A 144,179-nucleotide genomic window follows, 5' to 3' on the forward strand; every position below is an offset into this window, starting at 1 on the left:
TCAGTGAGTCATTTCTGAGATCTACCATGAAGCAGAATTTTTATTCTATAGCCATCTGTCCTTCCTACCTTCTGGCCTGTGCAGCTCTTTGGCTTCCTGCAAGGTTCGGATGACCAGCTCCTTAGACAGAGAAATACATAATTTCTCAATGAATAAGCAGACCAGAACTAAGGAGCCATTCCACCCTTGAGCGCAATAAGCTGCATCAGCAGCAGGGAAACATGAGACTGGACATCCCTCCTAGGTGGCCTGAAGAACCTTCACCTTCCCAGGACCTTCAGGGAGCAATAAAATGAACCCCACTAGCTTAGACCCACCTCCCCATGCCAAGACCGACCCTTGCCAGTATAGACCCCCCGAGAATAAAGTCCCTGAGCAAGGTGTCTTCAATAGCATGGCATCTCAGGCTTTCTCACCCTCCTCTTTTACAACACAATCTCCTTCCTCCCTCCGGCTTTCTGTTTAAGCCTGCCTTGAACTGTGGCAAATGACGGAAGAAACGGCAGAGGATTAGGGCCCCCCAACACAAAGGGAGCCAATACAGGGCCAAGGAGCAGACAGGAATTTTCCCCAAAAGTATCATTACTCCTCCAGCCTTCCCAGACATCCAGAGGCTCAGCAGCCTCCACCTCCCAAGGCTACAGCCCAAGGAGCCAGTGGCTTTGTCCAGCTACTCTGTTGACTTGAGGGAAACAAGGAGGGTATTTTCTTTGCTTGCCCTTTAATTTAGTCAGCAAACATTCCCCACACAAAAAAAACTGGGCTGGGAAGAATTGATCTGTGCACCATCTTGCATTTGCCAAATGGATTAGCTCGTAATTGCTGGGTGTCTCAAATAAAAAAGGGCTCCTGATTCTTATGTATGGCAGGTTTTTATTTAATTTATTTATCATTATTATTTCCCTCCTCCTTTCTCACCCTTGACAAGACAAGACCCTGACCTGTTTTCTAAATCCTTTTTTGGGGGGAAAAAAGGGAGGGGAAGGGGATTCTTTCATTAGCAAAGCCTGTGAGCCTAAAAGTGACTTTAGAATGCAGGATATTAACCTTTATGGCTCCTAATGCCACATTACAACATCTAATCCTGCATTCCAGAGCAGGCTGAAAAATGAGGGAAGGATGAGCAGAAGAGAAAATATCGCTCTTTGTGCAAAATGTATTCATTTCAAAGGAAACAGAGGTCACTGCACAAGAGGTAAAGAGACAGAACAGAAAGGGAACAAAAACAGCTTTAGGTGGATTTTTCTGGGGATGTACAGAAATTTCCAAAGAGCAGAGGGCCTGGAGTGATTTATTGAAATGATAATTTCATCTTCTCTCCTTGGCTTTATACCACCCCCCATGCCCTCCCAAAAGTTATTTGCTCAGGACTGTTATCAATCATTTATCACCCAGATGGTGGGGTTAGGGCAATAACTGTCCCCACCACTGCCAGGAAGCACCTGGAAACACGGTGGACAGCAACATGTTTGTGAGGTGGGATGGGAAAGTCCCACCACACAGAGGGAGCAATGGAGCTTCACAATGGCTCTCAATGGCCCTTTCCTCTGGATGAAGTGTGAGGCGACCAAAGCTACTTCTCCCTGTGGGAACATAGAATCATTTTGGTTGGAAAAAACTCTCAAGATCATTGAGCCCAAATGCTAACCCAACACTGGCACTAACCCATGTCCCTGAGAACCTCATCTCCGTGTCTGTCCAACCCCTCCAGGGATGGTGACTCCAGCACTGCCCTGGGCAGCCTGTTCCAATGCCCCACAGCCCTTTGGGGAAGAAATTGTTCCCCAGATCCAACCTCAACCTCCCCTGGCGCAACTTGAGGCCGTTTCTTTGTGTCCCTGTCTCCCCTCAGCTCCTGTTCTCCAGCTGAACCCCCAGCTCCCTCAGCCGCTCCCATCACCCTTGTGCTCCAGCCCCTTCCCCAGCTCCGTTCCCTTCTCTCAACTTGCTCCAGCACCTCAAGGCCTTTCTTGGCGTGAGGGGCCCAAAACTGCACCCATAATCTCCTTGCTGAAATATTTCGTTCTTTGCATATTGTATGGATGTTAGAGTCTGGTTTCATGAGACCACACATGTGTGAGCCAGAATATCATCAGATGATATCAGCCTTACTTCAAGGTACTGCTGTGCGTGTACCCAACAAAGTGGGAAAAACAGGGATTTCAGCAGAAGGGGAAGAAACAGGCAACTCTGAGTAAACTATAAAACATCAACCACAAAAGGAGAAAAAAAAAAAAAAAGAAAGGAGGATCAGCATTTGAAAATACTTGTGTTTGAAAGTCAACATTGATAGCTGTGATCTGAAGAACATCTCAGGATTTTGGTGTGTACCAAAAAAAAACCTGAGCTTGAGTCAGTGATGCCTTCAGCGCAGTCGTTTCCAGTGGTGCAGAGTGGGCACTACAACACTGTCTGACGTTGGTTTTGTTGGTTCTATCTGTGCTCTCATCCAGCAGCAGTGACAAAGCAAGGAACAGTGCTAAAAATTTCTTAGGACCTAGACAGCTGTTGAGCCTCTGGGAGGTTTTACTCTGGAATATTCTTTTTCAGGAAAAAAGATGAAAATATCACATGGGAATAAATTGATTTTGATAATTTTTTTTTTTCCACAAAAAAAAAATAGTGCTTTAAGATGAAAATTTCCTTCTCTGACATGTACAGCGTGGAATGATTCATGTTATTTGAGCAATCTGGAGGAGAGAGGGTAAGGAAGGGGATTAGCTTCTTGGTAAAGTTTATGGTGTTTTTTAAATTACAGAATCCTCTTAAAAGCCAAAGTCAGATCCCACACATTTTGCATGCCTTCCAGTCTGCCTCTCTGCAGATGAATGCACTGATACATACCCATCCATAAACCCAGACATCTAACTGATAATTAGATTTTATTACTGCAGCCTCAAGAAAAGCTCCTTGCATCTTGCTTAGAGTCCCAACTCCCCATCAAGTCTGATGGCAAGTGAGAAAACAGAGGTCCTGGCTTGAGATCTGAGGATTGAGTGCAAACATATACTGAACAATCACCGTCAGCTCCTGTAAAATTACTCTTTGGTCACGTTCCTTGATCACATTCTTGCTTCCCTGTTCAGACATCCCACTTTCAAACCATTTTTCTCTTGGTTTATGTTCATGTGAATTAAACAAAATAAACCAAAGCAAATCAGCCCTGATCAGCTTTAGGTTTTCTTCCTTTTCTGCAAGACACACACCAGGGCTTTTCTTACAGCAGAGCCAAAACCAAAGGACAATTAGACTCCAGGTTCCCTTTTAAACTAAGTGTTCCCATCCAGGTCATGGGTTCTGCTCCAAACCAGACAGCAAATCCACCGAAGAGTAGGTGAAAGAGTTCAGCATTGTGGCACTAGGTTGCACAGATCCTTGCAAATCACCATCAAGCTACGGACTTCAGGGATGCTGACCTGATGAACTTCTGGTTCAGGATCTGAACATCTTACTTTTTCATCAAGATCTGCAGTTGTGGAAAGCGTGTTTGTTATTCATGAGGACAGATTATTTTTTTTTTTCCTGGATTCACAACAGTTAGCAAGGAGCAAAGAGGGCTGGAGAAGCTCATTGCCTTGCTAATGTGTGGTTTGCAACAGGAGCTGTGGAAAGGCTTCTTGAAGGAAAACCAAACTGGCTTCAGGAACGAGCCAAACCCAAGTGTTTGGGAGGGATCCGGGGGAGAGGTTGAAAAGTGGGGAGGGGAAGAGGTAAAGGAGAGTAATAAGAGCTGTGTGTGGTACTTCCACATAGAAAAAAAAAAAAAAAAAAGTCTTGAGGAACGGATTTGGGATTCCTCCCTTTGGAAACAGTTGAAAAAAAGTAGCAGAAGCCTGCATTTAACAAGAGGTTAGAAATGTTTAAAAAACAAAGAGGCTGTAAAAAAACAAAACCGCGTCCTTGAGGGTTTCTCTCCCATCAGCACTCCCATTCCAAGAGAGCACACTTGGTAAGGCTACGTGACCAATGAATGCATCCTGACCCCAAACGCACCACAAAAATAATAGATCTTATATTGTGCTTTCCTTTGGTAGATGTCAGAACACTTTATGGGAAAATTTTGTGTTTTCCACAGAAAAAATGTTTTCCAACAGGAACTGGACCCAAGGTGAGGGGGGGGAGGTAGAACAAAAAGAAGAAGAAAAAAAAAAAAGCTTTATAAATTTTCCATTTAAAAAATAAAATCTAGAGGGAAAAGCCATTTAGGAGGGGAAAAAAAATGTTTAAAACCAAAGGTTTCATTTCTGAGATGAAAACCAAAGCACGGGGAGGTTAAAGTGCCTTGTCCAGAAACTCACTCGGGACTTGCACCTAGATCTCCTAAGCCACAAGCCAGTCTGTCTTCATTTAAACTGTAATGTCAACAGAGCAATTTCAAGCAAACATCGAAAAAAGCGTGCAGTATTACTGGTAAAGTCGCTCGGCTATAAACCAGCCTCTTTAGAGATCTCTGTGCCCACACACGTACTATTCATCACTGGTGTATAATGGAAAAGCAAGGCAGGCTGGTCCCAGGGAGACTATTTACCCCTCTTATCCCCCCGTAATAACCAAACCCCTAAAAACACATACAGCATTCCTTGCACAATCTGCTCATCTGCTGTGTATAATATCACACGTACTACGCACATAAGGTCAAGCTGAACACGCATAAGCCATTCCCAAGGCTCTGAAATTCCTGCGTGCTCCATTCGGGTAACTTCTGTGAGTGAATTCCCCTGAACGACACTGAGTTTCAGCCTCTCCAAGACCTCAAGATTTTCTCCTAAGCAAACAGCATGTTAATCCTGCATGGAGTTTTTACAGAGCACACGGATCCTGTCACGTATGGAGACTCTCAAGATGTCATCTGCCACTTAAGAGGTACTAAGAGAGCCAAGAATAGCAGAAACCCAGAGCAGCACATACCCTTGGGTGCTCTACAGCTGCGCTTGAGTCTGGAAGACATGTAATTTTCACACCACTTCTCACCAACATGCATTCAGTCAACTCCATTTTCCCAGCTCCGTGGTCTAAACACACAGATCTCCAATTTTCACTTTGTCTTCTCATTCAAAAGAGTTGGCAGTGCCTGTAGGCAAAATGCTTTCAGTCCACTGCATTTCTGTGCTCCAATGTACACTGGCTTCTGGAGCTGGCTCCTCTACTTAATAACTATTTCACTAAGCAGGGAGTGGTGAAAACAAACAAACAAACCAACCAACCAACCTACCTGGATGGATTATTCAGCATTGGTTGATGGCTTTACTGAACGACATTTGGGAGCGAGGATGAAGTGGGATGCTGAGAACTGGAGATGAAAGAAACCATTGCACAGAGAAGCAGAAAATGTGTCACTCTACCTCCTTCTCACCTCTTCCTTTTGTAGGTAAAAATGTCTTTGCAACTTCTAGCCCTAGCCCTACCCATCTCTTCAAGCTAAATATACACACTCCTCTAGCTAATAGAGGTAAGACAGGCTCTACCAAAGAGGACATTCATATAATCAAAACAAAGGAGGAATTAATTAGTTGGGGCATAAATTTGTAAATTGGCTATTGTCAGTCATTAGTCACCATATGCAAAGTGACTAGTATGATGGGCTCTTCTCTCAGCTGGAACTAGTCACATACCATCAATACCTTCTCCATAAATGAAGTAAATCTGTTACAGATGAATTGAGAGATCTTCATGAAATTTACACCTAAAACCAGCATTAGGAGTAACCAGTCTAAACTGTCATCAAATTTGACAGCAGAAGATACAGAAAAACACCTTGTAAAGTGGATTTCTTTTCCTGACTTTATAAGAATTGGAACAGAAATGTCGGATTGGCAATACGACCTAGACACAAACCTAAGACTTGGTGTCCACAGGAGCACACTGTTGCATTGTGTTGAGGGTGTATTGTACAACCATACCACTGCTGTGTCATCTTGCTAGTAGGTGCAATGTCCAAGGCTTTCAAACCAAAATGGGCTTAGATATTTAGGCCTGAGGTTTTTTCTTGGGACCCAAGTGAGTTAGGTGCTGATCTCTCATGGAATGCTCTTTCTACACCTCTTGCGGACCTCTGGAAGCCCCAGTTTTCTGCTGCTGCTGTGGTCTCCAACTAGCTTGCATCCAAATCTACAGACAGTGCTGAAATACAGCCTGAGAACAAAAGGGTTAACATAATACCTAAGGCACGCTCTCAACATACAAAGAGATTAAAAGTTAGACTTCTGCGTGATTTACTGGCAGATGCAGTACTCAGAGAAATATCATCCTTTACTAGTCCCAATGGCCAATAACTCATATCATCTCAGGTTCAAGGATTTCGTAGACCAGATTCTTGGTGCATTTATCTGCTTTTTTAAAAGGATGGGCCTACCATAAGCCTTAAAACAAACTCTACATGAGGAAGAAACCTGTCAGCAACTGACAGCAAAGAGATAAACTTCAGATTAATCCCTGACAGTCACCACGTCTGTCAGAAATGCCTTCTCCAAACACCAGGTGAACAGGGTCAAGGGAATCTCTGTCTCCCATGGTAAACCTGGCTTACAACACAGGGGTCCATCTAAATCCAAATCCTCTGGCTAACAGCCCTTGTGAGGCATGACAGATGAAGGTCAAGCCCAAGGGCCCCTCTATCAAAGGAGGAACACGTTTTTGGTGCCACTCTGGCAGCCAAAATGTTCACTACTACTGGAGCCCTCTGTGCAGACACGGGACAGGAATCTGCTGGGGTTCTGTGGTCTCCTGCCTTTCTTCTCCCACTTTTGGAGTAGAAGAGCTGACTGAGAAGGACTGCACATCCAGCATTATGTCTATCTCAGAAAAGCACTCCACAAACGGGCTCTTGCTTGCCACCCTAAAGATGCCCACTGAAGTCACTGCAAGAGCATCTGTTGAGCCAATAGGCGTTGGGTCAAGATCTAAAACAAATGGACTTCACTCTTCAAGATCCTGTTTCTATCCATAGAGCACTGTGGCATGTGTCAGTTATCAATAAAATACATGGAGTAGGTGTGAAGAATAATGTCTCGTGAGATAAGGTCTCCATGGTTGGAATTAAAAATAAAAAATTGTACTAATTTAAATTAGGATCAGACTTGCCCAGAAAAATTAAAGAAACAACAAAATCAGTCTATCCACATATGTACTTCCCCCCTCCCCCTCAAAAAAAAAAAAAAAAAAATTAAAAAAAAAAGATAAAAAACCCCCAGTTTGGCTTGGACCGAACTGAGTTGAGCATGAAGACCAAAACCAGTCACTAATTAATGGTGTCTGGTTTTCTGGTATTTGTGCACCATAAAAATTAATAAGGGACTTCTCTGGGAAAATAAATGGTTAGCTGGAAAGCCAGTTTTGGCCTTTTTTTACTGTTAGTCATAGCTTCTCAGAGAGATTCCTTGAAACTTCAAGCTGGTTACTTCCCAGGAACTTTTAGTGATTTCCCAAAGCCAACATTTCAAGCGAGGAATTGATGCAGTCTCCCTGATATCAGCACACAGAGAGCGGGTGTAAAATTTAACTGTTCACGCTGATTCCCAGACTTAAAATTCTCAAGATACACATATGCAGGAAGAGCAAGGCCCAAAATTTTAAAATCTGCATGCATTTTTAGATGCATTTAGATATACAATTTCCTGCATACCAAGATTTAGGCACCAAAGCCTCCGTGCTTAACAGTGGTAATCACCTGTAGTGGTCATATGGAGGTCAGTAGGATTTTTATTTTTTACATAAGATGTTTCAAAATGAGGGAACATTTTGACTGAGCAGTGGAGCATGGTGCAGAGTCTTGCACCGACACTTAGTTCCAGCCAGGCTCCTCATATAATTCGGTCTGGCACAAAGATACAAGCGTAGTCCTTTAAACCACATAGTGCATGAGTATGGTGTTAAATGTTGTGCCTGAGCTGAAAATTTGTTTTCCAGTAAGTTTAGCTGGTGCAGAACCATGGAAGCGATAGAAGAAAGCTACTCAGCAAACAGCACATTCAGAGCACAAGCAAATTTTGCTTGGGCCTCACCAAAGCCTCAGATATCTGATATTACCCGTGTTCCTGGTGGAGTTCCCACACTCCTTATCAGCCTCTTGGTCTCCCAGGAGACAAATCCATTGCACCACCACCATCCCCACCCATGGAAGCAACGTACAGCAGCCTGGGTGGGCTGGCAGAGGGGAGAGCAGACACACCACTTTCTGCTGAGCAGACCTTGGTGTAGATCAACAGAGCTCAGTGGACATGGAGAAAATGAAGCCCAGAGCCCATTTTTAGGTCTTTATAAGAAAAAGCAGTTTTGACACCTCATCCTTGCATAGCAACTGGGAGCCTCAGGTTGAAGAACCCAAGTCGAATCTTCAGCTGAAGTAAATCAGGAAAGCTTTTGACACTGACAGAGCTCTCCTAATTTATATCAGCTGAGGATCTGGCCCTCCTCTTTGATTTTTACCATGGGGTTTTTTTTCCTCTTTGCAATTCTCCTGGAATCTGTGAGTCGAGCTTTTTCCCTTAATGAATCCACTTCTTGCAACAGCATAGCGCTGGAGAAGGGGTCCTGTTTGGGCATTTCTAGGCAGCAAGGTCTTCTTTGAGGCCTGTGGAGAACTGCAGGTGTTTGGCTTAGGATGAAAGGATGAACTAACAATTCTGGTTTATTCCTGACACTAGTCCTGATATTTTGTTGAAGTATTACAGTGATGTCAGAGCCAAACCTTAGGAAAAAAAATTATATATGTAGTACACAGGGTTGGGACTAGTGAATGGATTAAAAGAACATGATTATTTTGATTACCTTGATTTAGAGCACCAGCAGTGCTGAATTATGATCAGCCAAAGAAATATCATGGTGACAAAATTTACTTCTCTATACTCGGAAAAGCAGAAGAGGAGGAAGGCGGGGAGGAAAGAAAAATTACTCTGAATCAAAAGATGAAAACATACACCGGTTCAACATTTTCTTCTTGTGATGATTTTCTTTCTTAAGAAGGCAACCACAAAACACAGAGATGTTTAATCCATTAAAAGTGTAGTTTTCTGGACAGAATAATCTGAGTTTAGTCAACCCACCAGCCTGCTTCTCACTGGGTGGGCTCTGGCTGGGTAGGGGATAGGTTTTCACTTGATTCCCTCAGAACAGGTCAGTGCCACAGGCTTTATGGATGGTATCTAATAACCTTTGCTGGCAGACTGTCAACATGAGCGCTATGGGAAAATGGATTTTCAGAGAGTAGCACAGATTTGAATGTCATCTGGTACCACGGCGGCAAGGGGGAGGATGACTTTTGGTGAGAGCACGTACATTGCGGAAGAATGGAATTCTGGTTCTCTTTTGATGGTTTCCTTTGCCGGTCATTCAGCTCTTCGTGTTTTCCTCAAAGGTTGCAAAGGCAGAAAGATCCCCCACTTTTTTGCAATGCATGGGTGGATGGAGAGATGTACGGAAAGCCTGGCTTCAGCCAGAGCACTGTCAAGCATCTCTGGAGAAAAAGTGACTTCCCTTAAGTATTAGCACAGTCAAGGGCAGTGGATGGATGCAGATGTTTCCTGTCCCTTGCTTCTCTCCTCTGAAACAGGGAGGACGAGACCAGGATCATTAAATTATAGCATTTACATGCAAACACTGAGGGCCTGTTCGGAAGATAACTTGGGAAAGGCTTAACTGTTACGGCATGAGTACCATCAGACTGTCACCCTCCCTTCAGCAGCTGTCGTGTAGGGCTGCACCTCATCTTGGACATGGGAGGTCTAAATTCAAATTTCAATATATCCTTGGTCGCTCTTAAGTGTACCAGGTCTTTGGCTGTTCTGCCATAGACTTACACATCCCTGTTATTTTTCAACAAGGGCTCAGGGAGCTCAGTTTCGTCTTGATGTAAGAAAAATACGTGAAAGTTCACCAAAAAAAGTAGCACATCTATGGTACTTGAAAAAAAAAAAAAAATTTTTCTACTTATATTAATAGTATTTATAGTCACACTCTGGTTTCATTTGCACACAGGCTCACACAAACATGCAGGTCAGGTATTGATGGCACAGAGCTCGAAGAAAGGTTGCCTGTGGTTCAGCTCCTGCTGAGTTTTCTGTGCACTGAGCAGAGCTCAGTCCATATAGGTCACTTTACATCAGAAAGCTGAGCTACTGCCATATCACTGGCAAAACAAGACCACATCTTGCTGTGACAAAATGAAAAGGCTAAGTACCTTCTCTCTTAAACTTTTCTTTGCTTGCTTGTTTTAATGAAAAGAATGGGCTACAGAGTCACAGGAGAAAGACACATGGTTTCTTTTTAGTTTGTTCAGTTAAAGAAATGTCAGGACAAAGTCTTTACAAAAGCAAAAGAGTTCTTTACAAAAGTAAAAGAGGTTTTGCCCCTCTTTTTTCTGGCAAAACCTAGGAAATATACTTTCTATATCTCCAGTTAAAAATTCAGTTAAAGATGGTTTCCCTGTTAAAAATTATTTTGTTCTCATCAAAAAGATCGTTTGTACTTAAACAAACAGCAAAAGCAACCCTTATATCCAACAAGCCCTGCATACAGCAGATGGGTGAGGGACTGTGAGCCAATATAGAACTGCTACATCTATAGGTCCCAAGAGGTCTCAACACTGAATCCAGTCCTGACACCCCCACACCTTTGGAGGGAGCAGACACCCAGCAAAGCCCCTACACTGCTCCATCCCTCTCCAGCAAGGGTGATGTGTTACGAGGGAAAGCAGAAAGCATCAACTGACAGAGGCTGAGGACTGGGATTCCCTGGAAGGAAACTCAAGAAAAATCCCTTGCCTGAAGCTCACCCTGGTCCCAGGCATTTGGCTGTGGGTCCTTCCTCACCAAAATCATCCTAACCTTCTGCCCTGCATTTTTACCTGTCTTTGGGCATGGGAAGGACCAGGATCATCCCACCCTGGAATGAACACAGAAAACTAGCCAGTTCCTCCTGTTTTCAAGGGTCTGAGGTTCAACATTGTTACTCACCTTAGCTGCAATAATGCTCTGAATGAATGGACACCTTCCTGGATGTACTAAGCCATTACTGATGGGTAAAATACATACAGACAAATACCACCATGTACAAGTACAAAACTTGTGAGGTGGTCCCAAAACCACATCTGAACATAGGGCTTTTTGGAGATGGAACTTATCTTGTAATGTCCATTTGGTACTATGGCAAAGAGGTCTTCTTCACTAAGGATTTTGCCAGAAATGCTACATCTGCCCCAAAAGCCCCGTGTGTTACCCAGACACTAAACCACACACAAACTGAGCCCCAGGGGACATGGAGTTAACTGCTCATTTCCCAGAACCCTCAGGCAGTTTGTCACAGGCTAATAAAAAGAATAATGGATCATCGGGGAAAATCATAATTAGGCTTACAAAACATACTCTAGGCTTCTGGTTTTGTTTCGAATATCAGTCCCACCAAAGAAGGTGTATTTCATGTTTCTACGATTTCCTGAGTAAAATTGAGAGGAAATCGTAAAATGGAAAAAAACACCCACAAATGAAAAGTCCTTATCTTGACATGAAAATATTATTCAGAATCTCTGTGGATTGTTTTGCTAATTTCCAAAATGGATGATCAAATACTGAGTGATCCTTCTTTGACTGCCAATATTTTTAATAGGCATCTTAGTCAATGTTAGTACAGCTGTCCTTTCAAATCAACTCTTCTGATGACTCACACTTGGATTCAGAGATTTCCCGAGGTTTTATCTGCTCTCCTAATGCTCTTGGTGGACCCGTCCTTGAATCCCGTCACATGAGAGAGCAGGAGGTGCCTCCTCATCCAAAACACACAACCCACTGGGCAGTGAAAACGACACACACAATTAAAAGAGGCAGCAAAGGAAGGGAAAAAAAGAGGTGGGGTGGGGGGGGGAAAGGACCAGTAGGGTCATTTTATGCTCCAGCAGATCGGCATTTATATATAAAGCTCTTGGAACATCATAGTTCTACAGCCACCCTTCAGCCTTACTCATGGCGAGTTCACATCACCTGTTTCCCCTTTGAGTCGACATTTCCAAGGACTTTGGCTTCCTGACATGGAGTTGGAAAACTGAAAGGCAAAAAAGTCTTCACATTCTGAAGAAAACACGGCTCCTTGCAAAGCCCCAGGGAAATGTCAACAGCCAACGGAAACGAAGAGGAAGCCATGAGACACTATCCCTACTGTAGAAAACAACCGATGAATTAATACTCATTTGAGGAGTTTTATTTCTCCTTGATTAAACTTTTCCCACATCACTTTGACTGAAGATTGAAGGAGATTCAACAGTGCGGTTGTGGAGGGAAGAAAACATTCACCCCTAAAAGCTCATTCTTCAGATGGAAAAGTGCTTTGTGACCCAAAGTGTAACACAAGAAAGATTTTGTGTAGATAAACTGAAGTTTTGTTACTGCCCAGATTGCTCTTGGTCCTCCTGGGGGAAAAAAAAAAAAAAAAGAAATGGAGAATTCTCTGGGCTGAATACTTTAATTTTGAAGCCTCCAGTAGCTTGAAATATCTCCAAACCTATTAAATCCTGAAACCAAAATAAACATTTTGTCCTCCCTTCATGGAAGCATAAAGAATGTCTTAAGTCAACCCGTCCACTTGCCTGCCAATACCAAATTGCCCTCAAGAACATATTCTCCAGGGCTTTGTCAAATCAGCTGCAGCATTCCTCAAGCAACGGGGGGTTCTACCACGTTCCTGGAAAGTCTATTCCACAATCTGTTCCCGTATCCTCTTTAAAACCACCATAAAGCACCTATTACCTGCAAGCACCGTAGCTGGAGAGGAACTGAGTTTTCCATTCTGTGGTAAATCTCACGCTTTCAAACATCTTTCCAGTCTGAATCCAAAGGAAAACAAAATATTTCCAAAATTTCCAACTACACACAATTCTGAGAGAAAAGGACACTCACAGTTGATAGAAATATTTATGTCAATAAAGACAAATTTTTGGACTAAGTTTGACATTTATTGCTTCTATACAACCAGTATGCTACAGCACCTAAAAAAAAAATAGAAATAAAAACACATTATGAAACTGAAAACCCAACTTTATTTCTTTTTAATGAAAAAGTTCATCAAAATCAACATTTGCAAAACGTTTCACTCTTATCAAATTGGCTTTTTCCAACAGGAAAACATTCCTTCAGAAAATTTCCCACTGGCTCTCAGACAGGTCTTTGCAATATCAAGAGTGCTTTCTGTTTGTACTCTCCAAGAACTTAAACCACCCAACTATTCCTTTCCCAGAATATGCATTTCACAGAAAATTATTATAGTGCAATCGAAGAATTCCTTTTAAATTGAAATAATTTAAATATTTTAATTGGTGTATTCAGAAGCAGTTCAGCATCTAAGGCTAAATTCAAGCAGCCCTTAGGTAGAGCAAATTATTTTTATTTTCTCAGAATTTTAATCCTTGTACCCTTTGTTTTCTAACCATCTTTCTCCAGTTAAGAACATCAATGTTCCTTAAGTTAAGGGAAGGGTCAATACACAACTCGACCTGCTCCAGGGCTGAATTTAAGACTAGGCTTGATGTGAATTGTCAAATATTGGAGAGGGGCGTGGTGGGGTGGGGAAGGAATCTTTCCTATTCAGCATCGGCACAAGTGACATAAGGTCCTCGGTACCAACATGGGGCAGTGCAATCTTCCACTCGCTCCCATCTTAAAGGCTTATTGTATATCCTTCACCATCAAACCCCCCAAATATTGATTAATAATTGTTTGCAAGAGAAGCTGCTTGCACTGTCAGCCATTTAGTATTGATTAAGAAGCACTCTGCAAGGAAAGACTGGGTGGCTCCAGCTCCAGAAAGTGCCAACAAAAATAAAGCTGGTATTAGTGGTCCTCAGCGTCTTTGCTGGGGCTGAGAAAAAGGCAGTATTGTGGGCTTGGAAACGACTCACCAAGATGTCGATCCTTGCCAATTACCCAACATTAATAATAAGCATTAGATAAATAGGTGGGATAGTCACAAGGGAAACCAACAGAGGGAATTAAAAATGAGTAAAGGAAGAAGAAGGAGAGGGGAAAAAGAGAAGGCATTAGACTTTCCAGCATTCTGCAAGAACAAGGTTTTATCCTCAGTCGGGGGAAAAACAGATTTACTAAACAGGGTGACCTCACTTGTTTGCATAGCATTCAGTAACATGTATTTTATTGCCCATGCTACCTCCATGCTAGCTTGCAAAGCCTTTCCAGCAGCCCTGTGAAGGATGCCGAGCGTATGGAAAAGAAATAAACTGGCTAGAGGAAGGAATGGCATAGCTGGTTTAAAGAAAAAAATACAGCATAGAAACACACGGGTTGAGTGTAAATAAAACTGAGCGGGTGAACACCCTGAGAGAAAACGTTTCTCTGCTCCGCCCAGTGTCAGCTCAGCAGTGAGGGTCATTTGTACTGGTGATGGGGACGTGCAGATGGGAACAGCTCTGCTGTGAGGACAGGCTGATAGAGTTGAGGTTGTTCAGCCTGGAGAAGAGAAGGCTCCAGGGAGACCTTTTTGCGGCCTTTCTGTACTTAAAAGGGGCTGATAAGAAAGATGGGGACAGACTTTTTAGCAGTGCCTGTTGTGATAGGACAAGGGGTAACAGTTTTAAATGAAAGGAGGGGAGATTCAGGCTGGACATGAGGCAGAACTTTTGTACACCAAGGGTGGTAAAACACTGGTTGCCTGGAGAGGTGGTGGATGAACCATCCCTGGAGACATCCCAGGCCAGGCTGGACGGGGCTCTGAGCAACCTGAGCTGGTGCAGATGTCCCTGCTCATGGCAGGGGTGGCACTGGATGAGCTTTGAAGGTCCCTTCCAAACAAAACTATTCTATGACTCTATGATTCTCCTCCTTACAGTGCATGCACAATGGACTTGTTGGGCATTGGGAGATGAAGGAGATATGTTAACGGGAAGGAGTCTGGGACCAGGCTGCAGGTGAGAAGTTCCCACCCAGAGAGGATCCTCTGAGGGATCAACCTCTGTCTGCAGCATAACTTCTGCTCCAGGAGCAACCACACCAGGTCACTGCCAGAACTGGGTATGAGTGAAGGTGATCAGCCCTGCTTGATGTGTGAGCACCAAAAAATGGGATTCAGACCACTGCGCCACACTGAGACGTGAAGCAGAGCCTGTCTGCCAGCTCACCTGAAATATGCTGGTTATTTTTGGTGAAGGAAGTACCACCTTATATGCAATCACATGAAAGGGTCCTCCAAATGTGATTTAGTTGAAATCAAAGTTGAGCATTTTTATTACTGCAAAATTTGGACCCTTGTCCGTGACCAAAAGATATGACCATGATGTGTGAAAGAGGAAAGCTGGTGGCCTGCAACTGAGAGGCAAAGCCCAGGGAAGCCCCAACAGACATGTCCCAGAACCCAGCTCCACCTTAGAGGTCTCCTTTTCCATCTCTTCACACTAAGAACATCTGTGAGCTTGAAGGAAGCAAATGAGAGCCTGTGAACTGAGAACTAAGGTTCAACAGCACTAAAAAACATAACGAAAGGAAAGCAAATCCCGCTGGAATAAAAATAATTAAAAAAAAGAAATAGGGAGGGGAACTGTCTAGTATGAGGTGAAGTCGAGAGATCTCAGGGTCAGTCTAGTTTAAAAAAATAAAAACAAGCCATCAAATTACTTGTCTTATTCGATGTGTCAAGAACAGAGGCTCTGCCTGCTCCTGAAGCAAAGGTCACACAGGAACCAGCCCAGGCAAGAAATCACCTATGCTGTTATTTTATGTAACTATTATTTTGAGCCCAAAGTAAAAACAAGAGCAGCAGATGAGTAGCAGTTGAGCTGTTGGACCCTGTGTGCCAAACGACAGGGTGCGGTCTCCCCTGTCTGAGAACAGGGCACCAAATTATCCAGGCCCCATGCAGACCAGACCCATGCAACTGTCTGTGCATCACTTCTCCACCATGTGATGGAAACTCTACCAGGTGATGAACCTGCCACCGCTTTGCCCAGACAGGAATGGAGATTTGCCTGGGCAGAACATGGATAAGAGAGGGGCGGCTCTTTGAAAGATCTCCAATAACTGATCTTGCCTTGGCCACGCTTGCTCTATTTCCTGGTCCTGACCTTGTGTAAATGTATTTTCTGACCTTTGGTCTGTCCCGGGACCAGGCTTTTTCTTTGCCCTTCCCCTTTGTTATCTCCTTCCCTTATTTCCTGGTGTTTAACATGAGAGCCACCCTTCTGCCCTGAACTTCAGTTTGGTATCACCCTTGGTTTCTCCAGCTCCTGACCATGAATGGCCTTGATCACAGCACCACAATTCTGGCTCCAAATGGTAGTTGAGCCTGCTGAGCTGCTTGTCCCCTTTCATCCAATGAACCCCTAACAGTACGTATAAGCGATGGACCCATGCTTTGACCTACTGCAGGTGAGTCGGGTCCTTTCTGGGCCTACAAATAATCATGTCAGTGACTCTCATGGGATGAACCCTGTTCAGAGGCAGTAGACATTAGCACAGATAGAGCATCATGTTCACCTATTCGAATGGCTTTCACCTCACAGCTTGTTAAGTCTCATTAAGGTTCCTCAACACCAGCGTGAAAGTCACAAAGCAGCAGCTCATGAGGCCAACAGAGCATGGCCACATCTAATTTTATTCATGCAAATTGAGCCTGTTGTGCGACCATCAGACTGGACACTAGCACTGTGGAGGAGGTGGGGTTGGAAAGCAAAATATACAGCCTAGAGAAAGGCAAGGCAGGGTACTTTAAGTGGCTCCTATAAGCTGCTAAGTGGGAGAAGTTGTCTCAGTGTCTGCTGAGGTTAAGGGACTCTTATAGATGGGAGAAATGCATCAGCAGAGCATTTACATGCACTTGGGCTCAGGGCTGAAATAACAGAAGTGGTCAGCAGTGCTGCAGCCATCACTCGAGCAGCTACCAAGAGATGCGGGTAGGAGCTCCATGAGACCAGCTTGAGACCAGCCTGAGCCCAGCCTTGTTCCCAGCAAGCCTGGGTGGGCAGTCCCAAGCTGCAGGGTGACCGCAGGAAGGAGCAAGGTGCCAACCTAGCAGTCATGCATGAGATAAACAGGAACAACCACCTTGCGTTAACTGTTCCTGCCAGCCAACCAGCAGCCATGCCAAGGTCTAGTTGCAATGGCCAGATTTACATCTTATCAGGAGTTCGCTGTTTGTAAAGGAACCCACAACTGATTCCCCCTTCTTTGTAAGAAAGACATGAACTTCCTGGGCTGGGAGAGGGAGAAAAAAAAACCCAACCAACCAACAATTCCTCTTTTTGGTTAGCCACAGGGATTGTGCAATCATCCCAGGGTGTTCTCAGCTGTCCCGTTCCAAGGAGCTCTCTCCCAGCTCCACCTGGTGGCAAAAAGGACATTCAGGCCACCGCTGTGGGCATCGGACTGGGCTCCAAGGAGACAGAGATTCAGGTTCTACTGCTGCCATTTTGCATGAGTGTCCCCCGTTCTGCACGGCATTGGTTTGCCTCCTCTCATGAGGCCTTCACCGCACAGGTAAGTAAACCCAGTCTCCTGCGTGCTCGCATGAGGTGTGTGGTATGGTGAGGAAACCACAGCTGAGAAGACGACATTTAGCAAGAAAGCAATGGGAGTCTTGGGCTGGTAGCCAGGCGTAGCTAATGGATGTTTGCAGTATTTGCCTTGGGAGTCAAACACCCCTGACTGTCCAAGATCATGGGGGACCATCAAGGGTCTTCTCTGAGTATGGTTAGAGCAGCGATATCTTCTAGCTTGGCATTTAGGAGGTCCAAGGCTGAATTCAGTTGCCCAGACATAGGCATCTCATGTCCTTTTAGATGATCTGACGAGTCTCACCTGTTCTGCCTTAATTCTCGCATGGAGGAGCAAGAGTTGCATGGTTGCCTCATGCTGGTGAAGATACCTTCACTTCCATCAGTATATTTGAGATGACCATAATGATAAGGAGTTGTAAAAAGATAAGATATAAATATAGACATCCTCAGATAGCTCTATATCAGTCCAGGATCCTTCAAAACCTTGACCCTTTGACTGACTCAGATATCAAATCTTGATCAAGATAGCTCCAGGATTTGGTCCAAAATACTGTTCAAGCCAGGCCTTATCACAAATTTCTCCAGTTAGAACACGCAGAACAGCAATAGCAACATCATTTTCTGGGGCTTTTTTTGTTTGTTTTTGGTTTTGTTTGTTTGTTTTGGGGGGGGGGATCTACTTTACCTTCTGAAAGGAGGAAAGAAAAAGAGAACCAAAGAGAACCAAAAAAAGAGAAACAGAGAGAAAGAAGGAACCAATAATAAAGCAAGAAGAAAGCGGAGTATCCCAGTAGTTCCAGACCAAATGCAGAGCATCCCTCCCCTAAAAGTAGGAATTAGTTACAGCTCTTTTTTGAATGACAGAAATTTTATATTTTTAAACATTTAACAGAATAAACTGAGAAAACAGAGAGAAAAAGAGGATCATGAAAAAGTCTCATTTTTTTCCTAAATATTAAATATCTAATTTCTAAATACCAAACACTATCAAAAATCATCAAAAAATCATAAGCTGGCAAAAAGTCCTGGGTCTGGCTTATAGCTCCTTAAGATGCCAAGGACTCAAGCATGTAACACTTTGATGTCTAACATAAAGCTGATTACAAATACTGTTATTTATGTTTGAAAATACTATGAGGAAGGCTGTGTGTATCTGTTGGGGATCTTCCCCTAGCTTACCAGTGACAGCTCTGGCTTATACACGCCAGGAGCTGAGGTCAATGGTATGAGAAACATCAGGGTGTGAGAAGTGAAGTCTTTGTAGGAAGTTATAGGAGCTATACACAGCTAATGCCAGGTTCAGAAAAAGTGATAAAGATGTATAGAGACAATAGAACATATGGAAGCAGGGGGTGGAAAGGAGAGACAAAGAACCATAGAATCATTTTGATTGGAAGAGACCATCAAGTCCAACCATTAACCCACCCCTGGCACTAACCCGTTCCCTTCTCTCAACTCGCTCCAGCACCTCAAGGCCTTTCTTGGCATGAGGGGCCCAAAACTGACCCCAGGATTCGAGGTTTGGTCTCCCCAGTGCCCAGCACAGGGGACGGTCACTACCCTGGGCCTGCTGGTCATGTCAGTGCTGGTACAAACCAGGATTCTGGTGGCCTTTTTGGCCACCTGGGCACAACAGTCACTGTTGACCAACACCCCCAGGTCCTTTTCCGGCAGGCAGCTTTCCAGACACTCTTCCCGGAGCCTGTAGCATTGCAGTGCATTGTAATGCTGCCAATGCTTCCAAAAAGGCTGCATCCCACTGTAATCCCAGTCATTCCATAAACTGCCCGAGTATTTGTTAAGCTGAAACCCCATGGAGACCAGCAAAGCAGATGTCCCAATGTGACCTCCACCCATCAAGATCCACAGGACAGTTCGCTGGGGCTTGGTGTCCTCCACCTAGTCCAGCAGATCCCTTTGGGAAGGGAGAGGTTCCAATGGGAGCAGCAGCAAGGCATGGATATAACATGAAATCTGCATTGGGCTCCTTCCTGGGACAGAAGGCAGCATGAAGGGCATTTCCAACCCAAAAAAAGGAAGTATGGCAGCCATACTATCTCTTGTAACTCCAGAATTAAACAAGATGCTTGGAAATAACCAAGGTGAAGTCAGTAATTGCTCATTAAATCCAAAACATCTTTGGCAGTTGTCATAATAATTCCCATAAGCTCTAGTTGAACAACAGCTCAGGTGGGAGACAGGCTTGACAGAGAATTGGAGGGTTGGAATTTAGCAAAATGTTTGCATTTTGTTACCTACTCAGATTTTATGACTTTCACAAAAGCAGTATTTTTCTCCCTCAAAGTGACTAGGACTAACTGTATGTCACAGCATCTGTTTCCTTCTATTAGTGATTCCTAGCTCAAATGCATCAGACAGATACTCCTAAATAATGAACTGAGAGCCCTGTAAAAAGACAGAATGTTCCAAAATGCTTATTTGGGAAGAAAAGAACAGAGGAAAAAGAAAAAAAAAAAAAAAGGATTTTTTTTTTTTAAGCCAGTGAAATATCTGATTAAAAATAATTCATTCCTAAAATATGGAACATATCTTCAGTTCTATAACCCTTGAATACTTAAATTATAAGGCCTTCCACAGAGCTGTTTATTTGGCATTTTAAGTGAGTACAGCCTGGTAGAATGGGCTCTGGATTTCTGTCAGGATTCAACAATAAAGAATCCCAAAATAAAATTGAACTATGGATTTAAATGTAAACAACCTTCTCCTTCCGAGAGTGTTCCAGTACATCCCATGTGTCAAGTGATATCAAGTGGGTGAGATGTAAAACTGAGGGAGTGTGGGTGAGGTTGGCCTTGGGTTATTTTTGGCAAGAGGAGCCAAGAGATGCAATCAAGAGGCTTCACTATTATACTGATGATCTTCTCTGAGGATCCTCTTATCTGCAGATAACCACGGGGAAAATATTCCCATAAATACTTGCTTTCAGTGGAGAATTTTGGTTTCACCACAGTTTAAACATGCTGTGATTTCCATGGAAAATAGTGCTATTTTAATCAAATTTCATCCCTGCTATCCCTTCCTTTGTACTCTCGTGCACTGAAAATACTTTTCTTTTTGTTTTCCCCACACTAGCTTATGAGTTATTGCTCAAATGCCTCCTGCCCGAGCTCTGAGATGCAGAACAAGGTCCATGGCCAGTCCATCTCCAGGGGGGACATGCTGTGCATTGGAGGAGTCTGGTGTGACCAGAAGGCTAGTCTGTAGGGGAGAGTAGGAACAGAAGTAATCGAACTTTGACTTTTCATGACGCATCACAGCTACCTTTTCTAATTTAAAAAATTATCTTTTTTTCATTTTTCCAACAAAAACTTGCTTTTTGGACAGATGACAAAGAAACAAAACAAAATATTATCCGATCAGCTGTAGTCAATAGCACCAGTGGCCTGTTTATGTTGTTGAAACAACCTATTCCAGCTCATTTTCTGTCACCAAACCTTGCTGAATCTTCAGAAAAATGCACATTTCCCTTTTTCTCTCCACCTCTGTAGCTTCAAACCATGAGTGAAAGTGGAGACCTTCCCTCTGCCAGGTAACACAAAGCTTGCTTGGTGCCATCAGCTTCTCCCCAGCAAAGCCCTCACACTGTAGCTCACTCCACTGAAGGACTTTCAATTTACAATGCAATTTACTGCCACAATAAAACAATGCCTGACTTCCCTGCATGCAACCAACTGGATCTGCACAAACCAGAGAGTTTCCATCTTTCCTTTCATTTATCCAGTATTTACAATCATTTCCATTTCACTCAGAGGCACCACTAACTATCCTTGAGGGAATCAACATCGTGAGACAACCACTGGAGTTCATGGCATTGCTTGATTGAAGATTTTCCACCACCTCTAACGTGGCTACCCATGAAGGAAAAAGCAACTTAGAACAAGCATCTCCATGCCAAGCCCATCATATGTGCATTTACGTGCTGCACGCAGCCTCTGTTCACACTTTGCTGTGACCTGGAAATCAGGAAACAAACGATTTGACTGTCTGTAAAGGAATTTCTTTTGATAGTAGATGACTAATAACATTTCAATGCCACCACAGCTGTAGTAACTGAGATGAGCCAGCCCAGCAGGGAGAGGGAATCATGGAAGAGTCAACCAAGCATGGCTTGGGTAAGACCACAATCAGCCCAGGGTTTGAGATGCACTCCCCAGAGCATCCAAAAAAGCTAAGAATGGCTTCTCTGTGGTTTTTCCAAATGCCAGCTGGTAGAAGTAAGGTTTTGTCAACAAAGAACAAATTCAAAGTTGATATCCAATGCAATTCAGAAATAAAACTCAGTTATAAATATACCCCCTCCTCGCTGTGTCTTTGTACAGCCAGTACGTGCCTCTGAGCTGGGTACATGTCCCCGTCACCTGTCACAAGGAATGAGGAAAGGCTGACGGGCACAAGTGAGGTCATTCGCACCTGGGGAAGGGAAAACCTGTATTTTGTTGGGGTTTCCTTGCCTCAGGAGACAATAAACAGAAAAACAAGAGAGAGATTGGTCATGGAAAACACGATAGCAGACCAGCCTTGATGCTTGGGATAATTTACCAGCCTGTAAAATTAACCAGGACATCAAATCAGGTGAAGGCCACACACTAATGCCTCAAATGTCTTCTTTATGCTTTTTTTTTTTTTTGTAGTTATGTCCAATACTTTAATTTAAGTGCTATCTTGTTAGGAGCACCTAAGTCCATTTTTTTCATCTTTAATCATTACAAAAAGCAGTGAAATATCAGAAATGCCGAGTCCTCTGTCTTGTCTGAATCATTAAGCAGGGTTAGCTGGTAGAATTTCCCGGTAGATGTTGGGGGATTCCCTAGGGCCGGAGGTCCCTCCAGTTTACACCTCAGTGCCCAGCCACTTTTATTTTCTCTTTATTCCCTCAGCCCCCCTAGTAGGCTGCCCAGTTCTCCTGGAACATCACTCATACAGGATCCGGTCCTGTTTTAATAAACATAATCCCTTGACGGATTCTTCTGTGTGAGGGGGAGAAATGGGTGATAATTTATGGCGAGTGCCCTTGCAATTAGCGCCTTGGAAAATAACGCTGTCTGGGGAAGCCGAGAAGGCCATAAATGAAAGCATAGCCAGGACAGAAGTGTCATTCTGATATTAAGTCTAAATTCTTTTTAAAGCCAGTGGGAACTGGCAGAAGACAAGGACAGCATAGCCTGGAGATGTGGGGAATGCTCCAGGCTACCAGAGCTCTGAAACTCTTCCCCCTTTGTCTTATCTGATGCAATATCGAGCCCTTTAAGGCAGAAGCCATCGGCCAGAGTGGACTTAGCAAAGTGGAGGTACTATCAGAGACTTTATCAAAGGAGAGGTGGAGAACAGACTCAAACACAGGCTCTGCACCTGAATTCTAATATTTACAACTGGTATTTTAATATCAGTTATGTGGATGTGGGTCTTCACTCTCAGTAGAGTCTTTCTATCGACTCAGTTTTGTATCAGCCCTTGGGTTTAGTTCTTGCAGTGAATGCTGCCAGCAACTAAATTTATAGGATATGTGAATGTAAATATAGGAGTGCGAGCGCACATACATATAACCCAAGGCATGACCAGTCCATGGAAAAAGGAGTGTAGAAGAGAGACCACTTACCCGCTCTGTTATTCTCCAGGTGTGATTACCTCTCCATGAACTACAGATGGAGGTTGTACTACCCGAATTCCTTATATAGGTGCCTTGTTAAATAATTAAAGGAAGCTGTGGCTGTTCAGACCTTGGGCCTGTTGAAGAAGCAGCAGAAAGCTACGCAGGGCCTACAAGGAGCGATAAGCACACAAAGGGATCACCCCTGCTTTGATTGTCTTTTGGCATGAGGTCTTTTTCAAGGCCTGGCCGTGTCTTGTCCAAAAAGTGCTGAGTTTTGTGAGGTCTAGTTATAGTTACACTACAGAAATCGGTTCAGGAGCAGCTGTGATGGACTTGCTTCTTGCTTTGGTCCTGGTCAGCCAGGAACGCCAGCCTTCCCTGAGATGTGGTTTCCTCACCGGCAGAATGAGAGAACTGACCAATAAATATTAATACTCCAGGCTTAGTGTGTGAGGATTATTTGTAAAACACTTGAATTTCTGCACCTATTTTAGCAGATTTAAAGAGTGGCAAGAAACATTCCTGGGCATTGTAACTTGGTCTAATATATTCTTAAAATATTAGAAAATTGATGGCATGCTTTGGCTCAGGTAAAAGCACAGTCCCAAGCAATTCCTGGGCATGGTTCAAGAGTTAGCACGGGCCAAGGACCAGCAGACATCTTGCATAAAGCCACCTTGTTCTGGAAGGCGAGAGTATTTAACAGGTTGGATGTGGGCTATTTTATGCCAGGTGGCATCAGCACCAGAGCTATGTTTCATTAACTACTAGAGAGGTAGCCAGAAAGCCTAATCCACTCCCTATATTGACATTGTGACTCTTGGAAGTAGAAGCAGAAATGACCCAGGAGATGATGTGAAATGGCTCCTCGTCTTTTCCAAGCAACTGGCAGCATCTCCTCTTACTATCTCTGTATACTAGGTCCTGAGGGAAATGCTCCATTTTGCATTTGACAGCAGCTATACCCTTTATTAGCCTGGCTGAAGCCCACCAGCACTGTAGCCAACAGCATCCAAGGGAGCCATACCTTTAGCAACATCTCCAGCCAGCTTTGATTCCCACTGCAAGACTGGTAATTGGCAGAAGCGGAGGAGACAGCTTCTAATATAATCCTGGAGAGCCAGGCTTGAAGCAAATCCACAGGGAAACACGCGGCTCGTGCTGCTATCCCATCTGCTTCCCATTGCAGAAAGACAGGATGTGGACACTGAAGTGCAGCATGAGTTGTGTGTTTTTCCTGGCCACCGGTGGTACCTCCACATCTCAAATAGTGTTGAGGGCACTTACCGCTACCTGGTTCTAGGCCCAGCTCTCAAAATGACCAAGGCATTAGTTTAGGCAAGTCACGTCTCCTTTCTAGCCCTCTTTCATCTCTCTGCCTCTGTGTCTGTACTCCTATTTAGATTGAAAGAGAGTAGTCATTGCATCTGTCCATTAAATAACTCAGTTAGGACCTCTATAATGAAATGTTCAAAAGCATCTACACAGCTTGAGCTATGTTAATTATGATGACGAATCAATATCTGGGACCCAACTCTCTCGTCTCTTAGTGATAAATTTTATTTTTTCCAAGTAATAGATTTTTGTATTTCATGCCTATTTAAGAGGATGCTCTATATAAGATTTTTCCCCTCGTTATTTTTTCTCTTTCTCCTCATTCTGTTTTTTTGCTCACAAATGCACATGTTCTCCTACATTTGTCTGTGCTCAGTCATTAGTTTCCTGGCTGGATTACACACAGTTCCACACAAAACATATTCCTCAGATGAGAAGCTAAAAGCTTGTAAGTCCTTACTTCAGGCAAGTCCTTACTTTTTTCTAAGCTAAAGGCACCTCTATTGTTTATCCTTACTTTTTTCTAAGCTAAAGGCACCTCTATTGTTTATCGGATTTTACTCAGTTCTCACGCTCCCCAGCTGCTCAGCACATCCACAGATGCAGGTTGAAACCATCTTCTCGCAAAGACCCAGCAGGCGTCCTAAGGAAAGCAATGGGAGAGAAGGGAGAAGGAAGCATATTTTATTTTTCTGGAGGTGTAGTCTCTCATTTGATACTTTTTTTTTTTTTTTTAATCCCAAATTCTTACAATACGCATTCTAGCTTCACCCACTTCCTCTGCGGGAACAGCTGTCAAAACGCTGTTACATCCTCGGCTGCTGCGGCTTTACGACTCACATTAGCAGCTCTTTAAGGGTCTGGCGGAGGCTGGCTGTGAGGTTTCAAGCCTGTGATTTCTCATTACCCAACTGCCAGGAAGTGTAATGCAAGGTCAGTTGGGAGGCTGAAGAAGGCGGAGATGTATGCTGCAGAGTTCGATGGGAGGTAGACAGGAGATAGCTCCAGGGATCCCCATCTCCAGTTCCATCATCTCCCATCATCCATTCTTCTGGCTTGAAACTACCTGGGCCAGACATCAGCCAAAGTATCTGCCTGTTTCCTCACAGCTTGGTGCTGATATTTCTCACAGAAATATAGAATCATAGAATCATTTTGGTTGGGAAAGACCCTCAAGACCATCCAGTCCAACCGTCACCCCACCCCTGGCACTGCCCCATGTCCCTGAGAACCTCATCTCCGTGCCTGTTCAACCCCTCCAGGGATGGTGACTCCACCGCTGCCCTGGGCAGCCTGTTCCAATGCCCCACAGCCCTTTGGGGAAGAAATTGTTCCCCAGCTCCAACCTCAACCTCCCCTGGCACAACCTGAGGCCATTTCCTCTTGTCCTGTCACTTGTTCCTTGGGAGAAGAGACCAACACCTACCTTGCCATTGGAAGAAGAGACCAACACTCTCCTTGCTACTCCTTGATTTCAGGTAGTTGTTGAGAGCCATAACCTCCCCCCTAAGCCTCCTTTTCTCCAGACTAAACACACCCCGGTCCCTCAGCTGCTCCTCATAAGACTTGTCCTCATCAGAAGAACGGACACAGCAAAGCAAAACAAATGCAGGTGCATTGCTTGTGCAGGATTCTCAATGATTTAGGAAACCTTTCCTTGGGTAGATGCTGCAGATAAGAAGTTGTGAGAGGTGCAACAGTGATATACAACACCAACATCAGCATGATACTAGATAAAGGTAACATTTTCTCTCTTTGAGGAGGTACAGTGTTGATTCTGTATAAAGTACCGAAGAGCCATCTCTTAAGGGGTTGGTTAAAGGCCTGGACGTAATTGCTGCACCACAGTCAAAAATGAAGGTAAAATAAGTGCCAGAATTTTTCATGCACAGGAAGGAGATAATTGGATTACTCTGACTTTTTGAAGAACTTTGGAGACACAAGCCAGAATTTTCAAAGTCCCCCAGCACACCAACAAGAACCCAGTAGCCTTTGTTTAATAGTCTTACCTGGGATGTACAGAAGTCTATCACGGGCACACTGAAAAGACAGCTGGGGCTAAAGCTCTGTTTTTCCGTCACACGCCTGCCAAGCAACTTGGGTTGGCTGTTTGTTTGTTTGAATCATTTGGATGACACTTACCTGCCTTGACAGGGTGCCAAGCGGTTGAGGAGTACCGGGACACGCGTGTGAAAGCCACCTAAGTTAATAAAGAGCAGGAGGTCACCTCCTGCCAGCTGAACCACCGTTATTGATTACGTGCTTTTTCTTACCCCACCTCATGAAGATGCTTCGTGTTAACTTGACCATTGAGGGAGGTGACAAGGATGCCTGTGCCTGGTTGCCTGTCTCAACAGAGAGTAGCCCAGTAATCTAAACAGCCTCTTACTTAATAGTCCACCTCTTGCTATCTCAATAAGATCTTTTCTGCCACAAGTTTTGTCTACTCCAGGTCTACGTTTGAGGTTGGGTTGTTTCTTTGTTCTTTTAAACATCTGGAGTAGTTAGACCTCAGGCGGCTGCTGGTTGATTTCTAAGCTTTCTCCTCATCCACATGAAAAAGCAGCATCTGTGAACCATCCTACAGCTGTGGTCCAGAGAAGCAGCATCTCATTGCAGGCACCCACATATGGGGGCATCATGTGGTTTCTCAGAAGCTTCGAAACACAAATCACCCAAGTCATTAGTAGGTTGTAAGATGAACAGCAACAGGCTCTGGCTATTTAAAGCTCAGCTGAAATGATTTTTTGGTACTTTTTTTGGGCCACTGAGAAAAAAAAGACATTTGATCGAGTGAGACAACATGTAGCCTAGGATGACAATTTTTGTTGTCATTCAGCCAGACTAAATTTGGCCAAACTCTCCCTATTCTGAGCTTCAGCCAGTTACACAATCAGAGTATCTTTGCAATCACATCATGATATTCTGCAAAGGTATTATGACTTCTCCAGCAAATTAGGATGAATAATACGATCCCATGAAAAGCTGATGGAGTCAGTCAACCTCCTTACGCTTGTTTAACACTGTATTGCTCAAAACACCAGCACCGGGACTGGCCCAAACCAGAGCACTCTGTAACAGTCCTGAATCAGGTTGTACTTGTGAGCTGTTTCACTGGGGGAGTAGAAGATCTGGGAGGAAAGCAGGAACCTGGGGGCTTGGGCCTTTCTGTAGGCAGGTCACTCCATCCTCATGCAAAAAAAGGCATTTCTCCAGCTCATCCTAACACTACAAGGAGAACTACTATTTTTCACAAATAAACTTTTGACACTGAGGGTGGTGAGAGCCTGGCCCAGGTTGGCCAGAGAGGTGGTGGCTGAACCATCCCTGGAGACATCCCAGGCCAGGCTGGACGGGGCTCTGAGCAACCTGAGCTGGTGCAGATGTCCCTGCTCATGGCAGGGGGGGCACTGGGGGAGCTGTGAAGGTCCCTTCCAACCCAAATTATTCTGCAATTCTACATTTAAACTTCTGAGGCACTAAGTTGGCTGTGATCAGAGGGCCAGCTGAAGGATGTAAGACAGACACATCTCAAGAGTTCACTTGGCAAGGGTTAATTGTTGCCAAGGCTGGGCTTGTTAAGGAGATGTTGACACTGAGGGTCTCCACCGCCCCAGCTGTGACCTCAGTCTGGAAATACAGCATCCTACTGATTTAGGCAACACGCTTGCCACCCTCCCAGGTTTTATGGTCTTTCAAGGATTACATTAGCCACAGGGACAGGGTGGCTCCAGGACCAGAGGTCAGGATTAGTGCTGAGGGAGGCACAGAGGCTCCCACAACCACTGAACATAAACCTTTTTCAATAGATGCAAAGAAAGAGGAGCAGGCTTCAAGTATAATTTAAAATACATTTATTGTTTCATTTGTTCTGGCTTTTTTTTTTTGTTATACAAAGATGTTAAATAACTTAAATACATTCTCAACAGTCACTCAGAATCAGATTTATACCTACAAGCTGTACATATGAGGTAGAGAAAAATAACTTAGGCTCCCATAAGACATTAGAAAAAAAAAAAAAAGAAAAATACTAATCCTTCATGTTAGTATTCCCACCTCCCTTTAAAAGGAAATGCAATCCTAAGCATGCAAAACAAATCCTAGACTTTACGTTCAGGCCTCAAAGGGCATTTTTAGAGACTGGGATGGAACGAGGGAAAATTTCCTGTGCTAGTTTAGTGTTTGCTGTTTCAGGTGGCTCTGTGCCTGATGGGAGCTGGTAGGGTTATTCACACATACCTGGATTAGACCTGGATTAGACCTGAATTCATCCCCACCTCTATTAACCTGGGTGTCTATGTCTTTATCCTCTTCTATTTTCAACAGGGAGAAACTGGCACCTCCACATGGGCCAAAACACCTTCTAGAGGTGCCTACACTGATTGGAGACTGCAGATTTCTTATCTAAAAGGGAATGAATCCAGGTCCATTGCAAATGCCCCACTATGCCAAGTGCGTCAGCATCTCCCCCAACTTTCCTGAGCAACCTTGTGATGAAAGAGAGGACTGAGTGAAGTAGGAACCTCCTGTCCCTTTGGGTCACCTTGCCCACTGCTGCTGAGAAGGGTTTTGCCCATTTCTGAAAACAGTCAGCAACAAATAAGAAAAATGCATTATTCAGATGTGTCCCCTGACAACCTACTGAATTTTATATGTCTGAAATATTTATGGTCTTAACTTCTACCCTGCTCACTCCCTGACCTTGAAGAAGTGTAGTTATGGGAAGCCTACCATGATGCCAGAGCTAAACTGTGCTTGCAATATCCATTTGCTTTTTACTGCCCACTCACAAACACTAGAGAGATCCTTTTTTGTTTTGTTTGTTTGTTTGTTTTGTTCAGAAATATTTTTTTCCTGGAACATGTAAATAGCTTGGTCAAATACAACGTTCATCAGTGAAAAATAGACCTAAAAGCTACTTGATGGTAATATCCATGGCCCTAAGCTTGACCTAAGCAATCATCAGATTTCTACAGGCCTGACCTGTGCCATACTGAGCCTCCTTCAAGTTACACGAGCAGTAATAGTCAATAAAAGGTACTACTTCTCTTACAGGAAAACGCTGCTCTCCGAAAGTCATCACCTAGTTAGCGCCCTGAAAGCTGAAAGGCAGGACGAGCTGACCATGGAAGGCAGACTCGACACAACAGATGTGCAAGCAGAGCCCAATAAACCGGGAATGAAAAGCTTTGCTGCACCTGTTTTATCGAATACAGAACAGACCTAATTTTACTGCAACATCAACAGAGGAATTTTTCACAGGCACTATAATCCACCAGAAAATTAGCTCAAGCAGCATCTACTCCATGAAAGTACCCTTGAGAAATCTGTCCCTTCATCTGGGTTCTCATCCAACTCTACTACAGCCAAACCAGCTTAATGTATGTTGGCTAAAATAGGGCAGCTGAAAAATGATTAACAAAGAAATTCAAGACCTGGGCTGAAGGAAGGCAGATGTGTACGAGCTGGCTGACCGCAAAAAATACCCAAAAATTATTTCAAACCCAGCAATCCCAAAAGCTCTTTTGAAAACAGATGGTCCATAACTCATCTCCTGCTTCCAAAGGTGAACAAGAGGCTTCCTGAACCACAGCAGACCAAGTTCCCAACTCCACAGTTTTACACTGCCCCACTCGAATAGACAAAAGTTTCTTGTGTTAGATCAAGCCTGGAATTTGGTCCTCTTCATTAAACCTTCCCATGTAATCAAATTATTTTTTTCTCCCCAATAACCTTTTAGGAATTATTCTTCCCAGGCCAACTGAGATTAACAGCAAATATCTAGTTATCATAAATAGGTTTAGGATTTCCTGCATCCAGAGCCATCTCCAGACCAGGACGCCCAGCTGAAAAAGGGTTAGCCTCAAGTTTCAGGGTAGGTTTTTGTATTTTAATTACAAGCCACTCATTTTTCATAACTCATTTTTAGTATTAAAAAAAAAAAAGCCCCTTTGATTAAAGACTGCTTATTTCACCAACTTCAATCTTTTGAGAGCTGGAAGAGAATGAGAACGTAATGTTTAGGACTTGTTTTGCATGTCTCCACATCCGGCATATATGAGTCAGTCAGACAGAATAGAAGCTTGTTGAAAAACAGATGACGGGTGCAACAATTATTTGTGTGGGGTTTTATTTCTTTTAATAGAAAATTCTAATATAAAACAGCAAACATTTTCAGTTTGCCTTGTTTACAAAAATATTATATATATTTTTTATATTTCTGACATAACTAAATGCGCTATTCAATAAAAAATATTCTTCCATCAGCTAACTTCTCTTTTAAAAAAATTAATAAAAAAGTTATATAAATAATGGTTGCACCCCCCCACCCCAAAACTGATCTTGCAAGTTTTGCTGGATCAGCTTAGGAGAACCAATACTTTGACACTTTTGGGGGGACAGGGGGTGAAAGGGAATCAGAAACCAGATACCTCCCCCACACCCATCCACTCTTCTCCAGTTACATCTGCTGTAAAAACCTGTTTCTCTGGGGGTAAGAAAAAGGGGAAAAGTTGCTTTGCACTTTTTTTTTAATGAAATGACACTATGAAAGATTCAGGGACCCAAATCTACTCTTGTAGAAGTTCTACAAAAATTAGCAATTGCATTGAATTGCACTGGAAATCCAATGGTACGGCGGTAGAATCAGCCTCTCTGGAAAAATCCAATTTCATATAGCTGGAACAAAAAAAGCTCTTACAAGACACTACCCAATGTTTTATAAAGGACTCCGGGGCCTCTAATCTACAGTTTTCTTAACTCACGTATGGAGCAGCACAAGCAGAAGCTCCTGCTCCGCGGGTTAATTCAATTCCAACGCACATCTATCAACACCATAAAACCCAGGTCAAGATCTTGAGCAGGTTTTGAGAGGGTCTGACAACTTTTCTACCAGCTGCTCCTTGTTTCATCCTACTCAACCTCCACTGGATTTTTCTAAAATGAGGCTTTTCCCCCCATTCTTTCTTCAAAGATAAGGCAAACATCAGAAAACGATGGAACTAAACACCCCCCCCCCACCCAAAACACAAACAACGTGGTGGGAAGAAGAAGAAAAATAACCCACATATGTTTTACCACCCTAGGTCAAAAGGCCAAGAAGACAAGTTCTCCTGATTTCAGAGTGTTAGTATATTTTATACACTGCCTATACATTTTACACATGTGCCTCGCTACTATTTAGTTATTTATATTTTTTTTTTAACCACAGGAGAATAAACCTTGCTATTTACAATATATAACAGGCAAGTAATATATCCACATTAACATAAATACAATTTTTTTGTGTGTTTTTTTTCTTTTTTTTTTTAAATACTTACAGAAAGCATCCAGGCTTCAGTGCGTGAGTTACAATATACAGAAGAGCTCTTTCACTCAGTAGTTCATTCACTCTTTGCCGCTTTCTTCTAGTCAAGCTTTGACAAGTCTGCCTTATTGCCCACCCAAATCTCTCTCCACCCGGCTACCAAACACACCAAAGTACCCCATCCCATCCAACTCAGGCATTTTCTCCCCATTTTTGTATCGATGCCAACACTGCCCTCTCTTCTGCATCTAGGGACTCATTCTCCTCTCACACCAGTGCAATGTGGAGTTACTCCAGCGAGGTCAATGGAGACAGAGACACCAGTGAAAAGAAGGAAAATGAGGCCCATGGTTTAAATATAACAATAATAATAACAACAATAATTAATTATAGTAATAATGCACATAAATTGTGGCCCTTTCTTTAATTAAGAATTTTTTTTTTAAAGAACGGAGCCTGAAATAGTAATTCAGACCCAAAAATCCTCATGTTTTGAGCACGTTTGGATCCGGCCTTACTTTGGAGGGGAAGAGCTATTCTAACACACACACAAAAATGTAACAGTGAGTTTGCACATATGTGTGAGAGAGACAGAGGGAGAAAGAGAATTTAACATAATACCACATTGAAACCATAAGAAGGTCCTTCTGAAGGGCTTTACAATAAATAAATGTTCGTTTAATATTTATATATATATATATTTATGTGTCTGCGCGTGTGTATATATATATACACACACATGCACACACTGAATAATAGGTTTCTAGTCAGTTTATTTTTTAAACCATTAGATAAACTGCTTGCAGGTGACTTTCAGAGCGGTGCATCTCCCAGAAGCTGCGAGACCTTCCTGCGAACGTTCTGCGTTGAAAGCACCACCGCGTATTTGTCGTGGTGGCACAAACACCACGCGTGGGTTCCCCCTCCTCCAGCGCTACCCCGACCTCCAGAATTGTACAGCAAATAAGCAAACATTTAAAAAAAAAAAAAAAAAAAAAAAAAAGAGACAGTACGCTTCACTTTGCAGGACCATAGGGCTGTTAACAGTAAGATTCCGTACCCCCACCTCAAGATTTGATGCTGATGAGCCAAGCTGGACTGCAGGTATTTGTTACCAAGAAAAAAAAAATATCTTTTCTCCTCCCAGTAGATGCACATGAACATTTTAAATATTAGTGGCTACTATTTGTGGGGGGGAAATAAAGAAAGAAAAAAAAAAAAAAACAACACCACATTGAAAAATACTGGTCCATCTTGGAAAACTGCTCTCTTTTTGCTTGGCTAACATCTACAACTGCTTGAAAAACTCCAGGCAGCTTTCCTCTTCCGAGAACCAGATCAACGGCTTATGTAAAACTGGTGGAAATTGCTACTACTGGACAATCAAAAATTGCTATCAAAATTAAAACGAAATACCCTCCGCTCTCCAGTGTTTCCTTAGAAAGCTTTGTTGAAGCATTCGCTGGCTGCTTCCAATCCACTTTTAAATGACTGAAGGATATTGCTGCACCAAGTCCTGGATTGTAAGTGTCCTCTTCAAAGGAAAACAGAAATGCTGAAGGTTGTCATTGATTTCACAGCATCAGAGTGATCTACCACTGCAGTCAACTTCTGGCTTCTCTGGCCACTTGATAGTTTGTCTCTGCGTCAATTGGTTGTTCCGAATCCAATAGCTGGCTACTATTTAGCACTTGTATTTTAAAAATACAGTTCTCGATCTAGTGGTTAAAAAAAAAAAAAACAACAACAACAAAAAAACTTAAGGTCATAGGGTTTAAATACAGTTTGTGTCATGTACCACTGCCATGGTTTAGAGTAAATGGAATGATGACCTAGTAAAAGAAAAGTCAACTCCTCCAGACGTCTGATCCAGTCCGAGACGGCTGCTATACAATGCAAGACAGCACTGTGTTCCAAGATGCACTCAAATTTCTCTTGTCCTACCCAGAAACGCACGTCCAAATTCAGCTGGCATAAGACTAAAAAGTTCCAGTTCAGATTTCTGAAGCAGTTACCACAGGGTGAATTCGATCAACAAGAGGTGGGAAGAGGAGAAAAAAAATAAATCACGCAAAATAAAGCAAAAGTATCTAGTGGTTCTTTAAAAAAAAAATAAAATAAAAAAGACAGCAATAGTGCTAAAGAAACGGTATTTAAAGAAATTGTTTTTAAAAAAGAACGCATGATTGGACTGAAGGGGACACGCATATCTGGTTTTCTACTATCTTCCCAAACTCTTTCTTGGATATATTTATGTCTGCAACACGGTGGACCCAACATTTTTGGGGCTGTATTTGGTGATCAAAGCACGTGGATATGGAGCTGTTGTTAAAAGCTTAACCTCCCAGTGGGTCTCTTTGTCAGAGCCTTGTTTGCTCGATGTGCAGAAACTCCACGAGAGGAACCATCAGCGCTATTCCTGCTCACGCTACACACTTCTCTCCAGTTTTAGAAAGGGAAAAAATTCGATCGCTTCGCGTACCATCGCATTCAAAGCAGAAAGATCTTTCATTTGTGTCTGCTTAGTTCTCTAAGCAGTTGCGTAAGCTCCAGGAATACAGTATAGGTTATAAGAGAATATATTAGCCCAGGAGTTCATGGAGGATTGGTAAAACGATCAAGATGATCCAAGGATAAATGATCCATCAAACTGCGTAGACAACTAAGGTGAAGGTCAACTGGTGTCTAACCCCAGTGTGACAGGCACTTATTTCCACATGGTTGGACCTCATTAAAATTCAGTCTACAGGAAAACAAAACAAAAACAAAACAGCAACACAGCTGGGTCACCTGTACCCTACAAAGTGCTTATGTCTCAACATAGCTTTCAGATCCCAGAAGGTCAATCAAACCCTGTTTGTCTCCATATGTAGTTCTCATAGATCGCCATCGCCCGTCACCGAGGGTTGCCATCAAGCAGAAGACGCGTCAGTCTTTGCAGGTGTAAACCTCTTCTCTCTGGGTGCATTGCTTGCATTCCACATAGCAGCACCAACGGACCTGGCATTGGCACGGACGGGTGACCACCCGGCTCTGCGTATTGTGCCCTCGCCCGCAGCAGATGCTGTCGCAGTTCTTGTCTTTGTAACATTTCCTTCCCGAAGTCCCAGGCGAGTATCTACTCATCATACAGAAGCTTGGGGAATCGTCAATGTAGACAAGATCCGTAGTCCTTGGGATTTGATCACTGTGACCGGGGATGGACTTCTTGGGTGGGGAGATGTCTCCTTCCCCCGTGGCCTCGTTGGTAGTGCTGCCCACTTTGAGCGATGTCTCGTACTTCTGCTTCAGCTGCTTCCCTATTTCATGGAATGGAGAGAGCTGCCTCCAGCACGTTCGGACAGTGCAGGATCCAGATACACCGTGGCATTTACAGGTTGTCTCCACTCCAGCTTTGATGACCTGCAGACACACACGGCCCCAAGAGAAAATCAGTTATGGGAAAGAAAAGACGCAGAGAAAAATAAATAAAAAAATCTAAAAGACACTTCTGGAACACAAAGTTGATGACAATACACAAATCCACTGCTGGAAGAGGACAGAACATACGTACTACAGGAAATACTTGTTTTAGAAGCATCCCAGTTTCCAGGAATATGACATTTACCTGCCAGAATATTGCTTTATTGGGTAGTTAATGACACCAGTAAGAGGTATTATACAAAGGCTGTCCAGTGCTGCCTCTCTTCTATGTAGACAGAGGTCTGACGTTAGGCAACTAAGAGATTAATACATATTTAAACACGAACTTACCTATTTTAATAAGAATCAGGAGGTATAATAAAAGCGAAAATAGTTGGTTTAGTGGAGAGAAGAGGGAGAGCGCTGCTGTAACACAAACACACAGGCGGGGTGGCACATGCTCCAGAATATGAGCATGGACAGTAGGAGCCCTCTCCATACCACAGCACACTGATTACCACCTTAAACTCTCGCAGCTATCAAATAGCAGCAGAGGCTCAGTGGAAACACGGTTCAGCTGTGCTGTTCCCACCAGTAGTGGCTGAGGAAAAACCTTCATGTAGCTGAAATATATATAAAAGCTCTCAAGAATTACAGCCTGAACCTCCATCACCAAAACCAGCAGATCCAAAAACAGCGAGGTAGCTTCCACCTCTCCAACCTGTGTTCAGGATCCTATTCCAGAACATCGTAACATGTTCAAAAGATCTTGCCAATTTTTTTCTGCTAGCGATGAAGACAACTGCGTGTGCTTTTAAAAACAGAGAGACCAGGTGCTTGCTGGCCAAACACAAGTTTAACCAAGCACATTTTCATGCAGGGTCAAGCCCAAGGCTGCCTCAGTCTCCTCTGTCCCCTTCCTTTCTCTGAAAAATTAAGATATGAAGAAATGGAAAACAGACTCCTGTGTGAAGGTCTCAGCATTTCCAGGTGCTTTAATGCAGCCCCCAGGATTTACTCTGCCTGTGGCACCAGCTGTAAGCAGCTTGGAAGGCTGGCTTCTCATACAAAGGAAAAAAACCATGAAAACTGGGTTGATGTTGCAGTGAGAGAGTCCGTCCCAGGGGGTTCAGTCCTCAGCCCATCAAACAGTGACCTCTGGGGACTACGACAGGGCTGGTGGCTGCAGGGAGGACTAGGGGAGCAGTCTTCATCTTTCAACCAGAAAGAAGATGTAGGACAGTCGCTCTGCAGGAAGATAAGGGGACTTGAAATTTTAAGGTCTGGCTATGGGAACAGACCTCCTGAACTAAAGGCTGAACCATCCGCCCCATCACGAGCAAACAGGAGCTGATCCACGTCAGGATGAGGAACCTCAACCGCTGCCTTGATGCCTCAACAGCACCTCAGGGTGAGCCGGTCCTGAGATCTGACCAGGTAAAACAGTGAGAAAGGCCACAAGTGTTTACAAAGAGCCTGATCCAGGGGTGGAAAAGCCACTTCAATAAATGCTGTGTAGGGCTTCTGGTGAGAGGATAAAGGGAGAAGGCATCACACAGGGATTCAGGGGCTGCTACACCCAAATCTTGTCTATACAAGCCACCACCCTGGGAAGAACAGGCTGCAAGGTTCAAGTCTCAGGCTAGTATAACATCTATAATGTATTGGCAGAACCTTCTCTAAGGTGTTTTCAATTAGGATGGAAATGTGTATTTTATTCTCTCCGCTGCACAAAAAACCAAACCAAAACAAAAAAACCCCAAACATATTACAACCAAGGTCTTCAAACTCAAGGTGGAAAATAAAGGGAAGACATTTAACCTATTAGAAACTGAAGTGGATTATGTCCCCTCCACACCAGGAGCCTCTGGTTAAACTTTGTGTCTACTTATGCCTCTTGACTGCTATTATCAATGGCAAGTCCTGGTTTCAAATCCTTTCTTAATTTATTTTATTAGTCAAAGGATTGCAGGAGGTTTTGTAATGGGCAATTAGGCTCATCTCACAGATCCCTAAAGGAGGGAAATAACTTGTTCAATATATCAGGCAGTAAGACATTTAATTTATTGTAATATGTTTAATTTATTCCCAAAGCAAAAGAAAGTCAATCTCCATAGAGGAAAGTGTCCAGATCTTGCCTTCTCTTAGATAGATCTCTTCAGGCCACCACAAAGCATAAAAACATACGGAAGAGCAGAGCCAGTGCAACCACGGTGTTCACATATGAGATGGAGGAACTGAAAGAGAAGATTATTTTCAACAGAAAAAGCATCATGAGAAGGAGAAGCAGCATCAGAAAGGGAAGAGAAGAAAGCAAAGAAGCAATGAGAGACAAAGATGGTAACAGCCCCTCAGGTGCTGTAAAGGACCCCATGCATATAAACCCACTGATACTAAAAAAAAGGATCTCATGCTTTTAGAAGCAGACTGCAATAAAGATGCTTCATGGCACAAAAACATCCATCTCCTTATAAATGGCACCTGAATGTTCCTCTGCACCTTCTCCAGAGAGAGGTTTATGCTTCAGGCTCCTCCATGGGCAACGTGACAGCAGACACATTATTTGGACAGCCACAGGCAACCTGTGTTTTGTCCAGAGATTATAAACAGATATTTCTAGTTCTCTTTTCTGCACCCCCACATAAAAAAAAAGGCTACATTTTGACTTTAAATGGGTAAGGTAAACCATCCCTTAAAACAGCAAGTTAGAACTCTGTTTTATAGAGCTGCCTCCTGTCAAGGTACTACTGAAAGTGACTGTCCTTTGGGCACCTACGGTATCTGAAAATATTAAAAAAACAAAACAAAATTTCCTCCCTCTGCCCATTATGGCATCCGCCAACATTACGGCCTCATGACAGCAGAGGACTGGCTCCAGTCCATTTCCCGACCATCCAATTCTTAATTATTTGGCTGCATGAGTCCTGCTGAGCACCATGTGCAAATGTGCAATAGGTCATGGACTCAGAATTGGGGTCTGGCCCAATCCAGATATTACGGAGACATTTTTAGAAAGACACTCTGCATAATACTGCCTTCAGCAAAGCCTGGCCAATGGTCACACTTCATTCCTGCGACAGCCAAGACCTTTTCAAATGCAATCCAATAATACACGGTAGCACTGAAACGAGTGACGGGTTACACGGAGAGATGTGTTACTGCTTATAGTACTCAGCTGGGCCGGCTTGGGTAGGGACTGTCACGCTTTACATGCCAAAGTGTCTAGCCAACTCTGCGAGAAATCCCACAATGTTAGACAAGAGCGTACAGAACACATTTCAGCACCGAGAAAAAAAACAAAAAACAAAAAAATCCACACACCCTCACCCGTACTGTCCCTCACGTAAAGTCACATTTCACTGGCTGTTCAGAAGTGAGAGCCGAGCTGCTGTGAAACAAAGCTCCGAGACATGATTTCACGCCCAAACCCATCAGCAAACTGGGCAAAAAATTGCTGATATACTTTCAGAAGGGCTGTACACAGCAGTCATTCATCAATTCAGGGGTTTCTCAGTCCTTCCACCTCCCCCCAAAACCCATTCACATCTGCTCCACCTGGAAAAGGAGATGACCACCATTATACAGGAGATGGGAGAGTAAGAAACCAAGAGGAGTTGGCTCAGCCGTAGACAGGCTCCCATGCACAGGCTTCGCTGGATTTAGAATCATAGAAGTTTGGGTTGGAAGGGACCTTCAAAGCTCCCCCAGTGCCCCCCCTGCCATGAGCAGGGACATCTGCACCAGCTCAGGTTGCTCAGAGCCCCGTCCAGCCTGGCCTGGGATGTCTCCAGGGATGGTTCAGCCACCACCTCTCTGGCCAACCTGGGACAGGCTCTCACCACCCTCAGGGCCAACAATTTCTTCCTCATTTAGAGCTGGTTGAACAAGGTAGGTTGAACCTGGACACAGGGCTGTTTTCATCAGGAGCCACCTCTCCAGAGCTCAGTAGGACAGCTGACGTTGCAGGTGTGGTATATCCAAGGTATCCACATGAGTCTGGTAGATATAGCACAACGCGTGTTGGAAATCCAGACCCTGATGGATCCGCAGCTAGCAGATGGCAGCAGATCTCCAGTCAGGAACAGGCATGTAGGTTTAGGCACCTGAATCACACCATCCAGCCAGGGTTGACCTCACTGAGGCAGACATTTGAGTTTAAATGCTTACATTTGAGAAAAACCTCTAAACTCCCATCTGACTCGGTGGAGCCAGAGCAGGCTTCGGATCCTGCAGTGAAGCAGACACCTGCGCTTGCCGAGCAGCTCTCCAGGCTCCATCAACTGTGCTGACCACATCTCCATCCACTAACAGGGGCCTGGGGACCCAGCTCACATGGAGACGCCTCAGTTTAGATGTCTTGACTTGTGAGCAGAATCCCATCCTCTGGGCAGAATTCAGATTTCTAAATATCAGGATCTAGCATTATTTGAGGTACTGTAAAACATTGTGCATCATCGCCAGATGCCACTTCAGGAGCGTAAAAGTCTCTCAAAAGGTACTAATGTGTATATTTAGGTAGATTAATTATACTCTTGTTTTCTGTGCTTAAACAGTGGTGTACAAAGTGCCTAATGAATCCCAGTCTGTTTTTTTCCAACTCACTTCTAGCTCCTTGTTAAGCAGTGGCCAAGACAGTTTAGATGTCATGCACTGACAGACCAAAGCATAAAAGCTTTCCCTTGTCCTCATTCTCATGAATGCACCGATTCATTAAATCCAGCATATGGACTTTCATGTGGCCACTGTGCAAGTGTGGTGCAACCCAACCACCCCATAAACCTTCTCCTTGAAGGGTGAGGAAGGACTCAATGTTACGAAGCAGCTATAGCGAAAATTTTAGAAAAACTTTCTTCTCCAGCCAGCCTCCTCTGCTGCTGTCAGTCACAATGCAGCTACTCAAGACGATGGGTGATGGAGAACTGCTGCCTCTGGGCCCCTAACCACCCATGAGCCAAAAATGAACCTTGGCAAAGCCCTTCTGTTTCCCCATCTCGCCCCCCAGATTCCACAAAGACCTTCCTCCTGTTGTTGCAGGCTCCTGTCAGAGACACTTAAATCCAGCTCGTTCCTTTAGGAAGCAGAGTAAGACTTATCCAAGTCAGCAGGTTGCTTGGAGCAGTGTTGGACAAACCTTTCCTGGTTGGGCCCTGGGACAAATGGGCAAATGTCTAGATCATGCTTCCAAGCCTGGATGGGCTTCCAGGATATAACAACTTAGCTTTTATTCCCAAAAAATGTCTAGCGTACATGAGAGAGAATAAGGCTTTAACACAAGCTTATCATTTCAAGAGCCATAGGTAGCTCCTGTTTTATTTTCAAGGCACACTGCCTCCACCCTACGTGGACTTGAACCTCTCTTGAAGACACACAGCCTCACCACTTGTTTCATACTAATTTCATCTACACCATGGTAAGTCACCACACGCATGTTTCTGTCTTGTCACAGATGTGACGCAAAATGTATTAGCTTAAATCCAAAGCACAGAACATCTCACACTCCCCACGGGCCAAACACCACTGCTACCACAACAGGAGGGTTGTAGCAACTCAGGAGTAACAAGACAAGCGTGCATTTGAATCTTTATTGTCTTACATGCTGTAGAGAACATGTACCATGCAAGCTGAACAATCAGTGGATCAGGGATAACATCACACATTGAAATTTTGTCCTCCCACTCTCCTCTGAACAACCACCGGGTCTTGTAGTCTCACAAAGAGGAGAGCAGTTTGGGAGTAAAATAAAGCTCTCTGAGCAAATTAGTTCATTTGACTTCAGAACACAAACTCCCATTGATCTTGTCATGAGAATACCAAACACTCACAAAGGCACAATGACGAAAACAATTATGATAGAGCAAGACCGAACCGCCTTTATTGGTGCTTGCTGCTAAGAGGAAATTAGATAGCACTGCAGGACCGTCTGCCCAAGTGGCTTTACAAGAGCCATTGGGAAAAGGGATCACAGCAGAGCATTGCTATGCAACATGTAATCCTTCCTCACAACAATGGTTCTGCTGCGAAGCTCAGACTAAGTGCCCCCGTAATGATCAGTCTCAGACATGCTGCAACACACAATTTCTCAGTGTTTTAGCTGAAGCACTCAGGACAGATTCCCATTCATTCCCAGCTGGGTCACGGGGCTTTGGCAAGTGTGGGTTTGTTGTGTTTTTTTTTTCTTTTTTTTCTTTTTTTTCTTTATTTTTTCAGACAACTCTTGTCTGGGCAGCAGCAGTCCGAAGCGGGCGCATAGCCGTGGGAATTCCTTGGTTATAGCTTGGCTGTCGTCATGGCTGGTCTGCAGCTCCAAGGCTTCAAACCATTCGCTATGGTCTGGGGGAGAGGAGGGAGCAGATGAACCTCCTTAGAGTCAGCTCACCCAGGAAAAAAAAAGCCTGCCCTCATCTTGTCTTACTTCAGAAAAGGGCTTTGGGATGCTTCTTTACAAGTCAAACCTCTTTCGTCCTCTATATACGTAGCCTCCTTCAATTCAAATAGGTTTAGTTATCCGCTCAGCTCAAGTATTAACGTTTGCTTGGACAGCAGCCACGGTCCCCACTTCTTCACAGCGCCCAAATGACTAGAAGACCAGATTTGTCCCTTAACACTGGCCATCGCCATTAGTTGAATTATAGAAGTTTCATGGGTAGTTAAAAGTTTCTTTTTCCTTCCCTTCTTTTTTTCCTTCTATCTTGTTTAAAAAAAAAAAGCACCTTTCTTTTGAGATTATTTTCAAACTTTTTTAGGAGTTTTCCCTTTCTACTACCCTTCCTTCCTTAAAAATGTGAACACTCATATTTTAGTGAAATATGCATTACAATACAAACACTTAAACATAGAATAACATAGCCCTACTTTAAATTGAGAACTTTAAAAGTATTTTTCCCCCTACAGTATCGCTAGTGTGCTTCACATGCTAAGAAAGCTCCACATAAACAACTAACTGCAAACACTTGTGGGGCAGGGCAGGCAATTTTTTCCAGAGTATTGATTTCCAGGCCTTAGAAAGACTTTGGCTGAGCCAATCTCAGCCTAAAATGAGAGGAGGAAAAAAAAAAAAAAAAAAAAAAAATCAAGAGAATATGCTTACGCATTCCTACCTGTCATAACCTGGAATAATTAATACCAGCGGTGGCCCTGCAAACTGATCTGTACATACTAAGTCAAGAGCTAGCCTCAGAGAGGCTGCTACCCTGTTTCCCCAAAAACAAGACCTGCCCCGAAAATAAGCATTAGGATGACTTTTCAGGATTTTTGAGGATGCTCAAAACATAAGCCCTACTCCAAAAATAAGCCCTAATTACAGTTCATTATAAAAGTCAACTTAAATAGTGTCCAGGCAGCTATAAACTTAAAAAAAGTAAGCATCTTTTGGAGCAAAAATTAATATAAGACCCTGTCTTATTTTTGTGGAAACAGAGTATTTGCTAGGTTTGATTTGTACCGCAGCAAAAGTATGATGCCAGATTTCTCACTGCACACACACCCCCCTAAAGAAATCGCCTAAAGGGTGCATTATGTCTCCCTTTATTTCCGTCCCCCCCATGCATCGACTCCATCAGCAAGCTCATATGGATTTGTCTCATTAAAAAGAGCAATTATAATATTTTTTTGAGGGTGCAGAAAAACAGATTAGTATCTGGGCTTGCCTGTTTGACAAACTCGGGAGTCTGACGGGAATTATGTTTGCTGGTAGGAACCATATGAGGTGGGATGGGCAGCGCTTGTAAACACTGTGTCTGCAACAGGAGACCAGGGTGCAAACCTCTGCTCCACTACGCCTGTGTGTGACCTTTAGTAAGTCACTTAATCTTTCTGGGTCTCAATTTCCACCCCCCCCCAACCGGTAAAATGGAGATACAGAAATGAAGAGGGTGGTATGCCCTGATAACATGCTACGTGATAGCTCGTGAAGTTCCTCAGACAGATGATAGCTGGGCAAACATCTACCTGATATGGAGAGTCCGTCTCCAGCGCAGGAGGCACGCTCAGCCCTTGAGATAGATCCCTGCCAGCACCGCCTAAGGGGAAAAGCCATTCCTTGCATGGACTTCCAAAACAAGCAAGTCAACAGCAAGGAAACAAAAAATAAAAATAAAAATCCATGCACCTCCCACTGTCCTCGCCAGAGCATCCCACGTGGTTTCAGAGATGCAGGCATAATAGGGTCTGGACTTGAACCCTACAGCAACAAGGGTAACAAGGATCCTTCTGCACAGACTGAAACATATGGGTTGCCATCGTGTGAAAACAATTAAAGAAGCCTAATGAAAGGAACCAGTTTCAAAGGGGGATATTGCCAAAAGAGAGGTCTTTTGGAGGGGAGGAATTTTCTTGTTCTCCATTTCTGCAATCCCGTAGTTTTGCACTAAACACTTTTGGCTCTCAAAGGGACTGTGGTTATACCCCTGACTTCAGAGTCCTGAAGGCAAAGGCTCGCTTACATCTCTCCTTCTGGAAGGATAAAGGGAATGAGAACATGACAATTATTATTATTTTTTTTTATTTTCTCTTGGGTAACAGCAGCCCCCTTTAATAGCGCCCCTTAGATCTGTAAGACATGCTTGACCAGACATACCTCTGGAAGAGGTCAGCACTCCTGGGATTAAGAAACTTAGCAACGCTCCAGAGAGGGAGTTGGGAAGTCATGTTTAATGATACTTTGCTGAGAAACTGGGCAAATTTAATTAAAACATCACTTACTCAAGCCCAGTGGAACTAATTGAGTGCTCTAATATTCCGACTTTTCATTAATGGGTTACAAAAGAGGGCTGCACTTGTGTGTACAAGGAGGGGGGAAAGGGGAAAGGATATACAGAAGAGGAGAGCTTTAGCAAGGCTGCCTGTGCTTCATTTAATATAACCAAGAAACTTCATTGCTGGCAATGGAGCTTTAATACAGTTGACTTCTCCCACCACCACCACCCCCCGTCCCCTTGACACATAACACACAACTCCCCCCCAACACACACCCTCTCCACCCAAGACCCTTCTGAAAGAATAGCTGAATGAGCGACAGTAGATTTGCCAAAGGAAGGGAAATTGCTTTTTTAATAAGTGGTCTATTCAGAGCTCCTGCTATTCAATAAAGAGAAGGCTGGAGAAGTCCTGGTTTAATTACCTCATCCTCACGCTAGACAAGCTCACCCTTTCATTAACGATTGAGGTCATATCATATAACTTTGTGAGCCATCACAGGCACAACATGTTCAGTGGTTATTTCATTGGTGGCGGCAAAATTACAGTCGGCCCATCAAGGTTGTAAAAACCAAAAGTAAAAATAATAATTAAATAAGAATGTCTACCAAGAGACACTAAAACTAGGCGGGATACGATAATGTCACCCTTGCAGAAATGCACAGATTGTTTGCTAGTGTGACACCATGGAGAAACCGCTGTGTTGACCAGAAGGCTATAGGATTGGTTGCCAAATCAGTCAATTAAGCATAGGTCTTTTTTTGCTGGGTCTCAAGGGACTATTTATTAGTTTTGCCATGACTGGGAGTAATTAGATGGGAAGGATAATATGTTGTTAAGAATTAGCGAGAGACCACCGAGCTTGTGCTATATCTTTAATAGATATTCCTGCGCTCCCTCAGTGAACACACACGTGCACATCCATACATACTTTAAATACACGTGCACGCACCGCAGCAAGCTCCTGTAAACGAAACAAATTACTGCAAAAGTCTCCTTGTCCATTCCCAGGCCAGTCCAAAGCAGTCTGCAGTGCAAAGGTTTCGGTTCATGCATGTATGGCTTCACTAATAGACATAAAATCTGCGGTTTGGTTAGAGGAAAATCACAGCAGGTGCTGAGCAGGAATTCAGGAGAACTGGCTTCGGTCTCCTGTTTCAACACCAGCTTGCTGCATAACCTGGGGGAAGGCATTCAACTTGCTTCTCAGCTCCTGTTCAAAATCATAGAATCATCTTAGTTGGAAAAGACCCTCGAGATCACTCAGTCCGACCGTTAACCTAACACTGACCATAATCGTCTTTCTGAAACTCACAGGGACATTTAACACTTTAGAGGCTATAAGACCATGTTAATTGTATAACGAGGCCTCCAATTCAAAATTGTTCTGTTCCAAAATGGCACAAATCAAGGCTATCTGCCCTCCTCTATGTTGCCTTTGATTGACATCAAATACAAGTTATTGCCCAGGTAACCAAACTAGGTTAGTTCAAAGTGGTTTCAGACTGTCATAGCCCCTGGGTTAGCATCTCATGCTACTTAATGGTTGGAAAAATCTTTAACGCAGTAGTTAACGGGCAGCTTCTTTGGAGAAAAATGAGTAAACATGCTGAGTTTCATATTTAACCTATTGCCTTCTCAATGATTATTTCAGTAAATTCAGTGAGGGAACATAGTACTGCCTGCTGAGGAGCTCTCATCCTCCACCAACGCTGCACTGGCAGTGGGACCAGAAGGAAAAAAAAATCAGACTGAACCTGATATTAACCTGCACCCAAGTGTAAGCAATGTCAGAGACAATCCACCAACCACACCAAGAAGGCCAATGCTCAGGCTTCAAATTATTTTCAATATTTTGAAACCTTAAGTATTGTAAGTTTTGACCTTGCAATTAGAGCCAGCCTGGGTGCTCATCTCTGACGTGAACATCCTTGATCATCTTCTTACTGACACCACATTGTGCCAATGGTTTAGGTCCACACATCCTGCCTATATAGATATATATTCTCCTGACCTTGAACCATCATCCTCCTAAAAGTTTCCTTCTCAACATGTGGTTCATTTTGTCTCTGGCTTTACAGTGCTGTTGTGAATCTGGTGGGTTGCTTGGCTTGCCTTTCAACCAGAATAAGGTACAATTATTCTAGGAGCACAAACAGAGAAATCGCTTCAACCACTGCTGCAAATAGGCAAGGCAAGCTGTCAGACAGCAATACCAACTCGACAGACACGGCATGGGCGGACAAAAATAGGAACAGCGGATCACTGACCTGCAGCAAAGGTCTTTGACTTGGATTGCCATGAGGGCTCTCAGTGTCTGGACAACCGTCACAACTGTTACTCAGCTGTTTAGCTGCAGATATTACACTAGTGCTTAGAAACCACTGCCAATGACCAGAGTCTGACTGTGCCAAGTGGACACAGAGGATGCAAGAGAGTCCCCGACATCTCCCCTTCCCCTGGGAACTAACTCACAGTGGGATCAGGACAAGAAAGGGCCACCAGAAAGGGGAGATTCATTCCCTCCAGCTCATCCTTGGAGTTTGCTTAGCTCAAAGTCACAGACGGCGTAGACCAGAGATGACAAATAAGGACACCTAACCTAAATCCAAGACTGTGTCTCAGCCATGTGGGCATCCTGACTGTAGCTACTAGGGTGGAGAACACTGGGAATTAGGTCAGATCCCTTGGACAAGTTTTTTAGCCCCACCGCTGTTGGAAGAGAGGTATTCACAGAGTTACAAGAACATGTCAATGGCACCTGAAGACACAGTCTTATAGGTTTTGACGAGACTGTATTAAATGACTCTGGAAAGAGAGAAGAGCAGGGGCATCTCACAGCAATCTCCAGCGTGAAATCACAGCCTTCGAGAACCACCTTCTCCATTTTCAGTTCTATTTGCTATACAGCTAACCCCAAAGGCTTGGGACAGGCCCTGGGGAACAACCGACCACAAGGATTAAAGCAAATTTCATCACCCTGCAAAGCCTGTTTCACACGCCAAAGAGCTGCAACAGGAGTTCAGAGACACTGAGCCTTTTAATCCAGAGGCAGAAAAGCTGTCAGCCAAAGCCAGACACCAGCTAAATCCAGGATATTTCTAATCCTGATCTCAGCACTGTCTAGGAGCATCTGGTGGTGGAGAGAGGGGGAGACTTTTTGCTGGCCAGCACTCACTGGTGGCATTCTCCGATGCCCCAACTCTGTCACAAGGAATGACATTTTATGCATACGCACAGGAACAACTGAGCTGGGGTGGCGATTCCTAGAATGCACAACTGGCTGGGCTGCATTTGCCTGGGAAACTGGAGACCCAGGTCCCCCATCCCAGCCCCGACCCTCCATCCAATCACACGGACAATAACAAGGCTCGCAGACTATTTATAGCCTTACAGTATGTCTCCCTTCGAGGTTGGCGCAATGAAACCCTGATCCTGGGCACCTGTGCTGGCCAATCTGAGGGATTTTCATGTTCGAGCAACTCTAGGCTAGGTACGGCCAAGCAGATTACGGGAGAAGGTGGAAAGCACCACCGATTGCAGACACTTCGTCCTTTACATCAGCCCTGTGGGGAGGCCCCCAGGCTGGAGGGTAAAGCCTCGTGGGAGGAACATGGGGTAGAGCACAGAAAGCCTTCCAGCTGAGAGGATAAGGATGGGAAAAGCAAAAAATAAAATTAAACAAAAAAAAAAACAAACAAGGAGGGACTACACACCCAAGCACTGCCAGCTGCAAACCCAGCAGCTCTAGGCGGGGTGAACGGCTGCTATAAAGTATGGCTGAAGGAACTGCTAGGGCTGAGGTCAGTCGGAGAGGAATATCTCCACCCTGGTTCCCTGCCAGGTGTTTGACCAGCCAGTTTTAAAGAAACTGGGTTATGCAAATGCTAGACTGTCAGTGCTCCACTGAACTGCTGCAAGAAAAGCATCCCTTCAATCTGTGCTGTGGCAGCATAAACCCCTTCCTCCTTGTCCTACCTCAGGTAAGCCTGGAGCACCTGCCTTTCCACCCCTTTGCACTGTAAGGCCTGTTTCTCCCCGTAGAAAGCCGACAATCTTTCCCCCAGCTCATGTTCCCAAGGGAATGGCAGGAAGATGTGCCAGGGGAGGTTCAGGTTGGACATTACGAAAAGGTTCTTCACCCAGAGGGTGCTGGACACTGGAACAGGCTCCCCAGGGAGGTGTCACGGCCCCAACCTGACAATACTCAAGAACCATTTGGACAACGTCCTCAGACACACGGTGTGAATTTTGGGGTTGGCCTGTGCAGGGACAGGAGTTGAACTCGATGATCCTCGTGGGTCCTTTCCAACTCAGGATATTCTATGATTCTGTAACTCTTGAATCAGTGACAAAACCAGGGCATAGTCCTTTAACTGAAACTTCACCCCTCCAGCAGAACAATCGATCCATCACCTCCAACACTACCATGTCCACACCAAATGCAGCATCTTACTGCCCCTGCAAACACGTGAACTCCCACTCCGAGCAGTCTGCAACGCACCTTCATGCCCACGAGGTTGTTGTGGAAGTCCACCCTGGCTCGCAGGTCCTTGTTGGGCTTCCTCCCCAGGAACTCCTTGACGAACTTGTTGCTGTATTTCAGGTTATCGCCACAGCCGCCCCACTGCCAAGCCTCACGGTTCTCCAGGTCGGGGGCTTCATCGCAGGTGCAACGCTCCATCCGCCCCGCACTGCACGCCTTGGCCATGGCGTGGGTCAGCCCTGCAGAGGAGATGGCGTACAAGAAGGCTGTCTCCTTAAAACCTGCAAGAGAGAGGAGGAGATGGCGTTAATTGCAGCTGGAGTAAGGCTTACACAAAAGAGAAAGTGAGGGAATCAAGGCAAAATATAGTAAGAAGAATTTGAGGAATGTCCATGCATGCCAAGCTCTACACACATCACTGATCATAGAATCACAGGATGGTTGGGGTTGGAAGGGACCTCTGGAGATCACCCAGTCCAACCCACCTGCTAACGCAGGGTCACCAGAGCAGATCACACAGGATCGTGTCCAGGTGGGTTTGAATGTCTCCAGAGAAGGAGACTCCACAACCTCTCTGGGCAGCCTGGTCCAGGGCTCTGGCACCTCAAAGAATTTTCTCCTTATATTCAGACGGAACGTCCTATGTTTCAGTCTGCACCCATTGCCCCTCATTCCGTCAACAGGCACCACTGAACAGAGTCTGGTCCATCCTCTGGACACCCACCCTTGACATATTTATCAGCATAAGTAAGATCCCTCTCAGCTTCTCTTCTCCAGGCTGAACCGACCCAGCTCTCTCAGTCTTTCCTCATGGAAAGACTGGACTCTCCAGTAGTTCCTTGTCCTTCTTAAACTGTGGAGCCCAGAACCAGACACAGTACTCCAGATGATGGTGAAGAGGACACAGTGGAGAGCAAGGAATGAGAGATAGAAGCGGCACAAAACAGGATTCAAGAATGCAAAAGAAATCTGGCCAGCTGTGTGGCTGTCACTCTGCAGACAGTCTCTGCCTGAAAACAAAGAGGTGAGCAAGAGCTGGACAGGCCATGGAGATACCATCACCATGGTACCACAATACTGCTACCGAGGGGACACCAAACAGCAGGAACCCAGGACAAACTTCTAGTCTGATGGTTGGGGTAGAATCATGAAGGCCCCTTGTTCTTGTGTAGATGAGGTTCTCAGGGACATGGTTTAGTGCCACTGTTGTGTTAACAGTTGGACTTGAAGATCTTGAGGGTCTATTCCAACCCAAATGATTCTATGATTCTTCCCTATCCCTCCCCCAAAAAAATCCAATCCAGGAACATTTTAACAAAAGACACCTGAGAGCCGGGAAACACACAGTCATCAGCCTGTCACCCAAGACAGCACCTCACTCAAATGCCTCAAAAAGCAGTTTATATCTCAAACCTTTCATGCACAATCCTCCTTTTCTTAAAAAAAAAAAAAAAAAAGAAAAAACCAAACACCTCCATGCTCACCTGCAGGGATGCGACAGCATCCACACAGCCCAATAGGTAAACTGAGGCCCAGAGAGACCCATGATTTTGATCCAAATGATAAAAGTCAGAAATAAAAAGCAAACATGCCAGTATTTCTAACTCCTCATTCTCCTGCTATGGAAGCCGTAAACGACTGCATATTTGAGATGCAATTCCAGAACAGCTTTGGAATCAACTCAAGAAATCCCCCACTGAAAAATAACACAAGTGGATGGTGACAGTAGTGGATATATCTGTAAGCTCGTGTGTCAACCAAGGACATGCAGAGACACTGCCAGGTCATTTTTGGAACTGTTCCTTGGGAGGTTCATGGTAGTCCAAGCAAGCTCATGTGGTGCTGCCCTGGCCCATCCCTGGGGTCTGCCTTCCCAAACCACTCCCAGGTGCCCAACGCTGAACTTCAGCAGAACACAGATGAAAATTCAGTCCAGAAGACTGAAGTTTGGTTCTCCCAAAGGGGCTGACTGAAACCAAATCGTGGTAGGCATTGTCTGACCGTTCTGCGGCTTATCTGGAAAAGAAGAGCAGGAACCTTTTGTGCACTGGAAGGTTAACATTAAAAAAAAAACCAAACCAAAAAAAAAAAAAAACAAAAACAAACTAAAACCAAAAACAAAACTAAAAAACAACTACACACTTATTGTGGACACCATAAAGCCTTGAGAAACTAAATTTTTTGTGTTCATTTTATTTTTATTTATTTTTCTCCTCTTTGTTTTCTCCCTGAAATTAAACTATGTCCTCTGGCAACCCAGAAACACCACCAGCATTGAAAACTCTCTCACTGGGAGGGTGAGGGAATTCTTTACTTGATTCACACATCAAAAAGCTCATGGGGATGCAGACCATCCAGCTCCTCCAGGCAGAAAAATGCCTTCTAGCCTACAAAAGGTGAAAGCCGCTTAGTTCAGATTTTTCTAGGTTAGAGCCTAGACTGCCCACACACCTGTCACAGGGATGCCACTGCTAGAGAGATGCTCCTAAACCTCCATGCTCCTGAGTTGCAGAGTTGGTGTCTTGCCACTGCTACTACTTGTGCTATGAAATGGAGAGGTACCAGTGTGCTAACAGAAAGTCCTCGGTGGAACAGGGCATGAAAACTTTTCTCCAAAGAGTCTTGAGACATTGCAACTAGTAGCAAACGAACAGCTTGGATGGGGTCCAGTTTAGTAGATAGCTCGAGTTTATCTGCTCCGCTCTGGTGAGCCCCCCCTGCAGTGCTGGGCCAGCTCTGGGTCCTCAGCACAGGACACACATGGACCTGCTGGAGAGGGGCCAGAGGAGCCACAGAAATGACCCGAGGCTGGAACAGCTCTGCTGGGAGGACAGGCTGAGAGAGCTGGGGGGTTCAGCTGGAGAAGAGAAGCTCCAGGGAGACCTTATTGTGGCCTTTCTGTGCTTAAACGGGACTGATAAGAAGGATGGGGACAGACTTTTCAGCAGGGCCTGTTGTGATAGGACAAGGGGTGACGGGTTTAAACTAAAGGAGGGAGATTCAGGCTGGACATGAGGATGAAATTTTTACACTGAGGGTGGTGAGAGCCTGGCCCAGGTTGGCCAGAGAGGTGGTGGCTGAACCATCCCTGGAGACATCCCAGGCCAGGCTGGACGGGGCTCTGAGCAACCTGAGCTGGTGCAGAATCACAGAATCACAGAATCACAGAATGTTAGGGATTGGAAGGGACCTCAAAAGATCATCTAGTCCAATCCCCCTGCCAGGGCAGGAACCCCTAGGTGAGGTTACACAGGAAGGCGTCCAGGCGGGTTTTGAATGTCTCCAGAGAAGGAGAATCCACAACCCCCCTGGGCAGCCTGTTCCAGTGTTCTGTCACCCTCACTGAGAAGAAGTTTCTTCTCACATTTAAGTGGAACCTTTTGTGTTCCCGCTTGAACCCATTACCCCTTGTCTTACTGTTGGTTGTCACCGAGAAGAGCCTAGCTCCATCCTCGTGACACCCACCCTTTATATATTTATAAACATTAATGAGGTCACCCCTCAGTCTCCTCTTCTCCAAGCTAAAGAGACCCAGCTCCCTCAGCCTTTCCTCATAAGGGAGATGCTCCACTCCCTTAATCATCTTTGTGGCCCTGCGCTGGACTCTCTCCAGCAGTTCCCTGTCCTTCTTGAACTGAGGGGCCCAGAACTGGACACAATATTCCAGATGAGGTCTCACCAGGGCAGAGTAGAGGGGAAGGAGAACCTCTCTCGACCTACTAACCACCCCCCTTCTAATACACCCCAGGATGCCATTGGCCTTCTTGGCCACAAGGGCACAGTGCTGGCTCATGGTCATCCTGCTGTCCACCAGGACCCCCAGGTCCCTTTCCCCTACACTGCTCTCTAATAGGTCATTCCCCAACCTGTACTGGAACCTGGGGTTGTTCCTGCCCAGATGCAAGACTCTACATTTTCCCTTGTTATATTTCATTAAATTTTTCCCCGTCCAACTCTCCAGCCTGTCCAGATCTCGCTGGATGGCAGCACAGCCTTCTGGCGTGTCAGCCACTCCTCCCAGCTTGGTGTCATCAGCAAACTTGCTGATAGTACACTCAATTCCCTCATCCAAGTCATTGATGAATATATTGAACAGTATTGGTTCCAGAACTGACCCTTGAGGCACTCCACTAGATACAGGCCTCCAACCAGACTCCGCCCCATTGATCACAACTCTCTGGCTTCTCTCCTTCAGCCAGTTTGCAGTCCACCTCACTACCCGATGCAGTCCACCTCACTACCCGAGTCCACCTCACTACCCGAATGTCCCTCACTACCCAGATGTCCCTGCTCATGGCAGGGGGGGCACTGGGGGAGCTGGGAAGGTCCCTTCCAACCCAAATTATTTTATGATTCAACGACCTACAACCTACTTGAAGGCCTTCTGGTTTGAAGCACTGAATTCACAGCAGTTGTAAAATCCCAGCAGAAAGTCAGTACCGTGCAACAGCAATGCATACCAGGTTTGACAAGACTGGTTCAATTTGCCAGGTTCCCCCCTCCATCAATCTCCTCATCAGCTTTGACTCTACTCCTCCCATTCTCCATCACTGAAAGCCTCACAAATTCCCAGTGCCCATCAGCACGGGTATCATCTCGCCCACGAGCAGCTTCCAAGCAAGTTCATGTGACATTTGGCTCTGGCCAGATTTAAAGCCATCTCTGCCATGCACTATTTGATTGCACCAAGATATTTTGTAACAAGATAATGAGCTTTAAATCAATGCAGACATTCTAACCCCCAGTGCATCGACAGCCTGCCGTCCGCAGCTATCCAGTTTCAGCCATTTCCAAAATTGTTCACGAGTATCCAAAGAGGATAACAAGTCCCTTAAACAATCCTCCGTTATTTTAAGAAACAGGTTGCATCAGTCCAACTTGCAAACCAGCAGCCAGGCTGTTCTGGTGACCAAGTGTAAAAGTGGAGGGAGAAACTTTTCATAAGTGATATGTGGGGTTTTTTTTTCTCCTTTTCTTTTTTTTTTTTGCTCCTCCATAAAAAGCTGCAATAGTCCTGGAGGAAAGGAAGCAAGCCCACGCCGACATATGTGAATAGATGTGCCTTAGTGGGTGATACATGTGCCCCTTTGCCCTGGGGTACCACTTGCTGCAATGCTGAACCAGGAACCAGCAGCTCCCGTAGAGGAGGAGAAAGATTTACAGGGCAGGCATGCTATGCTGCAGGAACAACATCTGAAGGATTTACAGCATCGGCGGAGGGCAGAGATGTTGCAGGGGCATAAAACATGAGAGAATGAGACAGCAGGCAGAGCCTTGCAGCCCTCACAGCTACCATTTATTACAGGGGGTCCTGACAAGGGGTTGGGGGGTGGTTCTCAACGATGTTTTAAGTCAACTCAGCCTCAGGCTGCTTTGAAATACTCCTTGCCAAGGGCTGCCCAGGGGGACAAACATCTGAAGGAACAAGTTGTGGCCTCCAGGTGTCAGCATGAGAAAGTGCTTGGCCTTCCCAAGGCACCACTAATCCAGGGACTCCTCTGGCACGCAGGGATATTTTTAAATGTCTTGCAGCTCTGGCTGGACCTCTTGGGTTTCATAAGGACTTGCCTTGTTTCCACTGCAGTCAGTGACAGTGCATTAGTTAAGCCCCGGGGCTTCTGAATTACTCCTTCTCGCTAATTAGCGAGGAAAAGCGCTCTGCAAAGCTCTGCTCTTATCTTTGAGCATGTCGGAGCCTGGGTTTCCACATCCAGCTCCATTGCTGAGCGTGGGACTTTCTGGAAGTCACTAAAACACTTGAAACCCATGCAAGCTGTTTGTGAAATTGTCCTTCAGCATCATTAGCTTCAGTCCAGAAATAGGAACCCGGTTTTACTTGAAGAGTGCGGGAAATTGGACTACGTGAGGTCAGTTGCACAAAGGAGAGAGACAAAAATCCCACCTGCTCCTCCGGTACTCTCAGCTTCTAGTCATCTCCACCTGAGCTGCTGGAAAGGGGTGTGGGAATTACCCACCACTCACATCCAGGGACCTTTTCCCTGAGTAGAGCAGTAACAGGACACAAGCATTTGCAGGTTTTGCCCTGCACTACGACAGGACCCCCCATGCCCCTGCTACCAGGACAGCACTATGCATTTCGCCTTATTTCCCTTAACAAGGCATTTTCTCAATTTCTTTCCTGAAAGACTGGCATAATAAATAGGAATTTTTTTTTTTTTTTTTTTTTAAAAAGGGAGGGGGAACAACTTTAGAAACTTCAACAATTTCTCCTCCAGCGACAGCTCAACCTCCAGCAGAACAGAGGAGGAGCTGGAGCTACTGGTTGCAGACACACAGATGAACGTCTCCAGCTCCAAGGAGAGCAGCTGTGGCCAGCAGTGGGAAGCCGGCAGGGCTTGTTTCACTAGTAGAAGCACAAATTACTGCCACACAGCACATCCTTCGCCTGCTGTGCACTTCCACAGACGACCTGAGCCTGGCTTTGCCTTTATCTTCTACAACCTCTTTTTGGACCTCTGGGGAGGTGGCGACCCACTCCTGGCAAAGGTTGCACCAGGATGAGTGGTGACCCTTCCAGTACTCAAAAGGGGCTGATAAGAAAGATGGGGACAGACTTTTCAGCAGGGCCTGTTGCGATAGGACAAGGGGTGATGGTTTTAAACTAAAGGAGGGGAGATTCAGGCTGGACATGAGGAAGAAATTTTAGACACTGAGGGTGGTGAGAGCCTGGCCCAGGTCGCCCAGAGAGGTGGTGGCTGAACCATCCCTGGAGACATCCCAGGCCAGGCTGGACAGGGCTCTGAGCAACCTGAGCTGGTGCAGATGTCCCTGCTCATGGCAGGGGGGGCACTGGGGGAGCTGGGAAGGTCCCTTCCAACCCAAACTATTCTGTGATTCTATGACCAATCTGTAAAACGCCAGGAAAGCTGATGGGTGCAGGAGGTGCCATCACCCCCGACCGAGACCCCTATCCCGCTCACCTCTCTTTAGCAAACTGGCCCGGTAGCGACCCTCGAGGGTGCAGTTCCAGCGCTCAAAGCGAAACTGGTATTGGCACTCCAGTGCGCTCATGCTGATCGCCTCCATCAAGGTCTCGGCCACGCCAGGGTCCCGCCGGCACATCCTGCGCTGCTTCTTCTCCAGCTTCAGGCGGTCACAGACTTTGTAGTGGGCTTTGACGGCAGCTTCCTCCATTTCTGAGGTCAGAGGGAGGATGGTCAGGGGTTCGTTCCCCGTCAGCCTGTGGAGGAACAGAGAGGCATAGTGGTGAAGAGAGAGAAATAGAGCCCACGGTAGAAATGGGGGCCAAAGGACCTGTTGGAGAGGGTCTAGAGGAGGCCACAAAAATGATCAGAGGGATGGAACAGCTCTGCTGGGAGGACAGGCTGAGAGAGTTGGGGTGTTCAGCTGGAGGAGAGAAGCTCCGGGGAGACCTTATTGCACCTTTCTGTGCTTAAAAGAGGCCGATAAGCAAAATGGAGACGGACGTTTGAGCAGGGCTTGTTGTGATAGGACAAGGGGTGATGGTTTTAAACTAAAGGAGGGAGATTCAGGCTGGACATAAGGAAGAAATTTTAGACGCTGAGGGCGGTGAGAGCCTGGCCCAGGTTGCCCAGAGAGGTGGTGGCTGAACCATCCCTGGAGACATCCCAGGCCAGGCTGGACGGGGCTCTGAGCAACCTGAGCTGGTGCAGATGTCCCTGCTCATGGCTGGGGGGCACTGGATGAGCTTTGAAGGTCCCTTCCAACCCCAGCTGTTCTATGATCCTGTGGTGGGATTTGGCTTCCACCAGCTGAGCACCCACATGAACTTGCTGCTGCCTGGGCAAGGGGTGATTTTACAGCAAAGTTCTCTCTGCAGCGTGTGTGCAAGGTGGGAGCAAGAGGAAAAGGGTAAGCAGCAATATTTGGATTTATCTGTTCTACCAGCTCTTGCAGAGCTCGTCTGGCCATAAGATCTTGGCAATCTCCACCACAAGACTGCATTGAAAACTGAAATAGGGAAGAAATAATGGAAGGTATCTAACTGCATGAACCTGGGAAACTAGTAAAAAGAGCGGTGCAGTACCTCCACTCTGATATGCATTAAAAAAAAAAAAAATCAGCACATCAATCAGAACTGGCTTAGGAAGGGGGACAGAGTGATCCATCCCACCAGACCACAAAGAGACGCACTGAGAAAGCACATACAGACACTTTGCCCCCAGCAGAGGAGATCCTGACATAAAACCGGGCGAGCTGCAGCCCGAGGTTTGCAAGCAGGGTACGCTTTTACAGGCGATACTGCCAAACGCTTTTACAAGCCAAAACGAGCTCAAAACCTAAAAAACGACCCCAACATCGCATTGCCTTCTCCCCTCCCCTGCCTTCTCCGAGAGCGAGGCCCTTGACTCGTACAATGTGCAACAGAAGAAGCCAGCGTACTGTTCCCGGTGTCAAGTGACGAGCTGCTGGAAAAGGACCAGGCTGGCATCGGCCCCGGGGAGCAGAGAGGCTGGAGGAACATCTGCTGGGCTCAGGAGCGGGTTTGTGGGCCAAGCTGCCCGCACCCCGCTCTCCTGGCTCCATCCTGTTCCGGCCAGGTGCCAGTCCACGCAGTCAATGGGAATCACTATGTCAGGTTTCGAAGGACATGAAGACACATTTTCCCAGCCGAAAAAAGGAAGAATTGCTTAAAGCCAGAACTAAAAAAAAAAAAAAACATGCTGAAAGGTTGCAGTCCTGCACGGGCAAGCACAAGGATGGGTCACAGGATCAGACATCTCCATCGCTGCAGGACCACTGGGAGAAATGGGGCGGTGGGCACAGGAGAGGAGCCCTTTGCTGAACACAGATGGACCCTGGAAACCCTTTAAAATCCCACCTGTCCTACCGGAGCAGTGGTTTGTTAGTTTTATTTTAATGAGTATTTTTCCTCTAATCGGTGGGATGCATCGTGCCAGGAGCACAGTCCCACAGGGCAAGCAGCTAGGATGCCTCAGCTCTCAAACCTCCGTGCACGACGGGCACAAAATCCTGACCTGAGCCACAGCCAGCAACATCCCATACAGATCCAGTCATTACTGATGATTTAATAAGAGGAAAAAAAAAAAAAAGGCTGGGTTTAGGAGGATTTCTGGTTTTGTTTTTTGTTTGTTTCGGTTGGTTTTGGTTTTTTTGGTGTGCACATGTATGTGTTTGTTTGGGTTTGGTTTTGTTGTTACTCTTTCGTTTGTTTTGTTTATTTAGGGGAATAGAGGCTAGCAGGGAAATGTTCCCCTTCAGTTACCTTCAAAAGTATTAGGATTTCAAGAAAAAAAAAAAAAAAAAAAAACACTGCAATAGCAAAAGTGAAGTCAGAGTGATTTGCGGGAAACATGAAAAGCTAGTGTAACCAGTGTAAACTTCCAACAAAATTAGGGTTTTTTTTTTCCCCCTCAAATTCTGCTGCCCTCAAAGTGATAAAAAAAATCCAAAAGGACAAACAGCAAGCACCAACTATCAAACATTATTCCTTATGTTTTTGCTCTGTCTGGACTGGGACAGAGTGGGGACATCACCCAGCCCTGGTGTCCCATGAACTGAAGCTCCAAGTAGGCTCATTCGTAAGAAAGGCAGCTTGATCTGAGCTTCCCAGTAGTAAAGGAGGTCTCCAGGACATTCATTCCTGGCCTCCATCAATACTCCTGCTCTGAAGGTTCATTCCTGCAAACTTTCGCATTTGGCAAAGGAGAGCAAGGGAGGCATAAAAGCATTTTCTCCAGCTCCCCCTCCCCAGTTTACCTTTTCAACTGAGCAGGTACTGTTCAGCTAAATGTTCTGGAAAACATAAGCTCCAAGTATCATGTAGCAGATGGCTATCACAGGGAGAAGGGATGCAGGAATTAATTCTACAGTCAAGATTTCTGCAGAGCATTTGGTGATTTTAAGTATTTAAGCGAGTGGAGCATCTCCCGTGTGAGGAAAGGCTGAGGAGCTGGGGCTCTGGAGCTGGAGAAGAGGAGACTGAGGGGTGACTCATTCATGGGGATCAATATGGAAAGGGGGAGTGTCAGGAGGATGCAGCCAGGCTCTTCTGGGTGACAACCAGTGATAGGACAAGGGGCAGTGGGTGCAAACTGGAACACAGGAGGTTCCACTTAAATTTGAGAAGAAACTTCTTCCCGGTGAGGGTGCCAGAGCCTGGCCCAGGCTGCCCAGGGAGGTTGTGGAGTCTCCTTCTCTGCAGACATTCCAACCCGCCTGGACACCTTCCTGTGCAACCTCATCTGGGTGTTCCTGCTCCGGCGCGGGGGTTGCACTGGATGAGCTTTCAAGGTCCCTTCCAACCCCTGACATCCTGTGATTCTGTGATTTTGAGCCCCTTCACCACCTAACCGCTTAGGTGCCTGACTTCGAGATACATGCAATTGGGTTGTGCTATCAGCAGCTACACTTTGACACATCTCCAAAGTGGGTCCCAATAAAAGTCGCCTAAATATAAACAAAATAACGAGCTCGGGATGGGGAGAATGTAGAAAACAGGATTTGTGGCGAGCCCAATGCCAGAGGACAGCCCTTCAGCAGCCAACTTAGAACCCATAGAAACAATAGAAAAAAAAGCCAGAAACGTCCATTTTCAGTGTTCTGTGCAAAAGGCTTAGGTTGGAGTCCACCTGGGTCAGCATGCAGAACTTGACCCCTTCAAGAAAACCACCCCTTCCTGAGAAAACAACCCAAAGACAAGACACTAACACCATGTTCTTATAGGGAAGGCAGAAGAACACCTTTTTCCACCTCCTGTTTCGTGATCCAGCTCTGCCCTGTCCTCACACATTACGGAAAAGAGGAACTGAAAATCCAAACCGGTGAAAAACAAGCCCATCCATCACTGCCATTGCTTGGACTAATTTCACCGGTTTTCAAGCTGGTCTGAATCAGATCGAAGCAAGAGAATTAGGAAAGCATCTCCAGAACAAGACAAGGAGTAAATTTAGGGGGAAGGGGCTTTTTTTTTTTTTCCTAGCCAACAAGCGATGAAGTTCTTCCAGGTGAAGACCTCCATGTGTGAAAGCAGCACACATGCACGAACACACACAAGTTTTCCCTCCCCAGCGCTGGACGTGTGCCCAAATCAGCAGCGGGCGGACCGATGCAGCAGCCTTAGCTCTGCAGACATATTCCAGCAGCCCTGGGAAGAAGGGTGAGGTGGCACTTTTCAGAGCATGGCATCAATAATAAACAAGCACAGGGAGAGCCAGGGAGAGCGGGTGCCCCCACCTGAAATGCTGCCTCGGAGCTGCCGCTGCATGGAACCTTTATAATCCTATAAAGCCCTTTTATGCAACCTAGGCTGAGTGAGGTCCCGTAAGGCAACAGTGTCAGAGTCGGATGCTTTCTCAGCTCCTCACAAAGACCGAGCTGTTCCTTTCAAGGAAATTTTTTGGGATAGGGGAGAAGGGGAAAGTGTTTTATTTTATTTTATACACACCCAATCCTCAACTGTTACGATTGGCACTCTGTGCAATTGTATTATTTTCAATTGAGGGGGCTGAGCGTGAGATGAAGGTGTTTGTCCACCAAGAACCTGGAGAGAGACCAAACAGCGCGCACAACCCAGGAAGCTTTAATCTCTGGAAATTAACTCCGGCCTCTATGAGAGCAATATGAATCTACAAAGTCAAGAAACCATTTCTGCTTCAGAATTTGACCTAATCTTCTGTGCACCTTGCCTGACTTTTGCTCCGAGTGGCACACTTGCCCTGTCCAGACCTCAGGAAGGACTTGGTTGCTCAGTGCCATACCCACCTCCCTGAAAGGAACCTTTGCCACATCATTTGCACTGTTCTCCTTCCAATTCAGTGTCTATAGTTCAAAGCCAGGAAACCAGAAGGTTTATTATCACCAGCAAGACCTATACAGTTTGCACGTGCACTACTGGTGGCCCTCAGCTGCCTTGGTTGTGAACATCATGTCGAACATCTCTAATTTCTTTGCCATCCTGGAGTTCAGACTCCAATCACTGAGGCTTGGGAGAGATCCCAAACACAGCCCCTGCCACAGCCCAACTCACACCGACAGCTGTGCAGCCAAGTTTTATCTGTAGCACCAGGGAATGACTGCCCTTCCAGAGAAGCAATTCAAGACGGGTCTTGCTTTCAGCTCATCTCAGAAGTCAAGGGTTTTTATTGCCTCGTCAGCTCGCACTTCCATCAATGTCCCTGTATTTTCCCTTATTTAACTGGGGATTTTCCTGATGAGAATTTGAAGGAGATGAGATAGAAGTAAGGCGCCTGCATAGACCCGTGAGGGCACTCCTGTTTTTGACGTGCTCAAGAGTTTCCTTTGCAAGTGCCGCCAGAGACGCGAGCCAAGGTGAGCTGCTTTCCTGCAAGGAAACACCTCTGCTATACCCGCCTGGAATGACAGACCTGCTGAAATATTGCATTCCTATCCTGGCGCTTCCTTCAGCGCCAGGAGATTTATCTTTGGTACATCTGTACAAAGACCTAATTGATTCTAATTTCACTTTTTACATTAATGTCTTTCCCACAGTATTGCTACTCTTCCAATCCTTTTTCTTCGCTCTCCATTGCTTTTAATAATTAAAAAAAGTTTTTTGAAAAGTTGAGAACTTTCACACTAGCCTTCTTCACTGTAATATCTAAATTAATGATTCTACAAATCAAGGAGCCAGACTGAATTATGCTGGATACCAGGCTTATACTATTGTAGCTTGCATCCAACAACCTTCAACTGCTCTCTCTTCCCCCCACCATTACCTTCCCACACTGCAAAGAACCATCGTCCCTCCAACCCACAAAGCCTAAACGCTATTTGAATTACAGCAAGCCAAAAGTCCAAGAAAACGCTAAATTCCCTTGTGAGTGATGAAGACTTGATACCTGGAGCAAGAGTTGGCCATTGAAAAAATCAACTACCTCATTCTGCACTGTGTTGTTTGGTTGTTTTTTTTTTTTAAGCGTTCACAGGTACGAGTGCCACCATTGTGCTCACACTGTAACCCAGTGTCCTTGGGAGGAAACTATGTGAAGAGCACTCACCAACCTCATTTCTGCTCTTCCCAGAGCTGTCAGAAGCATTGGTAGACCCCCATATCATTCCAGATCAGAGAAGGCTTTCTCTTCTTTGCTACTAAATAATTAGATCTCTATTTTCTTTCTGCCCCTCAAAGTCAGAAATAAGTGGGTTTGCTCCAAGACACAATGCTCACCCTATTATTCAGGCATTAGTGTCTATTGTCATCTTGCTTAGACCACAAAATCCAATCCCACACATGCTAGTTTCAAAATTCACTACCATTTGCTGAGCTACAAAGCCAAAGGTTTCCTACTTTGGCTAATGTATACACATGCAAAAAAAAAAAAAATCCCATAGCCCCTTAAGTCCTCACCAAAAAAAATAACGTAAGGTATTCTCCAAAGCTCAGCAAGGATTTCTTGGCTTCCACAATATCCTGCTATCTCAGCACGTTAGGTCACTTCATGAAGATTGCTCTGTTAGAGTTGTTCACTTTCAGCTCAACCCTTCTCTGGCGTAATTTTTCCACCAAACTCCTCTGCCGTGGTCCTGTGACATTGTGAGGGTCTGAGAAGGTGACAGGAGGAAAAGTGTTTCTCCCAGCCCGAGAAAACATTGACCATCTAGGGCTTTACAGGACAGAGATGAACAGCCTACAGTTCACCCACAAATCCAAAACAACTAAAACTCCATCTATCTTGGTACTTTGCTCCCCTTGTCATCATTCACAGACCACTGCTAGATCTTTTCCTTCGAGATCCTTCCCAATCAACTCTCTGCTTTGTGCTCATCTTTTTGCTCTTCATGTCATTCTCCATAAGCAATGGAGTCTCGCTGTCAGAGACCATTAAAGCAAAAAAAAAAAACCACTCAAGTAACAAATACAGCTATCCTCATCACAATTATGTCCCAATTGCTACTTTGACCCTTACCTTCATCTCTAATAAGCATGGTACACCCACCCAGAGCTTTTCTTTAGGTGGCAACCCCTCAAATGTAGGCTTAATGATAGTCAATAGTTCTCAAATCTCAGCTGCAGCTTCTGATTGCAGAGAAATGAGTAACAGCCCCCACCATGGAGACCAGCACAACATTACACACTTCACCAACACATGGGAGGAGTAGCAGGGCCTTGCAACTCCACTGCGTGGAGGTGGAAAGCAGCCATACCCTACGCTCATGCTCCAGAGAGCATGCATTTCACAAGGGAAATGCCTTCAGGTCCTTGGATCTGCTTCTGAGTGGTGGGAATTAGGAGGATAGATAGGAGAAAAGCTAAAGTGTGTATTCCAACCCAATAGATGACACTTAACAGGGAAGCAGTCAGTCTCCATCAGATTCCTTATGAAGTATGCTCAAACTGATTTTTTTCTTCTCCTCTTTTTTTTTTAGGAGACAAATATGCAGATTTTTTTAGGTTTCAGTCATTCAAACTTGTCTTCAATCACTTCTCTGCCTGGATAGATCTACACAGTGGTTTCCTCCGAGCATCTTGGACAAGAGGATGGAGTGGACATGTAAGGATCCTGCTACACATGCCTGCCAGGCTCTTGGTTCCTACCAAGAGTCATTCCCAGCATCCAGCAAAAAAGAGAAATAACAGCTGCTTCTGGAAGGAAGAATTTGCTGGTGCAAATCCCCAGCTCTCCCCTTTCCAGCCCCACTTTCCTGAATGCTTCTAGCACTCACAGCAGCCAATCTGATCCTGAATCATTACGCTCTTTTCAGGTACAGAGATAATTTATTCCCCGAGTTTCCCACTTCAGCCTTAGCTGAAGTTCACACAGAAATCAGAGGACTTCTCCCGGGCTGCTGAACACAGCAATCCAAGAAAGTGGAATCTTCCCAGGCCAGCCGTCCTGCACTGAGAAGAGACCTGGACCCCAAACACCTTTACAAAAGAGTTGTCACACCAGTCCAGAAAGGATTTTTCTGTGAATGGGGCAAGACACAGATGGTTGCCTCCCAAATACAGCATGGTTACTGCATATAAATAAGCTTCCATGCAATTTCCTGCCAAAACATGCCCTCAACTTCTCCTGTACAAATTACCAAAAGTTTGGCACATAGTACATGAGGGCAAAATTTAGCAACTGAAGGAAAAATACTTCAGTGAATGAGCAAGGAATACGTGACTTGGTTCAGATGTGGAGGGCTGGAGATGTCCTCATCACGGTGCATTCCTGAGTAGGACCTATGGGACCAAGGTGCCATGAGGAACAGCTATTTTTGCACTGTGGCAATCGGAAGGACCACAAGCAAATACTTCAAGCTACTGCAGCATTTCCCACTCATACGAAGCAGAAGATCCGCACAGGTCGTGAATTACAGCTAATAGCGTTCCACTGAATTAAGGAATCATTGTCTTCCCTTCTGCCTCCCTTTCCCCAGTGAGGAGGGCATCAACAATCACAGGGAAACCCCACAGGAGAAGGAGGAATCAAACTCGGGTCTTTCAGCCCTTGGTGGCGTGCCTGAAGCACAAGACTGAACTCTCCTCCCTTCCTGCCCCCTCCTTACAACAAACCTTGTTCAGAAAGTTTCCAGTCCATAAAAAGCAAAAGACATTTTTATTTTAGGTAAATATCAGAGTTGCAGCATTAAGATTCACCAGCACGGAAACAATACCAAGGAAAGCGCAAATATCAATATTTGCAAGACTCCCTTTACAATTCCCGTGGCTTGCGCTGAACAGTTCCCAGCGCCAAACCACCTCTAGAAAAAACGCTGCGGGGTTTTTGAGGAGGGGGTGTTCAGTTTTTACAACTCGATTACTATCAGTTGCCCTTGGCTGGGACATCCCAAGTAGCTTGGCCCCAAGAGCTGCCAGCAACCTAATTCCACTGGAATAACCCATTTTGTCCGTAAGCGAGCAGAGGTGGACAAATGAGGCAGGGAGGGGGGAGAAGGAAGGGAAGGTTGTTTCCTCTCCCCCTTCATCCTCTCAAGAATGAAACAGCAATCAGCGAGATTTACGAAGGATTTTCAACCCAACTTAAAACTGGCCGGTGAACCGCGGTGCCAGTGGAATGCACGGGCCAGGCGGCAACAGGGGCTTTCGCTAACGATTTAATATGGAATTAGCTCTGCCCTTCACAGCCTGTGCCAGGAATTACCCCTCTGGCCTGGGCAGCTCCCGGACCCCCACCCCGCAACCCACCACTGCTCTTTATCCCAGCCACTGCTTATTTTTCTTTTTAATTTTAGTTTAACATTTCTTTTGGCATGAGTCCCACTAGACTGTAGGCAACAAGTAGCTGTGAGTTTTGGTGCAGGGAAGCGGTAAATGGGGAGCAAAGCGATAAAAGAAGATGAAGAAATAAGCTCGGAAAAAACACACACACACACACACAACAACGACTTGTTTTAACCCATTTAGCTCTCCATGGCGTGGAAGGAGGAAAAAGAGGTTTTCAGAATATTTTCCGTGATGAGTTGGAGAGATGTGCATATGCACACAACATCTATGCCCTATGGTAACACCTCCTTGCAGCAGGAAGATAAAGTTAACATAAGGTAGTGTTTTGGATTTTTTAATTATTGTGGGGTTTTTCATTTGTTAGGCATTTTTTGTGGGTTTTGGTGTGGTTTTTTTTGTTGTTTGGGATTTTTCGGGGGGCGGCGGGGGACGAGAGTTGTTTTCTCAGGTCCCTGCTGCAATAAAAACCAGCTCAGCTGCATCCCTGACACAGGGTTAGAGCAGTTTGTTTTAATCTAGAATCAGGCCTAAGAACTCTCCATAGCACAGAAAACAAGGGATATTTCTAGATCACATTTTCAGAAAATATACATAACCATCTCTCCCCCAACCTTGCCTTTGAATTGTTTCTGGTGGGGTTGAGGACCAGGAGAAGATCACAGATATAATGGAATACAACAGAATAATTTATATCAGATTTTAAAGAAAGCAGACCAAAGGAAACAGATCAGGTGCTCAATGGCATGATTTTCTTGCAACAAAAAGTTGAGCCATATGTGAACTCTTATATCAGCTCCTACCATAAAGCCCAAACTCCTAAGAGCCAGAGTGTCATCTCCACTATTAACCTGCAGCAATAGCTTTGGTTTTCTGTTCCAAGCAAAGGAAATCCAAGTTCTTGGTCTTTCTTGGTAGCTTCCCTTGTCTAGAGACAGTTGCGCATAACAAAGGACATTTAACCTTTGAAATTTAAACGAAGAGGATCCAAAACCCCATAGATCATAGAATTATTTTGGTTGGAAAAGACCTTTGAGATCATCGAGTCCAACTGTTACCCCACCCCTGGCCCTGCCCCATGTCCCTGAGAACCTCATCTCCATCTGTCCAACCCCTCCAGGGATGGTGACTCCAGCACTGCCCTGGGCAGCCTGTTCCAATGCCCCACAGCCCTTTGGGGAAGAAATTGTTCCTAATATCCAATCTAAACCTTCCCCAGCCCAACTTAAGGCCCTCTTCTCGTCCTATCACTTGTTACATGGGAGACCAACACCCTCCATGCTCCGAGCTCCTTTCAGGCAGGTCAGAGATCAGAAGGTCTCCCCTCAGCTCCTGTTCTCCAGCTGAACCCCCAGCTCCCTCAGCCGCTCCCATCACACTTGTGCTCCAGCCCCTTCCCCAGCTCCGTCCCCTTCTCTGATGTTTTCTTGTTGCGCTTTTTGTACCGAGGCTGCCTTATGCATATTCCCGCACATTTACAAAGGTGGCATCAGAAAGCATCATGCATGGGGTAAGGACAGTCCTTCTCAAGGGCAGCTCCTGTTCCCAAAACACCTCCCTTCTCTCCTTCTGGCTCTGTACAGCTCCAGCTGCTGACAAGAAGCCCAACCAAGTCCTGCAGCTCTGCCCAGGGTTGGGGGCTGCACAGGGACCACTTCGCTCAGGGCAATGCAGGGATCAGACCTGCTGACTCAGGCCACACACAGAATTAAAAAAAATAGTAATAAATACAAGACACTGAGAATGGAGCCTGTTTTCCAAATAGCACATCATTAAACTGCAAGGCTCATTGCCACCGGATGTTGTGAAGCCCAAAATTATGAAGATATTCCAAAAGGGATTAGACAGATTCAGGAAAGGGAGGTTCACCCAGGTGGGTGATGAAACATGAAGGCTTGAACACAACCTCTGGCTGAGGACATGCCAAGAGACACATCACTTGTCCCATTTCTCTTTGGCTTCCCCAGGTGTCCATGCCTGGTTGAAGAAACCTTTGGTTTGTCCCCATATGGCAGTTATGTTCTCAGCACCAAGACAGGTACCTGTAAGAGATGCACTGCAGAATCTTGCTTTGGCTGCAGCATTTATAGCATCCTTCCAGCACCTAAAGGGGACCTATGAGAAAGCTGGAGGGACTTTTTGCAAGGGCATGTAGTGATAGAACAAGGGGTAATGGCTTTAAACTGAAAGAGGAGAGATTTAAACTAGATACAAGGAAGAAATTCTTCCCCATGAGGGTGGTGAAGCACTGGAACAGGTTGCCCAGAGCAGCTGTGGATGCCCCATCCCTGGAAGTGTTCAAGGTCAGGCTGGTTGGGGCTTTGAGCAACCTGGTCTACTGGAAGGTGACCCTGCTCATGGCAGGGAGGTTAGAATGAGATGATCTTTAAAATGCCTTCTAAGTCAAACCATTCTATGATTCTATGATTTAACTCACACTCTCCAACCCTTTGGATGACAGCAAGAACTGACCCAGTGGTGACAAGCACACACCACACGCTAACACATTGCAAAAAGTTTCTTCCTCATAAAGAAAGAGGATGGTAAGATTCTGACCCAGGTTGGCCAGAGAGGTGGTGGATGAACCACCCCTGGAGACATCCCAGGCCAGGCTGGACAGGGCTCTGAGCAACCTGAGCTGGTGCAGATGTCCCTGCTCATGGCAGGGCTGGCACTGGATGAGCTTTGAAGGTCCCTTCCAACCCAAACTGCTCTATGAAAGCTTTGCAACACTGGGTTGATGGATTCATACAGCCAGCTCTTTCAGCAGAGACACTATTGCTGTCGTGCTCACCGTGGCCAACCCCACCTCCGCAGTCCCAGCAGCAACCCTGCCCCATTCCCAGCAATCCCACCACGTCCCCAGCAGCAACCCTGCCGCCCACGGCAGCCCTCAGCACGCCGGGACGTGGACGTGCCTCGCACGGCTCCAGCGACAGCACAGCCAGCCATGTGTCAGTGTCAGTCTCTCCCACCCGCTCCTGCCAGGGAACGCATCTGAGTTCATCATGAATCACCCATTTGTCTCACTAACACCTCGGCCAGCCCTTTTGTTAAGCCTTTATCTACCCAATTTAACAGCTCCGCAGCACGCATCACACAGCAGGACTTGGCCTCTTCTTTCCACCCCCGCCTCCCCATCCCGTCTGTCGGATAAATCGTCTGTCGCTCCCGAACACTGCCCGGTCTGTTCTCGGCAGATGCTGCAGTTATGGAGCTGCCCTTGCCCAGACCACAGAGATTGGCAGGCAGGGAAGAAAAACTCCTTGGAGCCAACGCAGCAGCTTCACCTCCAGGGCTGGAGATCTCCCTGTGCACACACACACTCAAGTAGCGCAGTAGCAAAGGGAAAATAAAGGTTATTCTTCAAACAATACAAATCTCAGAAGCTGGCGGGGAGGAGGGTTGGAATTGAACCTTTGAATGGAAAGAGCTCGCCAAGTTTATCGGGACAGAAAAATTGGAGAATGAACTTCCTCCTCCTTCCCCAGCCGTAGCTTTTACATTCAGGTCCCAGCTGGACACACAGACTGGCTCCCAGTCAACTTCTGGACAAATGACAGTTTCTAGAAACAGGCATGCAGATTCATGCAGAAGGGGGTTTAAACCTCCCCCTCCCCTCAAAACATTTTACCCAGCCCCTATTTTATATCGCACGGAGGTCAGCTCGTGGAGTATTTAGATGGTTGGGCGGTTTGACACATCATCTGATCTATTTTGGGAGCAGTTTACAGCTCTGCAATTCCTCCTCTGCACAACAGCGATAGCTTTTCCACTCTAATGTCATATTATCCTCATGGCAGGTTTAAAAACTAAACAGGTGAAAAAACAAACTTTCTGGGCACTGGAGAGAGCGGGATGCATGAGATGCAGATTATGTTGATGGGATTGTTCAAGTTTATCCTCATTCTGAGCCCCAACAGAATGAACTGTGAACGTAGAGGCTGGTTCCTTACAAAACTCAAGAGAAGGATACTCAAAGGCTCTTGCATAAAGGTCATCTCATGACAAAAGGCGTCTTATGAACATCTTTCTGAAGGAGCTTTGCAGTCCTGAGGTTTCACAAGCCTCAGATGAAACTTCAGCAGTCGGATCTTCAGCTAAGCAAGCTAACTCTGGCCAAGATTCCAAACTCATCAGATAAGGATAAACCACCAGTGCAGGAGACATTCTCACTGATGTATCCTAGAACAGGTTCCCATGAAGCCAACCAACATCACATCTTACTGTCTTCTGCTCCAAACGCAAGGGTTCTACATGGTCCTTCCCTCACTGCCATCTATTGAACAACATTACTCTTTTCCTTGATCTTCTCCAGCACCCCAAAACACCACTCCTCCACACCACAATTCGTCCCAGAAAGAAGATGGAAAAAATAAAAACTGTGAACATCTGCCATCGATCTTCCAACATCCATTCACCACCACCAAGAAAGACCTGGGTCCCACACCACCATAGTAATGGTGCAACCCTTCCTCAACAGATTGGATCCATGAACACTTCTGTGGAAGGGAAGCAGATGCTGTAACAGCATCTAATCACAAGTGATGAATACATGATATTGATGGCCAAGATGTCTTTAACAGGCTTGTGCTGCTGGCAGGACCCTCATCTTTTGAAGGTGACTGGACTACAGAATATCAGCAAGGACTTGAGCCAGACCTACCTTCGCCAACACTTCAGGTGAATACCCTCAGAATACTTGGTGACTTCAGCATATACATCTATGTATATGAAGAATCATATTAACCAAAATACTATAGCCCAGGAAGAGCCAAAGCTTTATTCTAATAGTGCTGCTGAACACATGGGACTGCATACCATCCATCTTCAAAGCAATGCATTTGTGCTCAGTAATTAAAAGAAAAACCCTTTGTGTGTTGCATTAAAAAGGCATTTGGGGCACACTCGACCAACCAGCATTAAGAAAAGCATTTCCTTCCTGTATTGATCATCCCTCCATCCAACTAAGTTGCATTAAAAAGGCAGGAGGGAGGACAACAAGCCAAGTGTTATACATCGCAAATTCTGATTAGATTATGAAACTTTAAGACGATCTTAACAAGTGGACAGTGTGCATTTTACATAATTAGCTTGTTACTTATAAATGCCTTCCATAGTGCCAATGGCAGATTTTCACCACCTAAAATAGCCTAAAGCTGTTGGATTCAAGAACTCCTGCCATCCCAATTTAGATCAACTCAAATACAGAAACCACGAGGTGGTTTCGTTACACCAAGATTAAGAATTGAATCGGCTCTTGTGTGCCTGGATGTTGGAAGGGGTAAAAGATTACAGAGGGCAAAGACATTATGTCACACTGCGCCTCGCCAGCCCAGTCTTCACCTAATGTGAAAGCTGTTCTTCATAGCATTTTGACAGATTTCAAGTTTCTTTTGGAAGGACATAGCCTCACTTTAAGACTGGACATAAAGATGTACCATTGTTGGATGCCACAGTTCTATTCATATTCATTTAGCAGAGAACTGTTCACCAGGTCCATGAGACACATGCTTCATGAAGCTGGGACTGTTTCACCTCAATTCCAAGAAGCAGCTCAGAGCAGGCTTCAAATTACAACCACTGCCTATAAAATATGACCTCAGAAGTAGCAAACCAGGAGAGGAAGCCATTTGATTTTCAGGTTTCTCATGCTTGAAAAGGAAATCCCAACAAATGCACAGCTACACAACATTATTCCCATGCCAGTCCCTACACTACTCTTTCCCAGTGCCTGCAGGCACCTAAAGGGAGAAACATTTTCAATTCTAAGTAAAAAGTGCAATAAAACATGCTAGAAAGCACCTTGAGGAAAAACTATCTCATGGTAAGAGTTTCTACCGGCCTAGAGTTATCCCAGCATGCAAACATCACCCAAGACACTGTCAACCAATCTGTGCAAGTTCTCATTTTTCTAAACCACCCACCAAGAACACCTGGCAAAACAAGCCGAGCAGAAGAACAGTCCTTCAGTCATTGGTTACCCAAATACACCACAGAGGTAAGCTATGAGGTCTGTAGATGAATACTACATGATGCCCCATCCTCACCTACTGAACAGCATTAAGAGATACACAAAAATGCCATGGTGTAACACTGTATATGCCATTTCAGTATGTCATATAATGGCCATTTCCGTATGTCACAGAATGGTCGTTTCCAAGGACTGAAGGGGAAGGTCATGGCCATGTATCTAATGCACCATCCAGCCCCAAAGAATGTGATGAAAGAGGAAAGTACTTACCATTTCACTTTGTCTTAATAGTTTTATTCCTTAGACTCCAGAAATGTCATTAGGTCCACTCTCTTCAACAAATCTACAGTGCAGGATTTGAATCTTTTCCTTTAGAAAGACTATCAAGTTACAGCTGAATGAACAGCATAAGGTTTCAGCTGACTGTGAGAAACTACAGCGAGGTCAGAAGCTCCAACTGAGAGATGTCCCATTAATCTACACATTTGGGAAAACCCAACACGGAAGAACAAAACCCAACCAGTGCACTTTCTACACTCAACCCTACAAAAATTACCCAGGTTGAAACTCTGTCTTACAGAATAAATTGTGTGGTCTGAAAATACACAATTCACCTCCCAGTCCAGGGCTGGACGATCAGTTTTTCCCAGATTCACAAAGGCGCTTATAGCTGATATCTTATTTGAAATAATTTTGATTTATATTCCTAAACTCTTCTAGAATTCAGAATGCTTTAGAATCCATCTGTGAAACAGATTAAGAGATTTGAAAGACTTGTATCAAAGGAGTTCACCAGGAATAATTTAAAGAACTAGAAGCGGAAGAAGTAAAGAGGACAAGTTATATGCAAATGACTGGCAATTCAGGCACTGAAGGGCCAGGAAACATCAGCATAATTACATGTATGCCTTAGGAAATTAATTCTATCTAAAAAGGTTATGGAAACACTTTCTGCAAAAAGGAGCGCTGCATGAGATAGATATTATTTTCTAAATTCCCATCTTGTCTTCCTTCCCTCAGGACAACTAGATGGAAAAGAGGCAGGGGATCAAAGTAAGAGCAAACTATGATCTTACAAGTATCCTTCTGGAGGACTAAAATCCATACTGCAACTCAAATTCAGTCAAACAGCTTTTACGTTGTTCGCAAGTCATTAGCATGCCTCATTTTTCCAGGTACAGAGTCTTTGGGTTTCCCTAGTGATGACAACTAAACATGGGATAACTTACAATAATTCCAAGTACTCAGAAATAATAAAAAGAAAGCTGACTTTTGGCATCAGAAGGGATGCTGTTGATAAGTGGACTCTTGAGAGCTTTTTCTTTGAACTGTCTCAGGCAGCATCTTAAAAACACCCACGAGGAACTAAATGTGTTTTCCATTGAGTACAGAATCTGGATAATGTGTTCTAAATAAGCCTTGGGGCCATACGATTATTGAGAATGGTAAAGAGAAATATTTATCAATTGCCCATTCACTGGACAAGGCAAGGATTTTGCAGACAAAAACTTGCATACAATCACGGAACAGAATTCCATTGCAGTGTGCATCCACAGAGTAGGTTTAGGTTACTCATACAGCTCACCTCTGAAGTTTCCCAAGTTAAACTGTGAAACCTTACATTACCTGTAATTATGTATTAAAAGGTATCTCCAGATGCTTTAGGTGCTGGCATTAAATCACACTGCTTCTGAATTTACTTGCAGGTAGACTTCAGTAGTTATGCTCATTTTTCACATGTATTTGCCAGAAATGGTGTTCGGCACTACAAGGGACAAGCAAACTCCAGTGTCTCCAGCCTGTCCCTGCTGGGTATATACATCAGGGAAATCCTGCAGCACATATAAACAATCAGATAATAAATGGCGATGCTTTAGTGCAGATGAAATTTGACATGGAAAAACTACAAATGGGAAAACTAAAAAAAACGACGGAGCATATTCTGTAAGCTTTGCTGTAAGTCTTCATGAACAACCCATATCTTCCTTTGCTGCTTGGCCCTTCATATCTTAACATGACCAGTAATAAAGAACGCTGAGAACTCCCTCCTTGGACTACTCCATCAACAGATGCTCATTAGAGCTACTCACAGCCAGAGCAGCTCCAGCCTGAAATGGAGTTTCCATCTGTCTTCAAAATGCACGTGGGCTTGCTTTACAATTCCCACATCCCACCTTTTTCAGTGGGTCTAGAGAATGAGTCATCATCCCCAGGATGACACAGGGCACAACTACATGGCACCCATCAGAACTGGAGCCAATGGGCTAAAATAAGAGAGTCTAACTTAATTTCCAAGTGTCACAAAGGTGCTCAGCTACACAGTGAAATCTCAAGAATTATCAATAGTGACACTGGAGCAAGAAGACTTATGTTTCTGAGAAAAGAAACAACTTGCCTATGAATAAGTCTCCCCAGCAGGTTTTCTCACCATACAGGAGAAACAGGACCAGAGCTGTTTGCTCAAGGCCAAATAACATGCAGAAGGAAAAAGTCGGGGCAAAAGAAGTTAAAAGCCGGCTGAACCACCCTACTTGCACTCCAATTTAGCCTGAGTTACCTTTTCCCTTGAATCCTGTGGCAAAGCATATTTGAAAGGAGAGATAGGAACGCAAGGTGAAGGGAAATAATTAGGAGATTCATGCAAATGTAAACTTCAATAGATTCACTCACCAAGATAACTCTTTGGCCTATTCTACAAACCAGAACTAGAAATTCCCAACGCTTTAAGCAAATCACTGCAGAACAGCATTGCTGAAGCAGCAGCTGAAACCCAATAGCACTGCGACAAAACTTGGCTACGTCCTTCTCTTCGGTTTTAAGTCCTTCCCTGGTAGACGGTATCACATTCCCCCTTTCCCCTTTCTTCGTCTGTGCTTGAGACTTTGCAGTTGGCCCCGTGTCAAGAAAACTGTCCCACCCCCAAGCCTTGGTCTCTCATCCCTGCAAGAGCACATGGCTTCTGCCACGCTTTCCACCGACCTCCCCGGCTCCCTCCAGCCCTCGCTGAGGTTACGGAGGCATCCAGCATCCCCAAGGGATGCCAACCCACAAATCTCACACCTCACTTCCCTGAAACCCCGCGAGCGCGGGTTACACTTGCGATTCTGCCGGCTGAACCACAGGAACAAGAGTGGCAGGATCTCACTTGCTTTGCCAGCTCTCTCCCCACCGAGTGACATTTGTTTTCTCGGTGGTGGAGAAAGGAATCCCTCCAGTTTACCCCTCTCCAGCCTCAAAATAGCAGTGGCTTAAAGTGTCCCAACAGCATATCATTTGCATATGCAGCTCGAGCAATAAGCAATACTGAAACTAAAATCACAGAAAGACATTTTATTTTATAGCAACAGCCAGGACACATTCACTTTTTTTGTTGTTACAGGCTGACTGCAGGTCTCAGGACAGAAGGGGGCAAGAATAACCCAGCCTAGCATGCAAGTATTGATATTACTTATCAAAAACACTATTTGTATTCATTTCTTCCACCCTGTGTCAAAAAGTTTAAACAAGTACTCAAGACTAGTTTCCTAGAGTCATAATTTCCCACCCAGCTTTCTGCTGAAGAAGATCCATGTTGATAGTCTTGACAATTCAATAACAAACTCTGATCTATACTGGAGTTGTGGAGAAGCAAAGTCAACTTTATCAAAGCAAACGGCAGCTTCAAGGAGGAACATAAGGGCCAAATAACACAAAGATGAGAGGAAACCTTTATACCAGAGCTCTATAACATAATTTCTTTGTGAATCAAGAGCGTTCTTCACACTGGAACTTTCCTCCAGGTTACAGAGGGCTTGCAGTACATTTTTTTTTAAAAAAAAAAAGCAGCCCTCTAAGTTTCCAAAGTGTTTCAAGTGATAAAACCAAAGTTACAGCCCCAAAATAAATCATAACAGTAATATGCACACACTTGAGAGAAAACAAGCAGACATAAACCTACACTGGAAAAATTTTACACTTAGTGCAGCCAAAATGCCAGTTGATACATGTCACATTTGGGCGCTCCAGGCAACGCTATCACAATGGCTAATACAGGCAGAGCTCCAAGACGAATGTCCAAAGCCCAAGAGGACACACAGATGTTCCCTGGAGCCTTAGAGAACAGCAATGGCATCTCAGGCCTTTTGCTGAAGCTTTCACACACGTTTAGCATCTTGAGTAGCAGAGCAAGTCGAAGAAAGGCTACGACCTTTCAGATGCTGTTACCGGCTAATCCTTCTTGAAGAAGGGCCTTGGAAAACATTTAGATTGAAGTATCCGTGAGATTAAGATGTTTATCCATCTTGTAATTTGCACATTTGTGATTTCAGTGTCTCCTAGCTGGAAGAGCTCAGGAGGATCAAGGGCTAAGAAAGAAAGAACGACTCCAGCAAAGGGAAATGATAGCAACGCTAACGAATGCTTTGTATGTTTGCTAGAAACCTGTCATCAGTCTGCAAACAAGAGAGTAAAACAAAATTAGGGGAAATTTTTCCCCCAAATGGAAATACCTTGTGCAGCTGAGTTGACAGATCTAACGGGCGTAACAAGAACCAAGAACATAAGGCAAGATGTGCTCCCTGATAAGACTTTCCAGGTGTTTATATCTGGCTTCAGCCAGGAGAAGTGTCATGAACCCCTTCAGATCACCCCAGCCTATCAGCAGCCCAAAGCCATCTCGGCACAAATGGTTATGAAGGAGGTCAATTAACTCCAGCCATGGCTGGAGAACAGGGTCTTCTCCCACCTCAAGATGGGAGTTTGGCACCAGAGTCCCCATGGAGAAACCTCATGAAGACACACTCAAATCACTGGAGGATAATGCTGACCTTTACCAAACAGCTCACAGCATGGAAATGACCGTTTCCAGAGCAGCTTTGGCCAGGTACCACAAAAAAAAAAAACCAAGGAAAAACATGCTTTATGTTACTGCAAAGTGGAAGAGAGTTATGTGATACAACACAAGAGGGGTTGAAGACAACAGTAAAACAAGAGGGATCCTCACAATACACATGGAGGGGGGAAGCCAGAGGTTTATGGCAAGACGAGAAGTAAAGGCCTTTCTAACTAAGTTTGCCAACTTCATCCTAGAATAACTGTAATTTACAGAGTGTATGTAACGCAGCTTGCAAACTCCAAGCTTAGGAAGCTCACACCAGACATTTTGGGTCACAGATGATGAGACATTACTTTGCTCCACCACAGCAAAGACACATGGAGCTAAAACGGTGCTACAGAGTCATAGAATCATGGAATAGTTTGGGCTGGAAGGGACATTCAAAGGTCATCTAGTCCAAACCCTTTCCAATGAGCAGGGACATCTTCAGTCATGCCTTTGAGTAGGATGCTGCATGGCAGAAGTTGCATGAGGACAGGGGACAAGTTACTCAGTGCTTCTGTGAAGTTTTGGGGCTAAACGCTTATTGTGGCTCATTTAGGATGATGGGGAGCTGGTCCTGGGCAATGATGGTCTCCAACAGTTTCATGTTCCTACACTTTTGGCCATATCAAGCAGGTGATTTGATCAATGGAGGAAGAAAATTTCAAGACACCACTGGACACTCCCCAGGCAAGGCTTTACAGCCTCCGCAAAATAATCTTCATTGGTTTCACACTGAAGGCCCCAGAGCTTGTGAGGCAGGTTTAATTTTAGAGCACACTCATTGGATTTGCTTACATAATTTCTTGATTTGGAAGGCTTTTTATTTTCCTTAGTGAGAAAAGCTGTCCAAATTTACCACGTTAAGCAGGGGGCTGCTTGCCCATAAGAATCTTAAAATACATTGGCCGTGATTTTCCTTTTAACATTTGCATATCACAATTAGGGCAATATGGAATTAGAGCAGCTTTAAAAAGTGAGGTGGGAAAGAAATCATTAAAAAGGACAAATCCTTACCAAATTATACTGGCATGTAATAAAACGGCCCACAGGGTGTCCAGAGGCTACTGAAAACAGGGCAGCAAGAGATCAAGAAATAGTTCCAGGCTGAACCCGTTAAGCAGTATGTATAAAATCCTACAATGGGGATTTTCATTGATTTTAAAATGTTTCCGTGATTTCAAGAGAACATCCTTCTGTTAAAGATGCGTTTATAAGTATCAGAGAAGATGACGAGGCCAACATCTAACTGGAGCTGAGTCTGCAAAGAAATTTCTCTTTTGGGTCCCCTGTAAACCAGCCTTTGTAGCCACAGAGACAGGACTTGGTAGCAGCCTGGATACTACTCTGGATTTCATTCTGTTCAGCTCCTCCACCCAGTCCTCCTCCTAGTTATCACTTGATTACAGCAAGAATTAAACTTTGAGGTTTGTCCTTAGCAACCTGAAACCACCAAAAAAATCCATAAAACTCTTACACAAATAATTCGCTTGATCCATCACTCCCAATTTTGACACCATTTACTTCATCTTTGCAGATGGAAGTTGAGCATCTATCTTCTCCAGCAGATACTTTTGAACTCTATGGGCATGTTACAGGAATAGAAAGAGACCAATTTACACAGCCTGAAAACAAAGCAAGGAAATCCCAGAGACCCCATGAATGCCACAGGCCAGCATCCCTCAGACTGAAGGTTCACAGGAGGGAGAATTAAGTTCAGGTTTCTTCCACCTACTGAAAACCCATTGTAAGGGCCAGCTCCTGCAGCTCCTTTACCATTCTGCCCAATGGTCACAGCAATGCACAATGGAAGAAGTCACATCTCGAGCAGAACCATTTCATTTGGGCCCAAAATGCAGTTCGCAGGTCTATGCAGGTCTTGCATTTGAGTTCCCAGCACTCCTGACTACTTACAAAGTAGCCCTGGAGCTCCCCGCCATCAGCCTGAGAAGCCCCAAGGGAAAAAAAGTCACACTGTGGGTTACTCTTTGATGTGAGCAATTCCCAGCTTGTTAGGCAGCTTGTTAGCCTCCCTCCTTTAGATGATGGTTACAGACTCAATTGAATGCCAGCTGCCTTCCGTCACTGAAATCTGAGGTCTTTTGGCCACAAGTTTTAAGTAAGGGTGACAGCCCCAAGACAGAAGCAGGAGACTAATTAGCTAATGCACATCCTTATTTCCAACTTACTGCACAAAGGGATGGCAATTCCCCAGAGGCACTGGCCTCTCTTTTTTGTTGTAGCATCATAGAATCATTTTGGTTGGAAGAGACCCTCAAAATCATTGAGTCCACCCAGTAACGTAACACTGGCTCTAAACCATCTCTCTAAGAACCTCATCTACACGTCTTTTAAAGCCCTCCAGGGATGGTGACTCAACCACTTCTTGTGTTATTGGGGTACCTCTTCTCCCAGCTCCCGCAAGCCTACTTGTTGTCTTCTACTGAAAAGCCTACTGTGTATAAGCGTGGCCTCAGAGAGGTCTTCAAAGAGCTACCCTGGAAAGGTCCCCCAGGCTTGTCCAGGCACCCCTAGAAGACAAGGAGGTTTTGCAGATAGCACAGTTTGGCAAGATGTATTAACACACCTCTTCATACATCATGAGGTTGAAAGACAGCATCACCTCCAAGAAAAAATTTGCACCTACATGAAACATGTCCTTTCAAGCAAGACCTTGCCATTTTCTCAGGAGTGAAGGTACAAGTTGGCTGCTTATACAGAAAGTGATGTGTGATCAGTTGACATATTCTTTTCAGGACAGCCCAGATCAATAGTCCCCAGAAAAATCTTAAGAGATGCTAAAGATGATGTTAATGGCCTCATGTCTCAAAGAAGGAAACACCAACACTTCATGGTGCTAAACTCATTAGGGCTTGCCACCTAAACCTAGCAAGACAGAGGTCTTGTCTCAGGTAATAAAAACAAACCAACCAACCTAAGGATATAATAACTTTATAGCACTTGGGTTTTTTTCCCCATACTGGTAGAGAATACTCCAAGTACTCCTCTGTGAGGGTATTCTTTCAGCAAGAGAAAAAAAGCCTCCCAAGACCTGGCTGTTGATTTACATCACTACTCTAGGAAACTTAGCCAGAGAAACCAGAGGTAATGCATAATTACATCAGCAAACACCCACGTTGTCACTGTGTGTGTCCACCTCATGACCAAGCCTGAAGAAGGCTGGGGACTGAAGAGCTACATGATGATGTCCTTCAGCCACACACGAGATGCTACAGAGAGGGGAAGAGGAGTCCACTGGTGGTAAGAAAATAAGCTGAAATCGGCTTATGGTTCAGCCAGAGAAATTTCTATCACACATTAAAGGAAAACCTTTATCACTAGGAAGTGAAGCACTGGTGAAAACAGCCAGGTTTACAGCAGAGCATCTTTCATTGAGCATTTGAAAGGCTGGTGTGACAAAGCGTCTGCCAGTGATTGTTCAGACACTTGCAAACAGGGGCCTTTCCAGAGCAAATTCATAATCCAGCTGCAGCAGGTTGCACTGTCCTTTCACCTCTGCTCCCTGAAATAAAACCCAACAGACCCTCATTTTGTACAAGGGTGGTGAGACACTGGCCCAGGCTGCCCAGAGAGGTGGTGGATGCCTCATCCCTGGAGACATCCCAGGCCAGGCTGGACGGGGCTCTTGGCAACCTGATCTGGGGGAAGATGTCCCTGCCCATGGCAGGGTGGTTGGACTAGATGAGCTTTGAAGGTCCCTTCCAACCCAAATTATTCTACGAGGAAGACCCAGAACACCTCCAAATGCCCAATTAGAAATCCTCCACCATCCTCATGGCCATAAGCAGGTCACGGCCTTTGCATGGTGGCATGGTGAGTCCTTTGAGGGATTTCAGAGCTTCAGCATCATAGCACAGAGTTATCTCAGTCCCAGCATAGCAGCATCTGCATTCCATTTGTGTGCAAAGCCTGTTCCCTTCTCCACAGCCTGTGGGGCACTGGGACTTCTCATGAGAGCCATGAAAAACCTGAACTAAAGAAACTGAAAATTTGTTCCCTCCCCCCCAGAAAAGCTCATATATCTCCCAGCTGCTCCTGTGACCACCCAAAATGCTCACCTATTTCTTAAGTGATGCTGAACTAAGTAGAAGAGCTAAAATATCATAAGCAGGAGGAGATGCGAGTAGCACAGGGCTATTAGCAAAATAAACCTTTGCTTTGGCAGGCTGCAGAAGCAGAACCAAGAGCAATGCCTGCACTCATTTCAGTGCTCAGGTTTAACCCTTCCTTTCCTCAGCCACCATCCCTGTGAAAGATGGCAGAGCTGTGCCAAATAGCCCTGCCCTCCCCTCCCCACTCTGCAGCTGGCAGCTGCTCAGCAGGGATTAAATTTGGACCCAGAGCAGCAAAACAGGGAGCTCAGGTGAAGCCCAAGGGGTCAGGATGGTATTAAATCAATTCATGAACTGCAGGGATACAGGCAAGGGGGTAGAGATCACCTGCAGAGGGATCAGTGCTACCTCAACTCCCCTTGGGAAAGCAAAACAAAAATATTTAAGGTCTGCATGAAGGGAAAAAATTATATCACGATAATTTCCCCTCCTCCTGCTCAGGGATCTTCCCCTCACTTGGTGCTGGCAGGATTCCCCTCTTTTCCCCAACACACGCATCATCTGACACTTAAAACACAAACGAAAACCCCTGTCCTGCCCAGCTCTCCCCAAAGCAAAGAATTATTCTGCCCGCTTGCCCAAGGCATCACACATATAATGTCTATTTTTCATTTAAGCTTCAGGGAAACAGAGGCCAATCTCTTTCACAACCACAGCTCATCTTCAACTGGAGAGTTAAATTACTGAGCTAAGAGGATGAGTGCACTGTTGAAGTACTCCCATTTTATATTTTATCCAGCGAGTTAAGTGCAGCAAAGAAAAACTGCTGTGTGACTCACTGCTCTGCATTTTTAAGTGAAAAAGCAAAGAGCTTGGTTTGAAGAAAAAAAGGCAAAATCTGGAAAAGAAAAATGAAGAGTGAAAAAAAAAACAAAAGGAGAGCAAACATCTCTAAAAAACCCTAGTTGGACAATTTTAAGCACTGAATCAGCAGATACAGGAGCCGGTTCACACATCAGCCTAAGGTAATGTGTTTGCAGGTTTATATCCCAGAGGCTGCCTATATTAGTCATCTGTAAGGGGACACTTCAGGAAGGCTAACTGGAATGAATTGAGCACAGGAATGCAAAGTGGGGTGGTTAAACCACATCAATTTTGAAGAAGTGCCTCCACGCAAGGCTCTAAAGTGCTCTTAATTCAGTTTAGCCTGATTTGCATGGAAATAAAGTATGTTAAAGTGAATTAAGCATCTTTAATCCCCCAAGGAGAGTGTTTCCACCAGGGCTAGTTAAGAGTAATTGAACTAATCCACTTTAAAAGTCAGTTCAGATTAGTTGTGCTAAAGTGGCTGTGCAGATGAGGCCTGGGAGCACAGGGACTGTCTCTAGCATGCAATAATCACATCAATCTGCCTCTGGGAGGACAGCTACAGCAGGGCTATTTTGCTATCCAGAGGCTGGGAGTGGTCCAAGACACTCAAGAACACTAATAGAAATGTCTAGTTGTGCTTGACAGGTGCCATCTGGTTGCAACTGAAAGCATTTTCCACATGCATTTTCTTGTACATACAGTATATGCTGGGTATGGCCAAGGGGAAGCTGTTTTTATGGGCAGCTCAGGGACCAGGTTGCTTGTCCAAAAAAGCACTGGCAGCACCTCCCATTCGAGCTTGAAGGTCACATCACTTCGCTGAAACGTATAATGCAGTTTTGCAGATCTCCATTCCCCCTGCCCCAGAGATGTCAGGAGATGTGTTGTGAGCTCAGTGGAGGACTGAAGGGACCACCTCCACCATACACTGATGGCTGGGTGGGCTTGGTTTCCCCATTTAGTGCTATATCACACACATTCCACTCTCCTGCAAGCAAGGGTTGTCTTATCCAAACTCTCCAAGCAAGGGTGTTAACCAGTTTCCCACTGGTTTCCACCCTGGTTTTTCAGCTGGACTCAACTGGTTATAGAATGACAGAATAGCTTGGGTTGGAAGGGACCTTCAAAGCTCACCCAGTGCGCCCCCTGCCATGAGCAGGGACATCTGCACCAGCTCAGGTTGCTCAGAGCCCCGTCCAGCCTGGCCTGGGATGTCTCCAGGGATGGTTCAGCCACCACCTCTCTGGCCAACCTGGGCCAGGCTCTCACCACCCTCAGCGTCAAAAAGTCTTCCTCATGTCTGGCCTGAATCTCCCCTCCTTTAGTTTAAAACCATCACCCCTTGTCCTAGCAGTTCAGCCCCACACAGTTCCCACAGAAAGAAGCTAAGAAGTGGCAATAAAAATCAGAGAGAGCAAACAACCACCCCAAATCCCATCTTGCCTCAGTTTCTACTGCAGTTCTTCCCCCAAACCAGGCAGCGGCACAGGGCAGGCTCAGCACAGGTTTTGCCTTTCTAGGAAAGCACCGAGCCCCTCTGTTTGATCCAAGCCAGTTCTTCCCCAGCTAAGAATAATCCCCCCAGCTGCTGTTTGATTTACACATTACCATGGATGCACAGTATTTTTTTTTTTATCTGGTCGATATACAGGGGGAGAGGGAGCAAGTCTGCGTGTGTTCGTTTCTAGTTAATGTTTCCTGTGCGGTTCAGGCCGTTATGCCTACAGGTATGTTTATTCCACTACTTTAGCAAACCAGCAGACTTTTTAATGGAACTGTTGATATTTTTCCTGGCTGCTCCCCCTGGAGAGGCGAGGCAGTGTACAAATGAAGTTCATGCCTAGCTCCAGCCTGAAGCTACTCTTCTCCTCCTGGGACTGCAGGGAATTGAAGGTTTCCATTGCACTGGTCAGATTTCTTCCTTCTCCAGCCCTTCAAGTTTTAGATGCATAAACAGAGGCGCTCAGGCAGCTGACAGCAGCAAAAGCGATGTGTGGCTGGTGCCTTATGCAAGGGCAGCAGCTGCACTGAAAATCCAGCCATGCATCTCCCAGCATTTGGAAAAATATAGTGGGTACAACGCTGCACCCCTAAAATGAAGTCTCAGCTACAAGGTCCATTTCGCAGTCAGATCTCACAGGCTGAAGCTAGGGGTTTCCTGCTTGTTATAAGTTCAGAGATCACTAAGCCATCAGTAGATGCCCCAATACATATGTCTTTATTGCACCCTTTTTTATTGCTGGAACAGGAGAAGTAACTCCAACCCAGTCAAAGGGCTCTGCTTCATCAGACACTTTCAGGTATGGTCCCTAGTGCAACAGCCCTTTGGGGTCCCGAGAAGAGCCAAGGGATGTTCACGAAGTCCCTGACCCTGCAGCTCTTTGGGGTCCCGAGAAGAGCCAAGGGATGCTCACCAAGTCCCTGACCCTGCAGCTCTTTGGTGTCCCGAGAAAAGCCAAGGGATGTTCACCAAGTCCCTGCTCACAGTCTGCTCTCCCTGAGAACAGCCCCATTTTACAAGCTGAAGTACCCTGGGGTTAAGGAATGTGCCCAAAGCCATGCAGATGCCTGGCAATCTCTCTGCTCCCTTCACCCTCATGGAGCAACAAGGTAAAACTTTCCCCAGCCTCTGAATACATCCAGACAGATCAGACACCAGCTTTAGAGCCACTTCAGTTGAAAGGAGAGCACCAAAGAGCTCTGGTAACAAAATAAACAGCTTCACGCAAGCAGGCAAGAGCATTTGTTTGGATAAGACAACCCAACTGCCCCTCCCTCTGATCTATCCAACATCAGCTGAAGCACAGCATCCCTGGGAGCAGCTCACCAGCCTCCCACCACGGTCCACGCTGGAGCAGTCAGCTTCTGGGAGCAGATGGGGTCACCAGCCACCTCCACACCACGAGGTGTGCCCTCCAGCCTACAGCATGGTCTGCAAGGGAGAGATGCCAACTCCAGCCAGCTGCTAGGGGACATGGTAAAAATACAGCCAGTGTCAGCACATAACAGGGTCATCGAGCTTGGTGACGTCCCAAAGCAATGAGTCAGAAAAGGCCAAGCCTTCGAGCTCACCTCCTCCCTCCCAGCGCCAGCTCTCAGTTGTTCCATGAGCTTTGCAGCAGCCCAAGCAAGCACCTCAAGGGCTGCAGTGCTGAGGGAGGATGCCCTTCTCTTCCTCTAGTACCTCCCATGAGGCAGTGTCTGGGACGGCCAACAGGGAACCCAGTCCGTGCACTGGGGAAAACTGGGACCACAGGCTCCCTGGGGACAAAGATGCAGTTTCAAGGCAACTCCACTACATTTAGTGAGATTTGTTTCTGCACGGTTGTTGATCCCTCTGCAAGCTCAAGAGACAAATGCAGGATTATGCTTGGCCCCATTCCCCTCCAAATGCTATTTCTTTGGTACAACATCTCTCCTGCACCTTGCAGAGACACATCTGTGCCTATAAACACATTTTTATCCGCGACAAAAAACAGCTAGAGACTATGGCGTCAATCAGGCAAAACAGAGTAGCCACGTAATGCTGACTGCCCAGACTGCTCAAAGCCTTGTTTAGTCCAGTTCGCTCTCCCAAAAAGCAGCTCTTCGGCTTCAGTCCTCTCTTCAAACTCATGCTAAGCCTCTGGATTTCCAGAGTCAACATGGGACAAGCCAGAAGATAGAAATAGTCACCAGGGATGCAACGCAGCCGTGCTAATGAGCCCAAGGAAGTGTTGGATCTTTGGTTAGACCCTGTAATTGGGCTCGAGTGGCTGTTTCACCTCTGGCCTGTCAGATCAACTTGCTAACCACAGACTGGGAAATAGCTCCCTGTGAGCTCCCAGCAGGAGACTTATCTTTGACAGAGGCCAAAAACATCCCTGCCTGCCCCCTCACCTTTGATTACAGAGAGCCCCAGAGATGCAGATAGAAAGCTCTGCTCTACGATTGCCAGGTTTTCAAGATCTCACCTTACACTGGAAGAGGATTAGGTCTAGAAAAGAACTTTGTCAAGATGAAGCAAAACAAGTCAGTTCTTTTAAATAAAGTATCAGTTCTGGTCAACTGTCCCCAGAGGGGTTTAGGCTCCAGGATAGGGTTTCTTGTCAGAAGAGGTGGGCAGCCCTGGAGAACTGTAGCACAGCTGGGCTTGCAGCAGAGCCATGAGCTGAACTTTGTGTCCCTGAGCTGGCCAAGTTCCAATTAAGTCATTGATTACCCTGGGAGAGGTCCCTGTAGCCAACACCAATGGAGCCAGCCCAAAAGGATTTGCCAAAGTTGGATCCTTATTCTAAGTGCAACCACTCAAATGTCTCCCAGGTATCCACTCCCACCAGCTGCCCTGGCTCCAAGGTGAAAACCCCACTCTGAGCTGAACTTGGCTCCCAGACACTCTGATCATAGAATAGTTTGGGTTGGAAAGGACCTTCAAAGCTCATCCAGTCCCACTCCTGCCATGAGCAGGGACATCTTCACCCAAATCAGGTTGCTCAGAGTCCAGCCTGGCCTGGGATGTCTCCAGGGATGTCTTCCTTTTGGGAAGAAATTAAGAAATTTGGGAAGAAATTAAGAGATGCTTAAGATACAGAAGCAGGAAACCCAGTGTCAAGCCATGAGTTCTGTGCATCCAAGTAATTCATCTTGGCAGCCTGTCCCACCTACTCACATGCTACACATGAAGGCATCACCCAAGGGTCAGACTCAAAACACACCCTTGCATACCTCAAAGGAAGCTTAATTTTGCTGGACTCCAACAATGGCAAAAAAAAAATTAAGTAGACCAAGAGCAGATGGAATGTAACTTGTGATCCTCAGCTGACCTCTTCCAGGAGTCCAAAAGGACTTGGTCTTGACCCTACTTGCTTTGGGAGGTTGCTCCACAATTTGATTTCAGACTAGTTCAACAGCGGACCAAGGTTCTGGCTAAACTTCTGCCCAGTCTTCCCAGGACTGTCTTAGCCTGATGGGGCCATTTGACAGGGTTTTAAGCAAAGCTCAGATACTCCTACAGGCATCTCAGTACTTCATTCACATGTAGGGGAAATCACATGTTGCTCCACAGCACAAGTTACCTCCTGCTATGTACAGTAAATGGCCAATTATGCTACTTTCGTCTCTGGAAGACTCAGAACAGTTTTTCCAAGAAAGGAAACTTTTGCTACAATTGTGAAACTTGTCCATCCAGTGCACAGCAAATGCAGAAGTCGGAGCAAGCCTAGTTCTCCCCAAACTCCATAAGCATCTGGCTATACAATTAATGCCATTTTAATGAGCTACGCCAAATAAATATGCTCATAAAACTCATGCCAGCTCCCATACAGCCTGACATCCCATCAACCTGGCCTGCGTGCTCCATGCTGCCTTCCAAGCCAGCACAGACTCAGCATTAATGTCAGATACTGTTGAGTTTGCATGTTCTACAGTGGATGTATAGAAGAGCTGTTCTGCTCTGTGTTCTTTCCAAAGGAAGAGTTCAAGCTTTTTTAACCTGTCGTTTCCCCTTCCCCCAAAAGAAATCCTTCAGCAACTGAATTAACAAATTACTCCCCACACCTTAGAGGAGAATGATTTAACGTCGCAAGCGGACTGGAAGACCACATAGCACGTGCAGGAGCTGCTTGATCCATTCTCTGCAACAGCTAAGGGAAAAAGTCAGAATAGATTTTTCTATCAGCTAAAGCAAATCCCGTAACTGCTATGTTTATCCATGTAGTCAAAATACTCCCTGTTCCACTTAGCACAGTGCAAACACGCATTACAATAAAACGTAAAGCTTACTGAGCTGATAAACTTCATAAGTGTATTTTATGATAGTATCTCAAGAGATAAGACTTAGCACTTACAGACACGATTCTGAGGGAACCTTAAAACGCGCACTTAAAAACAGAGGGGAAAAACAGCTTCTAAAGGGTTAACCCTTTTCCACCCAACACCATCATAATTTTTAGCTCCTACTCAACTTGTCCTGAGATGGTCCTGGGTCCAGTAAGTTGAGAAAAATATACCCTACCTGTCCTGCCTGCAGCCAGACCACGTGCTGCTCTGGGACCTGCAGCACCAGTAGCCTCCCGTCAGCATTTAACAGCACAAGCAACAGCCCTTCTCACTCAGACTGAGAAACCAATTGCGTTAACACGCTACAAGCCACCAGAGAGCTTTTTTTGGCTGCGCAGAGGAAAGGCTGCTTCATCATGGAGGGAAGCCAGAGGCTCGGCATGTTTGCAGCCTGGAAAGCCAGGTACATGAGACTTCTTGGATTGCTTCAACACATACCCTCAGGGAAGCACTGGGAAGCTGGCAGGTTGCTACCTGGACAGTCAGGGAATTTGGGGTAAAGCAATTAATGTCTAACATAGGCTTTTGGTACAAAGTAAGCAAGTTCCATCCCACCCAAGAGGTGCTTTCTCCAGGAGGTAGCTGTACCTGCGTGAGAGCACCTTCACATGCACAACAGAAGAGAATCATAGAATAGTCTGGGTTGGAAAGGAACTTTAATGCGCATCTAGTCCAACCCCTGTCATGAGCAGGGACATCTTCACCCAGACCAGGTTGCTCAGAGCCTTCTCTCAAATGCCTCAGGCAGCAAACATTAAGATGAGTTGTCCCATTTGTACTCTAGAAAACTCAAGTGACCAGAGAACCCAAGCCTTGAAGGTGCCACATTGTTCTATGAGACTGGAGCAGAGGGTCTATATCAGGCTTCAGGAAGCGGAAGTCCTTACACATCTGGTGGCCTGAGCCCATGTTCACCACAGTTTCTCACACCAGAATATTCCAGTGTAACATCTCAGTCTCCAAAAAAACCCTCAAAACCCTCCTCCAACCTAACAATGTCGTAGAAAGCCACTATGCACAGGAACATGAGAGACCGGGCAGGGAAGTTTAGCTCTCAGTTCTTCTGAGCTTTCTCAGTCCCACCACCCTGTGCAGCTCTGGTCAGCTCCACATCAGAAACTGTCTCTTGCACTGGGAACACTGGTGATGCTCAGTGGTTCGGTATCTCCTCTGGCTTGTCAGACTCCTCCATGAATACAGATAGCATAGTTCAGTGTCTTCTGGCTGGGCTTTTCCACAAAAAAAAAAAAATCTCAAGGAGCATTTAAATATCAACATTTCACCAAGGAAAACACCAGGAATAAAAACACTGCCAGCATCTCCCTAAAGGAAGGGAATGGAGCATCCCTGGGACAGGAGCATCTTCTCCGGGAGGCAGTTACACCAAGTCTGCAAGAACAGTGGATTAAACAGACCAAAAAATTAAGAAAGCAGCAGAGACTGACAAAAACCAGTCTGGTCAGAAAGATTCAAACTAAGGAGCATCACATTGGCTTCTCCATGTAGTCTTCCAGAACTTCCATATAACCCTCCCCCTTCCCAGTCCCACAACCTAATTCAATTACCTACCACTGAATAAGCCTTAAGGCGATTCTCATTACTCTGCGATAAAGCACAAGCCTTTAATTATTAAACACTCATGGGCTTTTTGTGTTGGGGTTGTGGGGCTGGACTCCCTTTTATTGTTGTTCGCAGCTTCCAGAAAGCAAGTTAATCATTGACCAGGCCTTTCACCAGGAGACCAGAGTCCTATAGATTCCTGGTCTCCAGTTCTGCATCACCAGTCACACTACAGAAAGTCACTGGCCTCCTGCTTTGCCAAGTATACACTGAATATTCTCCTAACAAGCCATCTTGCTCCCCTAAGGAGGCATCTGTAGCACTGGTGACCCCTGCAAAAAAAACCCATGTAATATTTGAACAGAGGCCATACAGAACGTTCACCATTAGTTGAGCTCAGACAGAAAGAGCTCCTCTGTCTGTCCAATAAGGGAAACTGAGGCACAACATAGTGGTTCCCAAGCCCCAAGCAATGTGGTCAATTAAATATGTAAGTCTAAGACATACCAATCCCTTTCTGAATAAATTTTTGCTCCATCCTTTAAGTATGCTGCAGGTGGAAGGAGTTTTCAGCTACTTCCCAGCCCGATTTGGGACAGCCCCTGGTCCCCAGGGCTGAAAATGCAGGTCTGGCAGACATAAGCTGCACACACAGTTACTCCTTTCCAAATGCTCCTGGGTTTGTCACCACCTTTATGGCACTTCATCATATCCAGTGCCACCTTCAAGCATCTACAACGCAAATGCTTCTTGTGGGCACGGGGTTCCCCCTTTGCAAAGGAACAGGGGTTAAACACTTCTTTGAAACGACCCAAAAAGACCAACTTTGGGGGAGAAGCTGGGACTCAGGTCAGTCTCTACATGACAATTCACTCAGCTCAGAAGCAGCAGAGGGGAAAAAAAGAAAACCACAAATTTTAAAAGCCAGGCACACCCCTCCTATTCAAAGGAAAACCAGTAATCCAGCACCTTAAAAACCAGCATCTCCACCTAGAAAAAGGCAGAATGCCGCAGGGTGCGATGGCAAAGCCGCTCTCCCAGCCTCGGGAGCTGCCTCCTTACGCTCCAGCTGTGTTTTGCCTGCGTGCCACATTCCTCCCTCACCACCCGACTCCAGGTTTTTGTGGTTTTGTTGGGTTTTGGTTTTTTTTGTGTTTTTTTGTTTTTTTTTTTTTTCTGGGTGGTTGGGGGGGCTGTAGCTGAGAACCAGCTGCTCCATCTCTCACACACACACACACACGCCAGAGACGACCGGTGCGTCTGGAAAAAGCCAACGCGCTGTGGCCTGGCGACGCCAACAGCTTCCCGGAGAAGTTCACATGCCTCCGGCCGAAAGCAAAAACGTGTGGCCCCACACCACCATCAAGTGACAGGTAGAGAAATTCTTGATAAGCAACAAGCCGTGTTAGCACCTAGCATATCCCACAGGCCGGGGGAAAAAAAAAATAAAATAAAATAAAAATTTAAAAAAAAAAAAAATCAGGCAGCAAAGCCTGCCAGCACCGGTGGGCTTGCTTTTATTGGACATGACATTCCAGCTGATGCCACACACTTGTAGTGACAAAGTTCAACAATTCGTGCGAAATCGCAGCCCCATTAAGAGCCCACTCCATCAGGGTGGTCGCAGCCCCTGAATACCCCCCTTCAACTTCAGTATTTTAAGTAATTTTAGCAGAAACACGCCCTGAATGGCAGGGCATTTAAAATTTCTACCCCAGCAGCACCTAAAGCACAGCAAGGTATCTGTTCTGCATCTGTCAATGGAGACAAAAATATATTGCACTTCCCACACTAAAAAAAAAAACCCTACCATGCAGTAAGGAACCTGCTCTCACTAGTGATGTGTTGGTAAATTGGGACAAGTTATGCTCCCCCTCCCTCCCTCTACCCCACTCAGGCATTTCAGGGTTCCTGTTGCCTGCGTGCAGCGTACGGATCGGTTACATTTACGAAGAACATTGCAATCTGTCAATATAAACACTATGTAAGCATGAGCCACTTGTAACATTACTACTTGTCTTGACAAGTGTTTTTTGCAGAGGGAGCAGAGCTGCTCAGCTCCTTCTGCTGCGGGAGGAAAGCCGAGCAAAACTCTGAGCTGCAGAAACCACCAAGAAAAAAAAACACAGGAAAAAAAACGGAGGGAGGCGCATCAAAACTGAGTCAGACCGTAAATCAGAAAGAAATAGAGGGGATTTGATTTATGGCCTGGACAGGTTGCAACCTCAGAGCCACAGACCAGGCAGCAAGCTCCTATGGGCCAGTTTGCCTTCCCACTAACACCAGTGCACAGGGGGACTGAAGTTAATCAGCCTGTCACCCCAGCACGGCTGATCTCGTCATCTGCCACTTCCAAAGCCCAGTATTGCGAGACCCAACACGATTCCCAGATGCTGCTACAGCATTTCCACCACCCCCCAGCCACATTTGAGAGACGAAAGGGAGGTACCCACACCCAAAGCTTGTCATGCACAAGAAAAGCGGAGAGAAAAGTGAAATGCAATGCTTTCTCAGGGATCCCAACAGGCTGGGGCTGCTCCAAGCTACCCCCGCCAGCCAGTCGTAATATGGTGCAAATTAGTTCTCAGACAGCCCAGCTGCAGGGGAGATGGCTGAACATAAAAAGCAGGCTTCACTTTTGGAACAGCCAGTGCATCTCAACAAGCCGGTCTCGGCTGACACTTATCTCAATGCAGTGCTTCCCCTTCTGGTATAAAATCAGCCAGTAATAGTCTCCCATACGTGCTCCTACCCTAAAATGCACCCTTCATCATCAAACATCACGATGGGTGACACCACAAGCCATCAAGCCCTGCTCAGTTTTGCAGGCATGTTTTTTCCTCTCTAGCATCAAGGGTACTTGTATTAGAGAAGACTTAGGATCTGTAGCATCACCACATCCCCGAAACCAGATGCTTTCCAGTAATTAGGGCTAACAGATCCCGCCGGAGTAGGTGCCTATAGGGACTCAGCTCTGCTCACAGCTGCACACCAGCATCACATCAGGTCCTGCCTTTGCTGTGTACCAGCTCCAGGTCAAGGTGGCACCTGCTTCTCTCCTGCACCAGGGAGGTCAGCAACACCCAGGGAGCAGCACTGAGGCTGCCGGCATCACCCTAAGCAAGGGACAAGCCTGTCCTTCCCTTCACCCCAGACAGTGAACTGTTACCTTCAGCATCTGTCCCAACCAGGCAGCTTGGGGATGGAGCAAATCAGCAGCAAGGGTCTCATATGCACCACTGTTTTATCTCACATACACCAAGCTCTACTTCCAGAAGGCATTTATCATTTTTGGCTGCTTGTGCATCCCTCCAAGATGCCAGAGCTAGACGCGGAGAGAAGCAGTGGCCTCCAGCCATGGTCTTCCCACCCCAGCGTCCCCTCCCACTCACTAGCTGCCCCTTTGGGGCAGACACAGACATAACTACATGCTGACACAACCTCGTTATCATGTAACCATGCCCGTTTTTTCTGTCCCCCGTGCACTAATTCCCGCACCAGGCCACGCATTTGGAGACACTGAATTCTTTCCCTGAAATAAGACATTGGGGATGGGGCCGGGGGGGGGCGGGAAGGGATCATCCACAGCTGTCCCTATCCCCCACCAGACTGCGGAACGGAGCAGCTAAGCTGCAGCTACAGCGTGACATCTGTTTAACACAGACGCCTGCTGTGCTCTGCTCCCCACCACCTCCTCCAACGGGGATGCTGGCACCAGGAGCAGAAGGTCTAACAGGCCACCAAAAGGTGGCACGGTGGCTTTGATGATGCTTTGGACTGGGAAGGAGTGTCCCTTCCCCTGCTTAAAAAGGGTGTTACATTAACTGAGTTCACTTCATTCCAGCTCAGCCCCCAAGCAAAGGGTGATGCATCCAGGCTTTTAAGGAATGATTTATTAGAATACAGATGTAGCTTCCTCACCTGGAGTAGTTCCTCTCTAGGCATAGCAAGAAGGGCTAATACCAGCCTTCACAGAACACTTGCAGAGGCACCAAGAGCTCTGCAGGGACATACAGCTTTTCCCAGGTAAGTTTTATTTTCTTATCAATACACAGAAGCCCACAGCAAGGAGGGCTCAGCTCTTCCACACACTTGTTAGATCACATATCACTAGGGATTAGCAGGGACCCTGGACCTCAGCGTTGACTATTCCCCCATGTCCCCAGCAGCTCAGCAAGTGCAATCTCTGCTTTAAGCCTCTTGGAAGAACAAAGAGGAGATTAGCAGCAGATGCTGCTCCTTCCCTGTGGCTCTGACCAGAGAGCAGGATGCTTTGCATAAGCAAACTTCACCGCACACCGCAGCAGCCCTGGAGCGCTCGAAGTGCACATCTGGCTGGGCGCACATCTGGCAGCATCTCCTCTCCCCTCCTTATTGCCAGAGAGGGAGTCTCAAATCAGAAACAGCAGCTGCACTGAGACAGAGGGAATAACCCAGAGCAGTCAGGACAGACCTAGCAGCACACTTTCCCTCAGCTCAACGTGTTTTCACCGAAATTAAAACCTACACCAGCCACACGAGGCCAAAAAGAGAAATCCCAGAAGCAAGCGACTGGAATGAGTTACCTGCTGCCCTACAGCAGATACCAGCACCACGTGGATTAACGTGAGAGTTATAGCCAAACTCCTTACAAGCCATGTCAGTCCCTGAGGCATCGTACAACTGCACAGTGCCGGTGGTCTTGGGCAGACAGACAAGCTAGCAGGCTCAGTACAGCCCTCTGTGTGCTGCTGGGGGGAAAATAAAAGGGCTTTTCCTAAAAACCTGAGCACACAGGACAGGCTGTTTCCCCACAAACCAGCCCCAGAAGCAGGAAGTTAAATGGTTCTTGAGTTGGAAACAGAAGATGTAAGTAGCACTGTTTGGAAAACTTTGCCAGACCACAAGCAATGGACAAGCCTCAGCACCAGGATTTGTCTTACTGGAAAGAGGGGGGGGGAAACCTCAAGTCTGCTAAAACATTCTCCAGTGCTGGTCCAGTGGCTCCTACCAGCGGTCACAGCACAACATCCCAAAAAGCAGCAAGATCCATCACCCTTGAGCAAACTCGCGCCCAAACCTCTTCATCAGGTGCTCGCATCCCACTCCCCTCACTAACCGGCCCCATTTGGGGATAAGTCTTTATAAAAAGATTAAAAGCAGCTACAAAGCATCTTAGTGACACCCCAAAAAGTAAAATGGGGGCTGCATAGACGGAAAGCCAAGCGGACCCTCTGCTGCGGGCATCATGATGTGGCTGCGGTTGCGGGGGCGGTTAAAAAAAAAGGGGGTGAGTGGGTTCTATTCGGCTCTACCAGCTCAGCCCCCCCTGCCCAAGGAAGGGGGATCGAGGGGGGATCTTGGGGGGGAACGATGGGAGGGACCGGGATCCACCTGCGAGGTGCGGCCCGGACCGGTAGCGCCCCCTGCCGGCCGCGCCCCTGCAACGCGCACAGGTGAGCGCTGCCGGGATGCGGAGGCTCCGCGCCGGCTCCGCACCTCTCCGCGCTCAACCCCCGCACGGAACCCTCACCTCCTTCAGGAAGAAACCTTTGTCACCGTGCCAGGGTGGTGACAGCAGCACGCTACCCGCCCCCCCCGCCCAAAAAAAAAAAAAATTATAATGTGATGTCGGGAGCGGCTTGGAGCACCTGGTGTTGAAGCATGCGCTTAAATTGGGGGGGAATAAAAGAAAAAAAAAAAAAAAGGGTTTTTTGCTGCTGTCTCATGATGGTGGAGGTTACAGCACTCACATGGAGCCGAGGTCCCCTGGCCGCCCCACTATGGGTCCCCTCCGGGCAGATCACCGCGGCCCGCCCCGTCGGGGAAAGGCAGAACCAGACGCTCCGTCGCCCGCAGAGTTTCTGCCGGCGGCCCCTGGGAAAAGCGCGGCAGCCCCCGCAAGGCAGCAACCTGCAGCTCCCGGAGAGCCCGGCAGAACACCCAGGGGATTGGAGTCGCCCGGCTCCGAGCGGCGGGACGGGAGAGAGACACGGGGTTGTCCCTCCCCGTACCCCTCTCCCTGGGCGGCTGTCAGAGCCGGCGGATTGGATGCCAGCACCCACCGCGGGGAAGAACGCAGCATCCCCACCTCGGGTTGTCTGGACAAAATGCAAAAAAGAAGAAAACCAAAAATATAATAAAAGTTAAAAAGGAGGAGCCGGGGCGGGGAAGGGGGGGTGGTGCGGGCGCGTCCACATCGGGCACCTACCCGAAGTAGGCGGCGGAGGGCCGCGGGGCGCAGGCGAGCAGCCCTAGGAGCGCGCAGGAGAAGAGCCATCCCAGCAGGACGTGTCCATCCAGCATCTTGCAGCGGCGGCGCCGGCGCTGCTCATCTCGTTCCCCCGCCGCGCCCGCTGCGGCCCCGCCGCCCGCGCCGCTTCTTATAGCGCGGCCGCTGGCGAGAGCCCGGCCGGCGGGGGGGGCGGGACCGGGGCGGGGCGGGGCCGGGGCGGGGCTGCGGCGGAGGGGCGGGGGGACACGCCCCGGGGAGGCGGGAGATGGGGGGGGGAGGCGGGGCGGAGAGAACGGGACAGGGCGGGGAAGAGGAGGGGGGGGTGTCCCCAGCCGGGGTGTCCCCGGTTTGAGTGTCCCGGGGCTGGGTGTGCAAGGGATGGGTGTGCAAGGGCTCAATGTGACAGGAGTGGGCAGCTGCGCAAGGGGAAGATGTGTCACATCTGGGCTGCTGTGCAATTGATAGGTAAGCAGGCAAGGGCTGGACTTTTCAGGGGTGCGCAGTTGTGCAAGGGGAAAATGTGTCACATCTGGCCAGCTGTGCAATTGATAGGTAATCATGCAAGTGCTGGACGTTTCAGGGATGTGCAGTTGTGCAAGGGGAAGATGTGTCACATCTGGCCAGCTGTGCAATTGATAGGTAATCATGCAAGTGCTGGACGTTTCAGGGATGTGCAGTTGTCCAAGGGGAAGATGTATCACATCTGAGCTGCTGTGCAATTGATAGGTAATCATGCAAGTGCTGGACGTTTCAGGGATGTGCAGTTGTGCAAGGGGAAGATGTGTCACATCTGGCCAGCTATGCAGGGGGTGGGTAGTCATACAAGGGCTGGATGTGACAGGGGTGAGCAGTTGTGCAGGGGTTGGGCAGTTGTGCAAGGGGTAGATGTGCCACAACTGGCCAGCTGTGCAAGGGCGGGATACTTCAGGCATGAGCAGCTGTTGAAAGGTCGGGCCATCGTGCAAGAGCTGGGTGTGCAAGGGCTGAATGTGATAGGGATGGGCAATTGTGCCTGGGGTGCATGTGCCACATCTAGCCAGCTGTGCAAGGACTGGGTGCACAAGGGCTGGGTACGCCAGAGATGGGCAGCTGTGCAAAGGTCAGGTGGGCATGCAAGGGCAAGGTGTGGAAGGCGTGGTGTTGCAAGGGCTGGACATGCCAGGACAGGACAGTCGTGCAAGGGCTGAATGTGCCAGGGATGGGCAGCAGTGCCAGGGGTGGATGTGCCACATGTGGGCAGCTGTGCAAGGGCTGGGTAGTCACACAAGTGCTGGATGTGCCAGGGATAGGCAGTTGTGCAAGCACCAGTTGTGCAAGGGCTGGACAACTATGCTAGGGCCAAGCAGTTGTACAGGACTCGAGTGTGCAAGGGCTGGATGTGCCAAGGCTGGGCCACTGAGTTTGTGGTGGGTGTGCAAGGGCCAGAATGTTGTGCAAGGGCTGGGTGCGCAAGGTCTGGTCAGTTGTGTCAGGGCTGGCCTTCTGTCCTGACACTGGGCATGCAAAGTTTGGATGTGCAAGGACTGATGAGCTGTGCAAGGGCCAGGTGTGCAGTAACCAGGCATGCAAGGGCTTGAGGTAGTGATAAACCATTGTGCAAAAAATGGGTAGTTGTGCAAGGGCTGGACAGTCATCCAAGGGTTAGACACACCTGTCAGTCTTTTAAAGGCTGGACAGCCCTGCGGAGGCAAGATGGGCGAGGGCTGATCCAGATGTGGAAAGGCATCACGCAGTCCTGTGCACACACTCCCAGCCCTTTGCAAGAGCGATGCACCCCAGTGATCGCTGGTGCAGTGGAGGGGAGCACAGAGACCCCAATGTATGGGCAGCACAATGAGCACCCCGGCCGGGAAGTAGTTAATGTCCTAAATGTCACTGGTGCTCGGTGGCAGCGTTGTTCCAGGTCGGTCGACGTCACCCTGTCGTCATCCTGAAGGTAGTTTCTGCACCCGCTGCCACGCGAGAACTAAAAGGTTTCGCTCCTGAGCGTGCGCGTGTGTCACGCTGCTGAACCACCACGTGTCCCCATGGGGACACAGACAGGAGGACACGCAGGCACTTGGCGCTGGGCTCTCATCCCAAAAGCCACCGTCACTGGGAGGGAGTTTAAGCTGCTCAGCTTCACAGAGCTGTGCCCAGCAGGTGGCAATTGGGTGCGTGATGAGACAGCGAGACCCTTGGATAACCGCGGTGGGGTTTGTGTTTCTGACTCAGATAGTTCGTGGACAAACTGATTCAGGAACCATGCAGGGGGTGGGTTAATAGGGACGAACCTTTTGTCCTGGAATAGCCCCTGGAGCAGCACTGGGAACTCAGTGAATTTATTCCCACCACTGGCCGTGTGCTCAGGCATTTCCAGCACTGTGCAAACTATTTGGGTTCTACTTCTTTTCAGAATAAAAGCATGGGGGAAGAGGGAAGGAGAGGGGCAAGCTGCTTTAATTTTTGTCTAAAACAGCTCAGCCCAGTCCCTGACTGAACCTTTGCAAAACAGCCTTGTGGAAATGCACTGTGCAAAGCTTTGCACATCCATGGATAAGATTTGGTGGCTCCGCATCACAAACCTCAGTATCCCTTGGGGTGGGGGCTGAAACATACTGGGGAGGAATCAAATCCAATCCAACAAATGTCTTCCACAAATCCGCATGATTCACCAGGGTCTGGGAATATCTCAGTTCCCTCATGCCGATGGTTGGGGTGCGGTGGCACCGTATCACCACCTCATGTGTCCCCAAGCTGAGCAGCCCCCAGGCTTTGTGGGCAATCACAGCTCAGCACTGGATGTTAATGCAATATTGCATTAAAGCCCCATCTAGAGGCCTTTCACTAAGGAGAGTTAGGGAGATAAGAACCAGCTCTGGAGTCACGTTGGATGTCCTTAGCGTCCCACCCAAACTCTTCCAGGTGAAGAACAGGCAATAAGCGCTGCGGTTGGAGGGAAGGAAAAGCAACATGATATACATGTCATTGGGAGGCTTTGCCTGAGTGTTTCTCCGTTGGAAAAGACAGCTTAAGAGTCCTTCTTCATGCACATCCCCTAGAAGCTGGTGTGCCCAGCACGTGGAAGGAAACTCCGGTTACACCAGGCAGCCCCGAGGCAAAGGTCCGGTCATGGAAAGGCAGCGCGACCCTCACTGTTACTCATTTCCTCTGCCTGCAGCAAGGTGCTGTAGCTGGGGGGGATGCTCTGGGGTGTGCATGGCTCTTTCCGAAGTGAGACAGCACCAAAAATAGTCACCACTTCTGCTTTCAGCTGAGGGAAAAGGGAAGCCCAAGCCAGTGCTGACTCCTCCAGGGCTTTGCTGCCTGCGAACGCTGTTTGTCGTGCCTGGGGACCACGCACCAGTCCTGGGTTCAGCATCCTCCCCAGGCAGCTTTGTGGCTTTCCAGATCCTTCAGCAGTTCCTAGGGTGACACAAAAGCTGCGTGTTTCTACTACTCAGGGCTGGTGGCCTTGGCCAGTGTCCGCATAGCCACCAACAGCAGAGGGCAGTGCCACATAGCATGGACGCGTTGGTATCTGCTTGGCTTTTTAAACTGGGTACTTTTCAGCTGGATGCTTTATATCCAGGATGGAGGGGACACGCAGTGGGCAGAGTGAAGCAGCCAAGTGGCCAAGGAGTTTGGCGTTTCAAGCAGCAATTTCAAAGGACCATCATTGCAAAGGGAATGGTGCTGCTGCCAGCACCATGCTGTCTTCTTTAGGATCAAAAGAAGATGCCAGGGTGCATTGACAGGAAGATGTGCCAGGGGAGGTTCAGGTTGGACATTACGAAAAGGTTCTTCACCCAGAGGGTGCTGGACACTGGAACAGGCTCCCCAGGGACGTGTCACAGCCCCAAGCCTGACAATGTTCAAGAAGAGACTGGACAACGTCCTCAGACACACGGTGTGACCTGTGGGGTTGTCCTGTGCAGGGACAGGAGTTGGACTTGATGATCCTTGTGGGTGCCTTCCAGCTCAGGACATTCTGTGGTTCTATGATTGTCAGTGCTGGGTAAGGAGCCCCAGAGAGGTTGTCACTGGACCTGCCTCTGCTTTGGCATCCGCAGAAAACCCACATCCTCTCCTTAACCCCCATCCCACCCTTGTGGTTCCATAACATGTGTCGTGCATGCGAGGCGGGTGGGGGAGCGACCTGCGAGGATTCCAGCAAAGGGTCTGGCATCCTGCAAAGGGGTCCTGGCATCCTGCACCCGCCGCTGGGGTGAGCCCTACCCCCCAGCCCTGTGGGTGACACCAACTCGTGACACGGCCGGTGGGACATCCTCGGGCAACACCAGGCTCTTCCCAGGCGCTTTAGACCACAGAGGGATCTGGAGCATGACTTGAAGTTTTCCTTCTCCATGACTCAGCTCTTGAGCTGTCTGTATCACTCCAGAGGCTTCCCCATCCCAGAGGAGCCCTCACCACCATCCCTGTCATGGCTTTTGCAGGAAACCCTGTGTCTCTTTCGCTCAGGGTTCCCCTTCCCTCCCTATGGCTTTTTTCCACAGCACGGAGCCGGGCTCCATCTCCCCTCTCAGCAGCTCCCGTTAGGGATGCCAGGACTTTGACCAGTTCGCCGAGGTCTCGCTGCCACATGAACCAAACCTCTCCAGGGCAGTGACTCCAGCTCAGCGGGGCGGTTGAGTCAGAGGAGTGCAAGAGGGAAGGAAAATACCCATGAGGTCATCTCGTTCATCCCTCGCTGCCGGTCCTGCATGGGTTCCCCACCAGATATTTGGCACTCACTCCCAGATCGGAGTAACTCAAGCAAGGCAGCAAGAGGTGGGGAACCTCCCCGGGCTCCGTCTGGGTATCCGAGGCTGTGCCCGGGATAGATGAGAAGCCTTCAGCTGCGTTTCCTCCCGACAAATCACCTCCGAGACGAGCCACTCACATTTCCCTTCCTCAGTTTCCTTAATTAGAAGAGGGCCTGGCATTTGTCTGCCCTCCGGATGCAGGCTGAAATAACAGACAAGACCTGGGAACACCGCCTGCCCACGGGACGTCGTTTATTCCACCGTCTCGGGGATCACACCATGCAAATCCCCCCTGCTGCCACCGCCTTCATTTCCAGTTACTCTTTTTTCACCATCACGTGGACTTTCAGGGTGTTTCCTCTCTTCCAGTGATCACACGCAGGCTGGAAGCCAGATTTTTCGCTTCTTTTCCATCAGGCTTGAATGCAGTTAGATTCATCGTGGGGACAGCTCTGAGCTTCAGGCAACATGCTGTTGTGTTGCACCTCCATCCCTAACTTCAGTCCTGCCAGCACCCAGCCCTCTGGCCAGGGTCAGTGATTTTGAGGGGTATAGATGGGGTCAAAATGCTCCTGTTGCTTTCAGATGGGCTGCTGAGAGCCAGGCTCAGAGCACCCCTGCTTCCCCAGGGCTCTGGGGAGCGCAAATCACTGCAAATAAGGAGCAGCATGGCCATGACCCCGACTCCTGTCCTGTGTCTCCCCACTTTTCCAAATGAAAAAAAGGCACCAAAGCCAGCGGCAGTCAATTACTTCAGCGTTGTTGGATGCAAAAAAGCAAATGAGACCCTGTTGCACCATGACGGTCTACAAGCAGTTTTCCACCGTGGACCCCCCCCACCCTCCTGTCCATCCAGGGAAGAGCTGGATGCAAAGACACAGGTGTGTCCCCAGTTGCAGGAGGTGGGGGCCACCAGCTTTGTCCCCTGTGATCTGTGGGAACCATGCCAGATGTGGAGCCACACCTCATTGGGCTATACGTGTTGAGTTTTTTCGCTTGTTTCTATATAAATCTACTCCCAAATGAGGCCATCTGATGAGAACAGAATCAGAATCAGGGCAGGGCACCAAGCAAACCACCAAGTCATGGGACTGACCCCTAGCAGGGCCCCTCACACCAAATCTTAACAAGCCATAGGTTTCTCTAAACCTCCCTCCCATCAAACATCCCCTCTCTTAACTGATTACAGGACCCATATTAAAATACTTTGAAACAGACTTAACCAACAAGTCCCAATAGGCATCTGTTACACAGCAGCTAAATCTTATTAAGCATTAGCAAGCACCTTACTCCTGGCCCACGGTAACAGGCTCACGCAGATCCTTCCTGAGCATTGCCAGCTCTCAGTATAATCGGGCAATCTCATAAAATATGTTTACAAGGGGCCTCAGGAGGTCACCTAGTCCAGCCCCCACTCCACGGCAGGAGCAGTTCCTTTTATTTTTATTTTTTTAAGAGTGATCTTTAAACATTCTGCTCTATTGTTATGCCACTCATGCAAGAAAAGCAAGGGTTTATCTCCCATCTTTCCACTTAATTTAAGAGGCTCTTGCTTGCAATTTAAGCTGGAAGAAGGACCAAGTTCGTCACCTGTTTGTATCAAGTGAGCTCAAAGTGGCTGCACATACTTTCCCCAAGAGGCGGATGAGCATTGCACACAGCTGAAGACACTTGCAGCTGGTCCACCCTTCTGCATCTTTTGCAAGGACTCCTACACCCCAAGGCACGTTGTGAAAACCTTGAGCCACAGGAGCTGCTGATGCCATGTTACATTTGCTCTCGGTCTTGGCAGCATGGTGCAAAGGTGATGGCAGCATGGTGCAAAGGTGATGGCAGCAATAACCCAGCGTCTGCATAGGCTTGCAATAAATCCAGATTAGGGCAGTGTGACCAAAAGAAGCTCAATAGGTTCCAGCAGCAGTTGTGTCTCCCATTTAGGGATGTCCCTGGACTCCTGGACTACAAAGTCCCCATGGTGGTGATGAATGATGCCTTTGCAGAGCTCTACATAGAATCATAGAATCCTTTCGGTTTGAAGAGACCCTCAAGATCATTGCGTCCAACCATTAACCCAACACTGTCACTAAACCATGTCTCTAAGAACCTCATCTCCATCTGTCCAACCCCTCCAGGGATGGTGACTCCACCACTGCCCTGGGCAGCCTGTTCCAATGCCCGACAAACAGAAAAGTTGTTGAAGAAATTTTTCTGAATATCCAATCTAAACCTCCCCTGGAGCAACTTGAGGCCATTTCCTTTCGTCCTGCCACTTGTTACCTGGGAGAAGAGACCAACTCCCCCCCTGGCTCCAAGCTCCTTTCAGGCAGTTCAGAGATCAGAAGGTCTCCCCTCAGCTCCCGTTCTCCAGCTGAACCCCCAGCTCCCTCAGCCGCTCCCATCACACTTGTGCTCCAGCCCCTTCCCCAGCTCCGTTCCCTTCTCTCAACTCGCTCCAGCACCTCAAGGCCTTTCTTGTCCTGAGGGGCCCAAAACTGACCCAGGATTCGCGGTTTGGCCTCCCCAGTGCCCAGCACAGGCCGGTCACTGCCCTGGGCCTGCTGGCCACACCAGTGCTGGTCCCAGCCAGGATGCTGGTGGCCTCTTGGCCACCTGGGCACACGCTGGCTCATGTTCAGCCGCTGTCACCAACACCCCCAGGGCCTTTTCCCCCAGGCACTTTCCAGCCGCTCTTCCCCAGCCTGTAGCGCTGCCTGAGGTTGTTGTGACCCCAGTGCAGGACCCGGCTCTTGGCCTTGTTGAACCTCATACAACTGGCCTCAACCCATCAATCGATGAGGCGAACCCATGAGCAAATCCCGCCCAGGGGCAGGCAGGGATACTGCCCTTCAGGCAATGGGGTCCTGCAGGGAGGGGGAGAGAGGAAGGTGACTCAATGGGTCTTCCTCAAACAGATTTGATGGGCATGAACTGCAAGAAAGCACCATCAAGGGTCTCCCAAACCTCATGGCTTGCTGGTGTTATGCACCATGTTTGTGAAACAAAATGTTCTCAAGCTTTTTAATTGTTCTGTATCATTAAAGAATTAAAATTGTAAAATTTTCCAGTAACAGAAAGCCCGGTAAATGCATCTCCTCAGGTCTAATCATTTCTCTCTGGCAGCAAAGGACATCTCTTTTCACCGATGTTCCCAAGAGCTGGCAAAAATATTTAAAAACTACCTAAAAATGGGTATTTTGCCTTCTGCTCCCTTGCATATCTTTCCTGGGTTGTGCTTTGCTCTTGCAAAGATTTTTCTTCTTAAGCACATGAGTACTATCAAAATAGCACCTCAGAGCAAATCCAGACATGTTGTCCTTTACATGGACACCTTCCTCCTGGTGATTTCACGAAGAATTGGGGACTTTTCAGTCTGGACCAGAGTGATTTTTAATGCAATTAGTCCCAGTGCAAAATAAAGTCCTTATTGTCTTTATGACAATCAGGCATTCTAGGAATGAATGTGTTTTTGTTAGACAGAGCTGCAGGAGGTATTTTTCAGACCTGAAGAAATAGTGCCAAGCAAGCAGGGACTCTTTTCACATTCTGTCTGAACCCTTACTGTAAAACACAGTGATTTACCAGCCATTATTTGAGGGGTTTTGGTGACAGTTTGCTTCCTTAGGAAACACAGATAGAAGAGACGTGAATTGGTGAGCAGTGGAGGGAGAAGCCAAGGAACTGGAGGAGGGAAATGTGGACAGGGAAATTTAACAGGGCCTGTTGTGATAGGACAAGAGGTGATGGTTTTAAACTAAAGGAGGAGAGATTCAGACTAGACATGAGGAAGAAATTTTTGACACTGCAGGTGGTGAGAGCCTGGCCCAGGTTGGCCAGAGAGGTGGTGGATGAACCATCCCTGGAGACATCCCAGGCCAGGCTGGACGGGGCTCTGAGCAACCTGAGCTGGTGCAGATGTCCCTGCTCATGGCAGGGGGCGCACTGGATGAGCTTTGAAGGCCCCTTCCAACCCCAAGTATTCTATATTTCTATGATTCTATGAAATTGAGGTTGTGCAGGTGTTGAAGTAGATGTTAGGGGAGCTGAAGGTGAAGCAAGGGTTACTGTGAGGGTGGATGTCAGGATTCCATCTGCAGATCTATAGGAGACCTCTTTAGCTCTGCTCCTGTAGCACCTCTTGTTTACCTCATCCTTAGGGTGACAGGTGCCCTGGGATAACCTATTCCTCTATCTTTAAGGTCACCCGTCTTGCCTCTGTATCTTAGGGACTGATGGCAATGACCAGGAATATGCTCAAGTCAAGGGTCTTTGACCTTGAACATACATTAAACCAGTTAACTGAGACAGAAAAGGAGGGGTATGATAATATGTAAAAAAAAAAAAAAAAAAGAAAGAAGAAAGGAGAAAAAAGAAAAAATTAGAGAGTGGGGAGTAGAGGCTGCATTTCTAGAGTCCACCTGGCCTCCGTTGCTGTGTCTCTGGCTGCAGTCACTGCTGTCCACTTGGAAAGAGGTTCACAGAAAACTCTTTAGATGTCTGCAAATCAATTTTTAATTGATGTTTTGTAACAGTTTCTAGCCATCCCAGTGGTCTGTGGATGTTGCCATCCACCATGGGTTTTTTGAAGTTCCCCCAATTAATTACTGCTCTAACAAAATAAATTTTTAGAAAATCTTCTTGCTTCCTAGTTTCTTGCCACCATTTCATTTGAGGTCTCTCCTTGTTGGTAAATGACAGGTCATAGCATCTACTTTTCCTGGACTTGCATTTATTCGTGTGGGTTGCAACATGGGACCAGATGTTGCTGAGATGGGCTGGTGTGTGTTGAATGTCAGTGTGTGGTCACGGGAAATGAGAGAAGGACGAGGGTGTGGGTTGGTGGACGAGGCTGGAGATGCTCATCCTTGATCCAGTTCCCTCCTTTGGCTCCACTGAGAAGGGATACAGAATGCTGGATCAGTTTTTAACATAGCAAAGAGCAAGAAATCATAATAATAGTGGACAAAAAGCAGGTCTGTGTAGTTTATTTTCTCTATTTTTTTTTTAACAAATACTGAATGTTTTTGAAATGGAGATTCCGGAGGGTCAGAAGATATTCATAAATTCATTTTGAAATTTTGTGGGCTGGAGAAAAGGAAGGAGAAAATTTCTGAGGAAAAAATGAAACATTTCCCTGCAACGTTCTCAAGGCAGGTCTGAAATGCCAACAGATTTCCTTGGATATTTCAAAATATGACCTTTTTGTTTGAAAATTATAAGCTCTCTTAAAAAAAAATACCCATGTGCAAAGGAAAGGCAGTAAAGGGAGGAGTGAAATGCCTTGAGAAGGGAACAAAACCAGCAAATGAGCTCAAATGGACTGTTATGAGCTGAGCCAAAAGGGCATTTGCTGTTCTCCAATTTAATTTTTTGCTGAAAAGCCTGGGAAAAAAAAAAAATAAAATAAACCTTTTGGTCTTTCCAATCTACCTGAACTTAACTTCTGTCACCACTTTCCGGCCCCCATTTTTTGGGTTCTACTTCCCTCTCTTCCCCCCAAGCTGGGGCCATGTGAGCTGGCGGAGAGGAACCAAGAGCATTGTCCAAAACCACTCACCGCCAGCACTTGGATGGCAGGAGTGTCCCCAGGGACCTGTCCTCCCGTGCTCCTCCGTCCTGCGAGCAGCCACGCTTATTTAAACAAAACGGGAAAACGGCTCCTCCTCGGTCCCGCTACACCCTGTCTGAAACACCGAAGCAATAAGATGTTGGTTGTATTTTAAGCAGCTCTGGGAAGTTTCTCTGCACATGTTGACAGTTACAGTGGTTTAGAATGGTGGGGTATTTCTGGGACATTTACTGGGAGGTCATCTCCACAGTCCAGTGGCACCACCATGTCTTCAAGCCGTAGGGTGAAGTTGGCAAACCCATCTCATTGAATGCTGAAGAGATCTGGCAACCCATCAGCTGCAAAACAGCCAGAAACAAACTGAGCGAAAATATTTTTGTAGTCACAATATCAAGCCCACCCATTGAACGTGTGTTGGGTATTTTCCAGCACTACTGAAAGCTCTCTCTTTCCTTTTATTTTTAGACGAAAGGTGATTTCAGTCATGTTATTACACTTTTTGGATGTTTCATGCTAATAAAAGGGGTTTACTTCACAGTGTTTAGCCTTCTTTTAAAGTGGGATTTATGATTTACTGCTGTAACTGAAATGTCATTGTCTCGAAGGTTGTCATCTGTCTGGTCTTCAGCCAGAGTCTAAGAGCTGGGTGTTTTTATATCCATGTTAGTGCGGGAGTAGATTGCCAGATTTTTGCTTGTGCGACCCAAGCTGGATGTGTTCAAGGCCATTTTGGATGGGTCCTGGAGTAACCTGGTCTAGTGGAAGATGTCCCTGCCAACGGCAGGAGACTTGGACTAGGTGATTTTTCAGGTCCCTCCCAACCCAAACCATTCTATGATTCTCTGATTCTATGAGTGAATCTACATACCTGTGAGCAAAATGAGCCTTCTTAAAGAAAACTCAGGTTCAGAAGTCAGGATGGGAGTCATTGGGCTTGTCAGTTGTGGTGCTCCAGAGTAGATATCTGGCAAAACACAGAAATCCTCGATGGGACCTACCGCTCTCCATTCAGAGGTCTGCAGCAAAGGTGTCCTGTGTCCGTTGGGTACCTGAGCCCCCATCACAGATGGAAGGCAGGTGTCTGTGGTCAGCAAGCTGGCCTTGGGCACCTTGGACATCCACACAGGCATGATGCAGGAGACCTGTGTCTTCTGGAGCAGCAGCTGAAGGTCACCAGGACACCTTAAGGCATCTTAAACAATATTAGATGCCCATGTCTGGATACTTGAATCCCATCCCATTAACTGCACTGAGTATATTCAGTGGCTGTAAAGGGAGCATGAACATCCAGGGTGCTTGTAATGACTTAAATGTTCCTAGGGTTAGAACTTCTTGAGTGGAGAGTAGAGGATCATTCTTGCTACGCTACCTGTCTGCTGCCAGTCCTGCTCTCTGCTTTCTTACTCAATGTTTAATTCCTCCCTGCACAGCCAGAGTGATGAAATAACCATTTTGCAATGTGCCAGCTGCTGCTCGGGCTCTTGCAAACCTTACCCCAGACCACCACATCTCTGAAATTGTTTACCACTTCTTTCCATCAAAGTAACAGACAGAATAAAAATGCCAGATCTCAATAGGTAACTCAATGCTGGGGAAAATCTGAATATTACTACTGAGGTAACTGGTGCAGCTGGGGTGGTCTCCATATACAGCCATTGCAATGACTCAGGGCTGAACTCTGCAATGCTGTCTTATTCGGGCATTCAGATACCATTGTTGGTGGGACACCATCACGATGACCAAGGATGATGATAGTGTGTATTGCTCTAAGTGTAACGCCTTACAAGCACCCCATCATGCTGAGCAAAGCCATCTCACTGTTTCTTTCTCTTCCTCTCTTCTCTTCACTTCTCTTCTTTTCTCTTCTCTTCTCTTTTCTCTTCTCTTCTCTTCTCTTTTCTCTTCTCTTCTCTCTCTGTAGCCCTTGTGTCTTATATTTCAAGCTTAAGACATAACACAGCCAGTTTGAGTGACAATCCAAAGCCCTGTTATCTAACATCATCCAGCTTCATATCTCAACAAGGCTCTTGCAGATGGGCTGAACCTTTCCGGCATCCAAGAGTCTAAATCTTAGGAAGAGTCCCAGGCTGTGTTGTCTGGTTGATGTCTGTGATGTGACATTACTATGCGGGCAGGCTGGGTAGTTAGTTGGTAAGTAGAGTACTGAAAAGCAGGATCCACAAAAGCCATGGTAAGCTGAGATCTGCATACCATCTATAAAGCAGAATATTTATCCTACGTGTACCAACTGGGTCACTCAGACCTGGTCCAAAATCCACCAGCTGGCATATATTTGCTTAATCTGTATTCCATTCAATCCTTAAATTAGATTCACTGGATTTGATGTAGCTATCTACAGTCTAGATACCTCCATCTGGACATGAGGAAGAAATTTTTTACCATGGAGGTGGTGAAGAAATGGCCCAGGTTGCCCAGAGAGGTGGTGGATGCCCCATCCCTGGAGATATCCCAGGCCAGGCTGGACGGGGCTCTGAGCAACCTGGTCTGCGTGAATATGTCCCTGCTCATGGCAGGGGGAGTGGACTAGATAAGCTTTGAATGTCCCTTCAACCTAAACTGTTCTATGATTCTATGATCTGACCTAGATGTTCATGTCACATTCCTTTTATAGCTATTGGAGATCTATGCAATATATGCAGTGGGACCTAAGGGGCAATTCTTCTCCCCTTAACATCTAAACTCTCACCCTACTCTGAGGCAATATAATCCATACAATCCATATGTGGGGATCAGTTGTCTTAACACAAGAATCTTGGGCCATTTGGGAGGATATAGGTTATCCAAGACACCAAGATGTGGCTGGCAGATGTGACCCAGGTCTATCAGAGTATCTGGTCTTTGTGTCACATCACGATTTTGATGACATCCAGATGGAAGAGATTCTCCCTTCATACAATCAGATCACCAATTTTCCTTCTTTTTTGAAATTAGAGAGGTGGGACATTCAGTTTCCTGAATTTTTGGTAGCACCCACCAAGGAGAATGACAGGTAACAAGTATTTGACAGCTGAGCATGCACAGAGCAAAATCACAAGGGTTATGGTTTGATGGGGAAGGCATCTGACTGACAAGGCAAGGATGATATGCAATGCAGGGATTAATTAGTAATGCTAAACTAGAAAGGAATGATTAATTCTGCCCCATGCAAGAACCAATGGGTGTTCAGCCTGTGCCTCCAGATGAGTAAATATGTGTGCCTTAGCGGCTGCTGAATTCAGACACAGCATTTCTGCAACGCCTAGACGCATTGCATGCAAAAGTGAGGGTGAAAAAGAATGAGTGGCAGCTACTAAGTCTCCCAGGGCTTGACACAAAGCATGGATTTGGGCAAGATTAATTTCCAAGGTCAACACGGTGCAGATGAAAATGTGGGGAGCACCAGCCTTCGGCAGGCGATTGGTTGCGTGAGAGCCCGAACTGAGTCATTACATTGCAATATCCGCACAGGTCTGTCAGCAGTGGCGCTGATGAGATGGACAAGTCGAGGTGCTTTCTGTATGGGACCCATTGTTTAGCAAACCAGAGGGCCTTCCTATGTGGTTAATGGGTCAGCAAACTCTGTTGCTTTAATGGTTAATCATCTACTTAACGTTGTTCAACAAGTAAACCCAGGCAGATATTGCTCCTTGCCTGCAGTTCATGTGACAGGCTGACTTCCCAGCTGTGTGCAGGGAAAGTATTTGACACTGGCAGAATAAGAGAGAGGAGAAACGCCAGACTGAGAGGCTTTAACTTCAAATTGGTGGAAACCAGGGGAGTAATAACACACCTAAATACATATATGTGTACATACACACAAACTGATGTGCACGCGCATGCAAAAGATGTGTGTAGGAACAGACACACACAGATGCATATAAAAGGAATATTTCAACCCCAGACCATTTTCCAACAGTTAAATCAGCTGACTAGCAGATATCACACAAGTGACTGCAACCTGACATGCAAAACTCACTCCAGCCCCTTTTAAGCAGCAAGTCGAGAGTCATCACCACTCAGGATTTCAGACTCTCAGTAGTATCTCATATTCTGGTTGCTTCAACATCATACAACTCCAGACTTCCAGATCCCAAACTTGCATATCCCGCTCCTGCACCCTGTGCTGTCTGAATAGGTCCAGCAGAGATGATGTGGACCTTGAAGTCAGGTGGCCAAGTGCTACTTACAAGTGTCCCTGACTTGCTGGTGTAATGTAGGAGAGGTTTCTTGCTTGGACATATCTAATACCAGGAATAAACCATTACTTCGAGCCTTGGAGCACGTAGAGTCATCCAGATGAGAAATCAGAGCTTGTCAGGGTCAAGGCAGAAATCACTGGGTCCAGTTCTCTGATTTACTGTATTCAGACTACCAAACCTCATAATTACATCTTGTCCTAAAAATCTCTGTCTCCATGTGACAGTGAAAAATATGCACTTTAATTGGTTGAGGGTAATGTTGATTTCACTTCAGGCTCCTCTGATTTGACAGGAGTTTGGTTCTACATGTAGTTTAATCTAGAATCCAGCCGCACGCTCTCAAGATGGTTACTTCCAGAACATACGATCATAGAATTGTTTTCATTGGAAGAGACCCTCAAGATCATCAAGTCCAACCGCTAATCCAACACTAGCACTAAACCGTGTCCCAAAGAACATGATCTGTCCCTTTCCAAGACAGGTGTCTATGAGCTGATGAGAGAAAACACCAACCACCTGTATGCTGGGGAGATATTATTTACAACTGTGCTTGTCACATTCCCATCACCCTGAGTAGGATGCCATGATTTTCCTATCTGCTGGAAGCACACAGGTAACCCAACCCTGGGAAAATGTGGCATTTACCACTAGATGAAAAAAGACACATCTCAGACAATAACAGCAAACAGTCCAGACAGAGGACTCCCCACAGCAGTCTTGAAATGCTTGTGACTCAGTTTGGTCAATATACTTCAAGCCCACTTAGGAACAATGGCCTTGACTTTATGTCATCCTCTAGAGAGGTAAGAGGTGATAGGAGAATGGTCTACAAACACTTGGAGTGTTTGTTCCTCTCCAGCGGATACTTGTCACTTGGGAAGTACTTCCAGCCTTCCAGGGCATGGATGGGCAACCTTTGAAGTAAAGATCCCTTTCCCATCTGAAGAGGCAGGCCAACACTGCACCCTCAACAAATGTTTTTGTCGGTAAGCAGCAAACATTGTGCTGGATGATGGAGAGAGGTCATGGCCGCCAGGTTGGAGAAGGGGATCAGCAGTAGAAGTTAGTCCCTGTCTCCAGGGATAAAACGTGCTTGACTTGCATCCTAAAAATGAGAAGAATGGGGCAGTCTGTGGTTTCTTCACAAGGAAGTAGACTGAGGCAAATACTGATGGTCTGAGCAGCGTGGATCTTTTTGCCCTGGTTTCAGACATGAGCTCCTCCACTTGTCCTTGTGCCAGAGGTTCTGGTGAAGGTTGTGGGACAGTGCCCACAGCCCAGCTGCTCCAGATGAGCCCACTCCCTTGGATGAAATAGCCAACCCCACTGTGGGCAAAGGATAACAAAGAGATAGACCTCTCTATTACTTTTGCTCGAGGACCATGAGATGGAGCCCTCTCACCCTATAGTTCTGGATTTGCCCTATTACAGGACCCTGTCCTCATCCCAGCACAGGAATTCCTATGTCCTTCCTAGCAAAAATAAGCCTTGACCCGTTTCAGGCTTTCCACCACTTCAAGGAAGGATGTGTCCATTCTGGAGAGCACCACAGGGCAGCAAATGAGGTGGAAAGAGGTCTTGAAATAGAACCTGTGAAGGGTAATGGAGGAATAGACTTGTTTGGTGAAGGGGAGACCGAGAGGTGATGGGGTCAATGTATCCACTTGCACTGCTGGGAAAGGAAGGGAATAACCTGCTCCTTGAGAGGGAAGGTGACAACGGGCTCTGAATGCAGTTTCACAGGCTGGAGTTAAACATTAGTGTGACCTGTCTGCTGGCCTGGCTGGTAGCTACAGGGACTGGGCTCAAGTGTGAAGGGGTCGCCCAGAAAACACCAGCCTGGGATCCAGCCCCAGGAACCTTGAGGACATACAGCAACACTCTGGTGCCCAGTGAGCTAAAACTCCCCCACTCAGCAAGGAAAGTTATTTAGTTCAACATACAATATTTTACTCAAGGGAGAAAAGGCAAAGCTAATAATATGGGAAAGCAAAGTAACACACAAAATCCCTCCCCAGTACAAAAAAATTAACCCACGTAAAATAAACATGATTCACACCTGCCTGTTTGCCAGCCCTGTTTTAGCTCTGCTCCTCTCCATCCATTGCCAACACACCTCCCTGCCTTTGGCATGCTGTCCCCATAGAGCACACTTGTGATGAGTGGGGCGCTTTGTCTTTCAAGCCTTGGCTACCAGGCTTATGTATTTTAACTGAGAATCCAGGTAAGGCCTGGAAACGATCTGTCTGCAGAGATCCTTAAGGGCACATTCCTGCCCGGGGTGGTTTGGCAGATGCGGTGCTGTCTTGGGGCAGGACGACAGGGTAGATGAAAACCCCAGGACTTTTTTCAAGCCTGGATAGTTACAGCTTCATGAGAGACACCCCTCCCTTTTTCAAGGACTATAACTCATGAAATTCAATTCAAATTCAAATCCCAACTCATTTTCTGTTGATGACGTCTGAAAGGTACAGAAAAAAATATGCAATCGAGCAATATGTCAGCCATTTCTAATAGCATTCCTGCCTGCAGATCGCTCTGCTGCTTCTCGTAGCCGGTCTCCAGTTCCCCATCTCACTCTTTCAAAGCTTGCTCTCTCCTTTGCACTGTCTGAAAGAGGAAAAATTTAAATGCACGACTATGCCAGGGAAGAGAGGGGCTGACAGTCCCCCCAAAAATGCCCATTGCAGATCATCGCAATGCAACACAGGCGACTAATAGGTCTCTTCTCACCCAAGTATCCCTTTCCAACGTATCGAAAATGTTTGCCACACTAACTGTCAGCTAAGAAAAAAGCTTTAGTTTAAACTTTCATTTCTTTATAGTGTGATTGCTCTTAACAATGTCACTGCTGTAAAAGTACCTTGGGTAAAGTTAATGATGTTGGTTCTCGGTGATTCCCCTTCTGAAAATCCACCACTTTCCCCTAGCAAATGTTTTTATTTTATTGCTTCCTAAGTGCTCCACGTGAGCTCTGGGGCTGTCAGGCCTATGGCCAAAGGCGAGACTGGCAGCAGCCCAGGGCAGCTCACTCATAGCTTGCTAGGAGACTGCTGGCAGGAGAGCTCACGCCCAAGAAAATGATGCAGAGGTTGAAGACCCACCTCCAGGTCCCAGTAGGCAGATATTCACCAGTTTGGCTGTTTTCTTCTCATTGGTCACTGCATTTAAAGCTCTGATGACTATAGGAAGCCTTTGAATTAACCTCCACCTTGAAACAGCTGTAGGAGTGGGATTTGGCTGCACATCAAAGCACCTAAATTTTGGTGTCGACTTGTAGAGGCACAATTCAGTTACTCAACCACAGGTATCTACTGCCATCTAAAATACTCTGTGGGATGCCCCACCAGCCTCCAGCTGCCACCCCATCTGAATGTAGCCTTCCAAAAATTCCTATGTCCTGCAGGTCAGGCTCGTGTGGATGTCTCAGATGCCCCAGGATGTCTCAAGTAGCACTAGACACCTACATCAAGGCAGCTGATTCGAGCTTTGGGGTTTCCATTTAAGTAGATATTGAAGTTCACATTATAAGCAGTTCAGATCTGATTGATGGGGACTGGGGAGGGGTTCAGGCAGCCACATTCTGGTGCATCTACATCTCTTGCTTATATCAGCAGGGAGGAGAGCAGCCTAGATTGATGTCAGTGAAGGGGGCTCAGCTGCCATGGTACTTGCCACTATCGCAAAACATGTGGACCATCACTCAACTCATCTTGGTAGACCCACAGTGACTGCATATCTCCTACTCATGCCCGGACCCAATGAAGCCACAAGGAATGACCTGAATGTAAGGAAATGTTACCTGAATTTGCTGTATTCAGCAAAGACTTTTTCCAGGAGGTTTCTGAGACCTAGATGTCAGGTTAACTTGCACATCTTGCCTGATGCCCTCAGCTTTGACCTGGAATGAGAAGCCAAATCTGACCTTGGAAAAAGCCACAAAATAGACTCACCATCGTTCTGCATTTGCATCCTTCCCTGCCTGCCAAGGAGGTTAAGGGAGCCCTCACCACTAGTTTGCTTTATCTCAACGTTACTTTTACTGTCTTTATCTTCTGGTTTTTTTCAATCAGTGCCAGACTTCTGAGGATGAGATAGTAGGAAAATGTTCTGCTGTGTGCACTGCAGATGCTGGATGCTCAAGTCTGTTTCTTGTTCCAAATAGTCACACCACAAAACTGGACCACATGCATGAGTCACAGGTTAGGTGGTTTGCTCAGGAACTTTTCTCCAAGCTTTTTGTTGTTGCATGAAACTACTGAATGTGTATATTTGGAGGAAAGTATCAGCTTTGGTATACGAGTATGTAATTATTCACTGGGGACTCTTCCAGTGCGGGGCACTGGAAAAAGGGGTGATGGTTTTAAGCTAAAGGAGGGGACATTCAGACTACACATGAGGAAAAAATGTTTACACTGAGGGTGGTGAAACACTGGCCCAGGTTGCTCAGAGAGGTGGTGGATGCCCCATCCCTGGAGACATCCCAGGCCAGGCTGGACGGGGCTCTGAGCAACCTGGTCTGCGTGAAGATGTCCCTGCTCATGGCAGGGGTTGGACTGGATGAGCTTTGAAGGTCTCTTCCAACACAAACTATCCTATGGCGTTATGATTTCTAGGGAATATGTGATTTTCACGGAAGCCAATTTGAGGCGGCAACCATATTTGGAGGGAGGACACCATGCAGGTATCTGGATGTGCTTGTGACAAGCTCTTTGCCCTCAAATGCAGAGAGAATCCTCCACCTTGTTATCTAGTGGCACAGATATTGCCTCAGGGCCCTGGTTCAGACCTCAGGTTGTTGGGCAAGCACGGGCAGCATTGCGGCCAGCCTGGCACACGAGTTCAAAATGGCCTCAAGTTGCACCAGGGGAAGCTTAGATTGGATATTACTGATTTCTTCCCAGAAAGGACTGTCGGGCATTGGAACAGGCTGCCCAGGGCAGTGCTGGAGTCACCATCCCTGGAGGGGTTGGACAGATGCGGTGATGAGGTTCTCAGGGACATGGTTTAGTGTCAGGGTTGGGTTAATGGTTGGACTGGATGATCTTGAGGGTCTTTTCCAAGCAAAATGATTCTGTCATTCTGTGATACTAAAATAATGTATGGCATTTTACAATTGCTGCAGGCATTCGCAAGTGACGTGTGGGGTTCACCCCAGGTTCTTCCTGCTGCCGATTCCCCATCACCCATCTGCCCTCTGCTCTTCTGTTTTGGTTGTTGCTAAAACTCAAGGTGGAGCAAGAAGGAAGTAATCTGCTCTTTTCCCTCACATTGTACAGCTGATGGCACTGGACCAGAGAGGCAGAACCTGTCCCATGCCAGGGCACCCTGGGGGATGGAGGGGAGTGTATAGCTGCCAGCACACAAGAGCATTTCGGCACCTGTGAGCGTGTGTGTGGACATGCAAACCACTCCTGGCCTGTAAATCATTGTCAGCATTCACACGTATTAGGCCATAGTTCAGGGACTAACCAATGAAGCATCCACTCTCATACTGCTGATTTATGAGCAGTTGCAGCACAACGCTCCCAGGATGGTTCCTCATGCAAGTTCAGAGGGGTATCAAGCTATAGGAGGCATGAGAAATCTTAACATGGGTGAGAGGAGATGCAGCTTTGTCATATTCAGATGCCTCACACACAGAAAATGCTGGTTTCAGTGGCAAAGAAATGACAGAGCACACCTACATCATCTGTCAAGAGTGAGCCCTCTTGACAGCTTCACCACTATATGACCCCCTTCTCGTTCTTGTGATTTCATAAAACATGGGCAAAGCAAAATACACCATGGTCCATCAGCTATATGCCATGGGTCTCCTTCAGGTTATCTACTGAAAGATTTGTGTTTCTTAAGCACAATGTTGATTGTTCATGTGAGCTGGAGCCAACCATGTGGATGGAAAATGAAAAGATCATCACGGTCAGCTTGCATAAGCCTCTCTTAATCCCCTTCTTAACCTTTTTATCAGTCCAGGTCTTCTCTTTCATCCGTTCCCACATTCTTTCTGCATCCCACCACCAGGTCAAATGAGTGTCTCATATCCACCTCCCCCCAATGCCTGTCCTCACCCATCACTCAACTGGACACCTCCTGAGACCCCTACCAACCTGAATCATTTTATCTAAGAGGTGATGGTTTTAAACTAAAGGAGGGGAGATTCTATGTGACCTTGGTCCCCTCCACAGTGGCACATTAAAAAGTCAAAAAGTATGTGCAGCTTCCAAGTGCACGTTTCTGCTAGCCTTTGCTGTCGGGCAGATAAAAGTAATCTACATCTATTTTAACCACTCACTTTAGATCCTCAAAAAGATGTATGAGTTGGTCATGGTTTGTTGACACATTTAGTACAGGCTGTACATAGTCCATCCTTCCTTTGGGCCCTGTCTTGAAGCAAAACCATTCTGGAATTTGTTAAGGGGTCATGCAATTGAAGGTTGCAACAAAGCCTGGGACTGGTGGACCAAGCTGTAAAGTGCTGAAATTGGTCTACAGATGGTTTTGTAATTAATGAAGGTTTAGCTGCTGAAGGTGGCCTTGATGGTGAAAGTAGGTGTCCTTGTAGTCTTGGCCAGAAGCAATAGTAGGGCCCTAGAGCCTGGGAAGTGGATTTTGCGTGAACCCAGTGGCCTTGAGAAAAGATGAAGGACATGGGGACTGATGGAAGAGAAGAACTGGGATAAACCGTATTCGGTACAACGTAGAATTTGAGTATTTTCTCCCTGAGAAGCCCAAGACTTGAATTTCCAGAGAGAGAATGGGAATAGGTTTCTTCTTATTTTCGGCAGCCAAGAAGACTGTCGTCTCCAGAAAGTGGAAGGGTTTCTTTGGAACTTCATTTTTCCCTGTTCTGGAGGAGTGAATGAGTTCACTCTTCTAGGAAGAGAAGATTTCCTCAGTTGAACATTTATCCAAATCTGTGGTGTGCAGATGTTCACAGAGACTTATTGCACTGATAGGATGCCTGGTCTAATAGGTGCATATGGTGTCTAAGTGGTGTATGTCCTGGGCCAGCTTGTCCTGCTGAAATTTCCTTTCTGATGGACACCAGTGCCATGTTCCTCTGCCTTGCTGTGATTCCTGAGCAACAAGGGCGATGCTGTGTCCCAAAGCTGGAAACAGAAATACTTCCACGAGTGTGAGCAGCAATAGCCTTTTAAAAATACAAGACTAGCACCCACCTATGCAACTGGATTATGGTTGGGTGACTCAAATATGTCCTGGATTAAAACTGAAGTTTGCTGGGCTATTCTTTGAAGTTGTGGGGGGTTTTTCCTGTTTGTTTTGGGGGCTTTTCCATCTCCTCACCCCCACAGGACAGGAGCAATAATTTGAATGTCCAGACAATAAAATCCACAGGCAGAATGGTAGCTAGCAGGCCAAAGCAAGTCAGAGCGCTACTCTCTTCCACTTGGTCGTTGCATCATGTCCAAGGGCAATTAATTAATCAGCAGGAAAATTCTTCTCTGGGTGTATTTATTTCTACTTTACACCTATTGAGGTCTTAATGCTCAAGGGATCAAAAATTGCTGTTGAAACTGGAATAACAGAGGAGCTCCCATCTTCTTTCCAACTAGTGTTTCTCAATTTTTCCTACTTTTCCAGATATGGGTTAACTGGGGTTTTTTTCTGCCATTCTGATAGATCCACTGCTGGTCCCAGATCCCAGCCTGGGAATCCTGTGATTCATTGGTGAGCATCTGATCTCTTCAAAGTGCCATGAGTCACTAAATTATTAATAGCTTAATTTTCTCAAGGCAGAGAGGAGACCCATATCTCCACAGGTGGAAACTTTGGGCAAAAGAAGTGGAGCAACAGCAGACTTGCTTGTCTTTTGCAAAGGGAAAAAGAGCCCAAGCACTGACCTTCCTGAGTGCATTTCCTATCCACATACCTAGAAAGCCTTCATCCCATCAACACAGGAACCATCTTCCTGTGATCACTGGGAGAACCTGCTCGAGTGGACCTGGAGGTAGTAGCTGTGGAAATGGCCCCATCTATTGGCCACAATCTGATCTGGAGCACAGTGACCTTGCTGAAATCATACAAAATTGCTCATCTGCCACTGGGTAACAGCCCTCCGTTTCCCACTTCTCCCATCATCTCTGTGGGCTTCCTGAAGCAAGGACCTATCATCTCCAGGAGTGAGCAATGTACATCTCCAGTGGCTGCAATAGTAGAGATGAATGGGGATTAACCTAAAATAGTCCTTGTCTGCCAAGCTGAATGCACTTATTTCAGGTGCTTTTTCTCCTTAAGAAAGCAAAGATTTGTGATGAGGGTGTGAAATACTGCAGGAAGGGAAAATAATTTTAAAATATTTTAAAAGGTGGCTTTTTTGTACAATTACAAGTGAAGAATCCACCACGCATGGGCTGCACTAGTTACTGTAGGAAGAGGTGTGTATCTCTGGGACCTGGGCTCTGGCCAGGTGGGGGATAAAGCTGCCTTTGTGATCCTGATAAACCAGCAACCTGCAGGATTGGGGAAGGGCTTTAACCAAAGCTGAGGAGCATAAGCAGCTCGGATGGGTATGGATGCACCTGTTCTCACATGCTGCTCCATGGAGAACCAGTGCCATCTTCTGGCAAATGAGACCTTTCCCAACCCAGCACCAGCAGGCAACACACAGCCTGGGGATCACTAGCAGGACAAGGTATAATTCCAGATTTTCAGGTCGCTTTGGACAAGGAGGTCTCCAGAAGATGCACTGACATTTTTTGTGTGTGTTATCGCCACATTTAGCCATGGATTGCACCTGAATTTTGCTAGGCTGTGTGCAGATGTAGAATAAAAGACTATACATGCCTGGAAGAGCTGGAAATGCTCTTTTCCTTGTCCATGCACTTTTATATGGTTATACAATGTTGTGCTAGCTCAAGTATGGATTTCTCAGAAACATTGCTATAGAGACCGATAACACAACCTCACTTCATCTTTCACCATGAATGAGCCAGAGGCTAATTGTAATTTCAGTCCCATTTTGCTAATCCACTGAAAACGAGGCTGAAATTCTGGATCTGAGATGTGGCTTGGGACCATCCTGAAGCAACTCATCTTATGGGATGCTGAGGATGAATAGCTGAGAAACAGACCCCTTAAATCGCAGTTCTTGCTAGCAGTGGTTCCCTCTCACATTGCAAAATACAACACTATCAATTAATTTAGTGTCTTTAACACTCTGCTGAATGAAACTGGTGGATGCACCTTTGTGGCTCCACTCTAGCTTGAGCCAAAGGGACAACAACAGGAGCTAAGGCAATAAGTGTCCCCAAATCACCCTCTCCATGGATAGGACAGCTTTTGCTGAGGACATGAGCAGCTAGTTGAAGTCCCCCAGAGACATTAGCTGTTAAGGACACTTCAGTGAAGCTCAAATTCCCTTTCCGCCTGCTTAAGAAATGGCGAATTAATGGGCAATGAAATAATGCCTCCAGCTGCAACCTTAAATAAACTTAACATGTACCTACGTATAGTCTTAGTGTCTTTGTCTGGGGCTGACTGGTCATCTTCTTTCCCCACATCCCCTTGCAGTTGCCCCTCAGAAATCCAAAAAATGAATTTTCCGTGAGCTGTGAGCTGTTTGTTGGTCACTAGATGGCAGTGACTGTTTACACTTGGCAGCTCTTGACAGGTGAGGGCTATCTAAGGGTGAGAATAATCAGAGTCCCCTGGAACAAATATTCTTGGTGAGGATATTTTGGTGGGTTGTGGGGACAGATGCTGACTGGGAGCCCACTGGGACAACCCACCTAGTGAAACAATGAAGCTCCTTCTTCAGTGGTTAAAAGCAAATTTGGATCAATGTGTCACAGCACGTTGGAGCTGAAGGCTGTGTACTCCTTCCCCACCTCTGCCATGGGTGCCACCAGGAGCAGCAATAGCTCCAGACTGCTGCCCACTCGGTGCTGTGGTCTGCATAAACTCAGCTTTGTATCAACACAGGACAGAGGGATCCTACCAGAGATTTAGGTCTCTGTCTCCAGGGGCTCTGGCAGCAGATGAAATGGAGTGGTCTGAGCTCATTCAGCTCTCTCTGGCACAGAAAACATGGAGCTCAGCCACATCCTGGTTCCTTGAGACACGTGGGTTCACATCCCCTTCACAAAGGTCTGAGCTCTTAGAATCATAGAATCATTTTGGTTGGAAAAGACCTTTAAGATCATCAAGTCCAACCATTAACCCAACCCTGACACTAAACCATGTCCCCGAGAACCTCATCTCCATCTGTCCAACCCCTCCAGGGATGGTGACTCCAGCACTGCCCTGGGCAGCCTGTTCCAATGCCCCACAGCCCTTTGAGGAAGAAATTGTTCCCAAGATCCAACCTCAACCTCACCTGGTGCAACTTGAGGCCGTTTCTTCTCGTCTTGTTGCTTGTTCCTGGGGAGCAGAGCCCAACCGCCCCTGGCTCCAAGCTCCTTTCAGGCAGTTCAGAGATCAGAAGGTCTCCCCTCAGCTCCTGTTCTCCAGCTGAACCCCCAGCTCCCTCAGCCGCTCCCGTCACACTTGTGCTCCAGCCCCTTCCCCAGCTCCGTTCCCTTCTCTCCACTTGCTCCAGGCTCTTGTTTGTCGTCTCAACAGTGCAGGAATTGCAAGCAAAGCTGTGGAGTGCATCATGGCTGGTGCTGCCCAAGACCCATACTGGGAATCCCCCAGTCATTGTCCAACAGCAAGGGAAGCAGCGCAGTATTTTTCTGGTGACCTCTTTTTCCCTCTGTAACTCCCACATTTGTAGTCAGGTTCAGGACATACTTGTGGCTGACAGTTTGAGAAGCAGCGACTCAAAGGTTGCAGTGCTGTTCCAGACACTACGTGTGAGATGCTCCTACACTTCTGAAGCCTCTAAGGGTAAGTTTTGCCATAAGTTGTTCACCAGCAGAACTCACTGCTGTGAGGTATTGAGGCAAGACAACTGCTAATTATTTATTTCAGTAGCAAAATGGATTACATGTTTATGCTCTCTACAGAAGCATAGATGATATAACAGTAAAGGGGAAAAAAAGCATTGTGACAGGTGAAAAGCATTCCCGTTCTACAGCAGAATCAAACCCATTACTGATGTGAGTGGTCTCCCACAAGATCGTTCCCCAGGAGACCCCTTAGCTGGGCACAGATTGTCAATGGCTGTTAAATGAGGCAGGCAATTAATCTGATCTGTTATGGTTGGCCCAGTGGTTGCATTCTCTTCATGTACATTTATCTCCTGAGGTAGAGAAGCCTCAGGTGGTACAAGGAAACCTTTGAGAATCTGAACCTCAGGACGTGGAGGAACATATCTCTCCTTGGTTAACCACCACACTGACACCTTTGAAGAGCTGGATCTGAGATGCTGAAGGCACATCTGAACACGATGCTTTGCCTTTCTGTTTGAACACAGAACATCAGTGGAGCCTGGGCATATCCTCTCTTGAATTTGTCCTCAGCTTGGTGTCTGGCATAGGTCTTTCCAGATCTACAAGGCATGGGTTTCTTCTGAAAACTTGAGTGGGCATCGAGGTGTCTCTGATAGTGCAAGTGGCTGGAAGAAGAGAAGATGGTGTCCACTGTGTTGTCTGTAGCACCCTGGGGGATGGAGAGGAGGTGGGGAGAGGAAGGAGATCCTCTGCCAGGGCAGCATGTGAGCACCTCACCCCCATCATGGTGACCAATGCCATACAGACAACCCCAGAAAAATAAATTAATTTCATAAAAATTGTCTAATTTTTTTACAGTTCTGGGACATATATCCCATTCCCCAAACCTGAGATGGAGTTTTAAAAAATCATCAGAATCCAAATAGTTATTACAGAAATAAGCACTTCTCAGCTGTCCCACAGAATGAGGCTGGTGGCCAGGACAGTGAGGGCCTACCCCAAGAACAATGAGAACATTTGTTTTCTTGCAAAATATGTCTCAAGGTGATTTTCAAGACGGTAGCACATTTTCCTGTCCATCTGATGGAGGGATAAAATTCTTAAAAACAAAGCAAGAAGGGGATCAGCTCATTTGTTTTTGTTGATTTTCTAACTGAACAAAAGGTTGGGATGGCTGAAGGAATTGTTTTAGTCTAATTTTTTGGGGTGGTCAGATCCATAAGCTTTTAATAGGAAGTGAGACCAGACTGGGGGTACCCACTGAATGGGCATGGGACAGTGGGTGCTGAGCTAGGATGGAGATTTTTTATTTTGGATGTAATATCCACTAATACTCTACAGGTGTCACCTTTAGTCTCATGCACTGGTATGGTGAGTGTTGGGAAGAGAAAGAGAAATTTATTTGCAAACTCACCTCCATTGAATCTGTGTCTGGGATCAAGTGCCATCACTTTAGGAACCACAAAGTAGCCTTGCAGATGCTGGAAACCAGATCAAATGCAAGCAGAGGTTGAACGTCCTCATGGGACCTGCAGTGAGGCCCAAAACAGAGACTCCACATCATGCTGGAGGTATTATTACAACACTTCTCCAAAATATAATCTGAAATTATTTGATTTATCAGAGCGTAAAACTGCTTTTTTAATTTCTTTGGGGATTTTTTTTGTATTTTAATCCTGCTAAATGCCTGTGCTGTCCTGTGGCAATGAGTTCCTCAGTTTAATCATTAGCTACGTATATAAAAGCATCTGCTTTTACTGGTTTTAATTTTGTTGCTTTTAATTCCATTGGGCTGGCATCATGAGTCAGAACAAATTACGGTTTCTTGACTGATTTCTATCCTGTTCATTATGTTGTACGTCTCTTACTCACCAGCTCTCAGCAATGAAATCCTGATATTTTTAATCTGTTCCTCTTCGTCTCTCTCCTTCTCTTATTTTTCTTTTGCCTATTTTGACAGAGGGTGGCTGGAGCTGAATATAGTTTTAATATTTAGGCAATCTCATGAAGTACGTCCAGGATTATATATATATGTTCTGACTCCCTTTCTTTGTTTCTCTTTTTTTAAGATCATTCCTGCACAGGGAACTGCCCATCAAGGACAATAGCTTTTTTTAGAGTGGTGGCAGTCCATGGAGAAGACCTGCATGGTGCCCACCAATCTAGGTTCTTCAAAGGCAACATCACCTGCTACCTGCACTGGATGCTATCAGACGGTCTTGTTTGCCTGATGCTACTCAAACCCCAAATAACCTAAACCATCACTAGATATTTTACCACTTTGTTGCCACATCCATAAGCTATTTTTTAACCAGTGTGTTTGACTTGGATGGTTCTGTCTACCTCTACCTCCTTCAGCGGGAGCTGACACTATCCCTCCTGTCCACATGCTTTTATTTCTCCTTTTCCCTGTTCTTCCCATCTCTTCATATTTCCATCTCTTTCAGTAGAGTTCAGCATTTTCTTTCTGGTTTTGCTATTTTTTTTCTTCTGGACAGCTGCTGGTTTCTCCATGAGCCGTGCTCCCCCTGGACTCTCAGAAATCCTACATTTCATGGATCATGGTGCTGCAGTAATTCTCAGTCTAAAGGAGGTGACAGACCACTACTTTACAAACAGGATGATACAGAATGACTTGAAAGGGGCCGATAAGAAAGATGGGAACAGACTTTTTAGCAGGGCCTGTTGCGATAGGACAAGGTGTGATGGTTTTAAACGAAAAGAAGGGAGACTCAGGCTGGACATGAGGAAGAAATTTTTGACTCTGAGAGTGGTGAGAGCCTGGCCCAGGCTGGCCAGAGAGGTGGTGGATAAACCATCCCTGGAGACATCCCAGGCCAGGCTGGACGGGGCTCTGAGCAACCTGAGCTGGTGAAGGTGTCCCTGCTCATGGCAGGGGGGGCACTGGATGAGCTTTGGTGGCCCCTTCCAACCCAAACTATTCTATAATTCTATAATTCTAGGGAGGAGACGTGGTGTTCAATCTGCTTAGGCATGCTATAAATGATTAACTGTAGGGACTGAGCAATGATGACCCTCCTTCATCATGTTGTCTATGATGGACAACAGCATTGAGAAGGGTTATCAGGAATACCCTAGAAGGCTGAGTTTAAAGTGGGTTCAAATGATGCGCTGTGGTGTTTGGTGGTACAAAGCTCATGAGAGCATATTTCATCCAACCATCCAAGGCAACTCCCCGTTTCCCACCACACACAGGTCCAAGAGACCTCTCATTTTCTACAAACCCTATACTGAAAAAAGAGAAAGGTTTTAACCTTCTCTTGTCACCTACCTCTCCCTTGAAAAACCACCGATTCATTTTCTTCAGCTGTAACCTTACACCTTACTGTCTGTACCTTTGAACAAGGTCACTGAGGCCTTTGCTTTAGGGCATTTTCCAACTGCTTAACTGAGATGAGAACTTCCTTCTGTCAATCCACCTAAAACTCACTGCCTCTTGTATCCAAGGATGGTCCAGAGCTTCCATGTTCAACACTGTGCAGGAAGTATCAGGTAGACATCAGATGGGGCCAGGTATGGCAAAAAGGCATTTTAGACAACCTGGCTTTATGTCCCCCACCTCACCACCTTCCCTTAACTGGCCACACTGAGCTGGTAGGGACTTCTCCACTTGTCCCTTGCCCCCAGCTCTACAAAAGAGCTTCAAGGAGATGGCAGAATTGCAAAGAAATGATGGGGACTGAATACAAATGGAATTTTCTTCGAAATATTTCAAAAAATTTGCATTCCTTGTGACTAGCCTTGCCTACCCCATCTGAATATAGCTGTCGCTTTCTCCATTTCATAGAAGCATAGAATCATTTCAGTTGGAAGAGACTCTCAGCATCATCAAGTCCAACCATAACCTGACTCTAGCACTAAACCATGTCCCTAAGAACCTCGTCTAAACACTTTTTAAGCCCCTCCAGGGATGGTGACTCCAGCACTGCCCTGGGCAACCTGTTCCAATGCCTGACAGCCCTTTCCGTTAAGAATTTTTTCCTAATGTCTAATCTAAACCTCCCCTGGCACAACTTGAAACCGTTTCCTCTTGTCCTATCACTTGTTACTTCTCCAAATGTCTGTATTTCCAAATTAAGTTTCCAAATGTCTCAATATTTGATGGAGATTTTTGTTTTTTCTTCTCAATGCACCAGCTTCTGGAGTCATGTTATTTTTTGCAAACATAAGGGAAGTTTCATGGTGTGCAATGTATTTCAGAAACCATCTTCCCCATCTATTTTGAAAGTCCAGAAAGTAGCAAGCAACTCATGACTCCAGATATATTTGATTCCTTAAAACCTTACAGGTTCTGAGAGGAGGAAACAGAGGCAGAAAGAGCTGAGTCCTGATGTCTAGAGTGCCAGTGGTTTATTGCCTGGTGTCTTCTAAATCTGCAGGTTCAGACTTGTGCATCTTTAGCTCCGAGGAGTCCACTTAGGGAGAGAGAAGGTGAGGAGAGGATGAGGAACCGATGGGCACCCAGCAGCTGCCTAAAAATAGAAATTATCTGTGTAGTGGTCCCCACTGCAGGCTGTGGGGTTTACCACTTGTCTTAGTAGATAAAGGCATTTTCCAGACACTGGACCTACTCATCCCTGATGTGACACCAGCAGGGCAATGGCATATGGGTGACCTGTGCCCCATGAAGACCTAAGCTGCAGAGAAAGAGTATAATCTTTTTTTTTCTTGGAAAAATAATAAAATGAAATAGAAAAGGAAATAATAAAAAAGAAGGGAAAGGAAAGGAAAGGAAAGGAAAGGAAAGGAAAGGAAAGGAAAGGAAAGGAAAGGAAAGGAAAGGAAAGGAAAGGAAAGGAAAGGAAAGGAAAGGAAAGGAAAGGAAAGGAAAGGAAAGGAAAGGAAAGGAAAGGAAAGGAAAGGAAAGGAAAGGGACGGAAAGGGACGGAAAGGAAAGGAAAGGAAAGGAAAGGAAAGGAAAGGAAAGGAAAGGAAAGGAAAGGAAAGGAAAGGAAAGGAAAGGGAAAGGGAAAGGGAAAGGGAAAGGGAAAGGGAAGGAAAGGAGGGGAGAGGAGAGGAGAGGAGAGGAGAGGAGAGGAGAGGAGAGGAGAGGAGAGGAGAGGAGAGGAGAGGAGAGGAGAGGAGAAACTAATTGCACAGCTGGCAGTGGGGTTGAGCCCTACAAATTTTACTCCCTTCTTACTCCACCGAGCCAATAGGTTTTCTGGGCAGGACTGAAGCCAGGCCAGGCTGTTAGGAGGCAAAGTTCTTCAAGCCCCGTGATTTCCTTGCCATTCCCATGAAAAAAAAAATAGCTGCAGCAGAGGCAGAGCCCAGCTCTGCTCTCTTGCTGAATCCAGCCAAATACAACCCACATTAAGGGAGCTGCTCTACATTCATATTGAAAAGCAGGTGCTTGCCAACCTTACGTGCCTTCAACTTCTCGTTTTAACCTCCTGAGCACTGGCCTGGGGAAAGGATTGTGTGGAGGAATCTGTTCATACAGTGCCTGGCACTGGGGGGGTTCTGGCTCACAAGCAGCTCCTGCAAGACTTGTAAAGCGCTACAGTGCATTCGAAACCTGGTTTTCCTTGAGAAACCTGGTTTAACTGATTATTTCGTGTGCCTCCCTCTGCTTGCTTCCTCCCTTCCAACTTCTGAGCCCCCTCGGCCAATCCCAGCCTGATTTGGCAGAAAGATAAAAGTTGCAGAGAGATTAAGTTGTATGAAAATAAGGGTACGGGTAGGTGAAGAAAGACCTTATTACTGCATTTCACTCCTTTCCCCCTGGGAGAAAAGGGTTGTGATTCGAGCTCAAGCTTTATTAAGCACCCAAGAGCCCACATAGGAAGGTGCAGGGGACGTGGAGCATCATTAGCACCATTTCCCACTGAACCACTTGCTGCTTAAGCCCCTTTGCTTCATGCCCAGGGCTTGGAAACAACCTTTTAAAGCAGCGTGAAGAACGGGAGGATCTGGACTTAATTTTGATCCTGCAAACGGGGGTGATGCAGCCCCTGTTTCTGCTCCTGTGCATCACCATGCTCCAAATCCTCTGGCACCTCCCTGAGGTGTCTTTTGGGTCCATGCAACAACCCAATGTACATCAATCACCCTGTCTGAAAGCACAGCCCTTCTTCAAAGCATCCTGCGGACTTTGCAAACCCATGCACCAACCTTCACCATCGCTTACACCAAAGCAAAACAGGCGCAAAGAACCCGACTCATGGAATTTTGCCCCATTTTGACACGTTGACTTGGATGCTGGGCAAGAAACCATCTGCAGGTGTCACTCCTGCACATGAAGTAAATGCACCAGAAGAAAGTCCGGGACAGGTGGCCACCCGACAACTGCATTAAGACATCATAACTTTGACTAATTTGTAAACAGGTTGAAAGAACATCCACCCTCCCTGGAAGGGGGAGAAGTGTCTCTTTAAACCCTGGGGATATGACCTCTTGTCCTCTCTGTTTATAAGAGAGAGGAGAAAGGAGAAAGGCAAAAAAAATAAAAGAAAAGGGGAGAGAAAAGGAGAGAAAGTCAGACTTGTTGCTGTGTTAAAACCTTCTCCCCACCATCAGCTTTTGTGATGAAAATGGTCAGGGACACTCTCAACGACCTGGTTTTCTCTCTTTGTCATTCAGGCTTTGCAAGGGAGAGCTCCTTTCTGTTTATTTATCAACTTGGATCCCTTGTCAACACCTCACTTGACTGAGATTTTAGCACCTTGATGAGGTTTTCAGGGATTTTGTGCCTTTTTTTTTTTTAACTCTCTCAGCCAAATCCATCCTTTTTCCTCCCCTGAGTGCAGGCAGATTTTTTTTCTTCTCATTTCTTTTGCAAAAATGTGTCTTCTCTCATCATGAGAGTCTCCTACAGCAAAACACCAGACAATCCTCCATCCAGCCCTGTCCAGCCCTTGACAGTGAGAGTGATGTTTTGGTGTGTGTGAGAAATTTTGTTGCTTATTCCTTTTTTTTCCCATCACATACCAAAGCTCTGGCCCAGCTCATCTCCCCCCCATGTTCCCGTCTCCCATTGGGCTGGTACCCAATGCAACACGTCACAACACCTTTGCCATCGTGATATTTCGTATTAAGCTGTTTTAAAATCAACACAGTACTGACCAACCAAATAATCTAAAAAATCTTGATGTTCTGAACTTTTAAAACATTAAAAAATAGTTTGGACATCTTGAGCAGGGTAACAGGAGTGTTAGTCTAGCAGATGCACCTATGATTTCAAATTGTACTCTGGGTTCCTAGTTTCTGGTTTTATCTTAATTAGCCTTGCTCTGTGGCTGAAGAGAAGACACTCCAGTCTGGGCAGTTTTTCAGTCCAGTGCTTGTCAGCAGCGTAGGGTAATCCCTGTTTACAATGCACATTGATTTGCAAGCACAAGTCTGAAACCCAACATTCATTACTAGTGGTAGTATCACTTGAGTTTCAAAGAGGGGTGTTATGAGTGAATTCACAAAGGGATAAAATTTCGGTTTCAATTTTAATATTTTGCTTTTGTTTTCATCTCCGGCAGGAGTGTGGCTAGCCCTTTGAAAAGGGGTTCTTTGAATGGTATGTTAGAAAGGGATTAGAAAATTTCAACATCAGTGCATCGATGATTTAATAAATGTTTCTATTATTGATCTTTCTGTCTCACAAACATTTGGTTTTCTTCTTTTTTTTTTCTTTAATCCAATGTATTCCCCCAAAAAATCACTTCCATAAAGAGAGATTGGATGGAGCAGAGTAAAGAAATTACGATTTTAAAGCCAGTCCTTATTCTGAGTGTGAATTTGGAAGGAATCTTCCCCAAAAGCCTTGTTCTGCTCCTCTGGTTTCCTTCTGAGACCAGCAATATTGCATTGGTAGTGATGCTCATTGAAGTACTGACTATAAATCACTCTGTTATTAGAGATTACCTCTATATTAGAGATTAATTACTCTATTATTAGAGATTGCCAGCTTCCACTGTTGATTAATAATTAGGTTTTTAATCTGAATCTGGCTTAGAGAAATCCCACATAAGCAAACACAAGTTACACAGGTAGGGATCAGGTTGTGTATATGTTTATTGAATTAGAGTCCTTAGGGGAAAATTTAGCACTGATCAGATTCTTCAGTTCCTATTCTGAGTTATTTCCTCTGTAAAACTGGAGTTCTCAATGTGCCAGAAAAACAGGGTGACTCCTATATAATCACGGAGTTAAGTTTGCCTCCAAATGGTCAGTTTGCCTTTCAAAATAAATTGGTTTTCCTCAAATCTCATCCTGTGAGGAAGATCCCAACTTAGCCCTCACAGCTCTTACCTGTCAGAGGATGGTCTCCACAAAGTGACTTTACAACAACCAGGCAACCACTGGTGGAGACCACCTGGAAAAGTCTTCCTCACCATCAGCAAATGGACCAAGCAGAGCACAGATTCCTCTTGCCACAACCCTGAGGAGCTGTGAGAGGATCTGGAGAAGATGGTTGAAGGTGACCAACTCAATGGGTTTAGGAGGAAGGGATGATGAAAGGAAATATTTAGCTGAACATAGACATAGCACTGACTTCTTGGCTGCTGTTGTTGTCTAATAAAATTGGATGCACATGTTGCGTTCTCTCCTGTTGTCATTTATCAGGGGAGATTTGCATGATGCCCATGTTATTTCTAATTGCCAACATCACTCCCAGAAGATATTTTGCCTTCCTGCATACCTACTCTTCACCAGGGCAGAACATCAGGTCCAGGTGTGCTGGTGTCCCCACCTACCCTGTGCTGTTGAGTGTGCAGGTGACAAGGAAACAGCTGCATGGTGGCACCATCCCAGAGCACTGACCTCTCCTGAGCGTGTATGGAGGAGGCAAGGGAAGAGGTAGCACCCACAGTTCATCCTCCCGCCTTCCAAGGCAAGACCTTCTTCTGCTCACCAGACCTTTCTGAGATCCCTGTGTCCCCACTGGTGACGCGGGGACAAGCCCCTTCCCCATCTTGGGCTCTGCCAACTCTTCTGAGATGGGGAAAGGAAACCAGAGCCCTCATGGGGCAGATCCTTGTGCACTGGCTGCATTTTTGCTTTTTTTTCTCTCCAGGTTTGTTCTCCTGCTGTACCACTAGGTGGGCCAAAGCTACACCAGTGAGAGTCCTGCCTCTCCTGCAGGAGACAGGCAAGGCAGGTGCCTGCCTGATGTCTACTGGCCAAGGGACAGCCAGCTGAGGGACAGGAGATGGAGGCAAGGAACAAGGAGAGCTGTCAGAAAGCCCCAGGCTTCACCTTGAGTCTTGCTGTCATTCAGACCCCAGCATGACTGGTGTCCTGTCCTAAAGAAGTGACCACCTCAGGGACAGCAACCCAGCTGGGACATGGCATAGGCCAGAGAAGTACAAAGTCACATCACAGATTGGTGGCAAAGGCAAGAGCAGAGCCCTCCACCACCAGTTCAAGGCCTGGCCTCACCACCTACTGTCTTTCTAAAGCAGCTCTTTGATGGCCAGGACATGCTCTTCAGAGCCTGGTATGGAAGAAACAGTCAGCACCAGTGCCTGCAGGTAATAACTGGAGGCACACACAATGTGAGAGAGAAACCCTCCTCAAAATAACATTTTTTTCACCCAAGGTGAGGTGACGGAAGATCCTGTATATAGAAGTCCAAAGGAAAGGATCATCACCCATGACAGATCTGCTCTACTCTGCAAAAGGTTTGGCATGTTGCAGTTCTGCTCTTGGGTGCTTTGCCTCCATTGAACTGAAAGCCATGCTGTCTGACTGAACTGAAAGCCGTTCCTGTCCTCCTGGGGACATATCAGAACTGGATCTTATGCTTTCAGCCATCCTCCATTTCTTTCATGAGCACTGTGATCAGAGGATACCACCTTCATACAGAATTGTTTTGATGGGAATCCAGGAGCAGACAAAATCCCAGGGCAGGTGGCAGCTATAGCCGAAGGTGTCTTAGGTAGTGTCAAACATTCCCTTGCAGGTGAGGACATCTCCTTGCAGCCTAAAGAGCTGAGAAACCCAGCCCAAATGTGCTCCTGATTTGTTCATTGCCACCAGTGCCTCCTTAGAGACCAGAGAAGAGGCAATGGCCTGCAGGCATCTCATCTAACTTGAATTATCTGAAGATTAAATACCAAGTCAAAACTAGATCCCAAACAGAGAGAAATGCAACTCCAGAAGCAATTCACCCCACCTACCATAGAACAGCATCCACAGTGGTCTGAGTTGCTCAGGTCTCCACTGAACCATTGACCACAGAGGCAGCCAACATAATTTAAGCAGGATTTGGACAGCTGTAGTGAGGCAAGGTAAAACCCAGGCTGACAGTCTATTTTGCACGTTTCTAAAACCCTCTCCATCTCCAACACTGACCAACCTCCACTTCTGAACAGCAGTGACCTTTCTTCTCTAAAAACAGCTGGTCATAGAGAGACCTGTCTTGAAGAAGAGTCATGAATTCAGCAGCAAAATCCATCTTTTCAGCAGTTCTGTCACTGAACCATATCATGAGCCAGACGTTACACATCTTCTGCCTTGGTCCACATCTGATGTGATCAATATTGACCTACCTTGTCACTATTTGGACTGCCGTTGACTTCTGGTCAAGATGTATGGATGACATGAATGACATGGATCTCAGTCTTCAGAGACCTTAGAAGTCACAGAGGCAAAATGAAAGAGGGAAGCAGAATGACCTGCCACAAGTCAACAGGTCCACAGCAAAGCCAGACCTCCAGCAACCCAGCACCCAGTCATTCAGGATCCCAGCATTTAAATTATATTTTCCATGCATTAGTGGAGGGAGGAGGCTTAGTGTTCACAGCATGTTTTGATATATGGGTCTTCAGATATCTGTAGCAACTCCTACATGCTATTCGGGTTCCTCACCAGGTCTGGCTTTTACAAAGCTGCCTGGTGGGGATTTACTGGTGCTCCCATTATTGCAACGTGTTACAACGTGGGCTTCTTACCATGGAAGGAAAAATAGGTCGGGGGTTTCTCTCAGTGACATGGCAGCTACATCAAACCATGGAGACCACTGTGTCCAGGGAGTGATGTGCGGGGCAGCCAGTGAATAAATTGCAAATGGGGAAGATTAACCAACCATCTTCCAGCAAGAGCTAGTCCCAGTGGCAATTTGCCAAAGCAGATAATGAATTAGATTTTACTAGAGAAAATTAGAATATTAAAGAGGGAAGGGGCAGAATGTACCTCTGCCCTCCACTAAAAACAAGTAAAACCTTCTGCCCCATGAGGAGGCTTCCCTGGCTCTGTGTTTGCTCTCACTGAGGATGTTCCCTCCCATCCTGCAGCCACAATGAATCTTCTCCGTGTTGGGCAGAAGGGAAAGGAGAGCAAGAGAAGTGACACAAAGAGTATTTGAGAAGTGTGATGGACTGCATTGAACCACTCTGCCCCTCTTGTTGTCTGCCTGGATCCCTCCAAACCTCCTCCCCTTGCCCCTCGTCTCTTTACATAGATGTCTCTGGGGTGGAAACACCCTGGATGTGCCTTTTTTTGAACATGGACGAGCGCAGCTCTTCCCTGTTGCAACTGCACCATGAAACAGTCATGTTTCTAAATCCAGCTCTATTTGCACACTCAAGTGGGCCCTGAAGATGCCAGCTGGGCCATCCCCATGAGTAAGCAAGACAGAACCAGCCTGCAATGCCTTCATAAGGCATTCCAGCCCCATGACGATGAGGCCTTCTCCATGTCCTTCCATCCCCTTTTCCCCACGCCAGTTTGATAACCGGAGTCACCCGCCTCCTTTTGCAGCAACCTCATGGAGGCTGAGGAATTGGTCCCATGGCTGTGAGCATGGTCAAGATTTTATTCCCCCTTTTGACAGTCAGAGCGATGGACTTTCTTCTCCTGGGGAAGTCATGAACAAAACTGGTGTTTGCTGTGTAAGGATGGGCACTGTGAAAAAATTCATGCAAGGCAGGTTGTAGCTCCACCACGACTAAGGCTTGGTGGCTACCACTGAAGATTCACAACGTTGCAACCTGGACTTCCCTCAAAACTTGTCCCTGGGCACTGATAGCAACGCCAAGAGCAAAGAAGACGAAGCCATTCTTCTGTCACCCCTCCAAGGGCCAGCTCCTGCCCATTGCAATGCATGTGTCTGAATGCACCTCCAAATATCTGGGAGATGGATGGAAACCAATGGACCAGCATGGACGAGTTTAGCCAGGCTTTGACATCAGGCCCTAAAACCAGCTGTTGGGAGAAAAAGCCGCTGATTTGGGCATCCAAAAACCAGCAGCCTCACATCCCTAAAGCCCGTGGCAGCCTTTTAATTTACTTTAATGGACTGCAAAATCTGGCCCTTAAAGTGCTCTGGTTCAAAGGTAACATTGATAATAGATAACTAATCTACAGTAGTGTTCCAAGTGATGGGAATAGCTGTTATACACCCGACTACGTTTTTATCACTGTAATTAAAAGCAGTTGGCGTCAGAGTAAGTAGCAATGCTGCCTGCGGAAGGAATCAATACGATCCTGCTTGTGTGTGTGTGCCTATGACAAAGTGGATTATCTCCATCCTCCCCCAAAATAGCAGCTGCAAAGCAGAGAAGGAGGGGGGGAAAAAAAGGGAGAGTGGCTGAATTTGTACCTCCAGGTAAAGTTTGCCTTGGTGCTTCCTGGTGGGAGGGGCAGAGGCTTTGAGGGATGTTTTGAATCTTCTCCCCAGGAACAAAAGGAAGGGAGATTAGCTCGACCCCTGGAAGGGATGTGTCTGCTGCCCCTTCCTCCCCCCTCCAGCCCCGGTTTGCCGGGACCCGGTGTCTCCGGGTCTCTGTGTGTGTGTGTTCCCGTCTGCAGCGTGAGCAATTTCACTTGAAAAGACAGAGAAATCCCCCTCTTTTGAAAGCCTCAGCGTTTGGTTCTTTCCAGTAATGCTATAATTGGGATGGGATTTTTCTCTTAGTACAGAGGGAAAGTCCTTTAAGATTATTTTTCACACACCGCCACCCCTCCTCCTTTTTTTTTCCCTCTTATGCAATAAAACTGTCCCTCTCCAGCCTCTTTGGCTCCTCTGGGGTGGGGGATCTGCTGAAGGAGGTGGTGGGGGGATCGGATTTAATGCACTCAGTATCATTTCAGGGTGGATTTGCTGGGAGACCCGGCGAGAGCATCAGTCCCTCCTCTGGAATCAAGGGAGCAGCCGCTCGGATCGACTCGAGTTTGGGCGATTAAATCTCGGGAGCACTTGCCAGAGCTCACATTTGCAATCACTTGTCATCCAACCCCAAAGAAAATAATCAGGGCCCGACCCCTGCCAAATTCCCAGTGATTTAAATATCCCCGAATGAACTGCGTTTCTAGTATAATTTCACTAGAATGAATATATCTCTCCATCTAGTCTAAACACAAACATATCTTTTTATATATATATGCATATAAAGCTCTGGGTGTAAATAGAAATATTCCCGACTAAGGGAAAATATATATGCAATTTTCTAATGAGGAAGAAAGCGCATTTTGATTTGAGCTAATGCAAGGTTGCAAGCCTCCCTCCAACAAAGTGATTAAAAATTGTACCTGTCTTTGTTCCGTGTGAGCCACAGAATTTTTCTGATTCGCTGATAAAATAAAGTAAATAAATTAAATCTCATCCAGTTCTTTCTGCTAAAAAAAAAATAAAAAATAAAAAAAAGCCCACAACAGGTAGCAACCACAACAACCAAAATTAAAATAATGTAGAAGAGAATCATCATTGTTATTCCGGGGAGAAAACAGCTCATCTAGTCCCCTCGTTTTCGCCTCTCCAGCCTCCCTTTCAAATGACCCAGGGTAAGGGGAAAGCCTGTCAGCTGGGTGACACTTGCTCACAGATACAGCAACCTTTAAGCAATCTGTTTCAGAGGAAATCTAACCGCGCTCTCGAGGAGCTACATCTTTATAATAACACTAACCACGGTTCTTTTTTTTTTTTTTTTCCTCCTCATTTCCACCCCACCGAAAACCTGCGGATTTTTCGGAACCTCGCGATCCACCCCAACCCACCCCCCGCCACCGCCACTGAAAGGAGAGAAATTGTTGCAATATGTAGAGAGAGAAATTAAAAAAGAGATCAATTACTAGAGCCCTGTGGGGTGGATCTGGTGGATGAAGTCGTTTGCAGCGGCGTCTTTGCAAAGTCCGGGGCTGGGACTCCTGCAAATTGGGATGATCTGGAGGAACCTTATCGAGATTTGCGTGGAAGAAGTTGATTTCTGAGCAGATGACTTCGGTGGAGCTCTTGGATATCTGGCTGGTTGGACTGGTGGGGAAGGGGTGCGCGTGTGTGTGCGTGCATGTCTGGGTGTAAATCCTCTTTTTTTTTTTAATGAAAAAAGGAGGGGAAAAAAAAAAAAAAGGAGCTAACCAAAGGTTTCTAGAAAGTTGGTTCAAATGTGTCCCGATCATCACGGTGAGGAAATAGGGATTTGAGAAGAAAACAGAACGGCAAGAAGGAGCAAATCGAGAAAATAATAATTAAAGAAAAAAAAAAAAACTTCACACTTTTTTTTTTTTTTTTTTGCATTTTAGTAGCTTCGACCCAGGGAGTGAAATCCGGGCAGGTTGTTATAGCTACCCAAATCCACAGGGGTCCCCCCTGTCTATTTAAACCCCCTAAATCTTCCTTCCCCTTTTTAAAACTACATTTTATCCCTTGGCTTGTGGGCCAACGTGCCCCCTAATGAGTATTAAAACACTATCTCCTTGCAATTAGCTCATTCCTGACTTCGCGCTCCTGATTGACAGAACAAGCCAAAGCATCAGAATTCTCCCTTTGGCAATAAGTGCTGATTGGGTCCTTTTTAAGAGAGCTACTTCAAACTTTTTTTTTTTTTTTTTTTTTTTTTTTTAATATTTGCCTTCAGTGTCTTGGCTGAGAGAAGAGTTTTTTACCTCTCTGAGATTTTTTTTTTTTTTTTCCTTGAGAGTAGTAGAGGAAGCAAGAGAGGATTTACCTGGTCGGGTTGAGTTCACTTCATTTGACTTTTTTTTTTTTAAATTATTGTTATTATTATTATTAAAATAATCATCCTGCCTCAGAAGAAAGGAAGGTTTTTGGCAACTCTGGTTAAAAAAAAAAAAAAAAAAAAAAAAAAAAAAAAAAAAGGAAAGACAACTTTTCATCAATGGCCTCTTTTGGATATTTCCTGTTTCTTTGTGGGTTGAGTCAGGCTCTGTCAAGTTACCCAATCTGGTGGTAAGTTTTATTCTTCTTTTTTTTTTTTTTTCCTCTCATTTTCATTTATTTTTCCCCTCCTCTGTTTTCTCTGCAACCCCTGCGCTTAAGATGACTTGAAATTCTCCTTTCGTTGCCACTCAGCTAAAGAGGTGGGATTGTTCCAGCGCCAGCAAGTTCTTAGAACCTGCATTTCACCTCTTTTATTTATGCATTCACTTTGTTTATTTTGACTGGGTTATACCTGATCTCTCCTTCTCCTACTGTAAAGGAGAGAGAGAGAGCGAGAGCGATCGGAAAGTTTTTTTTTTTTTTAAGTGCTTTGATCCTCTCCTGTGAAGAACAAAAGGCGCTGCCTGAATTAAAGAGATAATGATACAAGTTGACATGAGCATTTCAAGGTGATTTCGAGCTAGTCAGGTGGAAGGAAGAGGGGGGAAAGGATGAAAACATTTTTTTCCCCCCCTTCTCTTTAAGGACTATTTAGAGGGAAAGGGGGGAAAAAAAATAAGGGAAAAAGGGAAGGAAGAGAAAGGAGGTGAGAGGACGCTGAACAACCTGGGCTGGTACTGTAAAGGCAGAGCCGGGGCTGGGGGAGATGTGTCCGGCGCTGCCCCGCGCAAGATCGGCGGGGACCTGCGCAGCCCCGGGATAAAGCACTTTTTTGTACTGATTGAGCTCAATTTTTTAAATTTTCTTTTTTAAATTTCCGCACTTTGCATCCTACGCCTTTAAGAGCTTTTTTTTCTCTCCCCCACAAAAAAAGCAAATGGTGCTGGGCAAGGCATGTAACTGCAAGATCTGCTCTAATTACCCCGCGGAGGTAATTGGGCTCAGGGAAGCCCTGGGTGCGGGAAGGCTCCGGCTTTGCAGGCAGCTTCGCGGGGGAGCGCGGAGCAGCCGCTGGGACCCCGCGCTCCGCCGCCGGCTGCGCGGGTGCGGAGCTGCCCGGCTTGGGAACCACCAGCTCCCGCACCCGCGGAGAGGGAGGGAAGGTTGCACGGAGCTGCTCTGCACCCGGGGCGGTGCTGTAAATAACTCCGGGAGAGTCCAACCACCCCCTCAAAAAAATGCTAATAATCCTAATAATTAAATTTTTTTTAAAGTGTATTTAGTCCCTGCCGCCTCCCCATCCCTCGACCGGGGGTTCGCGGGGTTCAGGTGCGAACGGGGGCCCCGCGGTACCGCGCTGCCCGGCGGTGCAGAGGTGAGGGTGTTGAAGGCAGCCCCTCTCCAACTATTTCAGGTATGTCTGAAAGCAGGGAAATTCGTTGGGATGGGAGAAAGAAAAGAAAAAAAAAAAAAAAGCAATAAAATGCAAATGTGTTCTTGGGAAGAGAGGCAGAGAGAGCACCTGGACGGGAGTCATTAAAAAGCAATCTTTTATTCCCAGCCACCATCTAACTTATAATTAGAAACTCGGCTCGCATTCCTGATTGGAGAAGGAATCGCATTCCTCTAATACCAACATAAATATTCCCTTGTCACCCACCGAGGGGAGAGGAGGGCAGAGGGGGGCGGCTCTGTCCCCTTGTCCCCCTGTCCCCGCCGGGGCGACCCCGCAGTCCCGGTGCGGGAGAAGCGGCTGTCGGGGGGAAAAAGGCGATGGAGAGGGGGACAGGAGGTCTGAGAGGGGGACAGGAGGTCTAAGAGAGGGACAGGAGGTCTGAGAGGGGGACAGGAGATCTTTCTCCCAACCGGGGCATCAGGTGTAGTGCGGGGTGACCACAGCGGCGACTCTTTGGCTTTTGGTTTGCTTCGGTGTTTTTTTTTTTTAATATATTTTTTTTTTCTTCCCCTTCCATCCTTCCCCGGTGCCAACCAGCGGTTTTTAGACGTTTCTTTCGCAAAGACATCAACCCCCCCCTTAGGCCATGGAAATGCAAAGGAGGGTTTGGATTGGGGTGGGGGAGTCGGAGGAGAGGCCGGGTGCTGTCACATTGGCTGCCTAAATTCCCCCTCTCGCACCCCCCCACCCCTTTCCCTCTTCATTTATCCTCAAGCAAGATATAAACCCGTGGCCACCCCCATGTTGGGGAACAGCCCTGGAGACAGGAGGGCTGGGGGGTGGCACAGCGGTCCCCCCCGATGCATATCCCAGTGTAGGGAGTGCTGATTTCTTTTCTCCTAGTCAAGGACAATCTGCTTTCCAAATCAGCTGATTTAGCAAATTGATCGTTCTTATTTATTTTATTTCCTTTTTTTTTTTTTTTTTTAAATGGTTTTAGTTGTTTTTCATTTTTTGAAAGGACAGCAGAGAGGGCCAGGCATTTTTTTTGTCTGGTAGCGCAAGCAACAAATAGCTCATCTCACCCATCTCTAAAGCCTCCCCTACATTAGCTCATATCGACTTAACCGCTTACAGCAGAAAATCTGTAATTAACCATCCCCTAATTGTGCCCCCCCTCAAATAATAGCTTCTAATTAAAGTGTAAACTCATCCTAAAGCACACAGAGCTGTGGGTACTTACGCTGCTTTCAGCTTCAAGACAATCTGAGCAAAAGCAGGGACTAAGAAGCCACGCTCCCCTGTAGGTTTTAGTTAATTATTCTCCCAAAGGAAAGAAATTAGAGGAAACATCAAGTGCGTATTTGTCAGGGGGAGCAAGTGGGCATGTGTCTGTTACTGTAATTTCTGTCTACCTCTAAATAGAGCTCCTTGCTTAGCGGAGCTGTTTAAATTGCGGTTCCTACCATGGCATAGGAGCACCTGTTTAAAATCAGGCCTTGCAGTGCTGGGTGGGATCCACACAGACCCAAATATGTGGTACTTCTGGAAAAAAAATCAGTGAAGTAAAAGGAAAAAGATCCCTCAGAGCAGTGATGCTCTCGCACTCCATCCACATCCTTTCAGCAACAACAGCGGGGAAAAGATACTTGGATCTTCTTAAACATAGAAAATTCCTAAACAATGTATTTAGAGAGAGGGATGAAGTTGGCTTTAAAAATAATTATTTAAAAATAGTAAAAAAAAAAAGGACACCGGTTCCTATTGAGACTGATGTGTCAAGTTTTTTGGGAGGTGTTGACATGATTTATTGTGGCTCCATAACCCCACAGGACCTTCTCCAATACAGCGCAGAACTGAGCTGGTCAACCTAAAAGAGCTACTGGTAGCAGCAACAGGCTCTTCCACACCTGGGAGGGCAGATTAACAGCAAAAATGTGTTTGTTTGTTTGTTTTTCAAATGTTAGTGCTGTTGAATTTTTTATTTTTTTTTTTTTTAAAGAATAGAGGTTGGAATGAGTAAAAGACAACTTAGGAAATTCAGAAGCAGAATTAATGGGTGGGGGAGGATTAGATGTTACCTGTTCCTTGTCCTATTGGGATCCGGTGTCCATGCAGATTCACAATGGCAGCATGAACAAAATTAAAACTGTTTCTAGCTAATTTGCACTGCCTCGGCTGATGGTCTGGCTGCGCACGGAATGGAAAAAGCGTTTTATTTTGTTTTATTTTATTTTTTAATCAGTGGCATGAGGCATGACTTGATCTGAGGAGAGCCAGAGCGCAGAAATGATTCAGAAGGAAGAAGGGTTTGGTTCAGGAGGAGAAAAAAAAAAAGTGATAAAAATTAACACAGAGCTTCGGCACTGGGGATCTTAACCTTCTGTAGCCTGGGAGGCTGGAATTAGGGGAGGTGATCATGGGAGAGGACCTCTGGGATGAATTAGAAGTACAGGCAGACCTCTTTGGAATGGGAGAAACCTGCCAGGTGGCATCTCAAATGTTGTTCTTCCTGGGGTGTGAGGCAGCTCGGTGCATTTTGAGGGATGCAGATAGTAAAAGGATGTGCCTGGAGAAGGGCTGGAGGAGGATATCTCATGTGAGGAGACAGGAACTGCCTGGGACCTCATGTATTGGCATTGATTTGGGCAGCGATGTGTGTTCCTTCCTCTGTCCCACTGGTCGTGGTGGAGCTTTTGTCTCTTCTGCTGCTCCCTGTAACATCTGTATCACTTCTGGAGTGGGGTGGGAGGAGATCAACCCCATAGCAAACTGGGCAAGGAGATGAGCCACAACCACTAGTGTCGGAGTAAATGCAGTGTCACCAGAGACACCAGGCTGGTATTTGGAAAGTTGATGTGGTTCAGAGGTGGACTTGACAATGTTATGTTAAAGTTGGACTCAATGATCTTAAGCGTCTTTTCCAACCAAAATGATTCTATGGTTCTATGACGGATGCGTGTTAGGAATATTCTCCTGGCTGTGACCTGTATTTGCTCTTGGTTTCTTATTGTTTATTCCCCAAGACTGGACACAGAATCTCTATTGGTTTACTCAACCACATAGGATGAAGTTGGCCAAAGCCTGTGATGTCCTGCGGTAGCCACTTTACAGCCCATGAGGGTTGGAGAAAGTGGTCTAACAGAACTTTCCATCTCTGTTTTTTCGCAATTCAGGAAATGTAAGTGCACGGGAGCAGGGTGGGAGGGAGCCTTGCCAACAGAAAGACAGGTAGCCCAGCGGCATTACTCCAGAAATACGCAGGTGCAGCACCTGAACCTGTCCCTGTCAGACTTAGATGGCATCGCCGCAATAAGAACAGTGAACGGATGAAGTCCTGGCTTGTGAGCTGGTTCAGATTTCTCTTGGGATCTGTCCCCCTTGGGGTGAGGGGAACAACCCCAGATTTGCACTGGGGCAGGTGAAAGCTAGGCTGCGTTCTGGATCCCATAAGAAACCCAATTCTCCTTCTGTTGCAAATCCTGGAGAACCAAGCTGAGTCTTGGCAGCCTCCATGCTTGAGAAAGCAAAGCTCAGGTTTGGCAGAGAGCAACCGTGTTAAGTGAGAGATGATCATCCCTCGTTAGCCAGGAGGCAGGCAGAGCTGGGGAAGGTCACCCAAGGGACAGCGTGAGCCATGCGCATTGGCACCAGAGCTCCTAAAGCAATCTCTAGAGCTCGGAAATATGAATTGCATCTACTCACTTCTCTACCTGATAAGCTGAAGTTGAGGATTTTGATATTTCCGAGGCGATGGCATCCGTCTTCATTTCCTCTGCTACTGCAGCGGGTTGTGGTGCGATGTCAAATATCTGCCTTGCTCCTCTGCAGAGGCTGCAATTCAACTACGCTCTTGCCCCAAGGCTTGGGAATGATATTTATATCCATGTATCTATGTTACAACACTCTCTTGCATGGCCCTGTTTTTCCAGGCAGTAGTATAAGCAGAGAATGATGTTTTAGGCTGTTTTCAGACACCAACTTGCCCACCAGCACGTTTTTTCCTGAGCACACTATGGCCGATTTGCACCCAAACAGCAACAGGGATAGAGGGCAACTGGGTGGAGGGGACATTGCTCTGTAGATGTAAGTGGTAAGAAAAAGCGTTTGCCTGGTCCGTGCGTAGGATGTGATGTGCAAAGGGTAAGGGAAATATTTCCCCATCTCCATTTTTTCATAGTGAGACCCAAGAAACAGACTCTAATGGTATTTATGTTGCTCCTGGTGTAGTCCAGGCATGGAGGAGCTGTCCTGTGAGATTAAGTGACTGGACCAAAATCATATAAGAAGCCTCTGTCATGGCAGGAACTGAAAATTTTGCAAGGTCTGAGCAAGAAGCCCCTGTTTCAAACACATTGGAGAGGCTGGGACTCTCCCAGAAAGTACACTGTGTGCTAAAGAGCCTCCATCTACTCATATTTTAGATGCATTTTAATAAATTGTGTTGTCCTACTACATATTCATCGATTTTTTTTTTTCCCCAGTTTTGAGAGGACTTTATTAGATAAGTTAACCTGAAAACCAGCAGCTTGATATTCAAAGCTCTGAACGAAGGCGTCGCATCAAACAAGCAAGCCTTTCCTAACTAAGATTAGGAGAAGTGAATCATTTTGCTCCCCATCCCTTTTCAGGTAGCCCCAGAGGCAAAAAATACGTCCTTTACAGACATTTGAACACCTCTAAGGCTTCTCACCTGAAAAGCTTTGAGCACCTACTCACAATGGCTTAAACTCTGATATGTGCCCAGGAAGAAAAGTGATGGGTTTTTATTCCCATTTTGCAAGTGAGTAAGCAGAGGCAGAAGAATTTTAAGGTCCTACCCTGGACGTCACAGTGATCCTGCAGCAGGGCTGGGTGTAGCACCAAGACCTGCAGAGGACAGACAGGTCTGTTCTTCTTCTTTCTATTCTGCACAGACCCCCCGTCCTTGGGTGCTATTGCAGTTCACAGCACCAGAGCAGGATAATGAAACAGCTGCTCCCAGGGGCAGTGGATGTTAATGACATAGGTGGGTCCTCTCTGAGCTCTTGTGCTGTCTTGATGAGCCATTTCACTTGTGCACATGGCATTTCTTTTCCAGATCATAGAATCACAGATTAGTTTGGGTTGGAAGGGATCTTCAAAGCTCCCCCAGTGCCCCCCCTGCCATGAGCAGGGACATCTGCACTAGCTCAGGTTGCTCAGAGCCCCGTCCAGCCTGGCCTGGGATGTCTCCAGGGATGGTTCATCCACCACCTCTCTGGCCAACCTGGGCCAGTATTTTACCACCCTTATTGTCATTTCTTCCTCATAAATTCTCAGATTCAGCTAAACAGCTAGGCCTGCTCTAAGTAGAGTACTTGGAACAGGGGAATGGCTCTAGCTCTGCTTTCTGTTGGCCAAAAAAGAGACATTTTGAGTGTTTCATCTAAAGGGTCAGGCTGGAGGAGCCTTGGCTTTTGCTGTATATCTGTGGTCTCTCCTAGGAAAGGAAAATCAGGGATTGCTGCTCTTATCCAGGAGAAATGAGGCTGACTCACCGATGTCTTCATCCCAAAACTATGGGATCCCTTTCCTGCTTGCATCCTGCTTCCAGCTCATCTCCAGTCCCACAGCAAAGCTGCTGCCTTTCCAGACAGGGGTTGCCGGTTTCTGCAGTTCTTCCCCTGTCACTAGTGCAAAGGAGTAGGGGAAGGAGGCTCTTTTGTGCTAGACCTTGCGAGGAGCAAATGTTTTTGCTTTGCATGTACGGGAGAACAAGAAAAGCCCAAGGGGACAACCACGGGTTGATACGCCCGCTTCCCCCTTGCTCAGCATCTGTGCTTGTGTTCCTCGAGCGCATGACTCAAAAGAGCCCAGCCGCATTTCAAAGGACTTTATTGGGCATAATGACAGCACTTAACGAGCATTGCACAAGGGTGTCACAGGGGGAATCCTCTGGGCTCTGAGTCAGGGATGCTCCATTTGGACAGCTGAGCTTTATGAAGTACAGTGAATGTGGTTGGCTCTGTGCTGAGCATGCAGTCTCATCACCAGGGCTTCCTGCAAGCAGGGATGGACTGGTCCTGATCCCACCAACATCCATATTGAAATTTCCTTCACAGAGCAGGATTGACCTCATGATCTTGCTCTGGATCCCACAGGAAACCCTGTAGGGCCAAAGAGTCTAGTAAAAAACACTGAAATATAGTGAAAGGGAAGGGGAAATAGCAGGGGGAGAAGTATTGGCCAGAGCATGTATGTCTTGTCCATGTGCTCAGCTAAGGATGGATGGGGCACAGGCCCAAGGCTCCAGCAAGATTTATTCTCAGCCTGTCTCACCAAACTTCTCTGCTTTGCTGATGCCACTGGGAGCCAAATGAAGACCCAGAGTCCATAAGAACCAAAACAACTCATTGGGGCTTAATACTGAAAGGAGAGGAATACTCAGGAAAGTCTGTAAGGGCAGGAGCGTCCCATGATGTTTCCACCAGAGCTTTGCTGGAACAGATCCAGGGTTGGTCTTGCAGAAAAGCCACTCCTGACACTGTCTATGCCATTTACATCTAGCCCAGGCCATTCACAATGCTTTTCTCTCCTTCTGTCCCTTTAAAAGTGGCAAGGTTTGCTCTAAGACCTTGGCACAACATGTAAAAATTCATCAGTTCATTAGTTCATTCCAAATTCTACCTGCACTTGCAAAAAATCAAGGGGAGGGAAGAAGAATCAATACATTAACTCCCTTGTTCTGAACTCCTAACATAGTACACTGCTTCTAAAAAGAGCCTGTAAACCACGGGAGAGCGTTATGCATCACAAAGGTACTGTTTGTCTCTTGTCCCTGTTTGTCACCTGCATATTCACAGTGCCTTTCCCACTTGGATGTTGCTGATACCCAGAGAGCACTTTGCATTTGTAGAGCCTGGGCCATCAAAGGAGTTCAAGGTGCCTTTGGTCTCATCACAGTTTCTGTTCTGGTGTAAATAAATAATAGTCAGTTATGCTTTATATTGGTGTAGTGATAATCCTCAGCAGGGATGTCGTTATTCTTTTCCAATGTGGATATTCCTCCATGCTCCGTTGGTGTGAAATGCTTTTCTCTGATTGCATCTTTGAACACTCTCAGGCTATGACCAACAAGGTCATATCATAGCATGTGGGCTGGTTCCCTTCTCAGGTCACAGGCCACGCAAGGCACCCCAGGTGTCTGGGATGGTCATTTCTCCTCTTCCACAGGGGCTCCGTAGGCTCAAAGTGTGTTGGAGAAGGTTTGCCTAGAAGTCTCAGAGAGCACCTTAGAGGTTCCATGAGCTCAGATAATGGTAGACCCTCATATTTCTGGCCTGGCCTTGTGTCTGTTGCAGGTTTAGAAACTCTCCTGATTGCCATGCATCAACCCTAGTGTTCAGTTTAAGCATCTCTCCTAGGAGAGACATCTAGTTCAAAAATGAAGATGCCCAGGTTCCAACCAGCAGCCCATGCATGGGTTCTACTTCCAGTTAAGATGCTTGATGACATTCTGGTTGCCCTCAGAGGCCTGGCAGGGATTATATACCACCCATGACATGCTCCTTCCTCAACAGCAGATGGAGGCCAGTCAGGAAAACTGCAGAGCATCTCAGTGGCACTTGATGCCCATCTGCAGGCAACTGAGCGAATCCTTGGTGTGGAATTCATTTTACTCTTTACGTGTCTGCAATTTAGATGTCTCCATGCAAGCCAGGTGTTCTTGGCTACTTTTTTTGACAGGGAGAAAAAAACCAGGTACTTTCTCATGGTGCAATTAATTTCTCAGTCCTTTAACTGAGCCTGGCTGGTTAAATCCTCTGCGACTACGGAGGAGTTGAGGCAACCAGCTCAGAGGTGCCTTCACCACTGTCATAAGTCAGATTATTCCAAGACAGGGAATCCCCTGTGACAGTTTGCTCATTTGCCTGTTTCCTGGCTGTTAAAATATGAGCTCTCTTTCTAATTCGCATTGCCTGGCATAATTTTACAAGGCTAAAATCAACTCCTGGACTTTTTCTCCATCTTATTCCTTTATTTTAACAAGCTCTTTAGTGCACCGTGCTTGCTGGTGTATTGGAATGGGCGCAGCCACGATTTGCTGCTGCAGGAACGTGCATCCATCCAGGCTGGTACGAAAAGCCTCTGGGCCAGCCCTCTCCTCAGCCAATTCACACCATCTTATATTTTGTCATGGCCCATCACAGCTGATAAAAGCCTAAGCAGCTTGAGTGTTTTGAAGCTTTCTCTGTAACATATTTAATCCTGCCTCTAGTCCAGCACACGTCGGAGCACAAATACATATTCCTAGTGCTCCTTATCCTCAAAACTTATCTGGAGCCTCTCACCATCCTCCAACCACATCCACGAGTCATTGACTCAAGCTTGTAATAGAATTTCATCCCAAAACTTTTTAAAAATAGTTATTAGATGGTTTTCTTGCCTCCCCATTGTGAAAGTTATCTCAGCAGAGGGCACGGTCACTCCTATTAATGGAGTTCTCTGAAATCAAACCCTTTCTCCTTTCCCAGTCTATATCTCTTAATTTCACTTCCCAGTTTTTGTATTTCCTCTATATCTCTTTTGGAAGATGCAGTTTTATGGCAGAGGTTATGCACATTCAGGTTTCCAAAGAAGCCGCTGTTATTGAACAGATTTCACA

At 46.2% G+C, this 144,179-nt stretch overlaps 1 protein-coding gene across 1 annotated transcript; it reads right to left on the reverse strand.

The window, feature by feature from the left end:
- Positions 1 to 33,535: 33,535 nt before the first annotated feature.
- WNT9A (Wnt family member 9A) lies at positions 33,536 to 93,992 on the reverse strand. Its single transcript, XM_065629338.1, has 4 exons — positions 93,812 to 93,992; positions 55,258 to 55,517; positions 48,335 to 48,597; positions 33,536 to 35,136 (listed from the first exon to the last, which is right to left on the reverse strand). Exons 1-4 carry the CDS (start codon positions 93,904 to 93,906, stop codon positions 34,663 to 34,665), a joined length of 1,092 nt encoding a protein of 363 aa, XP_065485410.1. The 5' UTR covers positions 93,907 to 93,992; the 3' UTR covers positions 33,536 to 34,662.
- Positions 93,993 to 144,179: the final 50,187 nt, after the last annotated feature.

The sequence above is a fragment of the Caloenas nicobarica genome, chromosome 2 (assembly GCF_036013445.1).
Source record: "Caloenas nicobarica isolate bCalNic1 chromosome 2, bCalNic1.hap1, whole genome shotgun sequence".
NCBI classification, from domain to species: domain Eukaryota; kingdom Metazoa; phylum Chordata; class Aves; order Columbiformes; family Columbidae; genus Caloenas; species Caloenas nicobarica.

Excerpts from the sequence above, each read along its gene's own strand:
- WNT9A (XM_065629338.1), bottom strand. The coding sequence starts at position 93,906 with ATGCTGGATGGACACGTCCTGCTGGGATGGCTCTTCTCCTGCGCGCTC. Across the intron at positions 55,518-93,811 it reads CCCTCCGCCGCCTACTTCGG|GCTGACGGGGAACGAACCCC; the intron begins GTAGGTGCCCGA and ends GTTCCTCCACAG. Across the intron at positions 35,137-48,334 it reads ACAACCTCGTGGGCATGAAG|GTCATCAAAGCTGGAGTGGA; the intron begins GTGCGTTGCAGA and ends GTGTGTCTGCAG.